This window comes from Nymphaea colorata, chromosome 14 (genome assembly GCF_008831285.2).
Source record: "Nymphaea colorata isolate Beijing-Zhang1983 chromosome 14, ASM883128v2, whole genome shotgun sequence".
In the NCBI taxonomy this organism is placed as follows: Eukaryota; Viridiplantae; Streptophyta; class Magnoliopsida; order Nymphaeales; family Nymphaeaceae; genus Nymphaea; species Nymphaea colorata.
In genome coordinates this window covers 5922063-6066241 of record NC_045151.1, presented here as the reverse complement: position 1 = coordinate 6066241, position 144179 = coordinate 5922063, and the positions used below count along the sequence as shown (strand labels likewise).

Here is a 144179-nt window from a genome sequence, read left to right as displayed (position 1 = left end):
ACTTTTGAGTTGGATTAAGTCCTCTCTATATGAAGCAATACATACCCAAATTATTGGTTTAAAAACCTTTGTAGAGGTTTGGGGTGCTCTTAAGCAGTACTATGTTGCTCAATCCAGGGCTCGAATAATGCAGTTAAAATCACAATTTCAAGATTTGAAAAGGGGTCTAGTTCTATGGATGTTTATATAAACAAAGCAAAAGCTATTGCTCATCAACTAGTCATTGCATCCAAGCCTGTTGATTAATAAGATCTTGTTCTTCAAATTGTTAGAGGATTGCCAAGTGAATATCTTGCTTTTAAAGTTAGTATGAAAACTCGAAAAGACTCTGTCTCTTTTAATGAACTTCATGGGCTTCTTCTCATACAGGAAGCCAACTTAAAAGAAGATGATTCTCAAACTTTTGAATATATTATGTCTGTTGCGAATATTGTTTCAAAACAAGTTTACAATAAGCAAACCAACTATAGAGGTCGTGGTAGAAACAACTATCAATTTAGAGGAGGAGTCCGAAAAAATGAGCAATACAAAGGTGATCGATCCTCTTGTTTACCAAATATGTGGAAAAATTGGTCATATTGCAAAGTTTTGTTGGTCATATACTAACTTAAAGAAAAATAGACAACATCGCCTCAAGCATACCATGCAATTTCTTCTAGTACTCTGAATCAAGGCATTGGAGATGACAATTGGTATCCTGACTCCGGTGTGACTCATCACATCACCAATGATATCAACAACTTATCCATTTATGTCAAATACAAAGGTGGAGATGCTGTAAAAATCGAAGATGGATCAGGTTTGAGAATTTTTCATATTGGTTCTTCAAAAACATCTCAAAAATTAGTTTTAAATTCTCCTTCATGTGCCCAAGTAACAAGAAACTTGTTATTCGTACAACACTTTTTTAAGGATAATGGAGTCTATTTTGAGTTTCATCCTAATATGTGTTGTGTTAAGCAGTAGGGAACAGGGAAAATTCTTCATCAAGGAACTAGCAGTGATGGACTATATAAGATAGACTTTGGTAGCAGGACAAAGAAAGCTCAGCTTGGAGAAAAACAGACTATTGGGTAGTGGCACAAAAGACTTGGTCACCCATCATTTTCTATTGTTAAGAAGGGTTTGAATAAGTGTGATTTGTCTTATTATGATGATTGCTTGAATTATTTGTGCGAACCTTGTCAAAAAGCCAAGAGCCATAAACTTCCATTTAATGTTATTTCAAATAAGGTGAAACGCCCGCTTGAACTCATTTATTCTGATGTATGAGATCCAGCTCCAGTGGAGAGTGTGAATGGTTTTAAGTACTATGTGATTTTTATGGATATCTTTTTAAGGTATACTTGAATTTATTTGATGAAAAAAAATCAGACATTAGTCATATTTTCAAACCTTTCAAGGCACTTTCTGAAAATCTCACTGGACACAAGATAAAATATTTTCACTCAGATTATGAAGGAGAATTTCAATGGCTTCAATCATATCTTGTCGATAATGGGATTAGACATAGAATATCATGTCCTCATACACCTGAACAAAATGAAGTAGTTGAAATGAGTCACAAACATATTGTTGAAACAGGTTTATCTCTAATGGTAGAAGGTAATATTCTCAAGAACTTTTGGTCCTATGCTTTTTGTACTGTTGTTTATTTGATTAACTGAATGCCAACCAAGATTCTTGATTTTGCTTCTCATTTAAAAAAATTGTTTAAAGAGAAACCTCATTATGGTTTCTTCAAAATCTTTGGATGTGAATGTTTTCCTTGTTTAAGAGCTTATTAGAAAAAAAAATTAGATTACCGATCTAAAAGATGTGTTTTCTTGGGCTATGCTCCTCAACATAAAGAGTATTATTGTTTGGGTGCACGAAGCGGTAAAATCTATATTTCGAGACATGTCTAATTTAATGAGAGAAAATTTCCTTTTATTGATACTCAATAAACCAGAACTCGAGATCTAGAAAGTCAAAACCAAGCTATCATTTTAACATCTCCTCATAAATATCAGTTCTTAAACCCTACAATACCATCATCTAGTACCTCTACAACATCAGGGGAACCCTTATCAAATAGTGCATCTCAGCTTGAAATTCTTGGAAATGAAGAGACAACCCTATTCAATGAAAATGAACCAAATCAACAACGAGTCCATCTATGACTACTAGATCTCAAGTAGGAACCTTCAACCCTAATCCTAAATACAATGAGTTTCATACATATTTTTTTTAGCAAACACTCTCTTCAAGAGCTCTTGTCATCACTCTTCTTGAAGACAAAGAACCCTCAAATTTCAAGGAAGTATATGAAGATGAAAATTGGAGGAAGGCTATGCAAGAAGAATATGATGCTCTTATTTGAAACAATACTTGAAAACTTGTTCCAAAGAAATAAGCCAAACACGTTGTAGGATGTAAATGGGTGTTCAAAATCAAGCGAAAAGCAGATGAATCGTTGGAAAGATACAAAGCTAGACTTGTCACCAATGGGTGTAGTAAAAAAGAAGGAATTGACTATACTGAAACCTTCAGCCTTGTTGTGAAGCTTATTACAATTTGGACAATATTAACTATTTCTATTAGTCACAAATGAAAAATACATTAGCTGGATATTCAAAATGTACTTCTATATGGATCTATTTTAGAAGAAGTTTATATGGTTCAACCACTCGAATTTCAAAATCATTCTTTCAAAAATCATGTATGCAAGCTTGAACATACTCTATATGGTGAACATACTCTATATGGTTTAAAACAGGCCCCTAGGGCATGGTTTGTCTGTCTTAGTCTTCCTCCAAAATTTTGGTTTTAAAGGGACTCAAAAACAGATTCATCTCTTTTTATTTTGAGAAAAAGAGAAATACTTGTATATGTTTTGGTATACGTAGATGACATGATCATAACAGGAACTTCACCAAAATACATTGATAAAATTATTCGTCAATTCAAAAGTGAGTTTGCCATTAAAGATTTGGGTGAGCTTCATTTTGTTTTGGGCATAGAAGCAACAAGAACTGACAATAAGCTAATATTATCTCAAAGGAAATATATATTTGAGCTTCTGAAGCGAACAAATATGTTTGGAGCTAAGGGAGTTCCAACTCTCATGGCATGCTCCCCTGCTTTATCTGCTCAAACTGGATCAAATTTTTATGATCCAACTCTTTATCACAGCATTGTTGGAGCTCTTCAATACTCTACTATGACTCGCTCAGACCTCTCTTATGTTGTCAACAAGGTTTGTCAATACATGCATCATCCTATTGTTGTCCATTGGGATGTCATAAAGAGAATCATAAGATATTTGAAACACACTATTGATTATGGTCTTGTTATTAGACCTAGTTTAGTTTTTAATATTAATGCTTATAGTGATGCAGATTGGGTGGGATGTCTTGATGATAGACGGTCTACAAGTGGATATGCAGTGTTTATTGGATCCAATTTAGCTTCATGGAGTGCTAAAATGCAGCCACTTGTTTCTCGCTCTAGCACTAAGGCTAAATATCAATCTATTGCTAATACTACAGCTGAAATCATGTGGTTCTTACGTATCATAGCCATAAGAAATACATAGAGATTGACCTTCATTTTGTTCGAGAAAAACTGGCTAAAAGAATTCAATACATCTCTTCCAAAGATCAAGTTGCTGATATTTTAATTAAGTCACTTAGTAAGCAGCACCATTATCAAATAATTAACAAGCTCAATCTCATTACTGGAGCATTGAGCTTGCGGGGGGATGTTAATAGAAATACTAAGAAGGCTCTCAAAGTGAATTACGGGAGATGAAACGTCATGTCTCTTGAGGGATAAAAAGTCATGTCTGTTAGGAGATGAAAAGTCATGTCTCTTAGTAAATGAAAAGTCATGTCTCTTGAGATATAAAAAGTCATGCCTCTTGGGAATTAGAGACCCCTTATGTATCTCCTCTATATAAAAGAACCTCTCTACCAAAAGAATGCAAGTCAGAAATGATAGAGCAGTGGACGTAGGCCTATTGGCTGAATCACTTTAAAAATTCATGTCCCTTTAATTATTTCTTCATTTTGATTTCTAACATCATATGTCTCTAACCATCAGTCTCCAATCACCAGCCACAGTTTGCCGAGCCACAGTTTGCCGGTCTCCAGTCACAGGTCTTTGAACACCAGACATGGTGAAGAAGAAAGAATGATGGAGTGAAGACAATGATGAAATAGGGAAGCATTGAACCCTTTTTATAAAAAAAGTTCACTTCACCCCCAGTTATTGTTATTTATTTTCAATTTTTTGCTGCATCCTTTATCAAAATTAGCTTGATGCCCCATATTTTTAGTAAAAATTCGAAACTGCTCATCATTTCCAAGAATCCGGCTTTTATCCTTTATTTGTCTAACAAACATGGAAACTTGTTTGCAAGGATGCCAGATCTATCAAACAAGCAATTATAATAGAAATATGCATTTTATTTCATTCCACTATTTCCAAAATTTTGTTTCCGAAACATCTTTTTCTTATTCCACAATTCCTGGCTGTCAAACATTACCTAAAAAATTCTAGCCACTTGATTTTCTAGAAATTTTTTTCCAAAGAAATCCAAAATGTCCAAATTATCAGGTTGTCTATAAAATTGATGATCAAAATCTGTTAATCCTAATACCATCATTGGGACCCATATTGACCAGACTGCTCCACTTTATCTTACATTCAATACTCACCATGCAATCTCAAATTATTTTCTTTTCTAATTTTCCAAAAGACAGAATGCAATTCTATAAATAAGGAGCCAAACTCCTCCTTCTCTTTGTTTTTGCTTTGGCGACATGGCAGATCTTGAAAAGGATAGCACACCAAGGTAAGCTGAGTCACTGTCTCTTTCTTTTACCTCTTCTCTCTCATTTAATTTGGCCTCTTCTTCGTGCTCTTTTCCTATTTATGAATTCATTTCTTCTGTCCTATTGTAGTTAAATATCCTTTAGGGCATGTTTGCTTGCTTGGAAATGTCCTATAGCTGCATCAAAAAATTCAAATTTTCAAAAAAAATTCCTCCCCATCAAACAATGAACGAAAAATATATATGTTTAGATCATTTCTAGAATTTTCATTCTGGAAATTCTTTTCCAACCTCGGGGGTGGAAATTTTTGGAGATGAATTTTTGGCTGTTAGGCTTCCCTGTGTCGCGCCTACCTCCCCTGAAACGAAACAGCCATGTTAATCTAAGTGAGGTTAACAAGTGAGGCGAGCAAGCTAAAGAATACCACATGGTGCAAAGGGAGGTTATCTTCTGTGGCCAAGGTAGAATGACTAAGGCCAAACCTAGCGACCAGTTATGGGCGACGCTAGCACCCAAGCCAGATAGGAGGCTAAAATGCGTGGGAGCTAGGTGTGGCTACAGACCAGCACAAGGAGGTAGAGTGGTCTGAACCCAGAGGCAACCAGGTGCAAACCCAACGAGAAAGCCAAATGGACAGCTTGCGGTAGACCATGACCAAGGTCAGCAGCCTAGGGCCAACCTAGGCAAGGTGGGTGCAAGTCCAATTCTCTTCAGCAACATCAAGGTGGACCAAGAAGAGCTCAGGTGCAACCTGAGCGAGTTCGGGCAGGAGCCCACTTTCCCTTTTCAGCATAATAAACACGAGCTTAGGCGCAACCTGGGTAGATGCGAGCCTATCGCTCGATTCTTTTATGTACCGGTTTTTATGTTCTTTGCTTTTGTATCGTATCAGACCGAGACAGTGGAGAACCAGTCACTATTGTTATTTAAATGGCGGGTCACACATGAAACCCTAGGCAATGATGAATTAAGCAAGGTTTGAATTTCGTTCTCCTCTCCCTCCCTCGTGGGATTCTTCCCCAGCCGGCAGCTGCTGGTTTTCTTCCTACAACACCGAAGGCTTCTCTTCTTCTTCTTCTTCTTCGTCTACATATCCTCCTTCTTCTCCTTAGTCGAAGGTGACTATTGGCTGAGTTTCTAAAGGAGCGGCTGCCGAAAAAACTGCTACCAGATACTTAGATCAATGCATCATCCCATTCTAATGCATCAGCGTGATGATCGGTGCAATCTCTTCGACAATGGAATGGATTAGAGGCTGTGATCTCCACTAGGAGTAGCAGAGAAAGGAGGCGACACCCGTGGCTCTGGCGGCAGATCCCTACCCTACATTACGACATCCATTCTCAGGCATAGATAAGTATCCGACCATCTCCTTGATACTTTTTGCCAGGGATTTCGTAGTTTATCCAGTCCGATCAATCTAACCACGTTGACGCCTCTTCGATTCCGTCGTGATCGGTCTAACAGAGGAGTAGTTTGGTTGATTTAAGTTTGGATTGAAGAATTGGGCTCGATTGATCAATATGGACAGACTTTCGGTGCATTCAGGCGTTTACAGTGTTTGCCTAACACCGTGCTCCAGTCAGCCGATCACTCTCTGATTTGTTTCTTAGTCATCACACACACAACAAGAGGATTGAAGAATCGGGCTCGATTGATCGGTATGGACAGACTTTCGGTGCATTCAGGCGTTTACAATGTCTGCCTAACACCGTGGTCCAGTCGGCCAATCACTTGCTCTGATTTGTTTCTCAATCATCACACACACAGCAAGATGAGAATGGGAAAGATGTTTCCCATCCCTTTATTTAGGGGGCGTTTGATGCCCTGAAAATATACTGTTCACCCGGAAATATATTTCAAATTTTAAAAAAAATTTCAGCATAACAAAAGCGGAAACTTTTTTTCGACCATTAAGGTCGATTACGGAAACATTTTTCCACCAAGCGGGGTGGAAAGATATTTCCTGTTTATTTTTTCCTGCCCGTTACAGCAGCGTCGTCGTCTTCCTCGCCTCACGCCCAGCACCATCGGCGTCTTCCTCTCCTCACGCCCAGCATCGTCTTCCTCCAGCGGCTTGGTTTGGGCATCTCCTCACCAGAGCGGCGTCTAGCAGCGGAAGGGGAAAGAGGAAGAACAAAGGGGAAAGAGGAAGAAGGGAAGAAAGGGGAATGAAGATATCGCCAATCTCTCTCTCTCGCTTACAACCGAGACATTTGGGTATCCTCCTGCTATCCGCCATCGCCATCTTCTACGCCATCCAGGTCTATTTCCCTCTCTCTCTTCCTCCCCTCTTGTTGTTCGCTGATGGATTTTCTGTAATAGGGTTTTATGGGTTTCCTTTCCCTCTATCTTCTAGTTTTCTTTCCTTTCTTTCCCTTCTTCGTCTTGTGTGGGGTTCTCCCATTTTGTATCGAAAACGAAGATTCTCGCTTCCCCACTCGTCTGTCAGCCTTCTCAGCCGCTTGCCGTCATCAGCATAGTTGCTGCAAAGGGTTACAAAATGAAAATGCAAAAGGCAACCCATTCCGACCTCATTGGTTCTGAGGGACTATGTTTAATTTGGCGTTTATTGATCTAAGAAAACATTTTTCGGTTCCGGGTGATGTTGTTCCTTTGTTTGAGACAAGCATGAGGAAATGTGTGTGTTCCCTTGATTTTGCAAGTTTTTTTTTGGATGGTTTAGCATATCTCGTTTCTTCCCTTGATTCTGCATATCTAACTTCTCTGTGCATGTTGCATTGCATCATTATCATTCGTCAATGTTCCTATTTAAGTTTGCTTCATTTCTTCTATGTAATAATACCCCTTCTAATCGTTACTCTGGAATTATTGATTTTTTTGTTTATATTCTGGAATGTATTGTACACTGTTCTTTCTATTCATCTCTTATCCTGACATGTGTTACAAGATCACACAAGCAGACATGCTTCTGCAGCTACTTCATCAACTTGGAAAGCCAATCTGTGTTATTGGTAGAGTGAAAAATCCTCTGACACTTGGGAGACAAAAGTGCAAGGTGTGTTTGAGGGGATTAATGACTTCTTTTGCATATGTAGAGAAGCAGCAACTATATAACATTGAGAGTCATGTTTTTTTTTTCTATTTACATTAACAAGACAGTAACATTGTGTTACAGTTATCAATCAGTCCCTTGCCAGTTTGGTTGAGTAATTCCCTTTTGTGTAAAAGAACATTATATTGCCCAATCTTTGATGTAAGTGTGTTTTCCCAAATTGGAATGACGGCCAAAGAAAGGGCTGCAGACAAGTTCACTATGGCTAATCATTTTAGCTAGCTAAAATAAAGAGGATATTGAAAAGCTTGGGCAGATTCATGTATCCATCTTGTAGATAAACTAACTTACATGCATTCTTATTACAAAATTAGAGTGTATTTATGGTTTTAAGCTTGCTTTCCACTTTTGCTATTATTTCACTTGTAAAAAAAATAGTAGCAGTCAAACAAGCAAAATAAACAATTTTATCTGCTCGTCTTGGTTAGAAGCAGTACACAAAAAATGTTTCTGCCATTTCAATTCTTTTTGCTTTGTGTCTCTTGCTGGTAAAGATGTGAACCTGCATTTTACTTGATCAATTGCCTACTTGATCAAAAGAAATTTGGAAATATATTTTTTTATCATCAAACACAAAAATATATTTCTAAAAATATATTTCTCAGTTATCACACACATCAAAATGTCATCAGAAAGATTTTTCTCATTCTTTTTTTTCAAGAAATATATTTTCATAAATATATTTCCAATTTCAAATTTTCAGGCCATCAAATCAAACGGCCCTTTAAGGAAACTTATTTCTCATTCCTTTATTTCAGAAAACTTATTTTGAGAAAATTCTTTTCAATCTCATGTTTCCAATCAATCAAACGGCCTATTTTATTGTAGACGTGAAACTAAGGTTCAAAAATCCAGGAAAATACCACGGCGCTTCAAACGTCGTATTTTTTTAGTGCCTGGTGTTTTTGAGTGTGAACAGTACTTATTGAAGTTCCACCTAAAAAGGTGGAACTGTAATCCGGGGCTTATTTTTTCGCCCGTTGCTTCTAAGCCGTCGAGGTATGCGCATCTCCCTTCTCACTGTCGCAGGCGCATCTTAGCGAGCTGATGTCTTCCCTGCCGGTGCTCGATCACCTGCAACTCCGCTGGAAAATGGTGGAGGCAGGTATGCGATTCGAGCTTCACACTTCCCCTCTCAATCTCTCTCCGTCTATGTGAAACGCCCTTTTTCTTTTTGTTGGTCGATCGTCGTCGGTTTTCATTTTTCTTGTTGATCAACCATTGCCCTTTCTTCCTTCGGTGTACCATCTCCTTCTCGCAGCTGCTCGGTTTAGAGGTGAGATTCGTGCCTTTTCTCTGGTTTTAGAAGTTGTGTTTTCATATAATAACCTAAATGCAGGGGAGTTTTTGAATTGATAAGTTTAGAGGCTTGGTGTAAAAAAGATAAATTAAGTCCCCATGTGTGTCCAAGACACTAAGTTTCTCCCTTATGCATCAGAGAGAAGGAGAAGTGAAGAAATCTAATTTCATCGATGGCGGCAAAGCAATTGGAGGAGATACAGAAGAAGTTGACAATGTTGAACTACCCAAGGGCCTCTGCTCCGGCACAATCCCTCCTTTTTGCTGGCACTGAGAGATATGCGTTGCTTGAATGGCTGTTCTTCAGGTCCTTAATCTTCCTTGCCTCGTTACTCCCTCAACCCCACCTTGCATCCATTCCGTCAAATTTGGTCTTAGCAGAAGGGTTCTTCCTTGTTCCTCATGGTATTCTTACTTCCTGATCGGTGTATAACTTGAACTGACCAGATGAACAACAGAAAGGTAAAGGAGGGAGATGAACAAAGAAAAGGTTGTTTTTAGACAAGTGTTTTATATTTATGGTTATCATCTATTTGTTAGTGGCTTTTCACGTGACCTATTATTGATTTATGGTGGGTTCAAATGTGTTCCCTGTATTGTCCTTTCTCCCTTTACATTTCATATGTTTAGCTTGACTTTTATGCATTGTTGCATGTATTTAAGGATTAATGATTTTGTACATGTGTATTAGCAAATATCAATAATTTCTTTTACAGGCTTTTGGGCGAGAAATCTCCATTCACACAACAGAACCTGCAAGGAGATGCTGATGATGAAGCAGCTAGGATCCAATGTAAAGCTCCCTTTAGTAACATTTTGTATCATTTATTTGGCGGTTGTATAATTAGTAAGTCAAGCATATTGTTGTGATAATTAAGTGTTGTGTATTAATTGTAATTTATAAAACGAGAGGTGCACCATACTACCTTGAGTTCGATTGTTGTATGACGTATTTTTGCTAGTCAGATTGCACCCTTGAGTTGCTTAGAGTTAGCCTTTGGGTGCAAGGGAGTGTTCTTTTCATAAGACCAGCTTTCTACTTCACCATGTTAGCACATATTGATAAGCTTGCATCGTTATTCTATGGCTTACTGGCTTAGATCATCAGATATTCATGGTCTGCAAGTTGTCTTTGCTTTTCACTCATTTGATCTTTTTGAACGATAGACTCTCCATTTTGCTTTCCCTTGGTTGTCTTCTCCAACACTAGCATAAATGAAGAGCATCCAAACTAGGATACCTGTGTCTTAATAATTGACTTCATGAAACCCCCTCTCTCTCCTTCTCTCTCTGTTTTCTCTATTTTCTGTTGTCCGCATTCTTCCTGTTTGGTAGAGTGATCAGATGTACTTGGTGACAGACCATGAAATCATGGTTTTGCATAATTTTCTTAACCTTTCACTTAGTTAATCTTTTTGAACAATGGATATCCATTTTATTCCCAAATTTGCCTCACAAAACCTTTGTTTCAATGAAGAGGGCACAAGAAGGTATTCGATGTAGTAGATCATGAGCTGATGAAAATTGTGCCGAAGAATAAGATCTTGAATGGTTCAACATTGGTGGAGCAAAGAAAAAAAAAACTATGGATGTGGAACCATGTTGTTGAGGAGCATTTTGGGAGGAGCAGATGAAAATGTTGATGAAGGATAGTTTCATTTGTCATTTGCCTTGAAAAAAATAATGTTTCTTTCTTGATGTGTAATGAATGACATTGCTTGAAATGTTTTTTATGGGAAGAATATTTTTCATGGTTTATTCTGATTGTTCCTAATTTTTAGATTTCTCTAAGTTCTTCATAAATGTTTGATATCAAACAAATCAATTTAAGATTTTTCATGTTATGTTATGTTATGTTACCGTTTGTATCTAACTATTAGTCTAACTGATATGGGTTATGGTATGCACTTTACAACTTTGCTTGTGACGCCTCTCTCTCATGCTTGCCCATATACAAAATATTAGGAAATCAAGTTGATATTATGTTTCTAATGCAGATTTGGCAGAGATAGCCAAGTTTCTAGGTATAACGCCAACTGATGACATAGAAGCAATCCAGGTAAGTTTAGCAAAAATTTCATGTTTCCCACAAATAGTGCACCTAAAATATTGAATATTCATGATTTTGTAAGTGACTAAGAAATGATTTTTGATGTTTGTAAGGTATCACTCATTCCAGATGTTTAGGTGAAAGGAAAAAGGAACGTAGAAAGTTTTAGTCTATGTAGTGAATAAGATTGGCTTTATCCGAACATTAGATATTTGAGTTGGAGAAAAACTAAAATTTATTAGTTGTACTGAGGACTTGCTCAACGTTTTTTCTACTCTTTCTCTAAAGTGTGTCATCAAATCAAATTTAATTTTCTTGAGAATTTATTTTATGGGCATTGGACAAAAATGATGGAAGTTATAACTTATAACTACCCTATGATGTATGCATGTATACATGCATGTATATGTATTATTTATAATACATTGATATGCATGCGAACTATATTCTAAAAGATAGTGCATTGAAGCTTTTATGTTGCATGCCATGAAAGAGATGTCACTTATTGGATTGTTCAGTGATTGAGTCTTATCTTACAGGGCAGAGGTAGCTATGAAGATCGTTCTGATATGCTCCGGCTTATTGTAGACCTTGTGGAGGCAAGCTGCTATGCTGACAACCCTGAATGGAGGTTAACATGATTCTGAACCTTAAAGTGAAAATTTAACTAGCTTAGCAATAGCCACTTCTCATGAAAAGCTCTTAATTCAATTATGAATAATATTAGTCATTTTAGCTTATCTAAGCTGCATTTTCTCTCCAGTGTTGATGAACAAGTTGGCAAAGATATTCAACTCTTAGATTCTATTGCTGAAAAACAAACACAGATATTTTCTGAAGAGTGCAAGCTGTTTCCAGCAGATGTTCAGATCCAATCGCTGTATCCTCTGTAAGTGTTTACCTTTTTACTCATAACATATTGATTAATAAGATTGCTCTTTCTCTGTCTCTATCTCTCACTTTTCAGTTCGTTCATTACATAAATGCCTTGAAACTTCAGTTTTTTGCTACTCGTTCATAACATTTCATTGCTGTACCATGGCTTATTATATTCTTTTAAAAGAAAATTCTGCATCCTTTGTTTTGTGCATATTTATCTACATGTATAAATTCATTCAAACCTACATTAAGTGTGCAGATGGGGATAATTTAGTTGATTAATGTAGGAATTTGATTGTAACAACTTGATTCACCATTAAAAATGGGAAAATAAAAGCAAGTCCATGTTCTAAATTTTCCCATAAAAAATTTGTACAAGCAGTGGTTTCTTTTTAATGAAAGTTAATTTTCAGGCCAGATGTTGCAGAATTGGAGCTGAAACTTGTCGAACATTCCAAACAGATGTCAAGCTTACAACAAATGGTCCACGATTTAGCTACAAAGGTACAACATAACTCTGCAATGAATTTTATTCAGCTAAATTTACTCTCTGCTAACTTTGCTGTCTCACAAAAATTCCCTAGTTGTGATATTTAATGTTCTTTTCTACGTTGTAAAATGTGAATATTCCATTAATTCATAAGTAATCATCATTTAACTTGTACCTCACTATTGCATCTTTTTTGTGAGTACCAGATTTTCTTTTGGACATTTCATAGTTCTGGTTTTTTTTTTTTCGGGTTGTCGGGGGGGGGAGGGGGTTGTCTGTACATATGTGATATGTATACGTGTGTCTGTGTGTGTCGACTTCCTGCAGTTGATTAAGTGCATTAACCTATTATCTTTGTTCCTTCTTATAAATGAAACACATTTCTCCTTGTTCAGCATGCTTACAACCCAGATGAAGATTACACAGAAGCAGAATCTCGGCTCCGGGTGCAGTTGGATTCTTTTCTTGAAACTGCCAGGTCCTTCAATTTGATTTATGGAAAGGTAGCAGGACCATTAGTTGCTCTTGCATTTTTGTATGTTCCTCATGGTGTCATGCACTGCCTTAATTTTATGTTTTAAACAGTGCAGTTGCATTTCTTTTAGGCTCGTCTTGCATTATGTAAAATATAAAACCATGGAAGATTCTTTTTTCCAAGTTTTAGGATTCTAATGATATTTTGGGAGAAAATATTATTCAAATGAATTTCTGTGTTTAGAGCAGATTAGACAGTGACTGCAGTCTGGCCATGACCACAGGAAATGTTCCATCTAGAAATCCTGTCAATTGGTGAACTAAGACTGCAATCTAGTCTTCACAGTCAAGGGTGGTTCCCAGCCAATGTCCATGGAGGCAAGATGGAAGCTGTGACAACCATGCTTTGGTTCATAACTTCACATTCATGGGGCCATGGTTGAACAGGCTAATGGACACACAGCTTTAGACTGGTGCCCAACCTTTTACTTAGGTTTTTAATTGCATGGGATATGAGCTAGAATTTTCTTGGAAGCATCTTTGGATCTGATTTTGTGGCAATCTTACCTTAGATGGGATCAGATGTGTATGTATGTGCATCTGGTAAGAGCTGTACTCATCAATCAATTGAGACATTGTTTTCTGTTTCTGAATATAGAGACCTAGACAAGCCTAACCTTGTGTTCTGGCGATGGGTCAGACATGTTGACCGATCAACAGATTATCAGATGATGCCTTGGTCCATCTACTAGGAGCTTGTGCATTTGTTCTGATTAGCTAGTTGGACCTACACTTTTAGGTCCATTCTGTAGTACTATTCCATCCTAGAAGAGATCAACAGTCATGATGGTGTCATTCGTTTTTCTTTTTCTGGGATCTGGATATGTAGGTATTGTTAATCATTGAAACCTAAAAATTTTTCTCCTTGTTCACTTCTAAATTTGTTTTTTTTTCGGTCTTATCATTAAGAAGTCTCATTCTTGTAGAAGCATGTTTCTTGATATAGTTCATTTCTATCAGGAAATTCGCCCATGGACCCACATGATGGAAGTCCCACAATTACATGGATTTGGCCCAACGGCTAATCACTTGTTAGAGGCCTATAAGGTTCTGCTAAAGGTAAGTCCTGATTTTGTCTGTTTGAACAACATAAGAGCAGAACTGAAAGTAGTGTACTAAACCTTTTGGTTGTGAGGAGTGAGATAAGACACATACCCAGATATGTAGTTTCAAATGGAGTCAAGCTAGAAAATTCAGTTAAAACTAACTGTGAATAGTCATTACTTACATTCATGTTTAGATCTATTTTCTGAAGCCTGCATCTGGTTACAATGGTTATCAATGTAAGATCGATATGAGTTGTTTACCATTGCAACACATCTTCATAGGCTCAATTTGGGGCCTTATTTATCCACGTGAATCTGCAGTGTTGACATTGCTTTTCTCCTAATGGCCCTGTTTGCATTATTAAATTATTGAACACATTTTATATGTAGGACATGCCTACATGCTTTGGCATCAACATGCCAGAGCTTCCTTGGTAAGGTGTACTATAAAATACCAATTATGCACCAGAAAAAGTAATAAGAGCGACTCAAATCATAAACTGTCTTATAAATGTCAAAAATGTTGTCGACATCTAAGTGAAGTAACTTATGTCCTGCCAAATGACAGTTTCTTGGGAACTTGAGGAATCTTCGTGATGCCCATGCTGCTATAGCAGTTGGATCGGAATCAACCGCTGATAAGTCATCCTCCTCTTCGGTCACAAGGATAATTGCAGAGTGTGAGTCTGCTTTAACATGCCTCAATCGTGACTTGGGAATTCTCTCTGCGTCTCTCAGTAGAGAACAAGGTGGAGCTAATAAAGAAAAGGAATAGCGCTGTTTTCATGAATCATTCCTCTTTCTCTTGTGTTGAAGGATGACAAGAATTCAGGCACAAAGGACATTTTGCTTCAACAGGATGAGGTCACTGATGAAGGCTCTAAATTTTTTATTACTGAAAATTCTGATGGTGATTTCTCATTTTTGCTGCATATTTGGTCCATGTTAGTCTTGTCTTTTTTTTGTGAGGCATAGGCTTCCACTGTGAGAACCTTTTTGTTTAATGAATGTAGTTAAAACATCCTTGAGTTTCTAATTTTGTCTCAATTGATGTTGACTTGCTTGGTATGCTTTGTTCATTTTGGAAACTGATCATATGATCCGCCAAATCATTGAGGGAATGTGCTAACTTATGTTTCCTGTTGAGCAATGGTTATTACAAAGGATGATGATGTGCTTAACTACTTCCATGGGGAACCATAGATGGACCTTTTAGTATCTCAGTGCAATCTCGTAGGATCACTTGATATGCTCTCTTGCCATAAGCCAAAGAAAATATTCCAACACTCTGCATGTGTGACCATCCTCAAGAACCATCAGGGTACTCCAGCCACTCTCCTGTTTCAGAACATGCAAGCTGGTCAATAGATCCATGCACCAGCAGCGATGCTGAAAAGCTTACTCGCTCATCTTTTCATATGCCTTCAGCTTCTGTATCACGTGATTCAAAGTTTGTGAGTGGAAGTTGTTTTGAAGAGCCTGAAGAAATGTCTGCATGTTTCATGTCTTGACAAAAGTAAGTTTTCGGGCAGCGGACCGGATAAGGAGGGGACGCTTGCTGGTGTTTTTGATACAGAAGATGAAATAGATCAAGGTCTATCATTTGCAAATTTCCATGAGGTCAACCTTCCTAGCATTTTTTTCAACTACTGACTATTTGTCTCAGCGGAGTCATGAGAAAACATGGAACATGAAAATGTGCCGCATGATTTTTGTGGATTCAGTAACCAAGTTAAGGACGCTGAGAGAAACCAAAATAAGGACGCTGGGAGTGTTGATGCCTGTGGAATGCATGTGGGCTTGAATTAGGATGAGAGTTGCTATGTGTAATATAATACATCAGGGAAAAATCTTGTCAAATTCTTACTCGTGATATACAAGCTAAAAGGTGGAAGAACTAAAAGTACTTTCAGCTTTGAGACAAGTGGGACCACTGGCCTAAATCCATTTGGGTGGGTAGTGTATGGGTGGGCTTGATCTAAGCCTAGATCATCCTGTTGAACCTATTCCCATCCTCAATATGGATGGGCTTGATCTAGCAAGGTCCAGACCCTTGGCTCCTAAACCATTAGTCAAGCCTATTTAATTCAAACCAACTCAAATAGACTCGAATGCTAGCCAGCCCCAGTCAAACCCCATACCGAGCCTACTTTCAGTCAAACCTCCATTCCAACTAGTGTCATCAAACCTAGCCTGAACCTGCCTGTGCCTGAAGCGACCCCGGTCCATATTTTAAATCCAAATTCATGATACATTTCCTATTCCAAATCATAATCATGATTCCAATATATTTGCTTTTCTAGATATGGATCTGTCTATCAAATATCAGTCCAAAACATACATCCAAATTGTCAATCTGGATTTATATATAGAATCCAGTTCACCATCTATTTTGGATCATAAATTTTGATCTAAGTCCACACTCGTCATCATTATCTTTCACTCATCCCAGATCCGACTCTCAGATCAATATAACTTTCACACCCAAAGTTACAAACCAATCCTTAATTTCCTATCCGGAACCTAGAATGCTTTTTGGATCAAGTCCTCATCTTCAAATCATAACAAGTCTAGTTCGTTGAATTCACTCATGCCTATTGACGCCCCCACTTTTCCAAGCCTAGATTTGAACCACGGGCATCATGTTTGATTTGAGTGACAAATCTAAATTTATCAGATCTTGCCACGTCAATTTAAATGTAATCAAACCCGTTAATTCCCCAATTCCTATCTTTTCATTAGGGAACCTAGGCTAGGCAGCAGATTCCTTTGCAATTTCCAAATGACTCTTAAGTTGGCGTCACTTTTAATTGATAATCATAATCCAAATCTCCATCAAGCCAATCCCAAACCTTTAAAATCCAAATTAACCAGATTTAGACCTATGGCTTATTCAATTCATCTCGGACGTCCAATCTTTGGATCTATCTTTAAAATTCACTAGCTGGTCGCCTTCTTGGGTGACACACATCCAGGAATTCCTAAAGTACCCTTGAAATGGTGCCACCTAGTTTTCTCACCACCCCTTTTCTGAAAGTCGATTTCATGCTATGATAGTCAGACGTTACTGCAGCTAATTTTTTTCATGTGAGCACTTTTACTAGAAGTAAAAAGGCTTTTACTAGAGTCAATTGTTTTGCTGCATTGAAAGGGTCTTTTTTCTTCACCAGATTCTCGACATCTTGTATGGTGATACGAATCATTTTTAAAAGATTCTAGCCACTCGTTTTCTCGAATGTTTTGACAAAAGAAATCCAAAATTTCCAAATTGTCAGGCTAAGTCCCTTAAGACGGCGCCACCCATCCCTGATAATTCCTAAAACCAGACTGACCAGATTGCTCCACTTCAACTTACATTCAATCCTCACCATCCAATTTCAAATTTATTTTCTTTTCAAATTCCTAATTATCTAGAGGGAGGAACGCAACTCCTTTAAATAAGGAGCCGAATTCCCTTCCTTCACGTACTTTTTTTTTTTTTTTTTTTCAACTTAGCTGACAGATCTTGAGGAGAGCACGCCATGGTAAGCCGAGTCACTTTCTGTGTCGTTTCCCTCCTCTCTCTCGATTATTTCTGGCGTCTTCTTCTTGCTCTTTTCCTATTTATCAATTCTTTTATTCTATCCTATTGTTATTAAATATCCTTTAAAGGAGGAACGTTTCTTTTCGTGGCAGTGCGACTCTGAGGCAAGCTTGTTCTCCTCGTCTCTCTTTCAGTCTACCTACTTCCTTTTCTATTGTTTTCCTCTTCTAACTCTCCACTCTTTCACGACCTCTTCTTTCTTATCATTTTATGCTCCTCTTTCACAGCGTTGACGAGGAAAACAGTTTGCTATCTCTTGGAACTCACGACTTTCGTGAGCTTTTTTCATTAGATTTTCATTCCTGAAGTTCCGCTTTCATCATCTATACTACCTCTACTTAATGAATTTGTAGGAGCAGAAGTTTGGAAGAAGCGAAGGAGCAGAAGGAGGGACAGCGCATTCCCCTCAGTTAGATCTCCTTCAACACTTCTCTCTTCAATTCAGTCTCTCTCTCATCTGCCTTTTCTCTTTTCCTCGTCAATTCCTCCCTTCTCATTCTTTGTTTCTCATCACCGCCTATACCCTTTGTTCCATCCTTTTGTCAGGTTGCAGCAGAAGTTTGGAAGAAACGTAAGTAGCAGCAGGTCTGCTTTTTGCTTAAACGAGGTAGGCGTCAACTTTTAGCCCTTTAGTTTCTTCTAAGGCCTATCTTCTTTTGCTTCTTTTCTTCTTCGTTATTTCCCTTATTTTCTTCTTTTTCCAGGTTGTTCTATCAGCATTTTTCTCTGTTCTTCCTCATGTTCCATGTGTTTCCTTTAAGAGTCTTCGTTTCTATCTAAATAAGCTCTCCAGGTAAGCCTTTCTGAAGTATGTAATATATGACGAATTTATTTTATGCCTTAATTGTATTTCGATTTGTTTTAATTGTTTCAGTGTACTGACCTCCATGACTACTTATATTGGTACTATATTCGGGTTCATTAGTTTCTTACTGTGTTTGGAAGGCCACATTCGTATGGACTAATCTCTTCCTTTCCATGGAAAAGATCACCATGAAAACGGTCGTGTTGATGCACATCTTTAATAGTTCATGCGTGCTTGATTAGAACTTCAATTGCATATTAGGACTGTTGTTTATTCCATCTTGAAGCTGCATGCTCGAGTCTATCTTGTAGGCATACCGTCTTCATCGAGGCAGTTCAGCCCTTAGGTTTATGTTTCAACTCGTGTAGAATTGTAAAAACCAGGTAAAACAGCCTATCTCGTAATCAGATTGTAACCTTTGGTAGTTTACGACTTCCTCACCAGAATAGATTTTTGATTTCCATAAAAGCCATCTCTTAGGTCCCTAGAGTCTCCAGGCCAATTTCCAAGGCCCCTAGGTCACATTTCACCCTCCTTTGGATGCCTGTTTTCTGTAGTAGGAAGTCTAGGTATAAACAGTTCTGGAATCTGGTAAACTTCAGAAGTTCATAGTTCTATATACAGGAATTGGATTTCCACATATAATATCTCATTGGAAAGCTCTAGGAGTTCCCTATTCACACCTAAAGTTTTATCAAAATCCGAAGCCTACAGCCTATAGGTGCCCGTCGAGCTAAGTCTTTACACTCTACATACTGTTTTCTGCAGTTCTCTGCAGAAATCTTCCATGAAACCCTAGATTCTAACTTAACTTTGTGAACTTGTAGTCCTCCATCCCGGATTTGTTTTCTGCAAATAAGGTGCCATTGGAAGCTTGAGAACTCTGCCTTTCTAGTGCCACAAATTTTGTAAACATCCGAGAACATTTGGTATCTCTTAACCAAAATAGTGTAATCTATTTTCTGCAAAACCTTAAATTTCAGGTTTCTATAATGTTACGGTTTCTATAATGTTACCCTATAGTGACTTCTTGGTTTGCCCTCTTTCACCTTAGGACTCTGATTCGAGTTTTGTCACTTCCAGTCAAACTTAGGCATGTTTGCACTGTTTTATTCGTTTTCCATATAAATATCTATTTAGTATTTTGTAAAGCTATTTCTTTCTATACTAATTATTAAGTATAACATGCATCATATGGTTTATAATAGAATCATGCATGTGTGCACTTTCACTAAACCTGCAACATACATTGTGCACCTCCCTACAAGAAATCAAGAAAGATGAATTCAATCTGTGCCATCTGCTTGGAGGGATGGCATGAAGCATCCCTTCTTGATCTCTTTGGGAAACACACATCATTTTCTCAAATACAGAAGGATGCATTAAGACTTATGATTTCAAACCAAGCTGAAAAATCCCATGTTTAGGCATGCTTTTCCTCTCAAATATTTCAAGTCTTCCAAACTTGCGATTTTAAATTATCTTTTCTTTGATATCTCTTTTCTTTAATTGCAATCTAAAACCTGCTTTGTCAGAACTATTTTTTTTTTCTCTAGTGCAGATCGTTTCCATTCCAAAAAAATTTCAAAATCTCAACCAAAAGTAGTTTTAATTAGAATTCTCCATTTTCTCTTTTTTGCAAGATCTTAAAATCCAAGTCCCTATGGCCAAACCCCTAGATTCTTCAAATTGGACCCACTTTTAGGTGAGATTTCAATAAGTTCAAACTTAGACACGTGTCCAATCAAGTCCAGATCTTAACTTCCTTCAGTTTTCATTTTAATCCCCAGTTCGTTTCAAAACACAGGTCAAAATTTTAATCCCCAGTTCGTTTCAAAACACAGGTCAAATCGTGTTTTAAAACCAGATTTCAAACTAAGTCTGCATGTCTTCACTTTTGAAAATTCATGCATCATGTAGGTCTAGGATTGTGTGCATGCATGGATCCTATGATTAAAGAGTTTCAAATAATACCTTGCTTATTTCTAAAATCCTAAGTGTCCAATTATGATCTTTCAATTCTGCACTTTCTAGATCCTACTCAATGCATCATATTTTTATAAAATAGGCCTATTTCCAAATCTATTTATATAGGCACATTAGTTTATGTCTGAGTATCTAGTAATATTCAAGCATAACTTTAACCCTTGGCTTGGTTACTCCTGGTAAAGGTACCAGGAACGACCAAATGTCATATCAACAGACTAGGTCCCATCTCCCATATTTTGTTCCACATTTCTAAAATGGAGGCTAGTCATTCTTTTCAAATTACCTGTCTTTTCACAACAAAAAATTTTCATATATAAACAGTAATCTTTGTTTTGAAGAGGTCTCTGACACACTATATATGACAGAGGAACACACTGGCTAATATATGCAGGAGTTAAGCAAGTATCACATCCTGCATGGCTAGACTATTTGTATAGAACAAGTGATTATGCATTTTCTTGACATTAAACATGCATAATTTTTTAGAAGAAGCATGTGGAAAATCATATGTTGTTTTTCTCTTGTTAGTGTTGTAGAGCAAAAGCATGCTAGAACTAAAATGTGGAACTCTAGATGCATAATGATGCTTTGATCTTCATTATTGCAAGGGAACAACCAAATTCATGGACTTAGTCATACGTACATGTAGCACTAGTGGCATGAGGTTCACCTGACCACAATGTTAAACTACTCATACCATGGGCTGCCTTATTTTTCTCTTTCCTTATTTCCAATTTTTTTTTTTCCTAACATGAGAGACATTAATAATTTGTCTTCTTTAAGTGAGAGCCTGCGTCGAGTCCTCCAGCCTCTGGTTTGCTTTATGTGATGTGAAATAATAAAAAGACAGACATGCACAAATGGAATTTTTATCCAGAGCTTAGTTGTGCATATACCATTAGGTTCACCTTCTTTTCCCTTCTGCATTAGATTTTTTTTTTCTTCAGGCTTCATTCAAATGACAACAAGTGCAAATACATGATATCTTTAAGTTTGGATTATTTGACTAAATGTGGAGGTTATGTATAACTTCTATTGTTATTACATGGATATGTATGTAACTATTCTGATGTTTGTTGAGAGTTTACTGGAGATGTTCTTTTTTCTTGGAGGAGGTTCTTTCAAATTTTAGTTATACTAGAAATATTCCATGTAATGGTAGGAGAAGAAAAGATATTTCTGTAGTGGTTTAGTATACAGAAACAGCTCCTTAATTTTGTTAAGAGAAAGTTTCTCTTGAAACAGAATTTCTCAATTGTTTTGGCGATTCTTATGGACTTTAGTTCATCTAGATCCTTCAGAGGTAAAACCTTCCTGAGTGAATAACGCCTTATTTGTCTAGATTTGTTCTTAATTTTTATCAAAATTGCATGAGCAATGTGGTATATTAGAATTTTTGCATTGTAACTTTACATCCTTTCGAGTTGTGACATATTACAGAATGTTACAGATTTACAGTCTTATTGACCATATCATATGTTCACTATTGATCTTGAATTTAACTTGGACACATTAATCTTTCACGTTGATTGAGGTATCATGAATGATGGTTTTGACATTTTGTAGTGAAATCTTATAGTCATTGTGTGCATATATTTATCTATATTCATGTATGTATGTATGATGCGTATGTGACTATAGGCTAATATATGTATTAATATGTATACTTGTATATAGGTTTTTTTGTAGTTTTGGTTTTTATTTTTTGTTCTAGCCATTGGCTAGTTCCAACAGCTAGTCCTTACTAGCCTCTTCTTTACTCTTTGTGTAAAAATACTCCACTATTCCATGTACAAAGTAAGCTGTTATAAACAACATTTTCTAGTGACTGAATAAAGGATTTTTTTTTTTTCCTTTTGGCCTTGGTGCCTGTTGCTTGCTGCGTAATCATTTGGTGACTGTTAAAGTCACATTCTCATGGTATCAGAGGCAGGTTGGGCTGATTCTTTGTAAGATTCCTAAAGCTGGATAGTTGCTGTGTTTATTTCTGATTCAAGCCATCAGACCTCTATCTGTTCATTGCTGACCTTCTCATCTGGCGGACCCTGCTGAGAGACTTTCTACTACTGAGCTAAGTATTCTTCAATGCCTCTCAGCTGCACCTCTGTGAGAAGGGACATACATTCTAAACAGCACTAAAATACTCAACTGTCTTGATAAATATAACCAGTTTTTACTGCTGCACACCAAGCATTCGATGGTTTTACTGCTGCACACCAATTATACATCTGATTTCAACATAATCTTGTCTCAATTTCTAAGTTGATCGGGAAACTGATTTCTTTAGTTCTTAAGAAAGTCTTCTGATCGTCATCTATCATATTCACCAACTATTCGATGAAACACCTGTGGCATAAACAACGAATTATTTAGTGCTTTGTAACAATCTTGAAGCTTGAAAAATTGGAGGTTGACTTTATGGAAGATTCCGATATTTCGATCGAAAGAGAAAGCTATATTGCTCCATATAAACTTGATGGATCTAATTATATGTTATGGGATAAATGTTTGGAGATGCAAGTTGAAGGAAAATATTTATGGGGCTTCGTAAGAGGTATGACTATTCTTCCTTCTCTCAAATTAACTAAAGTATAAAATAAGGTTGAGATAGAATTAGATAGAGTAGAAAGACAAATTTCTATGAATGAATATTACAAACAACTAGATGATTGGGAGGCCAACTCAAGGATTAAAAAATGGATTTACGGAAGCATTGAATTAAGGATTGCCTAAAATTTCATGTATTATGAGAGGGAAAGTGACGTATGAAAATATCTCAAAGGTATGTTTACTCACAAGGATAAGACCCAAGAATATCTATTGATTCAAAAAGCCAAAATATCAAACAAGGATAAAAGTGGAAGAGATTATTTTATGAAAACCTTTAGTGTTTGGAATGAGGTAGATCAACTCAGCCCTAAACTAGGAATGAATTTCAAATGTCATGAAATTAGAAAAGATGAAGTTGATGAATTTAGATTCTTTCAATTTCTTTAGGGGCTAAGATTCAAATTTGAACAAATATGATAGACTCCATTATCCTTAGCCTCTCTTCCACTTATTCAGGAACTTCTTACCAAATTGAGTGGAGAAGAGGCTAGAATGCATTTATCTAAAGAAATGGATAGTGCTCTCATCTCTAAACAAGAAAAAAAAAAGTTCTAGTCGCTTCAAGACCCAAAAACAATATTAGAATTTATAGACCCCTTCATTTGAAAAATTAAGAGAAATATCAGGTTACTTGCCATTTTTGTCATGAACCGGGTCACCTAAGACCTCATTGCCTAAAACTTAAGGGAAACAATAATGAAGGAAAACCACAAAATTATCGACGAACTTTTCACGGAGGAGGAGCAGCATATACTTAAGGTGGGCAAAGCAATTCTAGACGATTTGATCAAGTTATTGGAAAGGTTGGAAATGTTCAAAATGAAGGATGCGATCTTGCGTCCATTTCCTCGACATTGAATAAAATTATGACGGCTCTTCAACTTATGATAAATCAATCAAATTTTTGAGCTTTTAGATTCTAGTGCTTCATTTCATGTGACACCAAATATATCCTTTCTGACTAAGTTTGAACGAACAAAAAGGGAATCAAACATATTTACCGCCACTAGAAGTCTGGAACATCTTTGAATGTAGGTTCTTGAAATTTTGAAAAAGAATGTGGGAAAAAATAGAAATTATACATACCAAAAGTTAGTTATGTTTTCAAACATAATCTTAGTTTACTTTTTGTCTTTCAAATTTCAGATCTTGTTTTTGATGTAGTTTTCTCATGAAGTAAATGTTTGGTGCAAGATCACCAAATCGGGGCATTGATTGAGAAATGTATTAGAAAGGGAGATCTTTACTACATGAACAATTTATGTATTCCCAAAGTTTTTTTTTGTAATCTTGTAAAAAATGTTGACATCAATATTTGGCATCAAAGATTAGATCATTCGAAGATTAGAAAATTATCTATGATGACTCCTACAAAGACTTTTTGTATTGAGAGCTATAACGACTACTCTTAAGTCTCTTATTGCATTGACATCTATTAAAAAGTTGAACACCTATCAAATGGATGTTAAAAATGTCTTCTTAAATGAAGTTCTTATGGAAAAAGTTTATATGGATGCACCATCAGGTTTACCACTTCCACAATGAAAAGTTTTAAGACTTAACAAAGCTTTATATGTCCTTAAACAAGCTCACTTGGTTCGATCAGTTTAACTCTGTTGTCTCTAATTTGGTTCTCATTCATGTTTGATTGACACTGTCTTGTTTGTTAAAGATATTGCTGTTGGTATCATAATTCTCTTATTATATGTCATCCATTATCATTGCAAGTAATGACAAAGAAGGAATTAAAGAATGTAAGAGTTTGTTGCAAAAGACTTTTAAAATGAAAGATTTAAGTTTTTTAATGTACTTTCTTGAAATTGAGGTTGTGTATTCCACTAGAGACTTTTTTTTTTTACCAAAAAATAGGTTTGCTACAGAAATTATTGCTAAATCAGGCATAACAGATGATAAAATCATGAAACCCTTGAAGTACTAACAAGCAAAATGAAGATTGATGATGGAGTTCCTCTTGATAGCTTGCGATACCATTAATGTATCCCAGCCTCACCTGTCTTCATATCACTCATATGGTTTATACAGTAAGTCAATTTCAACATGCTCCATCAACCGTTCATATGAGAGCTGTTTTTTCGTGTCACAGATACATCAAAGGGACACTAAATAAGGGAGTATTTATGGCTTCTTTTTTTTCTCTCCATTTGATTGCTTATACTAATGCTGATTGGGAGGAGATCCAAATGATAGACATTCAACCACTAGATTTTGCACTTTTTTAGGAGAATCACATCTGATGGAAGTGCAAGAAGCAACAGAAAGTTTCTCTTTCTTCTACCGAAGCTGATTATGGTGCCATAGCCTTTAAAATCATGGAAATTGTTTGACTCCATTAAATGCTCCTTGATATGGGAAGAAGAATAGTGGATTGTGCTGCGACAACAAAAGTTCTATCTACATTGCTAGGAACTATACATTTCATGAACAAACCAAACATATAAAGGTGGACTGCCATTATGTTTGTGAAGAATTTTTAAGAAAACTATTAAGCTTCCATATGTTTCTTTTGCATTCTAGCCGACCGATTTCTTCACTAAACCCCTATGTTCACCTATATTTAATTTTCTTCTAGAAAAACTTTTGGTGATAGCACCGTAAAAAATGTCACAAGGGTGCGCCATTTTTGGACCCGCACCCGCGTCGACCCAGATTCGCACCCAACCAAGTCTAAGGTGAGTCAGGTGCGGTCAGCCGCACTCGACTAAAATGGTCAATTTTGGACACCTAGGTGCGGTCAAACAACACCATGTCTATTTTGGTCCATGTTTTGGGTTTTTTTTATTTTTATTCTTAACAAAATTGATTTAGGGCACGAGATCGTGCCTTTCGCCCCATCCCGCTGCTCTCTCTCCATCGACAATCGATCGTGTCCTCCACCGGCAGCATCCTCTCCGTTCGGTGGCATCCTCTCACACCTTTCCACTTTTTCTTCTGTTCTTCACTCACGATTCACGACCGAAGCTGCATCATCTTCGTCCGGCGTCTCTGCTGTTTTTGTATGATTTTCATGTTTCCTCTATTTCTTGTTAAGCATTTAAGTGTCTGTGATGCGATTTCTTGTGGCAGTTATGCTATGTCCTTGTACAATCAACATCTTAGTTTCTATTGCATATCTAGACTTTAGTTTAAGTCTGCCTCGTCTGTTTTTAACAGTAGAAGTAAGCTCTCTCTCTCACTCTGCTGCAGGCAGCATAGCCTCGTCAAGTTTTAATGATGTTTCTTATTACTTTTGTTTTATATTGATGAAGTGAATATTTATTCCCTTATTGTGGATAGCTGCAGTAGAGTCTCTGCTGTTTCTTTGAATTGCTCGATGTCATTATGACACTATGCTGGAAATTTAGTATTATAAGCTGAAATGGGGAATTCAAAGTGATACCTTTACTGTCTTGTTCATTTCTATTGTTGTTATTATTTTTGTTATTATAGGCCCACAGTGCCGCTCTTAGATTGTTATTATTTTGTTTGACCGTGAGTCAGGTTGTGTACTTGTGTTATTCAAGTGCATGTGCATTTGTCCATTTATGATTGAAAGGGAACTATGCAGACTATCTATTCTTAAAGTTGAACTAAATTTGTGCAACTGACCCATTAAATTTGTTATATTTGAAATTTTTCATTTTGAAGAAAGATGGCTCAAATTTTCATTTTGAAGAAAGATGGCAGACATAAGGAAGGGAAAAGAAGTTGTTTCAAATTCTCCTGCTTTAGGTTCTTCATCTAGTATAATAATAAATTAATAATAAGAATAATAATAAATACCTTCGCCGCACCGCCGCACCCAAATTTTTTGAGATGTGCGCTTCGGCACCCGCACCCGCACCCCGCACCTATGTGACATAGACCATAAATTTGAGGGGGGGGGTGTTAAGAAAGAAGGTATATGTGTGTGCATATATTATCTATATTCATGTATATATAATGTCTATGCGATTATAGGGTTTAATATATGTATTAATATGTATGCTTCTGTATAGGTTTTTTTGTAGTTTTTAGTTTGTATTTTTTTATTTTTTGTTCTAGCCGTTGGCTAGTTCCACCAGCTCTCAATAGCTAGTCCTTACTAGCCTCTTCTTTACTTTGTGTGTATACATACACTACTATTTCATGTACAAAGTAGGCTGTTATAAACAACATTTTCTATTGATTGAACAAAGGATTTTTTTTCTTCTATTTGGCCTTGGTGTCTATTCCTTGCTGTGTAATCATTTGGTGATCGTTAAAAGTTACATTATCATTTAGTTCATCTAGATCATTCCGAGGTAAAACCTTCCTGAGTGAATAACGCCTTATTTAACCAGATTTGTTCTCAATTTTTATCAAAATTGCATGAGCAATGTGGTATATTAGAATTTTTGCATTGTAACTTTACATCCTTTCGAGTTGTGACATATTACAGAATGTTACTGATTTACAGTCTTATTGACCATATCACGTGTTCACTATTGATCTTCTTGGAGACATTAATCTTTCACGTTGATTGAGGTATCATGAATGATGATTATGACATTTTGTAATGAAATCTTATATAGTCATTCTTGTAACATATCTTGCTTTTGGAAAAATTACAACATACATTCATGAATATGCTTATTTATTTTATATTACTACATAGCAAATAATTTTGATATTTCCATAGACTAACGCAGTAAGTTGTTTGAGGTGGTAACAGGTCATACTTGTTGATGGAGAGTCCTGCAGCGAGTTCGTATGTAAGAAACAGGAGATTTGACAATTACTTTCAGTCATGGACTGATTCTAATGTTCAGAATGCAAAAAGGTCATCAAATAGAGGAATGCAATATGGATTCAGCTGGAAAGATTACACTGATGACAATAGTTGGAGTGCTTCCTTAGCTTCTTACATTAGAATTATCACTTGTTTTATGACAATGATGTGTACAACTTTCATATGGGGCCTAATAATGTTCATTCTTCTACCCTGGCCATGCGAAAGGATCAAGCAAGGAAATGTGTATGGCCATATAACTGGGTGGCTATTGGTATGTTCCTTTTGTTGAGTGTACGTCTGCTAGTTCTGTTTATTCTCACTGCCTTTAATTTTCTTATCTTATACATCTTAAACAGATGAACAATTTATCACCATGTACATGCCCATAGCAGGTTCATGTGTGCCTAGTAAGTGTAGGTGTCCAATTGGTTCTCTATCTGCACATGCATTTGCCTGATGCAATGTATCTGGTCACAAGGATATTGAACATCATATGTGCATGCCTATGTGCATTTGTGGAAATGTGATTTGTCCCAATTGAGTGTGTGAGATTCTTAATGTAAAGTAACAAGCTTAGCTATCATCATAAGTGCAAATTCTTAAATAATTTTAATTTATGAAATGAATAATTGAGAAATCTGAATTGGAGAATGCTCATGATAAATTAGTAGAAATGCTAAATCAACAACCAACATCTTGGTGTGCAATTAATAAAATTTGAATATAATGTCTAAAAGAGAATAACAGTACAAAGAAGATGAGGTCAAGGAAACATGCAATTTTTATCTGCCGCTCTATTGCTTCAACATGGGTTGCATAGGTTGTGTTGAGTGTCTTGATGAAAAAATATTAGTAGGAAAGAGACCTGTATGCTTATAAGTTATAACAGCCTATCGAAAATTTAGTCCTGTATCTAAGAATGGAGAAGTCATAGGGGACTTATAAGAGGGCCAGCTAAGTGAATTGTTCTGCTTATTAGTCTCATTAAGGTTGAACTGAAGCTGCTAAGGGATTGGTTGAGATCTGCCATTTTCTTCTTCTTGTTGCTGGATATCTCGTTCGTATGCATCTTCTCTTTATTTCCCAAGTCTCTAGTGAGTTACAGATAGAGTTTGAAAAGATCAAATCTTTGATGATTCCATCATACAGATTGAGTTGCGAAAACTTCTGGATAGGTATCCTCCACCAACTAATAGCCGGAGCCTGTTTGGAAGTGGGCTGAGTTGTTACAATGCCAAGCTAGAAATTATAGTTTTTAAAAATGTGGTAAGAATGAAATATCTAAACCCTAGTCTGTTCCTTGGAAGGGATCCACCATCATGACTCCACCTCTGCTGTTTAATTTTGAAAAGGATTGAAAGGTTCAATGTTCTCACCATCACTAAATGTAACAACCCGACTCACTCCCGGGCTCGGGCTTCTGGTTCGACAGATCCCAACCCGCCCTCTAACATTTTCGGTTCCAACCCTGAAAAGGCTAGGAACCAGGACAATCATCTCATTAATGGCCTCCCTTTATAAGCTCTTGAAGATTCCTCACAATCTTCAATACGGGATTAAACTTCTGGGGTGTTACAATCCACCCCCCTTAAGGCACACGCGTCCGCGCGTGTGGGACCCCAGGTCTGAGTGTTGAACCTTGCTCTGATACCACTGTAACAACCCGACCCACTCTCGGGCTCGGGCTCCTGGTTCGACGGATCCCAACCCGCCCCCTAGCATTTTCGGTTCCAACCCTGAAAAGGTTAGGAACCAGGGCAATCATCTCATTAATGGCCTCCCTTTATAAGCTCTTGAAGATTCCTCACAATCTTCAATACGAGACTAAACTTCTGGGGTGTTACACTAAAATAGTTCAATTGTTTCTTAAAGGCATTTTATACGAAGAATTCTGATGCTTGTTATTTTCAAAATAACGGCGTACAAATATTTTAAGTGTGAAGAATATGGATTCTTGTGGAAATCATCCTTTGGTTTCTAGTGGGTTTTTCAATCTAAAGATAAAGAACATAAATTTGTAGTTGCTAGTTCAGGTGAAAAAGGAAAAAAAGATAATGAAAGTCAAATTGGTTGCTGTGGCTTATATTTACATAAAGGACTATGTAAAAAGGTCATCTGATGGTTGATTGGCTGATTGATTATGATTAAACATATAATAGCATGTATGCCTTTAATAGCTATACCTCTTGAACATCCTCACAAAAGAAAGGAGCTAATGCAAATTTTTACTGAGTTTTGTTGGAAATTATGTCTCTCATGGAGAGCTACTTCTTTTATGGAAACTGTTAGAATATGTTGTTATGGGAACCGGGTCCATATCTGGACCCGGTTCTATGGGGCATGGGTACCGAGGCGGGCTCGGTACCCTAGGCAGCTTCTCCTCTCTCCCTCTTTATATTGTCACTTGTGTTTAGTGTTGAATTAAGTGAAATATTATTTTCTCTCTCCTAGGGTTGCGGTGTGCCCCTAGGTCAGAGCCTCCCCGTGGTTTTTCACCTCTCTCTGAGGTTTTCCACGTAGATTGTGTGTTTGTTCTCCACTCTCTCTCTCTGTGGTTCGTGTTTCTACATGGTATCAGAGCCAGCGGAGTTGGAGAAGCGTTTTCTCCGAGGATCGTCAAGTTTTTTCGTCGCCCGACGCCGTTGAAGTTCCGGCGCCGCTGCTGCCCGTTTGACGTCGCCCTGCTCTGCCGCCGCTGTCCTTTGTTCCGCCGCCGCCGTCCTCTGTTCCGGCGCCGCTGCTGCACTTGTGACGTCGCCCTGCTCTGCCGCCGCCGTCCTTTTGTTCCGCCGCCGCCGTCCTCTGTTCCGCCGTCCTCTGTTGCGCCTCCGCGGTCCTCCGTTCGGCCCGTTCTTTGTTTCTGCCACCGTGGGTGGCCTCTGTGTTGCGCCGTCGCCTGCTTTCCGTTGCCGCTGCCTCCTTCCCGTCGCCGTTGCCTCATTCCCGCTGCTGTGCCTCTTGTTGCTGTGTCTTGTTTGTGATGGCAGAAGCGATGGGGACTCAAAAAGATGCCGTTCTTGACACGGGCAGCGCCTCCAAGACTGAGAACGTGCCGCTCCAGGTCACCTCCATCCGTCTGACCAAGGACAATTACCTATCTTGGTCTGCCGCTCTCGAGATTGGGATTACTAGCCGTGGGCGTCTCTCTTACATCACTGGCGACAAACCTGCGCCCATCAAATCTGATCCTCAATGGGCAACGTGGGCGTTGGAGGACAGCCAAGTGAAGGTGTGGATTATCAGCTCCGTGTCATCCGATATCCAGCCCCTCATTCTGCGGAAGCCGACCTCTTTTGATATGTGGACTGTGCTTGCAAAGATGTATGGTCGCAAGAAGAGACATCTGCGTACCTATCAGATTAAACGCAGTATTTACTCTCTGACACAGGGTGATTTGTCTGTTGCTGCCTTCTATGCTGCCCTGAAGACCAAATGGGAGGAGCTAGATTATCATGTGACTGATGAGTGGACGTGCGGTTCAGATCATTCCCTCTACTGGGAAAAGGAATGGATGGACCGTACGTTTCTGTTTTTGGGAGGCCTGCGGGATGAATTTGAGTCTATTCGTAGCCAGATTCTTAATGGTGATGAGATTCCGGGGATAGAGGAAGTATATGCTCGTGTTGAGTCTGAAGAACAACGTCGCCAGGTGATGCATCTTGACACCGGTCATGGCCCTTCTGCCTTTGTCAGCCGTGCCTCAGGGACTGGGCAGCGTCCTGCCCGACATTGCACTCATTGCCACAAGTTGGGGCATTCAGTGGATTTCTGTTGGGATCTTCATCCCGAGAAGAGACTGGTCAGAGGTCGTCCTCCCTCTGGCAAGCGTAGCCCTACTGTGTCTGATTCCAGTCAGAGCAATTCTTCTAGTGGTGCAAAGTCCAAGTTGTCTCCTGCTCAACTCAAGGAGCTACAGGCGTACATTAGCCGTCTATCTACTACCCCTGAGGAGTCCTCCACGTCTGAAGGGGCTCAGCTAGCCCAAGCCCTCGTTGCCTCGACTGATCAAGGTAACCCTTCTCTTGGTGATTGGATTGTTGATAGTGGAGCCACTCACCACATGACAGGGGACTCTAAACTCTTTCAAGAATATCAACTTTCCTCTGGCAAGCAACGCGTGTCTATGGCAGATGGGTCTTCTATCTCTGTGGCTGGGAAAGGGAGCTTGTCCCTGCTGAACAAATACCATCTCCACAATGCCCTGCATGTTCCAAATATTCCTGTGAACTTACTCTCTGTCAGCAGTATTACTAAAGAATTAAACTGTAATCTAATTTTCTCTGCTGATCATTGTTCCCTGCAGGACTTGGTGACGGGGAAGAAGATTGGGATTGGTTCGGTTACTGATGGGCTCTACAGGCTGCCGGTACAAGTTGCTTCAGCGTTGATTTCTGCCACGAGTGGTCACTTGTCTGGTGTGAATGATAGATCTACTGTTCTGCGATGGCACGAGCGTCTTGGACATCTCCCCTTCCAGTTAATAAAGAAGTTGTTTCCTCATTTGTTTGCTTCTGTCTCCATTGACTCCTTCGCTTGTGAAGTGTGTCAATTGGCTAAACATGTCAGGGCTTCATACCCTATTTCTTTGAATAAATCCACTCATCCGTTTGCCTTAGTTCATTCCGATGTTTGGGGTCCTTCTGGAGTACCCACGTGTGGTGGTTGTCACTATTTTTTGACGCTTATTGATGATTACTCTAGATGTACGTTCGTGTACTTGTTGCGAGAACGTAGTGAGGTTCCAGCAGTTGTGAAAAACTTTGTTGCCTTTGTTGAGACTCAATTCCATACTACTGTTCAAGCTTTCCGTACGGATAATGCAAGAGAATATGTCTCCCAATCCCTTGATGACTTCTTGAAAGGAAAGGGTATTGTTCATGAAACCTCTTGTAGTTATACCCCTCCTCAGAATGGTATAGCTGAACGTAAAAATCGTCATCTATTGAATGTTACCCGGGCCATTATGTTCCAACGTCATGTCCCGAAGCGGTATTGGGGTGATGCACTTCTCACTAGTGCACATCTCATTAACCGTATGCCTACTAGAGTGCTGGATGGTCGGTCTCCTTATTCTAGCCTGTGGCCTACTCAGAATCCGTGGCCTCTTACTCCTCGTGTCTTTGGGTGCAGTTGTTTTGTGCATAATCATAGCCCTACTCTCAAAAAACTTGATCCCCGGTCTATTAAAGGAGTTTTCTTGGGGTACTCTCCCACTCAGAAGGGGTATAAATGTGTGGATCCCACTACTTCCAAAGTATATGTTTCGAGGGATGTCACATTTCATGAACATGAGTCGTATTTTCCGGTGAATCCTCTTCAGGGGGAGTGTCTTGGGAACAAAGGGGAAGAGTATTCCTCTAATCAGCTGATTCAGTTTATGGAGTTTTTGGATTACAAGGTTAGTCCCAGTGTGATTGACACGGTCACGGTCAGTAATGAGAAGGGCAGTCATATGGAAGGGGTCACGGTGGATGCTCAGCCCACTGTTGCCCGGGATCACTTGTTTGGCAAGGTTTATGTCAGAAAGGAGAAAGCTACTGTGGAAGATGTTGGTGATGAGGATAGAACCAATCCCAATCTTGTGATCTCCCCGGATGACCCAAGTCCATCGAATGAAGAGCTCCCTATTGCTTTGCGCAAAGGCACCAGGTCATGTACTTCTCACCCTATTCAGAGATTTGTTTCTTATGCTAAGCTCAGTACAAATTACAAATGTTTTATCACAACCTTATCCAAAGTTGTTATTCCCAGGTCGGTGGATGATGCTAAGGATGATCCCAAGTGGTTACATGCTATGACGGAGGAGATGGGTGCGTTAGCTAAGAACAAAACATGGGAAGTTGTTGATATCCCTAAAGGGACACACTTAGTTGGCTCTAAGTGGGTTTACAACGTGAAGTACAAACCTGATGGCACTGTAGATCGATATAAAGCTCGTCTGGTTGCAAAGGGGTTCAGCCAGAAGTATGGGATCGACTATCTTGAGACCTTTGCCCCTGTTGCAAAGTTGAAGACTGTGAGGGTTATTCTTGCTCTTGCTGTGCACAAGAAGTGGCGCATGGACCAGCTTGATGTTAAAAATGCGTTCTTGAACGGCCATCTGGAGGAAGAAGTCTATATGAGCATGCCTCCCGGGTATGTTCAAGAGGGAAAATGTTGTCACCTCAAGAAAGCTTTGTATGGCTTGAAGCAGTCGCCTAGAGCTTGGTTTGAGAGACTAAGGATCGTTATGAAGTCCACTGGGTACAAGCAAGGAAATGGAGATCATACCCTATTCATAAAGCAGAGAGATGGTCTGGTGAGTCTTCTCCTTATCTACGTTGATGATATGATTGTCACGGGCAGTGATGAAGAAGAAAACAGAAAGATGAAAGAGAGATTAGCTAAAGAATTCGACCTCAAGGATCTGGGTAAGCTGAGATACTTTTTGGGGATAGAAATTGCTCGATCAGAGACAGGGCTGGTTATGAATCAAAGGAAGTACACTCTTGACTTACTAAAGGAGACAGGTAAACTTGGTTGTAGGCCCTATCTTACTCCTATGGAGTCGGGAACTAAGATGAGTATCAAGACGGGCACCACTCTGGATGAGGAAGGAAAAGGGCGATATCAGAGGCTAGTCGGTAAGCTTATCTATCTTACTCTAACTCGCCCTGATATCACGTATGCGGTAAATGTGCTAAGTCAATTTATGCATGCTCCCACGGATTGTCATTGGAAGAGTGCAGAACGAGTGTTGGGGTATCTAAAGAATGACCCAGGAAAAGGGCTGCTGTATACTCGACAAGACAAACTTACTATTGAGGGCTACTCAGATGCAGATTGGGCAGGGTGTACTGACACAAGGAGGTCTACTACAGGGTATTGTATCTTTCTTGGAGGTAACCTAGTTGTTTGGAGAAGTAAGAGGCAAGAAGTATGTTCGAGATCTAGTGCTGAAGCTGAGTACAGGGCTGTTGCAATGGGGGTTACAGAGATGCTGTGGCTGAAGATTCTTTTGACTGATATTGGTGTGGAACTGGGAGATAAAATGAAGATGTACTGTGACAACAAGTCTGCGATTAATCTTGCCAATAATCCAGTTCTACATGACAGGACCAAACATGTGGAGATTGACCGTCATTTTATCCGGGAACGCATTGACTCAAAGGAGCTGATTCTGCCATATATGAAGTCTGAAGATCAAGTTGCAGACGTCCTAACTAAAGGGCTTTGTACTTCTTCATTTGAAAAGAATGTTAGCAAGCTTGGCATGTTTGACATGTATGCCAAGCTTGAGGGGGAGTGTTAGAATATGTTGTTATGGGAACCGGGTCCATATCTGGACCCGGTTCTATGGGGCACGGGTACCGAGGCGGGCTCGGTACCCTAGGCAGCTTCTCCTCTCTCCCTCTTTATATTGTCACTTGTGTTTAGTGTTGAATTAAGTGAAATATTATTTTCTCTCTCCTAGGGTTGCGGTGTGCCCCTAGGTCAGAGCCTCCCCGTGGTTTTTCACCTCTCTCTGAGGTTTTCCACGTAGATTGTGTGTTTGTTCTCCACTCTCTCTCTCTGTGGTTCGTGTTTCTACAGAAACAAAGGTGGTTAAGGGTTACAAGAATGAATTCAATAAGTTTCTTTTAGTGAGATGCTTTCCAAGGAATAGATAACCTTCATCTAGCTATGTTCATTGACAGAAAAGGTGGATTAGACGCATGGATTATTTAGTCTTAAGACTGCCATTGCTTTAAAAAATGGCATTCATAGTATTGTACTTGATTCATAGATTGGTTCCAGCTCACATCAGAAGTATTTCTTATTTATCTACTTCTCCAGATGATTAATGCAGCACGGCAGATTGTTCACTGACTGATGGGTATTGATGTGGAGGGTAAATCTGTAGAATTGACTAAAGTTGCTGCTCAAGACCATCTAGTTGATCGCATGTCTTTACATCATACACTTCAATCATGCCATGGTCCTTATTGAAAATAATTGTATTAAAGGATTTAGTCCAACATGGCTTCTACATAAGCTCTTAAGCAGAGATTAATTAGGAGGTGGTGATAATGCAGAATGTCCAATAATTGGTAGCATTATCATCGCGATGTGCCTTCATTAATTCATGAACTTTATGGGCTGTGAAGTAGGACTGAGAAAACGTGTGTGCAACCGGTCACATCCCATGTCCTAATGTTGTACAACTCTTCTTTTGCAGCTAGTGCATCCCCTTTCATGTCTTTGTATCCATAGCCATGTGATGCAGCTGAAGATAGGAGGGATTATCTGATAGACAAGGGCTTCTGAATCATTGAAGGAGCAGTCTGTGTCTTGGAACAAACTGAATTGTGCTCAGTTCCATGGCAATTATGTGTTCTTGTGTAGCTTTATTTTTGTTCTTTTACATTGTTATGCCTTGGAAGTTTTTGTTAATCTTCTAAATCCCAAGCTCTGTCATTTTTTTTTTATATAAAAAAGGTAGCTTCTGTAAGATGTGTACAGGAGCAAGACTCAGGGACTACCTTGCTTGCACCAAAGGTATCTTGATGGCATTTGTGGACAAGATCTGCAAAAAGCCATTAGATTGGTTTTTGTCTGACATTATAATGCTCCACCATGAAAGTTTCATCTCATATTGAAGCTTGTGAACATTTTTCAAGGGTTTATAAGAGGGCTGGCTAATTCATTGCTTGTCCTGATTGTTTATTGAGTCTAGAACAGAAGCTGCTAGGGGGCGAGTTGGGATCCATCAAACTAAAAACCCAACCCTGATGTGGAAGCAAACGAGTTCTTACATACATGACTATTTTTTACATGCACCATGGATTTTCACAATCTTACTTTTTTGTTCCCTAGAGTTGCACTTTTTCCTATTAAGGTGGTCAACAATTTTTGGTACTTGCTCTGAAGAATGTCCATTTTCATGGACTATGTGAAATCAGCTTGACATGTTCTCTTTTGCAGTGGCATCCAACCTGATTTTGTTCCTCTAGTTTTCCATGATAAAGGATGCTCCAAATGTGAGACAATAGTAAGTTTTGGGTCATACATTTGTGACATGGTGAATGCATATTTGACATTGGTTCACTAGCGTACGCTGAGACATATGGGGCACTGCTTTTCTCTGCAATTTTCCTTCAAAATAATATGTACAAAAATAATCATCTTGCTAGTTGCTACTAAATTTAATAAGAAACGTAACATTATTGTCTCTATGATTGTTATTTTGTGGAAATTTCTTACCTTGATTCATTTGTTCATGGCATTAAGTCATGACTTTGTTTATTGAAAATATAGTTCCTTTGGTCCTCTTAGTGTTCTAATAGAGTTGATTGCATTGGCTTACATCTGTTCTGTTGGCATAACAAGCTGGTATATTTCATCCTTTTCAGCAATTTTTTGGGGTTCGTCTCATGTTCTGGCTGTGTTATTTGGCTTTGTCTCATTTAATTGTGATCTAAGAACCTGATCTATCTTGCAGATTTTTTTTTTGTGAAAATCTGATTCATGTAGTACAAGTCTCTCCGTTTCTTAATATCGTTTTCTATTTGGAGATGCTAGTCAGTAGTGATCTAGACTCATCTTTCATGCTACTCATACATTCACTTGTGCTGTCCTTAATTTGAAAATGTGGTAAAAATGTCTACTTTTGCAGCAGAGTTTGGTAAGCTAGTTTTGTGTTATAGACAATGAAAGTTTCATGTTTAGGTTTCAAGTTTAAACTACAAGCATCAGTGCTTGATATGTTTACATCTTACCCTGAGGCCAAACATGAATATGTACAACTACCACTGAGGATACTGCTACATGGGCTGGCCCAGCCTCCTAATTTGTGGAAGTTACTGCCACCAAAAGACTGGGTGGCTGTGTCTCTTGAACCTTTGTATGTTGTCACTTCGAGTTTATCTTTATGTTGCCTTTTTTCATCTTTATGTGCTTTAGTTTTGTGTAACAGATGCGGATTTTGGGGAATCCTATAACAATAGAAGGTGCTGAATACTCAAAGACAAAAGCTATTTATATAAGTAATCATGCGTCTCCTCTTGACATATTCCTTGTGATGTGGCTCACTCCAAAGGGCACTGTGGGGATTGCAAAGAAAGAGGTAAACCTGAACTATTTGTAATGGTCATTGTAAATCTTTGCACTTGGGTGAGCAATTTTATGAGCTGCTCCATTAAGTTACGCCTCTTTGCATGTTTTATTTTTAGTGAAATGGAAAACTGCCGTTTGTAATACTAAGAGACCATAGTTCAATTTTAAATTATATCTTAAAAAATTCTCACTTTGATCTATGCTTTTTGCCTATGATCTTGAATGTTGCCCTAGTACTATGTATTGTATATCTCCTGTTTGGTTAGTTCAAAATGCATGATTTTTTTTTCCCGGCAATACGATGTCGAAGTTTTTTCCCTTCCTACAGATCATATGGTATCCACTATTCGGACAGTTATATTTGTTGGCAAATCACCTCCGGATTGACCGCTCGAATCCAGCCTCTGCCATCGAGTCAATGAAAAAGGTCCTTACGCTTTCCTTGGCCTTCTGGTTTTTTTATATTATACTTTTTATGGTTTGGCTGAGAATCCGTAAATACTCAGGCTGCTCATGTTGTGGTAAAGAATAATCTGTCCTTGATAATCTTCCCGGAAGGTACTCGTTCAGAAACAGGGAGGCTGCTTCCATTTAAGAAGGTTTTCTCTTCATCCAGAAAATTTACTCTCTCAATCTCTTTCTTCCTATACATCCCTTTCCACTTCCCATGTGATGACGCCAAAGTTTTTATGGTTCTAACTTTGTGTAGTGCTTAACTCAGGGATTTGTTCATATGGCTCTGCAAACAAGGTTGCCAGTTGTCCCCATTATTCTGACAGGAACACATCTTGCATGGAAAAAGAACAGTCTACGGGTTAGACCTGCTCCTCTAAGTGTAAGATACCTTCCTCCGATAAAAACTGATGACTGGAGCGAAGACATGATTAGTGAGTACGTTGACATGATACATGCCTTATACGAGAAGCACCTTCCAGAATCTCAAAAGCCTCTTTTATAGGAAAGGATGATATGGCGGAAATTCTATTTGTATAGCAAAGGATGATATGACGGTAATTCTATTTGTACAGCGAAGGATGATCTGATGGAAATTCTATTATACGGAAAGGGTGTTCTATCAGGTGCCTGGCATTCGGCCCATGTACATGAAGTTCTTATTAATAATAATATGTCCATTTTTCTGGCATGTAATTTGGTTGATCCCAAAGTCCGAGATGATAGGCCTACATTTTCTAGTTCCTTAAATTGTAAGTGTATAGATGGTACACGGTGGAGAGGTTCAACTGAGACGATTTGGAGATCGAGAATAAAAATCAAACATCGTGAGCTTGTGGTTTCCCATTCCCAAGTTTATCCATATATTCTCTATGCTGGTTTTCCAGATCATGTTATTCTTCAGAGATGAAGTTGGGCGTCAACCATGCAGCATAAAAATCAAACATCGTGAGCTTGTGGTTTCCCATTCTCAAGTTTATCCATATATTCTCTCTGCTGGTTTCCCAGATCATGTTATTCTTCAGAGATGAAGTTGGGCGTCAACCATGCAACTGATTTGGAGGATCAGTGTTCCCTCCCGTCAGCAGTATGCTTCTTGTATGACCAATTAATTACCCTGCCAGAATTATAAATTTGAGACAATCATCCGTTTCTGTTCAAAGATATGCTGGTCTTGCATCTGATACAATAGGTAGACACAATTTCTGTTTAAGAGAAGCTAGCTGAGAACAACGCCCGCTATTATCGTCAACAAATGCCAGTTCACTTGGCTGTAGAGCAAGCAAATCACCGTAAGATCTGGAGCAGCTCCTAGATGCTCCTTAAGCTAAAAGTACTTTTAGTTGTTCCTCTATTATCTTTTAAATTATTGGCTATGATATATAGCACGATATATCTTGCTATGTGATGCGCTGTTTATCTGCAGCGCTGATTTCTCCAATCAACTGACCGATCAGATGACAAAAGTTAATAGGGATTATGTTTTCGATCGTGTCTTCTGGTCTTAAAAGCCAAGGCACCAAAGTTTGGGACGTTGTAAGCTGCTGAAACTGAAAGTTTTACAAATGCATGCATGTACATCATACTCACACTTTGTCTACCTTAATGTTTACTAAAATACCCGGAAGTTTTGATCGTGAAAGGAGCTCAAAAGTTTTGGTGAATAATAGTGTTTGCAAGGTCAGAGGATACAGACATGTACAGTTAGAAATGTTCTGGGTTTACTTTGTATTCATGTACAGTTAAATACTATTAGAGAATGAGATCATAGTCTCGCATCTCTAGGTTAAGTCTGAGAGCAGCTCATGATCCCCTTCTTAATTTTTTGATGTACATATTCCACGCCATTTTTTTGTTAATAAATTTTCAGGGAGGTAATCTCCCATCAGGCTTGCTTTGGAAGGTCAGAGGCCACATACCTTGTGCACCCCAGTCCGTGCTACTATTTCGAAATGTGGCAGTTTTTGTAAAGAATTGTGAAAAGGTGAAAAAGGAAAAATGAAAACCTATTTAGTATTCAATAGAAGGAATGTCCATGGTAACATGGTAAGGTTATCATGATATTGTCACAAGACAATTAAATTTTCCTCAATTTTCAATATTTTGTGGCACTTTATATGCTATTTTGCCAATATCTACGACAAAAACCAATATCCAAAATATGAAGAAGGTCTGTAACTGTCCTGAAGCCACCATAGAATTTTTTTCCCTTGATTTGATTAGGGAATATCACCTATAATCTGGCAATAATTTCCAAATATGGTCTCCGTACATGACTTTGATATGTCTTATATTTGTACGTGCATAGCTGCACATACACACAGCAATCAGTTGTTTTATGAATAATGTTGGATTCTAGATCTAGATCCCCCCATGATGGGCTGGATCCAAACCCGCATAACTACTCAAATAAGTTGCCTAACTGCATGAACCGACCACTAAGGTGGTGGTTACTGCAGCAGATATACATATGAGATTTTAGGAAGATGAATGTAATGAAGGCAGAAACAAAAAGAGAGGGAAGAAAGATCTTGACTGATTAGGGCTGTGGAACATTGAAGGTTTTTCAGAAATAGTGTGAGAACTTTGTCCCTGTTGAGGACGAGAGTCGAGCACCAATTTCTTCTTCACAATCTTCTACTGAAAAACTCAAGGTATGTAAACAGCTGCACATATTCATTAGTTTGCATACAGTTGAACATTTTTTTAACACTGGTATTAGATCAAATGCGACTGGTGTGGCACTCAGTTGCTTGGTGAGAGTCCGGCAGCACCCTTCTCTCTTTTTTTTTTTCAATTTAGAGGATTCTACAGTGAAGAGAACATAGTGTAAGGATCATTTGGTGGGCCAGCATATGTCAATGATGAATTTCAGACATTATGGCCGTCTTAATGTAAATATCCGCTTAAGTGATTGCATTTTGGGATATTACATCATTTTATATGGTATGGAGTATTTTATAATGTATAGATACCTGTACGCAATTACGAACTCTTTGATGGGTTGAATTTGTAATTACTCTTGATATAAAATGATAGTGGTCTTTGGGGTCGTGCAACGGTTGCTTGAAACATTGATTTCTAGGATTGTCTCTTCCCCATTTGAGAGAGATCGCACATGCGCCGCACAGACCCTGGAAAATCCTGTTGCGATCTACCGTTCATGCTGTTCAGATGGATTCAGGTACGCTTCTGCTACAGTTAAGGTTTTGATTCAATGATTTAGCATGAACAAGATTCTGTGTAGGGCATATTTGTTTTGTGTATGCATGAGGGAAATCTCTCATCAATTGGTATCAGAGCCCTATGTTCATTGTTGAATCGTTGAATTTTTAGGTTAATTGTTGTTGCATCCGCATAATTTTTGGATGAATTTGTGCGTTTGTTTTTTTGTCGGGCCGAGCCTTTCCCATTCTCTGCTGCATCTCCCTCTACCCCTCGTGTTATTTCTTGGATTGCTGAGGAAACAGTGGAAGCCACCGTCGGTGAGGCCGTGAGGCTTTGGGCGACGGTCGATTCCACCGTTTTGGTGGGGGACGGAGGCCATCGTGAGGCGACCTACCGGCACCCACCATGAGGCGAGCAGGCGGTGTGGGCGATGGAAGCCGTCGGGCATCCGTCGCAGCCACAAAAGGGGAACAGGAAGAAAAGGGGGCGGCCGGCCGTTAGGCGACGGCCAACCTCCGGCCATCCTGGCACAACCCGCCGGTGGCCACCCACGTTGTTGGGTGGCCTGCCGGTGGCTTCCTCACTGCCGTTGCAGCCGCCCAAAGGAACAAAAGGGGCAGATTTGGGGATGGGAAGGAGAAGGCCGAAATCCGGCCGGTTTAGGCGGGCGACGGTCGCCGATAGGCGACAGACGGCTTTCGGCCGTCCTGGCGCAGCCCGCCGGCGGCCACCCACGCTGTTGGGTGGCCTGCCGGAGGCATTCCACCATTCGCCCACCGTTCGGCAGGCGAGCGGTGGAGCTGCTGCCTGCGAACCGTCGAAGGGCAAGAGGGTCAGACCCGGGTTGGGTCATGTTGGACCGACCCGTATCCATATGGTTATTTTGAGAATACGGTTCTTTCGAATCCGGGTCGGGACGTCGGACCTGACCCGTATCCACAAGGATTAAATTTTGAAAATACGGATTTTCAGATCCGGATCGGGTCATGTCGGACCCGAACCATATCCATATGTTTTAAACTTTGTAAAACGGTTCTCTTTTAAAACTGATTCTGAAGAGAATCGAATCGTTTCATTCGGTTTAAGACGATTCGACTCGATTCAGAACTGGTTCGTACTTTTCAGAACCGATTTAGTTCAAGTTCAAAACGGTTCAGAGCGGTTCAGTTGATTTTCAGACCGGTTCAGTTGATTTTAAGAACGGTTCAACTGTTTTTCAGACCGGTTCAGCTGATTTTCAAACCGGTTTATGCTTTCCAGTACCGATTCAGTTGATTTTTAGACCGATTCAAGGCTTTTTTTTATTGGTTCATTCAGTTTCAGAACCGATCTTAACCATTTTTCAAACGCTTCAGTGGGTTTTGGAACCGATTCGGTTTATTTTTGACCGATTCGTCTAATTTTTTAAACCGGTTCAGCCCTATTTAGGGTCATGTGGGTATTTTAGTTGCGGTTTAAGAACGATATGGGCCATTTTAAGGCCGATTCAGTAGTTCTTGATCCACTTAAGCACAATTATGATACCGGTTTATAAAATTTGGACTCTTTTGGGCCTATTTCATTGAATCATTTGGTTTTGGATTCAATGTAAGACAATTTTATATGTGAATTTTAATATATGTATCATGTTTTACATGTTATTAAAATTATGGGTGTACTATAGATGAATATTTGGACTATGAATTTGATCTTTGGTTATGTCTATTGTTCAAAATGAGTAGGTTTATATTTTGTGTCGCCAAAGTGACCTCTGTTGTACGAATTTGCCTGTTTCGAACATTAGATGATAGTATACTTAATCCATGCGGGTAATGATCAACTCAAAGGAGGATTATTGCTTAGTCAGGTTTAAGTATACAGAACAATGAATATGTGATATTTTTTTAGGTATCCATGTGAATAGTAAGTCAATCCAAAGATGGGCTCGTTCTTTGATAGGGCTAATTATCTATATTCATTGTCGACCAAGAATACCACTTGCAGTTAATATTTCAATCCAAAGATTGGATATTAATGTTGCACCAGTACCTTGTGATAGGATTTAGGCCATTGTATTTAAATTCATTTGTATTTGTTATTTCATCTTTGTACATGTATTGTGAGCATGTTTTTTTTGGTGTTTTTTGTTTTTTGTACAGTGAGTTCTGTTTTCATGATATCTGATGATATCTGCAAATTTGAGTACTATTCCTGAGTTAAATAGTTCGAATTTTAAAAGTAAGAAAAGAAAGACTGTTAAGGAAGTTGCAGTTGACTATTCATCCATTAAAAAACAGAAGAAGCATGAGGAAGACCAATTAAGCAACTTCTTTTGTAAGGATGAAGGTCATATGAAGAAAGATTGTACATTTCTCGCTTTGGTTTGTTCTGAGGTTAATTTAACCTCAGTACCCAGAAATACTTGGTGGGTAGATTCAGGTGCTACTACTTACTTAAGTGTTTCTATGCAAGGCTGCATAAATTATCGAATGCCAAATGATGTTGAAAGGTTCATCTATGTGGGTGATGGCAAGAAGGCGAAGGTTGAAACCATAGCAGTTTTTTCGGTCATTATTACAGACTGGTTGTTATTTGAATTTGACATAAACTTATGTAGTACTGTCTTTTAGACGGAATTTGGTTTCTATTTTTTTACTGGACAAATTTGGTTATTATTGTTCATTTGGAGATAGTAAATTTAAGTTGTTTCTGCACTTAAATTTGATAGTTACTGGTTCTTTATCTAGTAGCGATAACATTTATTTGCTTGATACTGTTGCTTCATATCATGAAACCTTGCATGTTACGTCTAGTGATACTAAAAGAAAATTAGCCAATGAGAATTTTGCTATGTTGTGGCATAGGCGCTTAGGACATGTCTCTGAAAAGATAATAAAAAGGCTTATGTCGAATAGAATTCTTGAGTCCCATGATTTTGCAGACTTTAATGTTTGCATTGAATGTATAGAGGGAAAACAAACAAACATTAAGAAAACAGGTACAAATAGAGCTTTAGACGTCTTAGAACTGATTCATATGGATGTTTGTGGTTCATTCCCTATGGCTTGTTGGAATGGACAATAATATTTTATCATGTTCATAGACGATTATTCTCATTATGGTTACCTGTATTTGATTCATGAGAAGTCTCAATCCTTAGACGTTTTCAAATCATTTAAAGCCGAAGTTGAGAATCAATTAGGCAAAATGATTAAAGCCGTTAGATCTGACCATGGTGGTGAATACTATGATAGATTTGATGGATCAGGTAAACAACGTCCAGGGCCTTTCGCTAAGTACCTAGAGGAATGCGGTATAGTCCCTCAATACACCATGCCGGGTTCTCCTAGAATGAATGATGTAGCTGAGGGACAAAACATGACTCTTATGGATATCGTAAGGAGTATGATTAATCATTCTACCTTACCAGAGTCCCTCTGGGGAGAGGCATTAAATATTGCAGCTTATATTATAAATAAAGTATCATCAAAAGCAGTACCAAAAACCTCATATGAATTATGGACAGACAAAATGCTTAGTATGAGGCATTTTCATATTTGGGAATGTCCAACTGAAGCGAGGCCATATAGGCCAAATGAAAGGAAACTGGACTCTAAGACAGTTAGCTGTTACTTTGTTGGGTATTCTGAAAGGTCAAGGGGTTATAAGTTTTATAATCCATCCAGTAAGTCTTTCTTTGAAACGAGAAATGTCCATTTCTTTGAGGATATTGAGTTTGGGGGAGGTGATCAGGTTAGAAGCATTGCCTTTGAAGAGAGACGTGGGTCTACTCATACAGATGTTGAAAGCAATAGTCAGGTTTTTGTTCTTGCCATTGTTCCATCAACATATTCAGAAGAAGACAATCATGACGATCTTCCTATTCAAACCACTAAAGAACAAACTCAACAACCTCAAGAAAATCAAGTAGAGGTGCCACTGAGGAGATCCACTAGAGATAGGAAAAGTACAATTTCAAATGATTTTGTCTATCTCCAAGAGCATGATGTTGATACGGGCTTAATGGAAGATGATCTTATTAACTTCCAGCAAGCGATAAAGAGTTCTAAATCTCATAAGTGGATAGATGCCATGAATGAGGAAATAAAGTCCATGATGTACAATGACGTATGAGACATTGTTCCCTTGCCTGAGGGTGTGAAACCCATTGGTTGTAAATGGGTTTTTAAAACCAAGAGAGATTCATTAGAAAACATCGAATGGTATAAGGCACGTCTTGTCGTAAAGGGCTTTACTCAAAAGTAAGACATTGATTATATAGAGACTGGTTCCGTCTGAAAGTTCGGTCATCCCGCCTCTCATAAGGCCTTGACCTGCCCGCAAAGTGTTGGCGCTTTACCTGTGTCCGTCCACCTTGTGAAAGCTGGCCTGCTTTCTTCTGATGATCCTTCTGTGTCCTTACCTAATCTTCTTCTATGCAACGTGCCATTGTAACTGCCTCATCCAAGTCACGAGGTCTACTTGTCAACACTTTGCTTCGTAGTCCATCTCGCAGCCCACGCACAAACTTACCCGCTCTGGCCTCATCCGTAGCATAAAGGTGTGGGCAATACACCTCCAAGTGCCGATATCTCGTAATGTACTCTTCTAAGCTCGACTCATTCTGCTGCAAATCTAGAAATTCTTGCATTTTCTTGTCTCTGGCATACACTGGAAAGTATGTGCTGAAGAAGGAATCTCTAAACTGCTTCCATGAGATTGACCCTTGGCCAGCGAACCGAATCTCACTAGTTGATTGCCACCAATTCTTGGCATCACTCTTCAACAAATAGGAGCCATAGTTCACTCTATCTTCTTCTGGCACCTTCAGAAGCCCAAAAATACGTTCGACCTCTTCAATCCAGTCCTTCGCCTTGTCATGACTGCCCCCTCCTGAAAAGATAGGCGGCTGCATCGCCATAAACTGCTGATAAGACACTGTCCTTGCCTTCTCCCGAACTGGAGCATTGGTGTCCCCCGAAGGAGATGCGTCACTCCTCTGATTACCGACCATAGACTGCATTAACGTGGTCAGTGTCTGCAACGTGGTCAGCAAGATAGTCTGCTGATCCACTGGCGGAGTCTGTCTCGGTGGGGTTTGGGCACCCCCACCTAGCTGGGCATACTGGGGCTCTGACGCACTGTCACCCCGCGGAGTATGCGCATCAGAATGGGTTGGGCTGGGCTCTCTATGTGCCTCTGAAGATGGCCCAGCTCGCTTCTTACCCCTACGATGATATTCCATCTGTATAAACAAGATCTTTATCTCAAATCGCGACCAATACCAAACTCACAAGTTAAATCACAACGTGCATTAGCACGAAGTTCAAAACATAGATCACATTACATACTTATACTTGAAAAACCAAAACTACAATAACTAACTAATCAAACAAATGCGTACCTGGGCAACACGACTTCACAGATAGGCTTTAACTCACATCCATAATGGGGTTAACCTGGCTCTGATACCAAAACTGTCACACCCCGACCTTTTTAACTCTCAAACTATTTTTTTTTTCTAAACATAAAGCATCGAGGTGTGACTACCCAACAATTCAAAAAGACGATGAGCCAAACAATACAAAACAATGGAGCGAACTTTCATTGATATAACCATTTTGTTTCATACAAATTCACATCTATGTGCATGACCAAAATGCCCCAAAATCAATAACATTGATGTCTAACAAAAATAAGACATCAACAAAACCAAAACATGACGCGCCGGCACTACAAACGACAATCCCAAAACCACCCCAGTAGGACGTGAGTGAAGCCATCTGCTCAACCTGTTGCCCCGGGTCCGCCAAAACCTGAAAAAGAAAACAACTGAAGGCTCAGCCTTTGCAGTATGGCAACAAGCCAGGAAAATGCCAAACCCTCTCAAGTAAGACTCAAATAAAAGAACAAATATCAACCCATCTATCGTCATGTCGTGTCAGAGTACAACACGTAAAAGCCACTTGATGGTCACACTAACATAACATCAGTCACATGCGAAGCATGCTTAAACATAATACTTGCATTCATATCAATCACATATACGTCAGTCACATGCATTCTGTAAAACACATTGCATTTTCATTAACTTTAGTGCATTAACAGTTCCTGTGGGTGCAACACAGGCACGTGCACACCGCGGGTGGCCTACAGCCGAGAGACAACCCCCGTGGTGGCCCATAACAGTATGGATCCATTTCACCCGCTGCAGCGGTAGAGCACTCATCCCTGGATGTGTGAAGTCCAAGGTGAGATACTCAGCCTTCCCTAGGACACCCAGGTTGGGAAGGCAGGAGCCCAACGCTCCAAGCACAACACACAACAGAACCCTGGGGCCTTGCACCGCCTGTGCTCTGACAGGCGAGACCAGTGGCAATCAAGGGGGACGTCTCCCAAACACATAGCCACATCCCACTGGCCTCTCATCTCTTAGTTAGTCATTCTTATCATTATAGTTACACATTCACAAGATGACTGGCTAGCACACGAGGTTAGTACACTTCACGAATGCACCCACACCTCCGATTACCTTCACATGAGGTCTATACATACAGTAACAGTCATTGCTAGCCGTCATACCTTACGGGTACAACTACCCTCCAAAACATCCATTTGCATCATTGTCCATGGCAATGCATATGCAACGACATACACATTCATATCAATCATCACATCAATCACGTCAATCACCTCTTTGAAAAACATAGCCAATCCACAGAGAGTAGTCTCGATCTGTGGTTGGCTCGTAGCTGTCCTATGCAGTTATCATTCTATGATGCTTTCTAATGCACAATTGGGGTCGAGGAGACACTCGACTCGATACCCCACCTCATCTGTCCTAAACAGATATCAATTCTAGCATGCACATGCCAATGCGTAACATTTTTAAAACAAATGGCTAATAATCTTTCTAACCCATTCATATCATGTAAGCAACATACATATACTCAATTACAACACAGTCAATCAATTAACATCACAATCCTAGGATCCCTTGATCCTAGGAGCACCCAATCACACAATTGCCCCAGGCAGGAATTTGCCTGGAAAGTTGCCATACTTGTGGCGTGCTCACCAAATTCTTCAAAATGCCTCAAGCTTCGAACTCAAGGTCGAGGGATGAGCCCGGTGCACTTGTAAACATAAACAAGAATAAGGTTTCTACTAGATACCTACACCATTCAAACAGAAATGAACAGATACAAAAAATAAAATCCTTGAGGCACGTGTCGTCGCCTCAAGAGGGTGTCGACAGGTAGCGTCGACCAACAAGCACTCCAATAGGCCTCCTCCTTTACGTCTTGACGTTGCCTCGAAATATCAAAGCCTTCAACCATCAATCAATCCATCACTAATTCCTTCCTCAATGGCGTTCTTTAAGTAAGACATCAACCTCAAGTCACATCCCAATACGCATATATCCTTAATTAACTTCATGATACACCCGTTCATCGAAGTCTGCGCTACACTCCCTAAGACGGTTCTAAAACTTCCCCACAACCCCACAATCTCAACCATGTTTCCATAAAGCTTCGAAAATTAATCCATCATGCTTGAACGATCATAAAATACATGAATCATTACTTTCCAACGCAAATCCTAAGTTTTCCCCCAAAAACAGAATCACTAACATGCGTCCCAAAATAATCAATTCTAAGCTCTAGCATGCTCGAACAATAATTATACATGCTTTAGAAGATAATATTCATTACTTTGAGCTTGATTAGGTATTGCTCACCCCAAAACAAGCGTCCAAACTACTACAACCCTTCTAGCAACCACTTCACACGTCCGATCAAGTGCCAATGCTCGAGATTGCTTGCTGTCGCTGCTCACTACACGCCCTACTAGCAGGTGAGAGGGGAAAAACGTCCCTAAACCGCAATCCAACCCCAAAACACCATGGAAAGAGCCAACACACGTCCAAAAAGGTTCAACAGAAAATCTGTTGCTAACCCACGGTAGTAGTGGGAGAAAAAAAAAACCGAAACAAACCAGAGAAAAGGGACGCTGACAGAGAGGAGAGATAGAGAGAGGAGGGGTTTGGTCAAGGGGGAAAACGGCCGTGGGGTGAGAAGAGAGAGAAAGAGCAGGTGGGGGAGTGCGGGTGAGTGAGAAGAGGGTCGAGCGGTAGAGAACCAGCGGAAAGAGGGGAAAGAAAGTGGTGAGAGAGAAGAAGAGGGGACGTGCGGCAGAGAGAAAAACAAAAAAAAGGGCATGAGTGGCAGAGAAAGAAAAATCGCATGAGAGAGAGAGGGTTTACCAAGCCGCCGCCGCCGCCGCCGCTGCCACCTCCGTCGCCGTTCCAGCACCACCACCCGACCGCCACTCTCCTCCCTCTGCGCTGCCACGGGAGACCACCAGGAGACGACGACGAAGAAGGAAGGGTAAGGCGAGGGAGAAGGGCCTCGCGTCGGGCCCTTACGCGAGTGGGGGTCGGGTCCGGGTCTGGACCCTAACTCGACCCGACCCGCCAAGTTCAATGCATGTTGTTGACACAATCTTATATAGAGAGTTAATAATTGTCACACCTGTTTGCATCCCCAATTTTTTTTTTGGATGGAGTGCTCTAGAAAATTGAGTTTTGTTTTGAAAATGAGAGAGAAAGAGACTCGCCCGTCGATACGAGGATCGACCATTCCCTGCACCTTTACCGAGGGTAATCAATCCAAGGGATATGTTTATTATCGATGCATTTTATTTTGGCTTGAACAATTTTTTTATTCTATATGCGGTGTAATATTGAAAGTTTGATGTTTCAAACTTTTGAAAATGTTCTTAAAGCATTACTTGAAAATGTGAAATATTTTAAGGAAAACTAGAATTGGGAAATCTTTGTAAATATCACTTGGAAAGCTTAGGAAATTCAATTTGAAGTTATTTTAGTGTTCCCTTAAGACTTTAAGTAAGTTTGAGATTTTGCTCTAATTCGGTTACTACCTAGTTAGAGCTCAATTTTATCTTGCTTAAGTTCTTTCAGAAATATTGTTGTGATCATTTGTGGTGTTAAGTGAATATAGATGCATAAATGCATTAATCATATATGATTCATTTCTACCACAACATTCATCTAAAGACATTCTTACCATCGCATACGTCTAAGATTTTTGTAATAAATATTTTTGATGAAAGAGAAAAGTTTTTGAAAATAGAATGGGGTTGTAGACCCTCAAGCATGATTCCAATATGGTCATTACTTTGAGTTTTGGTCTTGGTGAAGTCGGCGAATAAAAAGATCATGAGAGAAAAATATTAAAAAGAATGAAAAAGATGAAATACTCTCATAAAAAAGGAGAGAGAGAGAGGAAAAAAAATAAAAAATGATATACATATACGTGTACATACCATCACATATGTATATATATGAAAGTTTGTAAAAAAAATGATATTTGATTTGAATAAAGAGAGAGATTTTTAGAGGAAAAGAAATAAGAAAATTTGTAAGGGAAGATATTTGTCTTGAATAAAAGATTCAAGAAAGAGAAAATAGAACACATATATATATATGCATTCATGTGTATATGAAAATTTGTAAAATAGAATGTAGAAACATAGATAGAGAAGAATAAAGAGAATCATCATGTGCACATATATGTATATAACATGTATATACATACATGTCTTCATGAAATTAAAAATCAAGAAATAACTTAAAATAACCGACTTCAAGTTTGATGTAGGCGGGAGGGAGACTTGAACTCATGTAAAAGTCTAAGCTAAGTCTCCAAAGCCATATTAGAAAGAGTTTTCTGAAAATATTTTGGAAAGTATGATTTCAAATATTTTTGGTATATGAATATAAACCATAGTTACTTAATTTGTTACAAGGGAATATGTTTCTTCCACTATTAGGTATGGAAGAAAAAAAAAATCATACGATAAGATGCTCATTTGGGTTCCTAATAGGATGATCAAAAAAGGAAACTAGCACAAAATAACATGCAAATTAACATAAACATATTCGTGAGAGTTTTTCCCGATTTGGACAAGTCTCAACCTCAAAGTTTTTTTTTGTTAAAAATGGGCAGCTGCTTCGGGCTTGTTTTTAGCCACCCACGTGTTCTAGTGAGTGGGTTAAGTTTCAAAAACATATTTTTGGTGTGAGGACGAAGCATAAAACAATGGAGAGGCCTGTGCACACGCGTGCGGTGCTTATATCACCAGACTTTGTCATTTTTAAACACGATTTTTTACTTTGAGTTTGAAATGATTGATTTGGATTTAATTTTGGGTTTTGAGTCTAAGAATTGGATTTTGAATTTGAATCTTGCGCCTAAATTTGAGTTTTGTGCTTGGGTAAAATAACGTAGTCTTTTAAAAAAATTTGGGGTGATTATAGATGCCCCTCTTTGTTACTAAGCCGGTGTTAAACGTGCTTAGTGACAAAGATAAGCACCACAATTTTTTCAGATAAAACATGTTCGAAGTATGTTTTAGGCTTAACCCCTTATCTGAATGAGTTGTTTGAGCTTATGTTGCAGGTTTAACCCGTTGCCTGCATGGCTTTGCCAATATTGAATTCAGGTTTAACCCTCCTCAAATGGGTTGTCTTGGCTTGCATTGCAGATTTAATCTCTTACCTCCGTGGGTTGCTCTTTTATTCATAATTTCAGGTTTTACCCATTTCCTGAATGGGTTGCTCTATAACAAGTGGCATTGCCAAGAAAAATCTTTCATCAGCTCGTTTAACTTTGTTGAAACAAAGAATGAAACCCTATTGCTCCTTCATTGGTTGTGGCAAGAAAACTCCCTATCACCTCGAGTGTCTTTTGGTGAAAATTTTGTTTCCATCGAAGGCTGGATTTTGAACTTGTTAAAATTCTCCAAACTAGTGTTTGGGTTGAGCTTGCTTTGAAAAGCCCTTGGCCAAATGACTGAATTGCGCTTGCTTCATAAGATTCTCTTCCTGGCGGTCAGGTTGAGCGAACGTTAGAATATTATGAACCTAGTGGCTGAATTGCGCTTGATCAAATCTGTAGCTTAGTAGATGAGTTGATTTGACTGGGATATGATCCCCTTTTTTATGGACAATGATGATTGTGAAAGAAAAATGTGTGTCACAAAAGCAACAGCGCCCTGCATTGGGAAAACGCGAGCGACAATGCCCAAAGTGCTGCCGCATGCTGCAGCACTTCACGCGATCGTGTGCGCTACGCACCGTCGCGCGACTGTGCGTCACAGGACGTGCAAACTCTCTTTTTTTTTTTAATTAAAAAAAACTTTTTAAATAAAATCAAGTAAAATCTAATAAAATGAAATAAAGAATGTTTTTTATATAAAACATTTTTTTAATTTAAAATATGTAAAAAGTTTTTGTTAAAAATGGGCAGCTGCTTCACGCTCGTTTTTAGCCACCGACGTGTTCTAGTGAGTGGGTTGAGCTTCAAAAACATATTTTTGGTGTAAGAACGAAGCATAAAACAATGGAGAGGTCTGTTTATGCGTGCGCTGCACTTTTAACACCAGACTTTGTTGTTTTTGAACTCGATTTTTTACTTTGAGTTTCAAATACTTGATTTGGATTTAATTTTGGGTTTTAGATCTGAGAATTGGATTTTGGATATGAATCTTGCGCCTAAATTTGGGTTTTGTGCTTGGGTAAAATAACGCAGTCTTTTGAAAAAATTTGGGGTGATTACAACACCCAAATACTTTTACCCCCTAATATTTTTTTTCTTACATTAGAACATAAAACATCGAGGTGTGACAACACAACGATTAAAAGAAGCTATGCACATCAAAATGACAATACGGCGAACATTTCAATAGTAACAAATTCGTTTCATACAAAATCACTTATACTTCTGAATGATACACATGATACAAATGCACCAAAACGACAACATTGATATCTAACAAAAAATAAAATATCAATGCGACCCAAAACATGACGTGTCGACACTACAATAGAATGTGAGCAGGACCATCTGATCAACCTGTTGTCTCAGGTCCACTGGCAATAGACCAGATGAATCCTTAACCCTCTCCGGTAAAGGCTCAAATTTGAGATATAACATACATGGAAACATAATACTATCATATCATGATAGGAGCATGCAGTCACATAACTTGTCATGGTAGGCCCTCACATATTCCATGACGTAGGGACTACTCAATGACTACAATTAACATATTTAATAATCACATTCACTTCATGCTTATTCATTTCATTCACATTTGTTGTATTTACAATCATTTCATTTACATTTGCTTTAGTGAATTGACAGTTCCTGTGTATGCAAACATAGGCGCGTGCACACCATGAGCAACCTATAGTCGGGAGACAACCCTCGTGGTGGCCCAAAATTATACGGATCCATTCACGTTGCAGCGGTAGAGCAATCATTTATGAATGTATGAATTCCAAGTAGAGTTACTCAACTTTTCCTATGACACCCAGGTTTTGAAAAGCCGAAGCCCAACGCTCCAAGCACATCATACAATGATATCTTGGGGCCTTGCACCGCCTGCTCCGAGCAGGCGAGACTAATGGCGAGGATGGGACATAGAATAATTCTTTCTTAATTTATCATTATGACAACACATTCACAAAAAGACCGACTAGCACACGAGGTTGGTTCACTTCACGAGTGTACCCATATCTCAAGACGCCTCCATACGAGGGTTACACATAGAGTCAATACTTTTAGCTAGTCGTCATAACTTTACGGGTATATCTACCCTTCAAATTCATCCAATTGCATACGAAAATATTGTAGCATTCACATCAATCAAACATAACAATCACATCATACAAAACTTAGCCGAACCATGAAGAGTAGTATTGATTCGTGATTGACTCGTAGCTGTCCTATACAAATATCATTCTACGATGCTCACTAATGCACAATTAGGGTCGAGAAGATACCCGACTTGATACCCTGCCTAATCTGTCCTAAATAGTTATAATTGCTAGCATGCACATGCCATTACAAAATAATTTAAAAATAATCAACCAATCTTATAATTATTCAATCGCAAGCATACATTCTTTCAAAACAACACAATCATAAGATCCAACGATCCTGAAAAACAAGCATTCTAAATTTGGCCCCAAGCAGGGATTAGATTGGAATGCCACCATACCTGTCACGTATTGTCAAAATTACCCAAAATCACCTCGAGCTTCGAATCTTGTCGCTCAAGGTCTACTCGACGTGCCTGGAATACCTGCAAAAAAATATTCAAAGCGATAAATTTTCCACTCATTTCGCTTTAAAATCTATACAAGTAAGAAATAAGATCAATGAGGCGTAGGTCATCATGTCAAGAGGTGCCGACAGGTAGTGTATTGACTCTTAAAGCCCTCCAATAGGTTTCGTCCCAACTCTTTGAGGTTGTGACTTAAAACTTAAAACTTCGATTCAACCTATCACTAGTACGTTTCTCACTTGTTTTCTTGGTTGAGGCATCTTCCCAGCAATTATGCTTCCCAACGTACATACTTTTTCCCAACAAACGACGTAATATGCAGGTCAACAATAGCAAGCATCACAAATTTGCTAAAACGGTTCTAAAACTTCTCAACAACATCAAAATTTCTACCATGCTTTCTAACCACTTCAAATATTAACTCATCATGCTAAAAAGATAATTATATACATTCTTAGGACAAAAATCCAATGAAATTAGGCTTGTTTAGCCGTACTCACTCCTCTTTTAGCGTCTTAGCTGCTGTAGTGTCCCCGACAGTCACTCAAGTGCTCTACTAATCTCCAAGCGGCTAAAGTTATATGTTGTTGTCGCCTCCCACACCTTACATTCGCTGGTATGAGGGGAAAGACATGTTTCCCAAGCTGCAATCCAACCCAACAACATCAAATAGAGTGAGAATGAATGAAAGAGAGATCAACAGATAAGTCTGCCGTTAGAAGAGGGCATCCGGTTGAGAGGAAGATGGTTCGGCCAAGGGAGACACATGCATGGGTTAGGGAGACAACAATGAAGAAAGAAAAAGAGAAATAAAGGGTGAGATTTCAGGTGAGGGAAAAAGACACGCGAGAGGGAGAGTGCAGAGATATGTGAGAGTGAGTGACTGTGAGAATGAGAGGAGGCTGGCGGGAGAGAGAGTGTTAGCAGAGAGATATGCAAAAGTGAGAGAAGACCCGAAATAGAGAGGGAGAAAATCAGGAAGGAGAGACACGGGCTCGGGAGAAATAGGAAAAACAAGAGAGAGGGAGAATGAAGACAAGAGAGAGCATGAGAGGGCATCACACAAAGGGTTAGAGACGAATAGACGAGGGGGTTAGAGCTGGTGGGAGAGAGTAGAGAGATCAAGGGGCTTACCTTAGCGTCGCCGCCATTCACCTCCACCGCCACTGCCATTCTTCCGCCTTCTGTTTTTTCTGCGTCGTGCCGGAACCAGCAAGGGAGATGAAGAGGGAGAGCCAGCATTGGGCCTCCTCTTCAGGCAGGTGGGGTTCGGGTCCGGGTCTGGACCCTGATCCAGCCCAACCTGCTAAGACACCACTCGTTACAATAATGGTTGGTGATATGGAATAAAATCTAATGCTGAAAAGGAAGAGGTAAAGAGTTATGCAACAACGAGAATTTAAGAGGACAACCTATATGACCCTTCATCACATTCTCCTATAACTAGCTAACTCGTAGAATGGCAATTGAGGCCCTTTCTGTCACTCTAGAAAGAGCTTAGCATTTTTTGTTAGCACCAAAACACTGTAGACATGCTTTGTTTTTTCCCTTACCAATATAACCGTACGGGTGCAATCCATCAAACATCCATGAATACTTGTATTATTTTGTTATATTCATAAAAATCGGAAACTGAAATATCAAACTGAAATAGCCCAAGTCAAATATGAATTGAGGGCTAAGCATTGTAGGTTATAACTTTCCTTAAAGTCTAGCTCAAAAAGGACAATCAAGTTACATAGGGAGATTTGCAAATTTAAGACACCTTAAGTCATAGATGTAAAAACATTCTCAGGTCCCATCTACGCATGGAAATACTTGTTCACTTCGGTAAATTTCAATTTGTAGGCCGAAACACATTACTCGAGATATGACTTGGAGAAAAAACTATAGCTGTTTGAGAAACATTAATATAATAGGAGAGAACAATCGACTGGGCCAAGCAAACGGATAAGGCAAAAAGACTTGACTCCCCTAAAGAGTTCAATAGGTTGGACCTTAACAGGATGAGAAGAACAAGCGCTCCACTTTAAAAAATAAATTGAACAAAAAATGACAGGTACACTCATCGGTTACCATGGTTGAAGATGGTTGACAAACCACAGGAACACAAGACAGGTATGATCATTGATCCCCACGACTGAAGGTTACTGACAAACACCAGGAACACAATCTAGTTGCTTGACCAAGTCCTATCCATTCATCTAGGCGATAGGATAGGATTAGGTAGCTATCAATCTTATCAAGAGCTTGACCCTGGGTAACTACGTGACAATAGAGTTTCCAGTGGTAGATGGGCGGGTAACCCATGCGAACTTCTCTATGGCAGAAAGACTGGCAACCCAGGGCCTGAGCAAAAGAAGTCTTATGGCATCGAAATGAGGAACAAATGGTCATTATTTTTGTTCTTTTTTGGTACTGTGATAGGCAAGGAAGTACAGCAAATTTATACCAGACCACTCCAATTTTTTTCCCAATTTGAAGGTTTTTATGTCGAACCACTAAGCCAAGTAAGAACTATTGTCAGGACGGAATCCCACTTCTTTCAAACGTAAATCACACCTGCACACTTTTTAGTAACAAAAAGGAAAATGATGAACTTGCATGAACGTGTAAGTGAAGTTAATATTTTCTCTCTCTGTGTTCCAGGCTATTATAAATTCAAGGGGAGAGAACGATTTGGTAGTATGATGTCCAACAATTTAACAGCATCCACTGCAGCCGAATGAGAATCCACATACAATGTCAGCGTTTGAAAATTGAGGGAGTCATTTCATGTAATAAATGACATCAAAGCAAACCTAATTAATTTTCTTCAAGGTATCTCCGAGCTGAACCTTAGACATACAATCTCATTGTATCTCTAGAGAGAGTGGTAAGGTCCATTCAGCAATGCAAGTTATAGCAGAATAAAAGTGACAGACACCAAAGTTCACCTATTATGAGTACTAACTGTGCCCACAAGTATCTCAAAGAGGTTTATAACTTTATGCTAAATCGAAGGGTTTATGTTAGATAAAAGATCAAAATACAACATGGCTACTCCACTTTATTATTCAACCACTATGACCCTGAACTTGAGAGTACCAAGGTAATCATGGCAGATCTCTGTTGTACTATAGATCCTGCTAGCTTCATCGCGTGCTTTCTTTCATTGGATGATGATGTTCCTAAGATGTTATGCTGTTTCATGTGCACATTATATTTTCAGCAATTTTATAATATAGCTCCTTCAACTTGATAAGACCTTGATTCCCATTCCTAATCAAGATCACTGGTGCTTCTTCTTGGAGGCAGCTGCATACTTACTATGTCTTCCCTAGGGAGTAGATATATTGACCTGTTCATCTCAGACTGGGCGTCAGATATCCCATCTTCAACTGGCAATAAGTAGGTTACCTTTTTATCTTTTCGGAAAACCAAGTAGAGAACCCCAGCCAAATAGACCAACATGCCTGAAAAGCCCATAACTCCAAGAAACACTGATGCCACAGTCCGAAGACCGTCATGAAGAAGCAACTTGGTGAAGCCAGTGATTAGATAATAGAAATTAATGACCATGATTGCCGAACTTATCACCCATGTTATCCCCATAATCTGCAGTTCAGAAACAGGATAACATTTTCAGAAACAGGAAAAATTTTATGTTTTCTCGAGTATGACAGAATGAATTAAAATGCTTCAGTCCACACATATGCATGAACTATTTTATGTGAACTAGCATTCAACTTTCAAAAACCAAAGGAAACAAATAAATACATCCTAAAGATTATTTCCATATGTTGCAGGACATACTGAAATATCCACCAGAGGGTAAACCTCCCATATAAATTGTAAATCTTGACTAAAAAGCCAAGAAAAATCAAGATAAAAACTGACACAATGGTCAAACAAGTGGAAAGATACAATCTGAAAAAATAAATATTGATGAAGCAGAGAGAACTTCAAATGTGACAACAGTCCCTTGTAGTACGAAGCATAGGACAGAAGAGAGGGGAGCTTAGCTCTTGGGCTGACTTGCCTTTGAACAGTCAAAACAAAAAATAAAAAATAAGAAACACAAAAAAGAGAAAGGTTAAAAAAGCATGTATAACGAAAATATACGCATATATATAATTATATATGAATCTTAGCAACCACCCCCACTTTTTTTTTCAAAGTTAGGGTCGTTTGTCCAAAAGCAAGGCAGGCTTTGGACCAACAAGAGTTTTTGTGTGAGTCAGTTAGCTGATATTCTAATGTGATGAACAGCAGCTCCCTGTTCTTCAAAAAAATTTTCCAACATAACGGCAGTCTATCTCCACATGTTTGGTTCTCTCAACAAGATTACAATTGTTGGAAATGTATAATGATGTTTTTGTTGTTACAAAATAGTTTGAATGGTGAGTCGAGAGACACAACCATAACTTTGAGAAGATTTTTTATCCAGACTAGCTCAGAAATAGTTTTAGCCATTGCACGATATTCAACTTCAGTGGACAATAGTTAGGGCTGTTCATGAGCCAAGTTCGAAGCTCAAGCCGAGTTCGACTTCATTACCTCAAATTTGGCTTGACTCGAGCTCTTAAAACTCAAAGTCAGCTCGAATCGGTTCGAGTAAGCTCGAGCCAAGGATTGCCTTATTGAGATTTGAACATTGAACCTCCCACCTGTCAATCATGTGCACAGGCATGTGAGCCATCTAACTTTTGTGATAATTTTATGAGACTTATTTTATACATTTTCTTTTTCAAGCTTAACCGAGCCTAGCCCGCTTAACTCAAGCTCGATTTGTTTATGTGGTCGAGTTCAATTCTTAACTCGAAGTTGACTCACTTATTAAACAAATCAAGCTTGAGTCCAGTTTATCGAGCGAGCTCAAGTCGAGCTAACTCAAACTCGACTCGTTGAACAGCCCTAACAATAGTGATAGTTTATGTTATTTTTTGCACCTCCAAGGTATTCATGAATTTCCCAAAAAGACCGAAACCAATTGTGGAAAAACAATTAGGATCACATCCCCAATTAGCATAAGCATAAGCAGTAAGATCTAAGGATGATGAAGAAGATAAAGAAGAGTCTCTTAACAATAGTATTATTGATGTATCTAACAATTTGTAGGACAGCTCTCATGTGCATGGTGGGGGTTCATGCTGAAATTGACTTCCTATGTGGAGAGCATGAGCTATATCAAGTATGGTGATGGTAAGATAGGATAATGCTCCCATGAGTTCTCTGGATGGAGTGATATTATTCAAGAGTTCCCCCATCATTGATCTTCAACTTCACACCAAGAGCTTCAGGAGTATCCACTACTTTAATCATCTGTAATTCTTGAATGCTGACCACTAGAAGCAAATTAGTTTGAGGTAGAAGGTAGCCTATTGAGGAGTAGGCTAAAACTTCATGCCAGGAAAATAAGTCAGGTTTGTCAGAAAATAAAAATTAGAAGGACAGGCAAATTAGAAATTAAAAGAATAGTTAAATTTTGACTTTGTTATTTTGCTGTTTTTTTGGAGGACTTTGTCATTATCTTTACCATCCCTACTCTCTAGTTGAAGGAGATCAGGACTAATCTAACGAGTCTTTCTTCTCCTATTCGGCTGCAACATGGTATCAGATCAACACGACTCTAAGAGTTCGTGCTCCACCTAACTTGGTTGTTTTCTTTTTCTCTCTTTTTCTCCCTTCTTTCTCTCATTGTCCGTCTTCCTCTTTTCCTTCTCTTGTGCATCTCTTTTGATTTCTGCTCGTCCATGGGTGATCAGAGATCTGATAACTGGTGTCACAGTATAACGTAGTGATCAACCTCTCTGAATCAACCACTTTGCTTCTTGTTGCATCATGGCTGGTGGTTGGAGATTGACAGATGCCAAGTTTGATTTTATTCCACTTGGTAGCTGTCGAGACATTGTCAGGTTCATCTGAGAATATCCTCGATCATGCTCAGGACATCATGTGGTGTTATTGTTGTTCAGTTGAGTTTATTCAGATACAAGTTATTGGTTTACATTGGAAGTGGTATTGGACAGCACGTGGTTGATATTGTTTGTGCAGCAAATTTTTGCGTCAAGTCATATTCTTCAGCAGCCTACTAATCTGTCCAGGCTCTTAGACTACATGGGCTTCCCATTAAATGTGTTGGATCATGTACGATGATTTTCAAATTATTTGTTTGCTGCTTATGTTGGATCGTGATGCTGTTATTGCTGTTTATCAGGTGGAACAGGGCTTCTATTCTTTGTTTTATGCTTGAATCAGTTCACGTTAATAATTTATTATAACTTATATTTACACATTTACTGTTTTTGCTGTTTTTCCAAGTTTATATTATGTTGTTCTTCTGTGTCTTGTTTTTACTTGTTTAGCATGAATTGTAGTTTCATGTTATTAACTTATATTGTCCGTTCATATTCCCTGTTTATATTTGTTGTTTTTTCTGTTTTTCCCTTTTTATATTTTGCTGGCTTTCCGTGTTAACGGGTGCTTCTATTTTTTGTTTGATGCTTAAATCAGTTCATGTTATTAACTTATAGCTACTCATTTACTGTTTTTGCTGTTTTTCCCTATTTATATTACGTTGTTCTTCCGTGTCTTGTTTTTACTTGTTTAGTATGACTTTTAGTTTCATGTTATTAACTTATATTTGCACTTCATATTCCCTGTCTATATTTGCTGTTTTTTGTTCATATGCAGAATTGCAGTTTTTGATATTTTGCTGTTTCTTTTTCTGTGTGCTTTTATAGCTGTTTTGGCTGTTTTCTTTTCCATATTCAGTGTTAAAAACCTGTTGTCTGGAGACTTTCTGCAATATTAGGAACTTTGGTGCGTATTTTTAAAGATTATCCTATTTTATTTGGATTGATATTATAATTTTTGTTACTGCCAGCCTGAATCTCTTTTAACCTTGAGATTAGGGTAAAGTTAATTGAAATTTTTTTGCTCTCTCTCTCTCTCTCTCTGGTGGTAACATGGTACCAAAGTGGAGGTTTCCCTAACATGTCTCACAATGAACGGTTAGCCTTCGTTAGCCGTGCCTCTATGGGAACTGCCTGTTCCTCCTGTAAATGTACTCACTGCAAAAAACTAGGTCACACTATGGAGTTTTGTTGGGACCTGCATCCAGAGAAGAAGAATAGTAGGGGGAGGTCTTCTGGTGGGAAGAAGCCTGTTTCGAATGCAATGAACCCTAGTGACGGTAAAGTTTCTATTTCTGCGGAACAGATTCGTGACCTGCGAGCATATTTGAGTCAGATTGATGTTGGTTAGGCAGACACGTCAGATGAGGTGAAGGTCAATCAAGCACTGGCCGTTTCGGGTGAAAAAGGTACTTCTTGCATGGGGGAGTGGATTGTTGATAGCGGTGCCACTCATCACATGACTGGCAACCCCAAATTCTTTCATGACTACAAGCTATCCTCGGGAAAGGAACGTGTATCCCTTGCTGATGGTTCCTTTACCTCTGTGGCAGGAAAAGGGAGTCTTTCTTTGTTAAACAATTTTTTAGTGCATGGAGCCTTACATGTTCCCCATCTTCCCTTAAACCTTTTATTTGTTAGCAAGATTACCAAGGAACTGAACTGTGAACTTACATTTTCTGAAAAACATTGTGTTTTGCAGGACTTGGTGACAGGGAAGAAGATTGGGATTGGTTTGGTGTCTGATGATTTGTATCGGCTTCATATACGCGTTGCCACAGCTCTTATGTCAGCAGTTAGCAGAACAGAGAAGAAGAAGGAAGAGTGTCGTCAGTTATTTTTGTATTGGCATGAACGCCTTGGTCATCTCCCTTTTGGGATTTTGAAACAATTGTTCCCTAAATTATGTTCCCGTTTGAACATTTTCATGTTATCTTGTGATGTGTGTCAATTTGCGAAGCATGTTAGAGCTTCATATCCAATTTCAAATAGTCGTGCTAATAAAGCTTTCTCCTTGATTCATTCTGATGTGTGGGGGCCCTCAGGCATTCATTCTCGTGGTGGTTTTCAGTATTTTATGACTTTCATAGATGACTATTCAAGGTGTACTTTTGTTTATCTGTTGAAAGACTGTAGCGAAGCGCTTCATATTATAGAAACCTTCATCCTCCTAGTGGAAAACCAGTATGGTGGGTCTGTCAAGACATTCTGGTCCGATAATGCTCGTGAGTATATGTGTCTCACTGTCGAGGAATTCCTTCGAAAGAGGGGGATTGTTCATGAGACATCATGTAGTTATACACCCCCTCAAAATGGAGTTGCTGAGAGAAAAAACCATCAGATTGTTCCAAAGGAATCTTCCAAAATATTATTAGGGAGATGCGGTTATTGCTAGTGCCTATTTGTTTAATCGCATGCCTAGTCGAGTGCTAAATGGTCGTACACCCTACTCCATGCTTTTATGGAGTAGCCAACTTTTTCACCTTCCTCCTCGTGTCTTTGGATGTGGGTGTTTCATTCATGACCACAGCCCGAATGTGAAAAAACTTGACCTCAAATCAATTAAGGGAATATTTATTGGGTATTCTCCTACTCAAAAGGGGTATAAATGTCTAGATCCCACCACTGGTCGAGTTCACATTACCAACGATGTCATTCTTGGAACATGTGTCTTATTTTGGTGAGAATTCTCTTCAGGGGGAGAAGTCAATATCTAAGAAAGAGTATTCTCCAAGTCAGGAAATTTAGTTTACAGATTTTTTGGATTACAGGCGCGAAGAAAATCCATCAGTTGATGTGCTTGGAAAAGAAGAAGATGGGAAGTCTATTGAGCTACATGAACATGAAAAGGAGGGAGAGTGTTCTATGGAGACAGAAAGAGAATGCAATCGTCTGTTTGGGCAGGTGTATTCTAAGACAAGATTTTGTACTGACAGGGTGATTGATGGGGAGAAGTCCACTCCGAATCCCAATCCTACTTCTTCCTTGGATGACCCAAGTCATGCTCAGAAGCAACCTGTTGAGAGAGAAAGTCAAACAGAAAATGAAAAGGAGGATCTTCCCATTGCCCTGAGAAAGGGTGTCAGGTCATGTACTCAACACCCTATTGGTAACTTTGCGTCTTACTCTAGATTGAGCACTGACTACAAAAGTTTTGTATCCTCCTTGTCTGTGGCTGTGATTCCCAGGAATGTTACAGAGGCTCAGAGTGACCCTAAGTGGACTCATGCAATGCAAGAAGAGATGGAAGCCTTAGACAGAAATCAAACATGAGAAATGGTAGAGATTCCTGAAGCAACTCCTTTGGTTGGGTCAAAGTGGGTCTACACCATTAAGTACAAACCAGATGGGAATGTTGAGAGGTACAAAGTACGTCTGGTGGCTAAGGGCTTCAGTCAGAAATATGGGATCGACTACTTAGAGACGTTTGCTCCTATCGTGAAGATGAAGACTGTTAGAGTTATTATTTCTTTAGCATGCTGAAGGGTTGCGAGATGTGCCAACTCGATGTTAAAAATGTCATTTTCAATGGAGATCTCGAAAAGGAAGTGTATATGTGTATGCCCCCAGGTTTTGAGAGACCTGAAAAATGTTGTAAACTGAAGAGGGCCTTGTATGGGCTCAAACAGTCTCCCCGAGCATGGTTTGAACGTCTCAGACTTGTTATGAAGAAGCATGGCTATAAACAAGAAAATGGAGATCATACCCTGTTTATAAAGAAGATGGAAGGTAAAGTTACTCTACTGTTGGTCTATGTTGATGATATGATTGTTACAAGTGATGATAAAAAAGAGATAGCAAGATTAAAGGGTTTACTATCTGCTGAATTTGATCTAAAGGACCTTGGCAAGCTAAAGTATTTCCTTGGTATCTTGTGCTTAATCAAAAGAAGTATACCTTGGATCTACTGAAGGAGATAGGAAAACTGGGATGCAGACCAGCTTCTACTCCTCTGGATGCTGGGCACAAACTCGGTAGTAAGGATGGAGAACCTTTGTGTGAAGAAGCTAAAAGGAGATATCAACGTCTAGTTGGTAGTTTGATATACCTCACTCTGACTAGACCGGATATCACCTTTGCTGTAAATGTGATGAGTCAGTTTATGCATGCACCTACGGATGCGCACTTGAAGGCTGTAGATAGAATCCTGTGTTACTTGAAGAAGAATCCCGACAAAGGACTTCTATATGTGAAACAAAGGTCTATTGAAATTGAAGGGTATTCTGATGCAGACTGGGCAGGCTGTGTTGACACCAGAAGATCTACTTCAGGGTACTGCGTCTACTTGGGGGGAAATCTAGTTGTTTAGAGAAGCAAGAGACAAGATGTTTGTTTCCGCTCAAGTGCAGAGGCTGAATATAGGGCTGTTGCTACAGGAGTATCAGAGTTGTTATGGCTAAAGATCTTGCTGACTGATATTGGGAGAGACTGAAGGGTCTATGAAGATGTATTGTGAGAACAGCGCGGCAACCGACACACACCAGACGACGACAAACAGCAAGGGAGGCCTCGGCCAACAGCAACGGAGCACAAAATGGCTGGCGACGGTGAGCGTTGAGCGATGGACGCTAGGTGCTGACAGATGCTGAGCGACGGGGACTTAGGGCGACAGTAGAGAAGGCGGAGCTGGGCTGCAACCAGAAACCAGCAGCAAGAGCAACCGGAATCGGCAGCAACAATGGAAGCGGCGGTGGCGGCAGCAGCGGCAGCGGCGGAATAAGAGCAGCGAGCGATGGAAAGGTCAGGGCCGGAACTTCACGGCCGGCAAAAATTTCCACCAACTAGTCACGGCTCTAATACCATGTAGAAACAGTAAAAGCGAGAAGAACACATATGTAACGTGGAAAACCCTCTACGAGAGGGAGAAAAACCACGGGTGAGGAGGCCTGGTGCCCACTAGCCGCAAGACTCTCTCTCTCTTAAAACTTCATTCACACCAAAAATTAGGGTTACTAGTCTTTAAGTAAGTCCCAACAAGGGCTACAAGCTGGATCGGGTCTGGACCCAGACCCGGTCCCAAGACCCATCTTTACATGCTTCAACAAGTAGTTATTTTGATTTGAGTTTGTTAAAAGTTGCAAAAACACGTTTTGCTTCAACAATTGTCATGTTGAAAAGAATTCAAAGGCTACAGGATGCACTGGTTCAAATGGTGGCTAGTAGAGAATGGAGCTTCTATCGTGCTGAAGATGAGGCTAAACCTCAAGTAATTAGAAACATTATTGTGGATGACAAATGGTGGGATAAGATTGCATATTTTTTTATTTTACACAACCAATTTGTGCATGTTGAGAGTAGTTGATACAGATGAACCTACGCTTCATAACGTCTATGAAATCCATGTAACGTTTATGTCGTGTAGGTCGTTTTGGATCAGGATCCAGATCTGGACCCGATCTCCATTGCGTGAAGAGGAGCGAAGAGGAGCCCGACACCGGCTCTCTCCCCCTTCGTCTCTCACTGATCCTTGCAACACAGAGAAGCAGACGGCGGTGAAGAGCGGTGATGGAGGTGGGGACGACGGTAGCGGCGGCGTGTAGGTAAGCCCATCGGTCTCTCTCTGTGTCTCTTCCTTCTTCTTCTTTCTTCTCCTCCTCCCTCTCTCGATGTTTTCTATCTGTCACTCCCTTTGCCCACGCTCTCTCTGCTGCACTCTCTCTCTACTGCCCATCTCTCTCAGTCGCAACATTCTCTCTCGCCCTCTCGTCTCCTTGTTCGCACCCTCTCTCGCCCTCATTGTCTCCCTCCTTCTCCTACGCTCTCCCTCTCTGCACGCTCTCTCTCTGCATTCTCTCTTGCCCTCTCGTCTCTCTCGCTCTCCCTGTCTGTCTGCCCATCTCTCTGTCAGCACCCTCCCTTTGCCCATGCTCTCCCCTCTGCCCAAACTCTCTCAATCAGTCTCCCCTCTCCGTCTGCACTCTCAATCAGTCTACAATTACTATGCAATTGCATGTGCATGCTATAAATGATAACTGATAAGGACAGATGAGGTGGGGTATCAAGTCGAGTATCTCTTCAACCCCAATTGTGCATTAGAAAACATCCTAGAATGATAATTGCCTAGGACAGCTACGAGCCAATCACGGATCGAGACTACTCTCTGTGATTTGGCTAAGTTTTGAAAGATGTGATTGATGTGTGTGACTAATGTGAATGTTGTGATATGTTACACATGCATTGTCGTGGGCATGAATGCAAATGAATGAAATTGAAGGGTAGCTGTACCCGTAATGTTATGATGGCTAGCTAAGAATGTTAACTATACGTGCAGCCCTCGTGTGGAGGCAATTGGAGGTATGGGTGCACTCGCAAAGTGAACCAACCTCATGAGTTAGCCGATCATTTTGTGAATGTGCTTTTACAATGATAAGAAAGAATAATAGATGAGAGGTCAGTGGGTTGTGGCTATGTGTTTGGGAGATGTCCCGCCTTCGCCACTGGTCTCGCCTGCTCAGAGCGCAGGCGGTGCAAGGCCCCAGGGTATCGTTGTGTGATGTGCTTGGAGTGTTGGGCTCCTGCCTTCCCAAACTATGTGTCCTAGAGAAGGCTGAGTAACTCTCCTTGGAATTCACACATCCATGGACGAGTGCTCTTTCGTTGTAATGTAAATGGATCCATATCGTTTCGGGCCACCACGGGGATTATCTCCTGACTGTGGGACGCCCATGGTGTGCAGTGTCTGTGTTTGCACCCACATAAACTGCCAATTCACTAAAGCTAATGTAAATGAAAAGAATGTGAATAATGTGTTTATGTATGAATTGCATGTGACTTTTGAATGTGTTATTGTGGCCATTGAGTGGCCTTTACATGTCGTGGTACATGTAAGGGGCCTTCTTGACAAGTCATGTTACTGTATACCCTATCACGACATGATAGTGATTTGCTTTTGTAATTGTTATACCCCATATTTGAGCCCTTACCTAAGGGTGTTAGGGATTTGTCTGAGGTGTTGCCATACTACAAAAACAAGATATTTGTTTGAGGTGTTGCCATGTATGGAGAGACTTTTTTCAAATTCATATGTCAAAAACAAGATATTTGTGAATATCCAAAGTTCTATTTATGAGAACTTAGTTCTGAAGATGCAGCAACAACAAGAGAAGATGATGGCATAAGTCTTTTTGATTGGTGGGCAGCCTATGGATCAGAAATGCTTGTGCTCCAGCTCCAGCAATGAGATTACTATCACAGCCTATTACATCATTGTGTTACAAACAAAATTACAGCACATATGCTCATACACACAACATTAAAAGGAATAAACTCACTAGCCAACGTATAGAGGACTTGATTTATGTGCACTCTAATTTGCGTCTTCTTTCACGGAAGGAAAAAAAATACAGGTATTCCTTTAGTATGTTGTTTTGTTTTACTCATTTTTGTGTGTTGTATTAGATTTGTCATATTTTTGTCATAATAAGATGCAGTTGTGAATCATCTCAATATTAAAATGTAAATCCAAAAGAATTTGATTTCGAATGAGAACCCAACTTATATACTGCTAACATAGGTTTAGTTGACCTTGCTATTCTTTCTGAGGAGTTTAATGATGATTTCATTGAAAGCATTGAAGAAAATCAAGATATTGGTAGAACTGGAATGTCACTTTGATGATGATTGATGAAGTACGAAGTATGAACTCAAAACTTAAAAGAGTATATTCCTTGTTGAATTGATAATTGATATCATGATTTGCAATTTTGAATTTGTAATTTGATAATTTTGTTGTTTATAGACAATTTTTGTCATATATAAAATACATATTTTTGTTTCAAAGCACACATGCTTGGTTTCTTACATTTTCCAAAGCTCTCATGTTCTTTTGTTTCTTACGAATGTTTTCATGCTTAATATCGTGATTATTTCGTTTTTTTTTTCATGTGTTGGCCTATTTCCTACTTATTTACCCCAATTTGAGGATGCTATTCTGAGTTTTTCATTGTTGTTATTTGTTTTTCATTAAGCTATTTTATCCTCTTTTGCTTCTTTATTTCATTCTGTTGTTATAGTGTTATTTGTTAATCTATTTCAATATTTTTATTTTGTATGAGTCATGCCCTTTCTGTTGAGGAACTTGGGAACTGGTTGATCCTCCTGAGAGTGACATTGTTGGTTATAAGTGGGTGTTCACAAGCAAATACCACTTTGATGGTTCAGTGCAAAGGTATAAGGCTCGATTGGTGGCTAAGGAATATACCCAGATGTATGGGGTAGACTTCTTTGAGACTTCTTCTCTTGTTGCTAGGCTGGGTACTATTAGGCTTCTTATTTCACTCGCAGTTCATTACAGATGGATCATGCCACAGCTAAATGTTAAAAATGCATTTTTGTATGAAAATCTTTGTAAGATAGTACATATGCCAGCATCACATATCGCGAGATTCTATTTAAGAGAAAATAAAATAAAACGTAAAAAACAAGAGTAAATCACAAGATATCGAAAATCTCACCAAACATGAAAATCTCACAAATTTATCATGATTTTTTCACGATTTTTTTGAGATTTTAATATCTTTTAATTTTTAAGTTTTAAGGTTTATTATTATTTTTTATTGTTTTCTAAATTTTTTAAATATTGTCGAGAATGTCATGAGACTTACCCGAGACAAACCTCGCTGAGATTTTCCCGAGAATGATATTTGTAACAATGATATATGCAGCAGCTACTAGGGTTCAAACATCAAGGGAAGTGGAAAAGTATGCAGATTGAAGAAAGCTATATATGGATTAAAATAAAGCACACATGCTTGCTTTCATAGTGTTAAAGAGGGTTTTTGTAATATTAAAAACTTAAAGAGTAGGTCTTTAAATATTTTCTTATACTTGTTGGACTGTTTTTGTAATTTCTGTACCACCAGCCCTAATCTCTTTAACTTGAGATTAGGGCTACGTTAAGGAGTATTCTTTTGGGCTCTCTCTCTCTCTCATCGTAACATGGTATCAGAGCCTTCTCTGGCATCGACAGCCAAGTGAGTTCTCCGGTGACCTCTTCCTCCCTCTTCTCATCGCCCATCTCTATTCCCTCTTATCACCCAATAAGGAGACGGTAAGAGAATAGAGGTTGGGTGGGCTGCGTGGAGAAGGGCCTAATCACGCCTATGTGGAAGGCGTGATCAGATCCCTAAGTGGATCTCGTGGATGTTACTGTTTTTTTTTACGTTGACTGTGAAGGGCTGAATCAGTTGGGAGCGTGGGGCTGCTGTTTGTGGAGTCAATCTGCTTGGTGTGGATGAAGTTTGACGTGAGGAGCAGGATGATCTACAGATTGTGGATGTGAAACCTCAGATCGTGTGGAGCAGCGTTTGGCATGAGGAGCAGAGTTGATCTGCTGATCGTGAAGGCTGTTTCAGCCTTGTTTTTGTCGTGGATGGTGCTCTGTTGATCGTAGGTGGGGCGACTGAAAGCAGAGCAGCAACAGTCTGCTGTAATATGCAGAAATCAGCAGCAATCTTCTGAAAGTTTGTACGTGGGCCAGCAACAGTCTCCTGAAATCAACAGTCTGCTGTAATATGCAGAAATCAGCAGCAGTCTCTCTGGTCGTGGATGCAGTTTCTGGCATGATCAGAGTATGTTGGTCGTGTGTGATGATTAGAGCTTCGTTGCAGAATTGATATGCCATATGTGAAGTCATCGGCTGTTTATGTGGAGCAGAATTGTGTTCTGCGAGGTGTGTGCTGTCGAATGTGAGACAAATAGAAGTGGAGCTGCTACAATCATCAGCTAAAAGTGGAATAAACTGGTATCTTACCGTGATTCAGATCTAGTGATTACAGACCCTTTTTTTGTTGCCCATCCTATCAAATTTTTTTTCTACGGTGGTGCGTGAAGATACTTTTCTCCATTGTTTCTGCTACTACATCTTATACCTACATATATTGTGCGTCAAATTCTGCTTGGGAGTTTACTATGGCTGGAAATCCCATCTCACATGGAAATCCCTCAAGGGCGACAAGATCTATGGTTGAGTCTTCTACTGGGCCTCCTATACCCATGTCATATTCCCTTAAGTAACGATGAATATGATCTTGTTCTTGCTCAGAGATCTGCCTCTACATTTGCCAATACTACTGTAATAGACTCAGCCCTCTCTGTTGGTGCTTCCACTGATAATACGATATGGATGATAGATTCTGGTGCCTCCAGGCACTGTTGTAATCAATCACAGAAGTTTTCATCATTAATCAGATTCTCTACACCACAACATGTCAGACTGGCTGATGGCAAGTTGTCTCCTATTTTGGGCAGTGGTGATATCTACCACTCACACTTAGGCACTATTACACATGTGCTATACAGTCCTCAGTTTCCTGTTAATTTGTTATCTGTTAAGCAATTGGCTATTGACTTACAGTGTAGAGTCATTTTTTATCCTGGTTCATGTTCTTTTCAGGACTTACCAACTGGGAAGATGATTGGTGGTGGTTATGAGCGTGAGGGTCTCGACTTCCTGTCTGTCCCAGTAGATGTTGTTGCATCTTCATTCCCTTCGAGGACTTCTCCTTTCCAGTGGCACCTCAGACGTGGTCATCCATCAGTGTCCAAACTTCGTCACATGTTTCCAGATATCTCTGCATCAGAGTCCTTCTTATGTGATGCTTGCTAGTTATGTAATGCTCGTTGGTTCGACGGGTCGGGTCGAGCTAGGGTCCAGACCCGGAACCGACCCCCACTCGCGTAAGGGCCCGACGCGAGGCCCTTCTCCCTCGCCTTTCCCTTCCTTCTTCGTTGTCTCCGGTGGTCTCCTGTGGCAGCGCAGAGGGAGGAGAGTGACGGTCGGGTGGTGGTGGCTGGAACGGCGACGGCGACGGCGACGGAGGTGGCAGCGGCGGCGGCGGCGGCTGCTGGGTAAACCCTCTCTCTCTCGTGCGATTTTTCTTGCTCTGCCACTCATGCCCTTTTGTCTGTTTTGCTCTCTGCCGCACGTCCCCTCTTCTTCTCTCTCGCCATTTTCTTTCCCCTCTTTCCGCTGGTTCTCTACCGCTCGACCCTCTTCTCACTCACCCGCACTCCCCCGCCTGCTCTTTCTCTCTCTTCTCACCCCACGGCTGTTTTCCCCCTTGACCGAACCCTTCCTCTCTCTGTCTCTCCTCTCTGTCAGCGTCCCTTTTCTTTGTTTATTTCAGTTTTTTTTTCCCCAACTACTACCGTGGGTCTTTCCTAGCAACAGAGTTTGTGTTAAACTTTTTGGGCGTTTGGGGTTGGTTTGCAGTTTAGGGGACGTTTTTCCCCTCTTACCTGCTAGTAGGGTGTGTAGTGAGCAGCGACAGCAAGCAATCTCGAGCATTGGCACTTGATCGGACGTGTGAAGTGGTTGCTAAAAGGGTTGTAGCAGTTTGGACGCTTGTTTGGGGTGAGCAATACCTAATCAAGCTCAAAATGATGAGTATTTATCTTTTAGAGCATGTATAATTATGGTTCGAGCATGCTAGAGCTTAGAATTGATGATTTTGGGACGCATGTTAGTAATTTTGTTTTTGGGGGAAACTTAGGATTTGCGTTGGAAAGTGATGATTCATGTACTTATTGATTGTTTTAGCATGATGGATTAAGTTTCGAAGCTTTAAGGAAACATGGTAGAGATTGTGAGGTTGTGGGGAAGTTTTGGAACCGTCTTAGGGAGTGTAGCGCAGACTTCGGTGAACGGGTGTATCATGAAGTTAATTAGGGATATATGCGTTTTGGGATGTGACTTGAGGTTGATGTCTTACTTAAAGAACGTTATTGAGGAAGGATTTAGTGACGGTTTGATTGATGGTTGAAGGCCTTGATAATTCAAGGCAACGTCAAGACGTAAAGGAGGAGGCCTTGTGGAGAGCCCGTTGGTCGACACTACCTGTCGATGCCCTCTTGAGGCGCTGTCACGTGCCTCAAGGATTTTATTTTTGTATCTGTTCATTTCTGTTTGATTGGTGTAGGAATCTAGTAGAAACCTTATTCTTGTTTATGTTTGCAGGTGCACCGGGCTCATCCCGTCGACCTTGAGTTCGAAGCTTGAGGCATTTTGAAGAATTTGGTGAGCGCGCCACATGTATGGCAACTTTCCAGGCAAATTCCTGCCTGGGGCAATTGTGTGATTGGGTGCTCCTAGGATCAAGGGATCCTAGGATTGTGATGTTAATTGATTGACGGTTTTGTGATTGAGTATGTGTATGTTGCTTACATGATATGAATGGGTTAGAAAGATTATTAGTCGATTTAAAAATGTTACGCATTGGCATGTGCATGCTAGAATTGATATCTGTTTAGGACAGATGAGGTGGGGTATCGAGTCGAGTGTCTCCTCGACCCCAATTGTGCATTAGAAAGCATCATAGAATGATAACTGCATAGGACAGCTACGAGCCAACCGCAGATCGAGACTACTCTCTGTGGATTGGCTATGTTTTTCAAAGAGGTGATTGACATGACTGATGTGATGATTGATATAAATGTGTATGTTGTTGCATATGCATTGCCATGGGCAATGATGCAAATGGATGTTTGGAGGGTAGTTGTACCCGTATGGTATGACGGCTAGCAATGACTGTTACTGTATGTATAGACCTCATGTGGAGGTAATCGGAGGTGTGGGTGCACTCGGGAAGTGTACTAACCTCGTGTGTTAGCCAGTCTTCTTGTGAATGTGTAACTGTAATGATAAGAATGAATAACTAAGAGATGAGAGGCCAGTGGGATGTGGCTATGTGTTTGGGAGACGTCCCCCTTGATTGCCACTGGTCTCGCCTGTCAGAGCGCAGGCGGTGCAAGGCCCCAGGGTTCTGTTGTGTGTTGTGCTTGGAGCGTTGGGCTCCTGCCTTCCCAACCTGGGTGTCCTAGGGAAGGCTGAGTATCTCACCTTGGACGTCACACATCCAGGGATGAGTGCTCTACCGCTGCAGCGGGTGAAATGGATCCATACTGTTATGGGCCACCACGGGGGTTGTCTCTCGGCTGTAGGCCGCCCGCGGTGTGCACGTGCCTGTGTTGCACCCACAGGAACTGTGAATGCATTAAAGTTAATGAAAATGCAAAGTGTTTGACAGAATGCATGTGACTGACGTATATGTGATTGATATGAATGCAAGTGTTATGTTTAAGCATGCTTCGCATGTGACTGATGTTGTGTTAGTGTGGCCATCAAGTGGCTTTTACGTGTCGCACTCAGACGCGACATGACGATAGATGGGTTGATATTTGTCCCTTTATTTGAGCCTTACTTGAGCGGGTTTGGCATTTTTCTGGCTTGTTGCCATACTGCGAAGGCTAAGCCTTCAGTTGTTTCCTTTTTTCAGGTTTTGGTGTACCCGGGGCAGCAGGCTGAGCAGATGGCTACACTCACGTCCTACTGGGGAGGTTTTGGGTTTTGTTTTGTTCTTGTAGTGCCGGCGCGTCGGGTTTTTGGTTTTACTGATGCCTTGTTTTGATGAGGCATCGATGTTGTGATTTTGGGGCATTTTTGTCAAATGTACAATTGAATTGAAATGCTATATAATGGAAAGCTTGCCCCATTGTTTTGAATTGCTTGGCTCATTCCTTTTTGAACTATTGTGTAGTCACACCTCGATGTTGGATGTTAGAAAAAAAAAAAAAATGTTTGAGTGTCAAAAAGGTCGGGGTGTGACAGTTTTGGTATCAGAGCCATGGCAAACCCCATTATGGATGTGAGTTAAAGCCTATCTGTGAAGTCGTGTTGCCCAGGTACGCATTTGTTTGATTAGTTGGTTATTGTAGTTTTGATTTTTCAAGTATAGGTATGTAATGTGATCTGTGTTTTGAACTTCGTGCTAATGCACGTTGTGATTTGACTTGTGAGTTTGGTATTGGTCGTGATTTGAGAATTAAGGATCTTGTTTGTACAGATGGAATATCATCGTAGGGGTAAGAAGCGAGCTGGGCCGTCTTCAGAGGCACATAGAGAGCCCAGCCCAACCCATTCTGATGCACATACTCCGCGGGGTGACGGTGCGTCAGAGCCCCAGTATGCCCAGCTAGGTGGGGGTGCCCAAACCCCACCGAGACAGACTCCGCCAGTGGATCAGCAGACTATATTGCTGACCACGTTGCAGACGCTGACCACGTTAATGCAGTCTATGGTCGGTAATCAGAGAAGTAACGCATCTCCTTCGGGGGACACCAGTGCTCCAGTTCGGGAGAAGGCAACGACAGTGTCTTATCAGCAGTTTATGGCGATGCAGCCGCCTATCTTCTCAGGAGGGGACAGTCATGACAAGGCAAAGGACTGGATTGAAGAGGTTGAACGTATTTTTGGGCTTCTGAAGGTGCCAGAAGAAGATAGAGTGTTATTTGATCCAGGAGCGACACATTCTTTTATATCTAGTCGATTTGCTACCTCACTCGAAGTGTCGGCTAGAAGAATGCCGTATGTTTTAAAAGTTGTTAGTCCGATGCATGCTCAAGAGTCGTGTCGTGAGTATCTTCCTGATGTGGACGTGGAAATCCTTCAATTTCACCTACCTGCACAGTTGGTGATCCTCGGTCTCAATGAGTTTGATGTGATTTTGGGTATGGATTGGTTGTATGCGCATTATGCCATTATAGATTGCAGGAAGAAGCAGATACAGATGTTGACTAATGAGATGCAGCCTGTGGACTTTCGTGCACGTAGGGCCAGTCGAACTGATAAGATATTGGTGTCTGCATTGAAGGCTAAGCGATGGATAGAAGGTGGAAGCGTTGCCTTCTTGGTCAATGTGTTGATCAATGAGGCTGAACGGATGATATTGCAGGATGTTGCCGTGGTGAGTGAGTATCCTGATGTGTTTCCTGAGGAATTGTCGAGTTTGCCTCCAACTCGAGAAGTGGAGTTCAAGATAGAGTTGTTACCAGGGACAACTCCTATTTCTAAGGCACCCTACCGTATGGCACCAGCAGAGTTAGAAGAGTTGAAGAAGCAACTGCAGGAGCTCTTAGATAAGGGCTTCATCCGACCTAGCGTGTCTCCTTGGGGAGCACCTGTACTGTTTGTGAAAAAGAAAGATGGGACTATGCGCTTGTGTATAGATTATCGTATGTTGAATCAAGTCACCATCAAGAATAAGTATCCGCTTCCAAGAATTGAAGACTTGTTTGATCAGCTTAGGAATGCAAAGGTTTTCTCTAAGATCGATCTGAGGACAGGCTACCATCAACTATTGATACGGGAGGAAGATGTTTCTAAGACTGCCTTTCGAACTAGGTATGGACATTATGAATTCAGGGTCATGCCTTTTGGGTTGACTAATGCTCCCGCAGCGTTCATGGACCTCATGAATCGGGTTTTCCAAGAGTTCTTGGATTGTTTTGTTATTGTGTTTGTTGATGATATTTTGGTGTACTCAGAGAGTGAGGCAGAGCACAGAGACCACTTGAGAAGTGTGTTAGGTCTTTTGCGCAAGCACAAGCTTTACGCCAAATACTCAAAATGTGAATTTTGGCTAGAGAAGGTAAACTTTCTGGGTCATGTGATCTCGAAGGATGGAGTATCCGTCGATCCGGCTAAGGTGTCAGCTGTTCAGGACTGGAGAACACCTTGCAGTGTAACTGAGGTTAGAAGCTTTTTGGGATTGGCAGGATACTATCGCAGGTTCATACAAGACTTTTCGAAAATAGCTACGCCCATGACTAAGCTATTGAGAAAAGGGATGAAGTTTGTGTGGAATGAAGATTGTGAGAAGAGTTTTCAAACTCTAAAGGACAAGCTTACTTCTGCCCCTATTCTGACGCTTCCATCAGGTCATTCCGGTTTTGTGGTGTACACTGATGCTTCGGGGATCGGTTATGGTTGTGTGTTGATGCAGCATGGCCGTGTAGTGGCTTATGCATCAAGACAGTTGAAGACCCATGAGCAGCACTATCCCACTCATGATTGGAATTGGGAGCAGTCGTGTTCGCATTGAAAATGTGGAGACACTATCTTTATGGTGCAACATTCGAGGTGTTTACAGATCACAAGTCCCTGAAGTATATATCCTCACAAAGGGATCTCAACTTGAGGCAAAGAAGATGGATGGAATATTTAAAGGATTATGATTTCACCATATCGTATCATCCAGGCAAGGCGAACGTGGTGGCAGATGCGTTGAGCAGGCATGCCAAGGCGACAATGTGCAGTATGTTGACTCGTTCTTAGACATTATTGCAAGATGTGATAGCTTGGCAGCCTTGCATTAGTGATGAGCACAAGGAAACGATGACGGCCTTGATTCGGCGTCCTTTGATGGAAGAACTTGTAATGAAACAAAAGGAAGATCCAGAGTTTGCTAAGAACATGGAAGCAAGCCAGAAGAATGATTCTCTTTGGCATCAAGATGAAGATGGTTCATTGCGTTTTCGGCAGAGATTATGGGTTCCTAGAGATGAAGGGGTGAAGCGTCTGTTGCTTGATGAAGCTCACAAATCTAAGTTTTCTATTCACCCGGGCAGTACAAAGATGTTTCAAGATTTGAGAAGAAATTTTTGGTGGCCTGGAATGAAGCGTGAAATTGCAGAATATGTGGCAAAGTGCTTGATTTGCCAACAGGTAAAAGCAGAACATCAGCGGCCAGGAGGCTTGTTGCAAAAAATCGATATTCCAGTGTGGAAATGGGAAGACATTACGATGGATTTTGTGGTTGGGTTACCTCGTACCAAAAGACAACAGAATGCCATATGGGTGATTGTTGATCGACTTACGAAGTCCGCCCACTTTCTGCCAATCAGAATCAGTCAATCATTAGAAAGTCTCGCAGAGTTGTATATTGGCGAGATAGTGAGATTGCATGGAGTGCCAAAGTCTATCATTTCGGATCGAGATCCGCGTTTTACCTCTAGGTTTTGGGGGCAATTACAGAGGGCTTTGGGTACCAAGCTTAAGATGAGCACAGCATTTCATCCCCAAACTGATGGGCAATCAGAGAGGACTATTCAGACCTTAGAAGACATGTTGCGTGCATGTGTCTTAGAGTGGAAAGGAGAATGGGACAAACATGTGAAACTGGCAGAATTTGCTTACAATAACAGTTACCACTCTAGTATTGGGATGGCACCTTTTGAGACTTTGTATGGAAGACCGTGCAGATCGCCAACTTGTTGGGCCGAATTGGGTGATGGTAAGATCGAAAGCCCTTTAGTTTTGCAACACTACACCGACCAAGTGGAATTGATAAGAAAGAAGTTGTTGACTGCTCAGAGTAGACAGAAAAGTTATGCTGACATTCGTCGTAGAGAATTGGCTTTTGAGGTGGGTGATCATGTGTTTTTAAAGATTTCTCCTACTAAGGGTGTTTTTCGCTTTGGTGCGAAGGGAAAATTGAGCCCGAGGTTTGTAGGACCTTTTGAGATATTAGAGAAGATTGGAGAGGTGGCATACAGATTGGCGTTACCACCAGATTTGAGTCATGTTCATGACATTTTCCATGTTTCCATGCTTCGAAAATACGTACCCGACCCGACACATGTGATTGATTTTCAAGGTATTCTAGTACAAGATGATTTGACAATGGAAGAACAGCCCATTAGAATTGTGGATCATCGAGAGCAAGTGCTTCGCACCAAGAGGATTCCTTTAGTGAAAGTGGAATGGCAGTACCATGGGTTGAAAGAGAGTACATGGGAGCATGAGGAGGACATGCGGAAGAGATATCCGCACTTGTTCTTGCATTGAGGTATGAGCTAAATTTCGAGAACGAAATTTTCTTTTTAGGAGGGTAGGATGTAATGCTCGTTGGTTCGACGGGTCGGGTCGAGCTAGGGTCCAGACCCGGAACCGACCCCCACTCGCGTAAGGGCCCGACGCGAGGCCCTTCTCCCTCGCCTTTCCCTTCCTTCTTCGTTGTCTCCGGTGGTCTCCTGTGGCAGCGCAGAGGGAGGAGAGTGACGGTCGGGTGGTGGTGGCTGGAACGGCGACGGCGACGGCGACGGAGGTGGCAGCGGCGGCGGCGGCGGCTGCTGGGTAAACCCTCTCTCTCTCGTGCGATTTTTCTTGCTCTGCCACTCATGCCCTTTTGTCTGTTTTGCTCTCTGCCGCACGTCCCCTCTTCTTCTCTCTCGCCATTTTCTTTCCCCTCTTTCCGCTGGTTCTCTACCGCTCGACCCTCTTCTCACTCACCCGCACTCCCCCGCCTGCTCTTTCTCTCTCTTCTCACCCCACGGCTGTTTTCCCCCTTGACCGAACCCTTCCTCTCTCTGTCTCTCCTCTCTGTCAGCGTCCCTTTTCTTTGTTTATTTCAGTTTTTTTTTCCTCAACTACTACCGTGGGTCTTTCCTAGCAACAGAGTTTGTGTTAAACTTTTTGGGCGTTTGGGGTTGGTTTGCAGTTTAGGGGACGTTTTTCCCCTCTTACCTGCTAGTAGGGTGTGTAGTGAGCAGCGACAGCAAGCAATCTCGAGCATTGGCACTTGATCGGACGTGTGAAGTGGTTGCTAAAAGGGTTGTAGCAGTTTGGACGCTTGTTTGGGGTGAGCAATACCTAATCAAGCTCAAAATGATGAGTATTTATCTTTTAGAGCATGTATAATTATGGTTCGAGCATGCTAGAGCTTAGAATTGATGATTTTGGGACGCATGTTAGTAATTTTGTTTTTGGGGGAAACTTAGGATTTGCGTTGGAAAGTGATGATTCATGTACTTATTGATTGTTTTAGCATGATGGATTAAGTTTCGAAGCTTTAAGGAAACATGGTAGAGATTGTGAGGTTGTGGGGAAGTTTTGGAACCGTCTTAGGGAGTGTAGCGCAGACTTCGGTGAACGGGTGTATCATGAAGTTAATTAGGGATATATGCGTTTTGGGATGTGACTTGAGGTTGATGTCTTACTTAAAGAACGTTATTGAGGAAGGATTTAGTGACGGTTTGATTGATGGTTGAAGGCCTTGATAATTCAAGGCAACGTCAAGACGTAAAGGAGGAGGCCTTGTGGAGAGCCCGTTGGTCGACACTACCTGTCGATGCCCTCTTGAGGCGCTGTCACGTGCCTCAAGGATTTTATTTTTGTATCTGTTCATTTCTGTTTGATTGGTGTAGGAATCTAGTAGAAACCTTATTCTTGTTTATGTTTGCAGGTGCACCGGGCTCATCCCGTCGACCTTGAGTTCGAAGCTTGAGGCATTTTGAAGAATTTGGTGAGCGCGCCACATGTATGGCAACTTTCCAGGCAAATTCCTGCCTGGGGCAATTGTGTGATTGGGTGCTCCTAGGATCAAGGGATCCTAGGATTGTGATGTTAATTGATTGACGGTTTTGTGATTGAGTATGTGTATGTTGCTTACATGATATGAATGGGTTAGAAAGATTATTAGTCGATTTAAAAATGTTACGCATTGGCATGTGCATGCTAGAATTGATATCTGTTTAGGACAGATGAGGTGGGGTATCGAGTCGAGTGTCTCCTCGACCCCAATTGTGCATTAGAAAGCATCATAGAATGATAACTGCATAGGACAGCTACGAGCCAACCGCAGATCGAGACTACTCTCTGTGGATTGGCTATGTTTTTCAAAGAGGTGATTGACATGACTGATGTGATGATTGATATAAATGTGTATGTTGTTGCATATGCATTGCCATGGGCAATGATGCAAATGGATGTTTGGAGGGTAGTTGTACCCGTATGGTATGACGGCTAGCAATGACTGTTACTGTATGTATAGACCTCATGTGGAGGTAATCGGAGGTGTGGGTGCACTCGGGAAGTGTACTAACCTCGTGTGTTAGCCAGTCTTCTTGTGAATGTGTAACTGTAATGATAAGAATGAATAACTAAGAGATGAGAGGCCAGTGGGATGTGGCTATGTGTTTGGGAGACGTCCCCCTTGATTGCCACTGGTCTCGCCTGTCAGAGCGCAGGCGGTGCAAGGCCCCAGGGTTCTGTTGTGTGTTGTGCTTGGAGCGTTGGGCTCCTGCCTTCCCAACCTGGGTGTCCTAGGGAAGGCTGAGTATCTCACCTTGGACGTCACACATCCAGGGATGAGTGCTCTACCGCTGCAGCGGGTGAAATGGATCCATACTGTTATGGGCCACCACGGGGGTTGTCTCTCGGCTGTAGGCCGCCCGCGGTGTGCACGTGCCTGTGTTGCACCCACAGGAACTGTGAATGCATTAAAGTTAATGAAAATGCAAAGTGTTTGACAGAATGCATGTGACTGACGTATATGTGATTGATATGAATGCAAGTGTTATGTTTAAGCATGCTTCGCATGTGACTGATGTTGTGTTAGTGTGGCCATCAAGTGGCTTTTACGTGTCGCACTCAGACGCGACATGACGATAGATGGGTTGATATTTGTCCCTTTATTTGAGCCTTACTTGAGCGGGTTTGGCATTTTTCTGGCTTGTTGCCATACTGCGAAGGCTAAGCCTTCAGTTGTTTCCTTTTTTCAGGTTTTGGTGTACCCGGGGCAGCAGGCTGAGCAGATGGCTACACTCACGTCCTACTGGGGAGGTTTTGGGTTTTGTTTTGTTCTTGTAGTGCCGGCGCGTCGGGTTTTTGGTTTTACTGATGCCTTGTTTTGATGAGGCATCGATGTTGTGATTTTGGGGCATTTTTGTCAAATGTACAATTGAATTGAAATGCTATATAATGGAAAGCTTGCCCCATTGTTTTGAATTGCTTGGCTCATTCCTTTTTGAACTATTGTGTAGTCACACCTCGATGTTGGATGTTAGAAAAAAAAAAAAATGTTTGAGTGTCAAAAAGGTCGGGGTGTGACAAGTTAGGTAAGCATACACGGAGTAGCTTTCCTTCGAGTCAGAATCCTTCTAGTCAAAGTCCGTTTGATCTCTTTCATGTGGATGTGTGGGGTCCTAGTCGTGTTCCTTTTCGCTCGCATTTTCGGTGTTATCTTGTTTTAGTTGATGATTTTATCGGAGTCAGTTGGGTATTCTTGTTACGAGAAAGATCTGAAGTCATATGTATTATTCAAAAATTTGTCAAGGAAATAAAAACAAAGTTTGGCTTCCTTGTCAAAAACATTCGCACTGATAATGCTCTTGAATTCAAGTCTTCCGTCCTACTTCAATTTTATGCTAATCATGGAATCCGACCTCAATTTACTTGTCCTCATACGTCCCAACAAAATGGTGTCGCCGAACGCAAACATCAGCAACTCCTAAATGTGGCCCGCACCCTCATGCTGCATTCTCACGTACCTGCCTATTTTTTGGGTGATGCTATTCTTACTGTATGCTATCTCATTAACAGATTACCCTCATCAGCCATCCAAGAACGTATCCCCATTCAAATTTTATATCCAGATCGATCGTTATTTCATATACCTCCCAAAGTATTTGGATGCACATGCTTTGCACATATCCTAGGACCAGACAAAAACAAACTTGCTGCCCAAGCCATCAAATGTGTATTTATTGGCTATTCTACCAATCAGAAAAGATATAAGTGCTTTGATCCCCAGACCAAGAAAGAGATTATCAGTGCGGATGTTACATTCTTTGAGTCTCGTCCTTATTTTTCTCCTTCGAGTCCGTCTACGTTTGAGATGTCTGTATCTGTTCCTCTTCCTATTCCACCGTGTCACTTGAGTCGATCCCTCCCTCTCCACCTGTGTCACGTGAACATTTCCATGATCCTCCCTTAGTTCACACTCGCCGTGTTGGTCCTTCTCCAGACCGCCCACCAGAGTCTTCTCAAGAAGTAAGTTCCACTGATAAGCCTAACTCAGGTATAAATGATGACTACTCCACAGATGATCTCCCTATTGCTATGCGCAAAGGCAAGCGACAGTGCACACTACATCCGATTTCTAATTCTGTCTCTACTGACTATCTGAGTACAAGTTTGGTGCAGTTTGATCAAGCTATGTCTAGTCACAATATCCCATCTTCTCACCATGAAGCCCTGTTAGATTCAGGGTGGAGGCAAGCGATGCAAGACGAAATAGATGCTCTTATCTCTCGGGAGACTTGGGACTTGGTAGATCCATCGATGCACTGTGATGTGGTTGGCTCCAAATGGGTGTTCACCATCAAGTATCATGCTGACAGCTCAGTTGAAAGGTTCAAAGCACGTCTTGTCGCTAAAGGATATACACAAACTTATAGAGTTGACTTCTTTGAGACCTTTTCGCCAGTGGCTCGGTTGGACACTATTCAACTTATTATATCTCTTGTTGTCCAGCGGGAGTGGCCTCTATTTCAGCTAGATGTGAAAAATGTCTTTCTATATGGACATCTTTCTAAAACAGCCTATATGCAGCAACCACCGGGTTTTGAGCGACGGGGGGAGTGTGCTAAGGTATGCAAACTAAAGAAGGCCATTTATGGACTTAAACAGAGTCCCCGTGCATGGTTCCATAAGCTTCCATAAGCTGACTGAGGTTTTATCGAAGTGTGGATTTCGAAGATCCCAGCTTGATCACTCGTTGTTTATCAAGCGAGGCACACTGCTTGGACAACTCCGTTATTTTCTTGGTATTGAGGTGGCCCGTAGTAGTAAAGGAGTTGTATTATCTCAAAGAAAATATGTGCTTGATCTTCTGCAGGAAACAGGTTTATTGGGGGGCTAAACCTGCCACACTGCCCATGAATCCTTGCATTCATATATATGATGATGAATCAAAGCTTTTTGACTCTAGATCTTACAGATCTCTTATAGGGAAACTGCTGTATTTGACAGTCACTCACCGCGACATTAGCTTTGCTGTAAATAAACTAAGTTAATTCATGGAAAAACCTCGAAAGGTTCATTGAGATGCTGCTCTAATGATTGTCAGATACTTGAAATCAGCCCCGGGAAAGGGGTTATGGTTTAAAAAGGGAGAAGGTGTTGACATCGAAGCGTATAGTGATACTGATTATGCAGGATCTGTAGATGACAGGAAGTCTACCACTGGTTTTTGTGTCTTTGTGGGAGGCAATCTTATTTCTTGGAGGAGCAAGAAGCAGAATGTGGTGGCTCGATCTAGTGCTGGGTAAGAATATAGGGCTATGGCTCAAACTGTGACTGAAATGTCATGGGTCAGATCAGTGCTTCTAGAGTTGGGTGTTTCAGTGAATCTCCCAATGAAGATGTATTGTGACAACAAGGCAGCGACCTATATTGTAAACAATCCTGTCTTTCATGAGAGGACGAAACACATTGAAGTGGATTGTCATTATGTTCGAGACTTAGTTCAAGAAGGAAGTATTAGCACTGTTCATGTTTCCTCAGAAGATCAAGCAGCTGATATCTTCACCAAGGCTCTTCCCATAGGCGATTTCCTGAGAGGATGTAACAAGTTGAGCATGATTGACATATATGCTCCAGCTTGAGGGAGACTGTTAAAGAGGGTTTTTGCAATATTAAAAAGTTAAAGAGTAGGTCTTTAAATATTTTCTTATACTTGTTGGACTGTTTTTGTAATTTTTGTATCACCAGCCCTAATCTCTTTAACTTGAGATTAGGGTTACGTTAAGGAGTATTCTTTTGGGCTCTTTCACTCTCATTGTAACACATAGATTATGATATTTCTTGGGGATAGAAGTCTCCAGAAGCAAGGAAGACTATGGTTCAAATGAAGAGAAAATACGTTTTCGATTTGTTGTAGGGGACTAGAACGTTAGATGCTAAACCTGCCATCATTCATCTCTAGAATGTTAGATGCTAAACCTGCCATCATTTTGATGAATCTAAGTTATATATTTATGATGGGAAGTCTGATTCTATAGATTGCAAGTCATATAGATCCTTAGTTGGAAAACTCCTGCATGTGACTGTGACCATACCAGATATCTCTTGCTATTGACAAATTGAGCCAGTTTATGGAGAAGCCTAAGAAAGTGCATTGGGATGCAACAATGATGGTTGTCAACTATCTTAAGTCCTCCCCTAGCAAAGGATTACTATTTAAGAAGGGAACATCTTTAGGTATATAGACTTATACTGATGCAGACTATGCTGGGTCTATTGATGATAGGAAGTCTAGCACTGGTTTCTTTGTGTCTTTGTTGTACGTAACTTGGTATTGTGAAGGAGAAAAAAACAAGCCGTAGTTGCCAGATTGAGTGCTGAATTAGAGTATTAGAACTATGGCTCAGATAGCAACAAAGATGATGTGGATAAAGTCCATGCTCATTAGTTTGGGTGTTTCAGTAGATCTTCACATGAAAATGAGATGTGACAATAAGGTTGCCACCTATATTGCAAACAATCTAGTATTCCCTGAAAGAACCGACCAAACGGAGGTCGATTGCCAATACATTCGAGACATGATGCAAGCAAGTGTTATATTTACAGTCCACGTGTCTTTAGAAGATCAAGTGGTCGATGTCTTTACTAAACTACTTTCCATTGTTGATTTTACTAGATGTTGCAACAAGTTGAACATGATTGACATTTATGCTCCAGCTTGAGGAGGAATGTTAAAGAGTTTATATCGCCTAGCTTATTTTAGTAAATATTTTAGTAGTTGTGTCAAGTGAATATCTTGTGACGCTGTCTATATTATTTTTATTTCTTTAGTGAACTATTTACGTAATTTCGTTACTGTCTCCCTATCGCATATTAACGTCTTAACACAGTTTTAGTTCTCTCTCTTCTCTCAACACATACCTTCAATGATATCAAATACTATGACTTAGAAGACCATTTCCCATTGCATAGAAAAGTTAATATTATGATCATTAACATCACTAATGAGCAATGACACACTCAAGCCAATAGAGAGCAAAAAGAGAAACCAATGTGACTTGCAATCATAAAAAGGTAGCACAAATAGAAATTCTAACTGCAATCAAGTTTTTAATATTCATGAAAAGAAACACTACTTCCATACTTCCACACTTACTTTATCTGTGATACATTTTTTTACCCCACTTAGAACCACTACATTTTATCAGATGATTCACATATTTCAAAACAACAAGCACCATAAAGGGGAAAGGGAATTTATTTGAAGACAACAGTGCCAACAATAGATAACGAATCAACTATGGGCCGTAAAGAAAAAAAACTTAATTACCGTACCAATAATCAAGATTTAAGTCACATGGGTACTTGAATAAGGTCCATGTACCCGTGTCACCATACTCGTACCCAAAGTGGGTTGTTGGACACACTTAGATACTTTTTACATGGAAACTGATTTAAACTACTTAATTTTGCTTGATTTAATTTTTTCCAACTCAGTTTTCATACTGTTTTAGAGTTATTGTTCATTAACATGTAATGCTCTTATTTATATCACTTGTTTATTTAAATGTTGCTTTCATTTTGATTGTTTTTGTATATATATACTGTCACATCCTCGTACCCATTCTAAAGTTTCCATGTCCTCACTTGTACCCATGTGACTTAGATCAAGATACAACTATTTGTCCAAGAAAGAGAGAAGGAACATAACTATTTTGACATTGAGAAGTACTTCAATCATCAATATGACAAAATAGACATGAAGATGACCAAGGAAGTTTATATAGAAGACCTTACCCATTTGGAGTTCACATACGGCCCCATCTTTGTCTTGCTGCTTGTAAACTTAAGAAGTGGAACGAGAGCAAATGGCAGCTCAAAGGATAGAATCATCTGTATGGCAAATGTTCAAAAATGAACGTTACTAAAAATGTTACTGAAAGCCTATGGCACAAATGATTTTGCTTAGCATGTCTGGATTTGGGGTAGAATAAATAGAGAGCAGAAATAAAAAGGTAGATCTAGGCTAATTGATAGACCATGGTTGTGGAAAGATAGGATACTTCACAGACATGGTCACATTAATGTCAAACACACTCAATACTACCAGTAATTTTATCTAGAACGTCACCAATGCATTAAGTTTCAATTTCAATTAGTTCTAAAAATTGGAGGTTTACCTATTTGATGTAGAATTGTTGCCCAAGAGTCTATGTTTGAGATGGCATTCATGTGTTATTGGTCATTTGGCCTAGACTAGGAGCTATCTATGTCAATATATTCCAATACTATTGACTTTTTTGAGAAGTACAACGAAGTACGATGTAAATCTTCAGGGGACCCGCTTGTCCATCCACAGTTGAGTAAAAACATGTAAATTCTACCTGTTTCCAGCCCAATAGAAAAGAAATGGAATGTAAATTGCAGTGACTTGCAGCTAGATTCACAACATAACTAATCAGCAAACAACAACTAGTCAGATGAGATGATCATAAAAAAATTATTTCCAACAAGCCAATAAGAGTCCATGCACTTGATTTACACTTGAAACATAGGAAAAAAGAGCGGAAGAATATCCTATACATGAAACTGCACTCTTTCAGTTTAAGGAAAAAAAAAAAAAAAACTGAAGGAGAAAACTCAATAACTGTTAGGTATGCACTATTCATGAGAAGTTGAACTAGTAAATTATTTTTTATGGCTGCATCTAAAATGACAAGACAACCTGATTTGCATGGCAACTTTTGTTGTCACTAATAGCTAAAGACTATTAAAGGTCATTGCGAAATATGGCCTGTTAAATCTATAAGAATTGATGCTCAATCAACCCACAAGCTTTCCAACATAAAGATGTTAAACTATAAATCTTTCACCAGCACGTTGAAGAGGAGTCTCTTAGGATTCCACATCCTTGTAAAATGTGTTAAGATATTTAATGTCCTTGTAACATGTGAAGAGTCTGCTAGGATTCTATGTTGTAGTTAATATCCTTGTAACATGTGAAGTCTCCTAGGATTCTATGATGCAATTAATGTCCTTGTAGCTTGTGAAATCTCCTAGGATTCTATGATGCAATTAATGTCCTTGTAGCTTGTGAAATCTCCTAGGATTCTACGATTGGAGACTCTTAGAATTCTAGAAATGGGATTATAAATAGAGTCCGTGCCAACCATTTTGGCTACGGCTTCTTCTCCTCAGCTTCTTCTTGTTTTCATTCTCTCTCTTTCTCTCTCTCTCTCTATCTTCCTGCGTGAGTGCTGTTTTCTGGTTTCAGATATTGGTGCTAGATTTCTATCATGATATCAGAGCCAGGTTACGTTATCTCTACCTAACGAAATGCCCAAACAAGTCTGACCTGGTTAGAACTCTTTTTTCATCTTGTCTCTATCCTGAATTTACTTTTCTCTTGCGTAATTCTTGTTCCTTTTTCTTCTTGTTTACCTAAGGACACATCTTGTTATATCTTGTCTTCTTTCCCTCTTATCTTCTACCTGTATACCCTTCCTTTCTGCTGTCATGGAAAACCTTTCGCATTCTGGCATGTCCTCAAGTTTTCTTCCTCACCTTATTACCGAAAAACTCAACCATGAGAATTATCTGATCTGGAAAAGGCAAATCATGCCTTTCATAAGAAGTCAAGGCCTTTTTGGACATCTCAATGGTTCAACAAAGGCTCCACCAATATCCGTTTTGCAGGAAATAAAAAACGAGGCAGGAGAAGTTATTGTTGTTCATGAAGACAGCAACCCTGAACATGCTATGTGGATGAGACGTGACCAAAATCTGGTTGCGTATATTTTGTCTACTCTATCTCAACAAGTGTTACTTTCAGTTTCTGATGACTGTACTGCAGAAGAATTATGGAAAACCCTTGCTGATACCTTTTCCCAAATATCAGAAGCTCGAATTATGTACTTAAAGAAAGAATTTCAGAATTTGAGCAAAGGTTCAACGTCTATCATGAATTATTTGGGGCGTATTAAGGCCATCGCAGACCAACTTGCTGCCTCAGGGAATAACATTTCTGATAAGGAAAAGGTGCAGCAAACCTTGAATGGACTTGGGCATGATTATCATGCTTTTATTACAGCTCTTGAGGTCCTTCCTGTTCTACCTTCCTTCAACGAACTACAAGGTAAACTTCTCCAATACGAAATGAATATGAAAAGAGTCATTGAAAGGACTGATCAAGGGAACTCCCAAAATGTGTTGGCTATGAATGTAAAGTTTGGTAAGAGCCATGGGAACTCCAATCATGGTTGTCGTGGCATTCTACCAACACCACATAACCAAGGTATGTCTCCTTTGGATACTTCAAGAAAAATACCAATTTGTTTTCAGTGCAACAAGAAAGGGCACATGAAGGCACAGTGCTGGTTTAATCCTCAGAATAAAAACAAAGGGGTAAGACATGATTACAAACAAGGAGGACAAAGTTCTAAATCCACCGCCGAAGATATGCAGTAGCTATTGATGACCGCATTCTCAAAGATGACTATAAAGCAAAATGAGCAGGGAGAATGGTTCTTGGATTTAGGTGCAGCTACCCATGTGACAGGAAATGCAGGTAAATTGACTAACTTATCCCCTCATTATGGTAGAAGTTGCATTATAACAGGTGATGAAAAATCTCATCCCATTACACATATTGGAAATGCATATATTCCATTGTCATCTTCGTCTCTATCACTGTCTAATGTTGTTCTTGCTCCCAATATCAAAAAGAACATCATATCCATTTCTAAACTCATTGATGATACAAGCTCTTCTGTTGAATTCACACCTTCTTCTGTCTATGTCAAGGACCTCCAAACGAAGAAAATGTTCGCTAGAGGGGAGCGTCAAGGGAATATGTACGTCCTCAAGGAATGTCTACCCAAGGATTCATCCACTTTTGATATAGGATTGAAGACTTTTTCTCTTTCTCATAATGCGTCATCAGTGCCAAGTTCTTGCTATTTTCAATCAAAAGTAAGGGGCCCTAACCAATTTTTGGAGTGTCGGCTAGGACACTGTGGTCGTCATTTCATTGAAAAACTTGTCACAGATAGTCTCATTCCAAGATCAAGCTTACCCCTTACTTCAAGTGTCAAAAAATGTTCAAGTTGTGGACTTTGTAAGAGTCATGTTTTACCTTTCCATAATATAAATCAAAGGGCTTCCAAACCTTTTGAAACTATTTTTTCTGATGTATAGGGGCCCGCACCTATTAATTCCATGTCTGGATCAAGATATTATGTCTTATTCATTGACTCTTACTCACGTTTCACCTGGATTTACTTCATGAAACACAAATCAGAAGTACCCCACATATTTCAAAACTTCTATGCCATGATTCAAACCAAACTTTCATCCAATGTGATGGAGGGGGAGAATATTCCTCACTTGATTTTATTGAATTTTTACGTGAAAAATGGACAACTAGACAAATCTCTTGCCCTTACACATCACACAAAATGGTGTAGTTGAGTGGAAACATCGATATATAGTTGAAAGCACCATGAGCATGATGCATGATACTAATGTGCCCATTTCCTTGTGGACTGAAGCCTTCCATACTGCTGTATACATAATAAATTGTTTGCCTAAGACACTCTTGATGTCTAAATCGCCATATTTTACGCTCTTAGGCAAACAACCAGATTAGAAGAACTTAAAGGTTTTTGGTTGTGTATGCTATGTTCACGTTAATGCTGCCTTGAGAAACAAGTTTCAAGACAAAGCTACTCAATGTAGATTCGTTGGATATGCTGATGAATATAAAGGTTTTCGATGCTATGATCCAACAACTAAACGTATCAAAACTTCAAGAAATATAATTTTTTATGAACATAGTTTTGATGATACAAATGAAATGTCTATGACCATTGAATCTTATGATTCTTGAACAAGTACACAGTTATTCAATGCAGATCCTGCTATAGAAAATGATGTGCCTCAAGGTAAAGATCAAGAGAGAGCAATACAACCGTCAGATATGGCTCAAAATGAAAATCAAGAAGATCCAACACCGTCATCAAGTCATCACGAAAGCAATAATGAAGAACAGAGCAACGATTCACATCGGTATTCAGGTCTTATCTACAGTCGACGACTAAGGGACAGAGATGGTCACAGTGAAGAAGACAACATGCCCCACCTTAGAAGATCCCAATGCATTCGTCATCCCATTCACAGGTGGGTTAGCTATGATTCTTTATCACTTGATTTTCAGTTATTCATGGCAAAAGTTGGCAAGCAGGAAGAACCTACTTCATTTGATCAAGCATCAAAATCACATCATTGGAGAAAGACTATGAAAGAAGAAATGGATGCCTTGCATGAATGTGGAACATGGAAGATCGTTTCAAGGCCACATGGAAAGAACGTAGTGGGATCTAAATGGGTATACAAAATTAAATACAAACCTGACGGCAGCATAGAAAGACACAAAGCAAGGTTAGTAGCAAAAGGGTTTACACAACAATATGGAGAAGATTATGAAGAGACATTCAGCCCTGTGATCAAAATGGGAACAATCCATGTGATTATATCATTGGCAGTTGAATATGGATGGAGACTACATCAAATGAACGTGAAGAATGCTTTTCTTCATGGTGATTTAAAGGAGGAAGTATATATGGAACAACCTCCAAGATACACGAAAGGAGACTCTCATGCATGGGTTTGCAAACTAAGAAAATCTATTTATGGACTTAAACAGGTCTCACGTTCGTGGTTTGACAGTTTCTCTTGCAAGATTCAAGAATGTGGTTTTCGGAGATGTCCTCTAGATCACTCTCTTTTCATTTATCAAAAGGAAAACATATTTACTTTACTTCTTATATATGTCGATGATATTGTTATCACAGGCAATTCAGAAAAACACATAGAAGAAGCTAAAGTTTTGATGATGCAAAACTTCAAAATGAAAGAGCTTGGTGATTTACGATTCTTTCTTGGAGTGGAGATTGATAGGCACAATAATCGCCTCACATTGACACAACAGAAATACACGTTGGATCTGCTGAAAAAGTCAGGTATGTCTGATTGTAAGCCTGTTGGAACTCCTAGTGTTCTAAATCAAAGACTAAGTGCTCAAGATGGGGAGTTATATGAAGATCCTACACAATATCGAAGTGTTGTTGGGGCACTTCAATATCTTACATTCACTAGACCAGATATTATATATGTTGTGAATCAAGTATCTCAATTTATGCATGCACCTAGAGATACTCACACGGATGCTGTCAAAAGAATATTAAGATATCTAAAAGGGACAACAGGAGATGGCTTAGTTTATGGTAAGAGTGAAAATATAACTGCTGAACATCAACTTATGACATTCACAAATGCAGATTGGGCGGGAGATTCCGATCAAAGAAAGTCCATTTCTGGTTTTTGTATTTTCATTGGACGTAATCTTGTTTCTTGGAGTTGTCGAAAGCAAAAGGCAGTAGCAAGATCCAGCACTGAAGCTGAATACAGATGCATGGCTGCAGGTACTGCTGAAGTTACATGGGTTAGACATTTGCTAGAAGACATTGGAGAAAAGATTAAAACGTCAATGTTAATGTGCGATAATCAAAGCGCTATTAACATTGCCTTTAATCCCATACAACATGGTCAAACAAAGCACATTGAGATTGATCAACACTTTGTTGTAGTTAATATCCTTGTAACATGTGAAGTCTCCTAGGATTCTATGATGCAATTAATGTCCTTGTAGCTTGTGAAATCTCCTAGGATTCTACGATTGGACTCTTAGAATTCTAGAAATTGGATTATAAATAGAGACCATGCCAACCATTTTGGCTACGGCTTCTTCTCCTCAGCTTCTTCTTGTTTTCATTCTCTCTCTTTCTCTCTCTCTCTCTCTCTATCTTCCTGCGTGAGTGCTGTTTTCTGGTTTCAGATATTGGTGCTAGATTTCTATCAAAAGATAGGAGAGATATACATACACTCAAGCTGATTACTCTAGCTTTATGCAAAACTTTTACTAATGTATAAGGAGGATTACTTAACTTTTTCAATAAGGTATATCATTTTATTTTCAGCCAACAAGTTATTTCCTTGGAATTATCAGGGGAATGTAGAAGTAATTACCAGTTACTACCTTAGCTAGAGAAACAACAAAGACAGGTGAATGTAAGAACTGAATACCGATGCAATGATGATCAATTTTCCAGCCCCTGTTGAGCCACCAATTATGGCAACAATAAGACTTGGGATGATTGCCAAGGATCTGGTTAAGAAGTTCCGTATCCATGGTCTTAGGCGTAGATCCAGAAAACCCTGCAACAGTATTCTGTCAAAATGTATTCAATCAACTAGACCAACAATAAGTGATGTACTCGAGGATTTAAGCCAAAAGATCAAATACATTGCGGCAAGGTTTGTTTCTTTAACATTTATTACATGCAGATCACAGCAGATGATACCACCAACTCTAATTGGCGAAAATGAAGATATACAACTGTGTTATTAAGATCAGTCTTCCACCATTTGAATACGAAAGGCTGTGTAATCAATACAATGCACCAGCTCAAATGAACTACGTGGACCTGCACGAATGGTGCCTGAAAACTAGGAAGAAGTAGTAATAGCGGCTATATAATGATCTTGTTAGTGGTAACCAAAAGCCCGTCATGCAAAGAAAGTTAATTTTGGAATCAGTAACCCATAGAATATGTGACTGACTTGAGATCATATGAAAGGCTGACTTGCCAAACATGCCAAAGAGCATCTGTACAGTCCAGACAATAGAAGCAGATCCAAGTTCATATATAAACTTTGAACAGAAGAGATACGAAGCAGTTTTTAAGAACTCATTGAGTCAACTTGTAGATTTGGCTCCAATCGGTCCCCTACCAGTTCAACCCAGTAGGAAAACTCATTTTCATCTAAGACCCGGCATGACTTGGTAGAAACTCATTTGACTCACCCATTACAAATCGGTTAAGACTCGGGCAAGTTATGTCTACCTTTTTCCAATGAAAACTCGGGGAGTCATTTTACAGTTTGCATTTTCTAGGCCTTGTTTGGCCAAACTTTTATTTTATGCAGAGAACAAATTTTTGCAACCTCATTTTTCTAAGTTTTTCTTTAATGTTTCTAGTTGTTAGTTTGTGTTTTTGTGAGATTTTAGAAGCCCACTTTCTCTGCTATGACACATAGGTACGTGTACTGGTGCGGATACGGATCATTTTCAATAAACTTGGGTGCGGGGGTACGGCCGTACACACACGCGTATATATTGCGATTAAAAATTATATTTCCACCGCCACCTGGTGCTTTCCCTAATTTTTTCACATAGCGCAAAGAGGCTGAGATGGATTATCTATTTCTAATGCAGCGGTATTAACACTACTATTGCTACTGGCAAGATTTCTACTTCCACTTGTAGGCATTGTTTCTTTTCCCTTATCAGCCATTACAACTTATATGAAAAGCACCTAACAAGAGCTGCAAAGACGCACACAAAAAAGAACACGATGACCATCAGTCACTAAACTTCCCAAACTGTCAAGATTTTTACAGAATCAGTCACTAAACTTCCCCAAAGTCCCAAACAGTCACGATTTTTACAGAATAACTTTGGCAAAACTTCCACAAAATCGAACACGCTGTAAATAACGCACAAAAAGAAACAAAATTTCTATTGAACATGCTGTAAATAACACGCACAGAAGAACCGCCTCAACCGATGAGAAAACAAGCAATACCAGAATGTCAGATGCATGAGAACAAATCTTATACAGGAAAAAGCAGCAACTTGTGCGGCGTTTATAGCATCTCCAAGACAGACGAGGAAATGACGAAAAACTGAACAACGAGATCTAAGAAATGAAGAGACACAGAGCACATGATCAACGATGAGGAGGAGACAGAGTAATAACCATCGAGAGGGAAGGAATGAAGAGGAGGTAAGGAGGACGACAGGATGTACTAGCCGGTAGCTCGCCGGTGGAAAACGACGTCTGCCAGCACCAGACAAATGGAAAGAAGAGCGCATTGACAGAAAATAGAAGAAATTGGCAAAATGGAAGCAAATACCATCCACAGTCGCCGTTGTTCGTCCACCCAAGTCGCTGGTCGCCGCCGTTCGTCCACCCAAGTCGCCGGTCGCCCCAGATGCAGAAGTCGTTCGTGAAATGGGTAGAAGGAAGAAGATGTCGAGGGGTTTAGGGTTTTCTTTCGACCAATTTAATGTTAGATTATTTTTCAAAGTTAAAAACTTAAAATCGTTAAAATAAAAAATAAACATCTTTGGACTCTGTCAAAGTTGACCGAGTCCAAAAATGGATCGATTTGAACCCGGGAACGTTGACCGTACCAGGTACCGCGTTGACCATATTAGTAGCCCATCCATAGCCGTACTGGTACCGTGCGGGTACTCCTCCTAAGGAGCAGTACCCGTGTGACATAGTTTCTCTGTCAAACTATGGAAATTTATGAACTTATTAGAGTTTTGGGTTTTGAGGTTTTAGGTTTGATTTAGATGGGCATTAGTTAATTGTCTTTGCCTTTTTCTCTTTTTGCTCTTGCTAATTGGCCCAATTAGCAATCCTTATATTAGGGCTGTTCAAGTAGTCGAGCTAACTCGAGCTCGACTCGAACTCGATTCGTTTATTAAACGATTACAGTTCAAGTGAACTCAACAACCTAAATGAGTCGAGCTCAAGTTAAGTGGGTCGGCTTGGTTAAACTCTGTTAAGCTCAAGAAATAAAATATATAAAATAAGTATCATAAAATTATCAAAAAAGTAGATTGCTCAAATGGGTATACGAGTGACTGGTATGTGGGAGGTTCCATGTTCAAGTCTATATGCTGCCTCTTCCTTGAAAAAATAAAATTTTTAATGAAATGTTTGGCTAGGCTCAAGCCCAATCGAGCCGAGTTCGAGTTCCTTTCAAGACACACGAGCTGAGTTCGAGCTGGCTCAACTCGCTCACCGGATTTCTACCTTTATGTTTGATCTTGTGATTAGTTATTTACAAAGTTTAGCTAGGCTAGAAAACCATGTAAGGTGCATGCTATATCTAGATCAACAGCCAATATAAGCACAAAGGTCGGGCCCACTTGATTCTATGTTCTATATAGTTCTTAAGTCATTATGGATCACTAAGAAAACTCAATTTATTGTCAATGGGTTCATGCCCCACCTAACCTTCTGCCAGACCCAGTAGAATATATTACCCTCAAATGTGTGCATTGAGAAAGCACACTTTGTTGTGGAAACAAGTTTCTTCAGGATCAATTTGACAATACCAAATTCTTCTCAAGCAAGTTATATATTTTGCCACGTTTTTTTATTATGCTCATGGATGGGGAAACCATTTGAATTGTCTTAGAGGACTTTGGTGCACCCTTCTTTTATGTCAATCAAACCTTCATAACGATTAAGTATGAGAAAACAACAAAACACCCTCATTTCCACCCCGCCACTTCACATCAAGGTGGCTACCCATTCCCATGAAATTTCCAAGTGCTTACAATCACTCGAGGGACCTCTTTAAGACAATAGGGCCTCATATGAGTGCGTTTGTGATCTCAGTTTGCCCAAGCGTTAGATCATATTATGGGTCTAAGTTCCTTCCATCTAAATTTCTTTTTGATCCACCACATTAAGATAGAGCTAAAATTATTTCGTGGGAGGAATTCCATTCCAAACCAAGATAATATATGCTTCCAAATCATATAGGGGAACAAGGCTGTGGTGTTTTGCAAAACTGGGGCCAAACCTACCTCTTCAGCTATGGGGATTTGGTAGCATGCTTTTAGTTTGGACACATGAAAAACAGGGTGGATCTGGCTGCCTGCTGGCAGCTGTAGTTCATAAGCCAAAGCCCCCACTTTCCGTGTAATAAGGTAAGGCCCCACAAATCGAGATGCCAGCTTGACATTGCCTTGTGTTGTCTTGGTTCCCAATCCATGTGGTAGCCTCTGAAGGTACACCCACTCTCCCACCTTGAACTGCTGGTCTTGATGGTGCCTGTTGTATTGAAGGACCATTCGAGAGTGGGCAGCAGCCAAGTGCTGCTTAAGGTCCTTCAAGATGGCATCCCTGCACCTTAATTGCACGTCAACTTCCTCCTCTTTAGATGTACCTGGCTGATACCTTCTTAGATCGGGAGGGGTTATGTTGTAAACAGCTTCAAATGGGGTGGTCCCTGTGGCTGTGGAAGAATGCCGCCCTGTGTCAGGGATATTCTGCTCATGACAGGTAATCAGCCCTCGCCCTGAGAAGCAATGCAGGTATGTCTCTAAACTTCTATTAACAATTTCTGTTTGGCCATCGGACTGCCGGTGGTAGGCTGTACTCATCTGCAGCTTGTTGCCGTGCAGTTGGAAATATTCTTCCCAAAAACTACTTAAAAATAGAGAATCTCTGTCACTTACTATTGAACAAGGGACTCCATGTAGCTTCCTTACCTGCTCTTGAAATGCTTTCGCCACCAATTTTGCAGAAAATGGGTGGGCTAATGCAATAAAGTGGGCATACTTAGCCAAGCGATCCACCACTACAAAACCACTGATTTTGCAGTTGCCGATAGTTTCATCAAACTTTTAATAAAACATGGCAGCAACAGCAACCAAATAAAAATGGCAGGCGGCAGCCAAAATAGCCAGCAAGAGATAAAAATCAAACAAAACATGAAAAAATGGAAAGATCTACGGATTTATAGTTCGATCTTCAAACAAAAACATCTCCAAATCAAAAGAATGAAAACCCACAAATCAACAAAATGAAACTCTAAGTTGTAATAACAAAAAGAAAACAAAAAATACTTGGCCGCCACCAGTCATTGCTGTTGTAGACAAGAGGTGAAGAAAACGCAGGTAGGCCGAGCTCTGCAGCCAGAGCTCAACTTGTGTATTTCGTAAGTTAAAACTGTTGACGTGTATTAGTGGATGGGTTTTCTGTCCAGGTCTGGGTCTGGACCCGGATCAGTTTGTGTTACTGTTGGGCTCTACTTAAGTCATTGTAATCCCTAATTTCTTTGTGAATGAAAAAATATAGAGAGAGAACGTTTGGCTGCTAGTGGGCACCAGATTTTCTCCTCCGTGGATTTTTCCCTCGTGTTGAGGGTTTTCCACGTTAAATTTGTCATTTCCCTTCCTTTCTCCTCTTTCTACATGGCATCAGCCGACTATGTTCTGTTTTTTTTTTCCGTGTTGGGTTCGGACAAAGGATCATGCCATCACCAAAGTTGCCCAAGTTAGTGCAACGTATATGGTCCAGACGATTGAAGTTCTGCTATGAGTCTCGATGGAGCTTCACTGACAACTGTCGTGGATTTCCGGCTACAGTCCATCGACGGTTGCTCGACACAAGGTGGTTGTCGTCGTTAGGTCACTCGAGCTCCGCCGTCACCTGTCTCAGCCGTGAAGTTGAGGTACGTCGATCGTGGTCCCCTGTCGTGCATCGCTCGAGAGTCGCCTGTTGTTTCTACGTTTCTGCAAGACGCCGACTCGTTGTCTGCCGCTGTTCCCTGCTTCCGCCTACTGCATGACGTTAGGTCACAGTCCACCGCCTGAACTGCCAGCGCCTGAGAGCCCATCCTGCTGCATCGCCCTCACTTGAGCTTGCTGCTTCTGCATCACCCGACCTCTCTTTGCAGTCACACGACCCATCTGCTGTGTCGCCTCCCCATCCTCGTTTCAGCAAGTGCTTTCTCTCTGGTATTATCCTCTGTCACAGTTGTCGTTTGTTCGTTGCTGCGCGGCTATGTGTCACAGGCATATTCTCCTTGATCCTTCAGTTACTGCATTGGCATGGCGGAATTAGCCTCCTCTACTGGTAATACTGACCAAGCAGATGTTGGGGTCTCTAGAACTAAAAATATACCTGTTAAGGTCACCACTATTCGTCTTACTAAGGATAATTATTTTCAATGGTCTGCTGCTATCACTATGGGGATCACTGGTTTGGGGCGAATTGCCTATGTCAATGGGAAGAAGGTTGAACCGCTTGAGACTAGCCCAGCATGGGATACATGGTTTCTTGAAGATAATCAAGTAAAAACTTGGATTGTTAACTCTGTTTATTCGGATATTCAACCTCTTATTCTCCGTAAGAGGATTGCTAGAGACATGTGGGGCATTTTAGAAAAAAAGTATGGGCGAAAGAAGGATGTTCGTATGTATCAATTAATGAAGGATGTCTATGCCCTACGACAAGGGAAACTTTCCATGGCTGATTTTTATGCGATGTTGAAATCAAAATGAGAAGAACTCGACTACTACTCCGATTATGCTTGGAGTTGTCCACAAGACCTGCTGCGTTATTGAACCAAAGAATGGAATAGGGTGTTTGTATTCTTAGTAGGGCTCAAAGATGATTTCGAAGGCTTAAGGAGTCAGATTCTTAAATTAGAGGGACTGTGTGGCATTGAAGATGTCTATTCTCGTGTTGAAGCTGAAGAGCAAAGATGCCATGTTCTTACAGGGAGAAAAGAGGCCCATATCTCATACACTGAGAGGTCTACCCTTGTTAGCCGTGCCCCTATGGGAGCCACTCGGTCTTCCAGGAAATGTACTCACTGCAAGAAAACTGGTCATACCGTAGAGTTTTGCAAGGATTTGCATCATGAAAAGAAGAATGGTCGTGGGAAGTTTTCTAGTGGGAAGAAGCCTGGTTCTAATACGACTGAACCTAATGGAGGAAAGACATCCATCTCTGCTGAACAGATTTGTGAGCTCCATGCCTACTTGAGCCAGATTGAAACTTGCCAAGTTGAAACATCAGATGGTGTGAAAATTAATCGTGCCCTTGCCATTTCTGGAGAAAAAAGTAATCCTTGTATGGGAGAATGGATAGTTGACAGTTGAGCCACCCACCACATGACTGGCAATCCTAAGTTTTTCCATGAGTATAAGCTCTCATCAGGAAAAGAACGTGTTTCTCTTGCCGATGGTTCTTCTAACTCCGTGGTCGGGAAAGGGAGTCTCTCACTTTTAAACAAATTTTTAGTACATGATGTTTTACATGTTTCGCATCTTCCCTTGAATCTCTTGTCAGTCAGCAAAATTACAAAAGAGTTGAATTGTGAACTTATTTTCTCTGCCAATCGTTGTGTTTTGCAGGACTTGGTGACGGAGAAGAGGATTGGGATTGGTTTGGTGTTTGAAGGCCTATATCGATTACCCATGCCTGTTGCCACAGCTCTCATGACAGCAGTCAGAAAAACGAAGAAGAGAGAGGACTTCCTTCAATTGTTTTTCTATTGGCATGAACGTCTTGGGCATCTTCCTTTTGGAATTTTGAAACAATTATTCCCGATTTATGTTCCAATTTAGATATGAATATGATATCTTGTGATGCATGTCAGTTTGCTAGACATGTTAGGGCTTCATACCCTATTTCCACCACTCGTACTAATGAAGTGTTCTCCTTGATCCATTCTAATATGTGGGGGCCTTCGGGAATTCATTTTCGTCATGGATTTCATTCAGTACTTTATAACCTTTATAGATGAGTGTTCTCGTAATACTTTTGTATACTTGCTGAAAGACTGTAGTGAAGTGCCTAATATCATAGAGACGTTCATTCTTCTTGTGGAGACTCAATATGGAGGATCTGTTAAGACCTTTCGGTCTGACAATGCTCGTGAGTATGTATGTCAATCTGTTGATGATTTCTTTCGAAAAGGGGAGATTGTTCATGAGACGTGTTGTAGTTATACTTCCCCCCAAAATGGGGTGGCTGAGAGAAAAAATTGTCAGTTACTTAATGTCACCAGGGCCCTCTTGTTTGAAAGGAATCTTCCAAAACAATATTGGGGTGATGTTGTTCTCACTAGTGCATATTTGATTAATCGTATGCCTAGTCGTATGCTAAATGGGCAGACCGCCCATTCTATGCTACCAAGGAGTCGTCAACCCTTTCCTCTCCCACCTCGTGTCTTTGGATGTGTTTACTTTATTCATAATCACAATCCTAATGTTAAAAAACTTGATCCAAGGTCGATTAAAAGTGTATTTGTTGGCTATTCTCCCACTCAAAAGGGTATAAGTGCCTTGATCCCTCTACTGGGCGTGTCTATGTTACCAAGGATGTCACTTTCTTGAAACATGTCTCCTATTTTGGAGAGAATTCTCTTCAGGGAGAGAAGTTTATGTCAAGAGAAGAGTCTTCTCCTAGTCAAGAAATTCAATTCACAGATTTTCTGAAATATAAAAGGGAAGAGAGTCAAGTTACAGTCACAGATGTTCTTGAGCATGAGAAGGATGAAGGTTGTTCAACTGGGACAGAGGACGAAAGTAACCACTTGTTTAGGCAAGTTTACTCTAGGCGAAGAGTGCCTACAGATGAAGTGACTGGTGGAAAGAATTCTACTCCCAATCCCAATGCTACACCTTCCCTGTATGACCTAAGCCGTGCTCGAAAGGAATCAGTTAAGAAAGAGTTTCAGATAGAGGTTGCTAATGAAGAGCTACTGATGCAAATCGACTTGTAAACGGACTTTGCAAGCCAACGTGCAGTAGACTATCAGTCCATCAAGTGTGTTTTCATTGGCTATCCTTCCTATCAAAAAGACTACAAATGTTTTGATCTCTTAACTCATAAGGAATTTATCAGTGCGGATGTTACCTTCTTTGAGTCTCAACCTTATTACATCTCCTCTTGTCCTCCACAACAGATGCCACCTTCCGTTCCTCTTCCCATTCCTCCCATCCCATTGGAGTCGGTTCCTTCTCACCTTGAGTCTGTGTCTCCCCCCAATAGTCGCTTTACAAATCCTCCACAGACTTATACCCGTCGACATAAGGCTCCCACTGTCTCTCCACCAATGTCTCCTTAGGAGGTAAGCTCTCCTGAAAACCTAGATTATGGCACCCATCTGCAACAGTTCGTGTCAGCCTTGTCAGTGCACTCTGTTCCCTCTAGTCACCAACAGGCAGTACTTGACCCGAAGTGGCGGCAAGCTATGCAAGATGAGATGGATACTCTACTACAACGAGGGACATGGGACTTGGTTGATCCTCCATCTGGTTGTGATGTCGTTGGCTCTAAATGGGTTTTCACCATCAAGTATTTATCCAATGGCTCAGTGAAACGCTACAAAGCTCGTCTTGTAGCCAAAGGGTATACACAAACATATGGTGTTGATTTCTTTGAGACTTTCTCGCCTGTAGCTAGGATGGGGACCATACGTCTTCTTGTGTCAGTCGCAGTGCATTATGATTGGCCCTTATATCAGTTGGATGTCAAAAATGCTTTCTTATATGGGGATCTTGATGAGACTGTTTACATGCAGCAACCCCCTGGCTTTGAACGTCAGGGTGAGTGTGGTAAGGTGTGCAGGTTGAAGAAAGCTATCTATGGATTGAAACAAAGTCCTCGTGCTTGGTTTCGCAAATTCTCTGAAGTGGTGTTAGAATGTGGCTTTACGAGGTCTCAGCTGGACCATTCGTTGTTCATCAAGAAAGGATCTAGAGGTACAGTTGTGCTCGTGGTGTATGTTGATGATATTGTTTTGACAGGTGAATGTGAGCAGGAGGTAGCTCTAACAAAGCAGTTCTTGCAAAAACGCTTTGTTACCAAAGATCTTGGTCAGCTACAGTATTTTCTTGGCATCGAAGTTACTCGTAGCAAGGAAGGAGTTGTGTTGTCACAAAGGAAGTATGTTCTTGATCTTTTATAAGACACAGGGATGCTAGGAGCTAAACCAGCAACTCTTCCTATGAATCCATGGGTACATCTATATGAGGATGACTCGAAAGATGTAGCTTCACAAGCCCACAGGTCGTTGATTGGTAAGCTTATTTATGTGGCAGTGACTCGACCATATATTAGCTTTGTCGTGGGAAAATTAAGCCAATTCATGGAAAAACCAAAACAATCACATTGGGATGCAGCTATGTTGATTGTCAAATATTTGAAGTCCTCCCCTAGCAAAGGCCTTTTCTTCAAAAAAGGTACATCTCTTGATGTTGACGCTTACAGTGATGCAGATTATGCAGGCTCAATTGATGACAGGAAGTCTACCACAGGGTTTTGTGTGTTTGTGGGAGAAAATCTCATTTCCTGAAGGAGTAAGAAACAAAGTGTTGTTTCTAGGTCTAGTGCGGAGTCAGAATATCGTGCGATGGCTCAAACTGCTGCCGAAATGACTTGGTCTAGATCCCTACTTAAGAGTCTTGGTATTCCAACTTCTTTGCCTATGAAAATGTTTTGTGATAACAGAGCTGACACATACATTGCCAATAATCCTGTATTTCATGAGAGGACAAAGCACATTGAAGTTGATTGTTATTATATTCATGATATGGTTCAACGGGAAATCATCTCCACTATACATGTAGCCTAGAGGATCAAACAACTGATATCTTTACTAAAGCATTGCCTATTGCAGAGTTCTCTAGATGTTGTAACAAGCTGAGCATGATTAACATCTACGCTCCAGCTTGAGGGGGAGTGTTGAATAACATTTATAATAGGTGGTCTTTTGAATATTTAAAAGGTGTATTAACAACTTTTATTAATAGTTCTTCCAGTCTTGGATTGTTTTTGTAATTTCTTCTTTTTACCCAAATTCTCATTTAACGTGAGAAGTGGGCAGCTTAATGAATTAGATCGTGCAGTTTTCTCTCTCTCTCTCTCTCAACCTCTCCTCGTCTCTCTTGATCTCTCACAACAGTTAGTTTATGTTGATGATATGATTGTTACAGGCGATGACAAAGAGGAAATAACAAAATTAAAGGAGTTATTGGCTGTCAAGTTTGATCTCAAGGACCTTGACAAGCTAAGATATTTTCTTGGTATTGAAATTGCTAGGTCTTTGCACGAGCCTTGTATTGAATCAACGAAAGTACACTTTAGATTTACTAAAGGAGACTGGAAACCTGGGGTGTAGACTTGCCTCTACTCCTCCGGATGCTGGACACAAGCTCAGTATTAGAGATGGAGAACCTCTCTATGAAGAGGCTAAGGGAAGGTATCAACGTCTGGTTGGAAAGTTGATCTATCTTACTCTCAGTAAACCTGATATTACCTTTGTTGTGAATGTGATGAGTCAGTTCATGCATGCTCCAATGGATGTTCACTTGAAGGCTGTTGACAGGATCTTGTGTTACTTGAAGAGGAATCCCGACAAGGGCCTCCTATATGTTAGGCAAGGCCCTTTCGAAATTGAAGGGTATTCTAACTGGGCAGGTTGTGTTGATACTAGGAGGTCCACCTCAGGCTACTGTGTTTACCTGGGAGGGAATCTTATAGTATGGAGGAGTAAGAGACAAGATGTTTGCCCTCGCTCTAGTGCAGAGGATGAATACAGAGCAGTTGCTATGGGAGTTTCTGAGCTATTGTGGTTGAAAGTATTATTGACTGATAGGTATAAAGATTGAAAGGCCGATGAAGATGTATTGTGATAACAAGCCAGCAATCATCTTGGCCAACAACCCTGTGTTACATGACAGAACCAAACATGTTGAGATTGAACCTCACTTCATCCGAGAGAGGATTGATGCTAAAGAACTGGTCCTACCATACATGGAGTTCGAAGATCAGACAGCAGATTTTCCGACTAAAGCCTTGCAGTTGACCTTCTTTGAGAAAAATGTATCCAACTTGGGCATGTTTGATATGTATGCCCAACTTGAGGGGGGAGTGTTGACATGTATTAGTGGATGGGTTTTCTGTCCGGATCTGGGTCTGGACCCGGTCCAGTTTGTGTTCCTGTTGGACTCTACTTAAGTCATTGTAATCCCTAATTTCTGTGTGAATGAAAAAATATAGAGAGAGAACATCTGGCTGCTTGTGGGCACCAGATTTCCTCCTCCGTGGTTTTTTCCCTCGTGTTGAGGGTTTTCCACGTTAAATTTGTCTTCTCCCTTCCTTTCTCCTCTTTCTACAAAAACGAAAAATTTTCATGGTTACCTGATCCAACCCGTACAGAGTATCAACGTCTGGTTGGAAAGTTGATCTATCTTACTCTCAGTAAACCTGATATTACCTTTGTTGTGAATGTGATGAGTCAGTTCATGCATGCTCCAATGGATGTTCACTTGAAGGCTGTTGACAGGATCTTGTGTTACTTGAAGAGGAATCCCGACAAGGGCCTACTATATGTTAGGCAAGGCCCTTTCGAAATTGAAGGGTATTCTAACTGGGCAGGTTGTGTTGATACTAGGAGGTCCACCTCAGGCTACTGTGTTTACCTGGGAGGGAATCTTATAGTATGGAGGAGTAAGAGACAAGATGTTTGCCCTTGCTCTAGTGCAGAGGCTGAATACAGAGCAGTTGCTATGGGAGTTTCTGAGCTATTGTGGTTGAAAGTATTATTGACTGATAGGTATAAAGATTGAAGGGCCGATGAAGATGTATTGTGATAACAAGCCAACAATCAACTTGGCCAACAACCCTGTGTTACATGACAGAACCAAACATGTTGAGATTGAACCTCACTTCATCCGAGAGAGGATTGATGCTAAAGAACTGGTCCTACCATACATGGAGTTCGAAGATCAGACAGCAGATTTTCCGACTAAAGCCTTGCAGTTGACCTTCTTTGAGAAAAATGTATCCAACTTGAGCATGTTTGATATGTATGCCCAACTTGAGGGGGGAGTGTTGACATGTATTAGTGGATGGGTTTTCTGTCCGGATCTGGGTCTGGACCCGGTCCAGTTTGTGTTCCTGTTGGACTCTACTTAAGTCATTGTAATCCCTAATTTCTGTGTGAATGAAAAAATATAGAGAGAGAACATCTGGCTGCTTGTGGGCACCAGATTTCCTCCTCCGTGGTTTTTTCCCTCGTGTTGAGGGTTTTCCACGTTAAATTTGTCTTCTCCCTTCCTTTCTCCTCTTTCTACAAAAACGAAAAATTTTCATGGTTACCTGATCCAACCCGTACAGAGTAGCTTCCACATACCCGCTTCCACGTACCGAAGCAAACATAGACATATTTATTATTTATATTCATAAAATATAAATTAACAAACAAGAAATACTAAAATAGAGCACAAAACACAGAATATGAGTCTATCATGTTTAAGCCATGTCTTGGACCTGTGTCTAGCCATGTCAACATGGAGTAGCACTGTTCCAGGCATGTCCATGGGACAGCTCTAATGTATATATAATGCAAATTTTAGTAACCTATTTACTGAATGATACCATATACTCATATCTTTTGTGTAAAATAGTGAACTTTTGATAGAATACCTGTACATAGTTTACATAGTATCCTTGTCTAATACATAACAGACATTATCTACATAAAAACTCTGTTATCCCAGATTATGACTCAGCTGACTCTGCCAAAAGGCGCAAAGCTCAGGTGTCACTTGTAATCTTTGCAAATGGCCTACCATGACAATCTGATGAATGTCAGTCTTAATTTTTAAACAGAATATAAGATTAATGTCTGTTTAGCTTGGTGAGGACAACTTACGGCGAACATTTCCTTTAAGAAAAAGGTCTTAAAGGTCTCATCTAAGAGTTTGTCAGTACATATGAACACCATGTAACATTCAATACACAGCTTGTCCCAAAATTACAGCATATAGAGAAGCTGGCTGAAAAGAAACTGATTGAAAAAGTCTGTGAACATGTCAAGCCAAGCAATGAGCCCATTGAAAAATAGAATAGTGGAATTTTACCTGCATGACATACTGTCCAGCATATGTTCCTGTGATTGTTGAACTCTGACCAGATGCCAACAAGGCAACTGCAAAGAGTTTTGAACTCCAATTTCCCAGAACATTCTGAAAAAAAAATTGTACCAAACATGTTAAAGGAGAATGAAAGATGAAAGAAGATTCACACTAAAGGAAAAAAATTGGATTTTGGACTACTGTAGGAGACTTGATAAAGCAGAGTAACTTGACAATGACTCATAATAGAGAAACATAAACAAAAAGGAGCTCATATTCAATGGAACTAGATCAAGTATTTGTTCATATTCCTCCCATTTCCTAAGGTAGTGTTGATAGGATCCGGGGCTCATTTAAGATCCAAGGATCTCAGATCCTCGAATCTTAAAAACCAAGGTTTTTAAAAACCTTGTTTGATGTATCAAAGCGTTCTCTCTCACCAACCACAACGAGCTCAAAACCATGGCATGAGAACCCATGGATGACCACAGGACGATGATGACTCTCTCTCTCTCTCTCTCTCTCTCTCTCTCTCTCTCTCTCTTGCTTGCTATAGCCAGAACCCTTGACAACGAGGTTTTCAGACTTGATCGAGTCTGAAATCCTCGATGAGGTCATGGTCGAGTCTAGTCCTGCCATAGCTTTGTTATTTTTCTTCTTCTTCTTCTAATCATCCTTTGTCTCTCTCTCTCTCTCTCTCTCTCTCTCTCCCTCTATATGTGTGTGTGGGTGGTTGAGGCGGTTGTGCTTCTCACGAGAATTTCCCAAGCTGATCACAGACCTGCGCGAGAGAACGGGGGGCTGTTGGATCTCAAAATCGTAGATTTCTCCCCCATCAAGGATTTTAAATCCTTGGTTTTGAGATCCAACATTTGCTAAAACCATGGATCTCGCCTTGAAATCCAGCCTAGGATTGAGATCTCAGGCTATCAAACACGGCCTAAGTCACTGACTACCTTGATTTCACTATAATTCTATTAAATAATAGGATCAGTTAAAAGCATAATATGCTCAATAAGCCAGTAGTTTGTTCACTGCAGCATCCTTGCTCTCAAAACCTGATTTGTCTATAAAAGATCACAATAATGCACTTCAGATACATGCCTTTAACAAGAATGAAGCTTTGTTTAGGTCTAGGTCTTCGCAATTCCTCTGATCCTCGGCGCTTAAATATGGTGAATTGCAAACAGCACCACTTACAGAAATAACTGATATATTTATAAGGAAAGCCACAGTCAAGGCAAACCCACTTTCTATGTTGTAGAATGTGCACGCCTCCTGCAAGAAAACAGGCTTAGTCTAAGAGAGAAGCTGAATGATAAGGGAATAAGAAATAAAAATACTAAAGCTACTTGACATTTTGACAGTCTACTAGGTCCCATTTATACACCAACAAAGGCTATTGTGCATCAAACCAATATAATGGCAAGCTAAAGCAACCTAGACTAGCACAATCTAAATAAACTTTTCTTAAAAATAAGAAACATGTAACTTGTTTTGCATGTGTATTAGAATTGTGATAATATTGCAAAGAAGAAAAAACGAGAAAATGTTGCCTTGATTCCATGGATGGAACGAGGAATTTTCCTTGAAAGCACCAAAGCTGAATGGAGAAACAAATTGTGCCTAAAATTCAAGAACAAGTTAGTTCATAGAATTGCATGCTATATAATTTCTATAAGATTCTTGATGGCAAATGAGAATCTTACGGCATAACCATGGCACCAAGAAGAGAGACTGCCAAACCAGTTGCACCATTCCCTTTGAGTTGGGGAACAAATAGCCCTTCGAGAACTTCATGAGCATTAGGCTTTGAATATCCAAGTTCCATGAAGAAGCAAGCTGCGATTGTCAATACTAGGATAGCAATAAGAAACTCAAGTTTCCTTACCTGTAAAAGTTCAAAATGATTGATGTAGGAAAAGTTTAAGTTCATCAAGCTTTTCACTTTCCTTTTTTCCATGCCTAGGAGTAAACTAAAAATTTCAACTTTTATTCCAATGCGACAGAATTACGTACCCCATATTGTTGTAGTGCAAGAAGGACCAAAGTACTTAATCCAGTAAAGAGGACTCCACACCAGATCGGAACATTGAAAAGCATGTTCAAGGCAAAAGCAGTTCCAATGACTGAACTCCGCAGGAGAATTTAGACAATTTTACATTTTGAAAGTTTCAAAAAGAAAAAGTTAGCCATATAATAAAGAAAGCAATTCTTAACTATAACTGAACAAATGAAAACAAGCATGATCACAGAATATATGAGATTTCTATTATTATGGTGTTGTTCTATTGCTCTTAACTGTTAATATGACATATTGTAGAAATATAGAAAGATTCACCAGACTGTTTGGTCTTCTTAATCCTTTCCTTTCTAAAGTATGTGGTAAATATTGCTTGACAGATTTTGCATCGACATAACTCTTTCTCCTTCTCCACTTTGCAGGCTTTAGCTTTCACAGTTTAATTTCTAGCCTTTCTATGGAAATAAAATGCCAACCATATACGCCATCTTCATACAAATATTAGAGTTGGGACACAGTGCATGATATGCTTTGTGCAATGAGATAGCTCCCAAAAATTAGAAAGTGGGAACATGGCCACACTCATATGACATACATGATTCTTAATCCAAAGCAACAAATAAGTACAGTATCTCAAGCAAAACTAAGAGCAATTTTAAATCATTGTACTGCTAACAGCATCAATTTGTAAAACTAAGTTGAAAGTGAAATATGATGTCCTCATTGGAAAAATAGTAGAGATAAAAAAAGGCATTGAATACAAAGGAAATTAATCAATATTATAGAAAGAAAATAGATAAATTTAACAACGCATTGCTTGTCACGTCTTTGTTAGAATTTAGGACTTAGATTTCATGTAAGTACACATATATATAATTTACCATCATATGTCATATACTCTTGGAAGTTTGATATATGAATTGTCTGTATATAAATATACGTATGTGTGCATAGAGTTTTTATGTCTTTATTTTATTTTCTTCCTTTCTGTACTTTTCTTCTTCTCCTTATGTTTTTTTTCTTTGTGTTAACTAGCTGTTCGCTGACCCCAACGACTAATTTTTCTAGACGTTGGAGCATAGCTCCACTACCTTTCTTCCTTATGCTACTCTATAAATAAGGGACTTCTGTCCCATGTTTTTTTAGGGCTTTATGCCTGGTTGTAAGAGGAGTTTTTCAAGTAATACAGTGTCTTTTACTACTGCCATGGGTGTTCCTTATGTGGATGTTTGAGAGTCTTGTTTTGCCATCCCAAGTGACTGATTTCTAGAGGTTTTGCAGCTGTATTTGCTTTGGTTTACAGTCTTGGAGATGTCTTTAAAAATACTGGTGCTTCATTGAGACACATGTGCTAAGTGTCTGTAGCATAGCACCACCAGAACAAAAACATAAGAACATCAAATAGTAATTTATACCTCAAAGAGTACTGAGGAAAGAATTAAGCATGATGGTGAATAAGGTGTTCTAAGGGATTAGCTCAGCAGGAACAAAGTATGCAGTTTCTAGGCAATCAAATGCCTGGCAGCTAGCTTAAAGGTGGAAGGGATCTTAATACCTCTTTTAGTGTAATGGAAGTGCCACAACGAGAAGGAATTTGACTGGGCAACGGTGAAACCTTGTGACAATATGAACACCAATCGTATTATAGAGAAAATAGCATCACACTGTCAGACACTAATTCTCAATAAAGTTGCAATGCAACTCTTAGAAATTAAGGCAAAGGCAGCATTCGAGTGCTCTATTAAATTCTTGTAAAAATTTCAACTCTCTTAATATAGATGTGAGAACAAAATGCTGTTTGCAGACCACACACATGTGAAGGCACAACCACACACCAAAATTGTTGAGTGCTGTTTAATTTTTGCATCTTCATAAACTCAAACTTTCAAAACATGTAACATAAGAAGAAGAAGAAGAAGAATTTCATATTAAAATCATATCTTCTTAAAGAGGTAAAAGGACCTTCTGGAATATCACATGCTACAATTGCAATTTCAGCAATCACCCATAGTACAAAATTTGGTTTCTTTGGATACTCCGCTCTACAATGCTCGGCTAGATGCTTTCCTACAACATGGAGATATAAGCCTTTTATAATGTATTCAGGACACCACACAATAAGATTATCATCTAAGGTTTACAAGAATTAAGTTGTGTGTACCTGTTACAACACCAAGCTTTGCTGCCAAAGATTGGATAACAAAAGCTGCACAGGATGCCAAGAGAATGATCCAAAGCAACTGAAGCATTTGGTCACAAAAAACATGCTTCCCAAGTTACACATGGAAAAACCAGAAAATACCAACTAAAATGATCTCCATTCACTCATTTCACCATACTTTGAACTTTGAACATCACATTTATAAAGGCTAAATAGCACACCTCATACTTGTATTGTGCTCCTGACTGCAAATCAGTTTCAACTGCAAGTTCAACAGAAGGGGAAGAGGAATATGAATCATTTTTCAAGCATAAAAATATTGTCTGCTTCAATTAACATGTCCTTACAATTTCCAGGATCAATATAAGCAATGGAAACAAGAAATCCAGGACCGGTGTAAGCAAAGAGGTTCTTCCAGCTTGCTTTCTGCAGGATATGATGATGTACATCATTATTTTCAATCTTAAAGCAAAATTTAACTCTTTGTTCTTCAAATTCACTCTGATAAAGTAACTATCAGGTGCATTCTTGTGCACAGTGATGAAAATCCTTTGAAGGACTCACAGAGAAAAGCTATCTCCTACAAAGTGAAAGTAAGATTATCCAGGAAGAGGGGAATAAATCAGAAAATAATGAGATACATCAAAAAGAAAGCAGGAAATAACAGAAAAACTGGAAATAAAAAAAATTAAATAAAAGCCAATAAATTTAAAGGAGATAAAGGACTCATAAATCATCCAGATATGGACTGACTTCAAACACCAAATTCCTTATGTATTTAAAGATAAGAATTCCATAAATAATAAACTTCTGCTTCAATAAACATTCTCAAATGATAACTACATAAACTACTTATCTACCTATTTGACAAAACTAAAAGTATTGAAATAAATTAAATTCTTAATTCAATGTAAAGTTCTTTAGATCTCACATTCAGTTACAAACTAAAGATCCACAAAAAGATCCCAATGAAATACAATTGGATCCATGTGGATGCAGCGAATTGTAAAAATAATTCCATCTACATCGTGCATCAAGTAGCAGATTCCAAATGTACAAGGCATAATGAATTTGTGCCTTTGAATGCAGACAGACATAAACAAGATCCTATTCATGCATACCTCATACGTTTGTCTTCACAGATTATGTAAACATCATCCCTATTTGCATAACAAAATTAACATGGATCATTTGGTACATATGCCCTAATGTACCAATATCTATGTGACACGGGTACGTGGAATTGCCCCACGTACCTGCTCTGGTATGCGAGTACGCGGAAGTGGGTACGGCCGAGCTTTGGGTATGGGTTGGATCGGGTCAGGGTTAGACCCAATCCAAACCATAAAATTTGTTTGTTTTTATTCACGAACAGAAGTCAAGCTCTACAGCAGAGCTCGACTCACCTGCATTTTTTACAATAGAGTTCTACCGCAACGATGACTGACGGCGACAACGACGTCGGTCGATCCACGGCAACGTCCAGTGGTGTCAGGTGGTAGCCAGGTAAGTTTTTCTTGAGTTGGGGTTTTTTTTTATTTGGGGATGTTCTTTTTTTAAGATTGAACAGTAAAACCATCGATCTTTCTATTTTTTCATATTTTGTTTGATTTTACATGTTTAATGTTTATCTGTTGCTGGCTATTTTGGCTGCCTATCTGTCACCGCGCCTGCCATTTATTTGTTGTTGTGCTAACTATATGTCGGGTGTTGAAGATCATCTTCAATCTTCATCAACCAAATTGTCGCTACCGAGTGTTGATCAGCCAAGCTTAGGCGAAGCCTAAATGCTTGACATATTCTTATTATTGTGTATTGTCTTATTCCTTCAATTTTCTATTCATTATATGCTTTTTGTTTTGCATCTTTTTCAAAAAGTTTTTCATCAACTATCAATCTTTCATTTGTATAATTTTCTGTCAAATCTTCATGATGTGTTATTTCTTCAAGTTTTTCTAGTATTTTATCTGTCATTCTTCTTCGGATGTATTTTAATGTAGTATGGCGAACAAAGGAAAATGAGTCTCTCAACCTACTACAAGTTCAAGTTGTGGATCAGCTACATCAACTGCACATGAAGACCAACCATTATGGTCATACATAGAAAAAAAAAAGGAAAGCTCCTCAAGGTGGTGAAAATGTTGTTTTTGTTTGTTCTTTTGTGGGAAAGAGTTCAATGGATCATATACAAGAGTGAAAGCGCATTTGTTAAAAATCAAGGCATAGGGAATTCAAGTATGTAAAGATATCACAAATGAGAGTTTAGAATCTTTAGATCAATTGAAGAAAGAACAGGAACTCTTTGAGGAAAAAAAAAAGCATGGCATCATCCAGTTTTATTGACATTGCTTCAATTTTACATGATGATGTTAAGGATGATCCAAAAGAAAAGAAAAGTTGATGATGCTGCCCAAAAATCAAATAAGGAGTCATTTAGTTTACAAAGACGGCAAGAATTAGATCTAAAAGTGGCGACATTTTTCTATACTAATTGCATACCATTTAATATAGCTAGAAGTTCATATTGGAGAGGTTTAGCTACATATATTGCAAATTGTAACTTGTGTAGGTATGTTCCCCCTAGTTCTAAAAGACTTCACACTGCACTACTAGAACAACAAAAGACTCGAGTGAACAAATTATTAGAGTATCAAAAGTTAACTTGGAAGCAACATGGAGTTTCTATTGTTTCTGAGGGCTGGACAGATTTGCAAAGGTGCCCTCTTATTAATTTTATTGCAACTTCAACAAATGGACCAATTTTCTTGAAAGTGATAGATGCATCTATGAATACAAAAGTGTTGAGTATTTGAAAGGATTGTTCATGGAAATAATTGAAGAAATGGGAACATAAGGTTGTTCAAATAATTACAGACAATGCACCTGTATGTAGAATAGCTGGGATTGCCATAGAACATGATTACCTTCATATCTTTTGGACTCTGTGTGCAATCCATAGTTTACTTTAAATTTAGCACTAAAGAGTATATGCAATCCACCAAGTAAAGAGCAAGATCCTCATGCTTATGAATTATGTTCATGGATTGAAGCCTTGGAAAAGGATGTGAGGAACATCAGAAATTTCATAGTAAATCATCAACATGCATTTTCCATTTATAACAAGCATTCTGATCTAAAATTGTTAAGAGTTGCAGAGACACATTTTGCATCTTTAATCATTATGGTCCAAATGATGAAAAGGGTTAAAAGTGCATTGATCAATATGGTGACTGATGATAATTGGAATTTCTATCATGCTGATGATGATGACAAAGCTCAAACAATCAAAAGATTGATTATTGATGACAAGTAGTGGGATAGAATCTTTTATTTTCTTTCATTCACAAGCCTATTTGGGAGATGTTGAGAGTTCCTGATTGTGATATTTCAACATTGCATTGTGTTTATGAGATGTGGGACACTGTGATTGAAAAAACCCAAGAGGTTATTTTTAAGCATGAGAAAAAAAATATTGCACTTGAAGATTCAACATTTTTTTATCATGTGCATAAAATATTGATTGCATGATGGGATAAAAGCAGCACTCCTCTTCAATGCATGGCACATTCATTGAATCTTAAATATTATGGGCAAAAGTGGCTTGCACAAGGTGTTGGAAGAACCCCACCACATAAGGATCCAGAATTATCAAAAAACAGATTGGCATGTCTTAATAGGATTTTTATTGATCTACATCATAATCACTAAGCTCACAATGAATTTGCAAAGTTTTCTACAGAAATTGGAGAAGATCTTTGTGCAACTATAGATAAAGATGATTATCCACCTACATCTTGGTGGATTAAACATGAACATGCTTATCATACTCTTCAATACCTTGCTTTTAGATTGCTAGTTCAACCTGCTACATGTTCATGCTGTGAGAGAAATTGGAGTACATATTCACAAATCCACAATATACAACGGAATAATCTCACAAGCAAACGTTCAGAAGGTCTGGTTTATGTGCATTTCTAACCTTCGGCTTCTTTCACGAAACAAAGAAGAATATAGGTAAATAAGTATATGATTTATTGATTTAAATGTTTCTCTTCTTATTCGATAATAATTACAATTTTTTTTGTCTTATAGGGAAGGAAAAACTAAAAATTGGAATGTGAATGTTGAGAACTTTAACTAAGAAGAAGACAACGAACTTGAAGCTATTAATTCAAGATTCGAAGAACCTTCTATTTCATGAACAACTTCTAATGTGGAAGAAGAGGAGGACGAGTTGTGCATTGACTAGAATGACGATAATAATAGTGTTCTTATGATAAACAATGTTTTGTTTGTGTTTTGTTTGAGACTTTCTTATGAGATTATAAGTGTGAACTATTAATGTTTTTTTTCATTTTATCATTTTTGAGAATATAAAATTTGTCGTATCCATGTACCCACAATTTTCAAAATAGATGTGTCTGAACCCGCACTGCCATACCCGAACCTGTACCGTACCCACACCCATGTGACATAGACGAATATTAAAGAGGCTCCTTGACAGTTTGCTTTTTCACAAAAGCAGTGAGAAACATGATCGATTCTCACCTAGTTGGCGACCTGGGCATTGAAAAGTTGTCTTAAAGACGAGAGCTAGGGGGAGACCCATGCCAACATGCAGAACAGAATCGGCCATCTACTAGCGCAACAAAGGTAGCCGGGCAACCTAAGCAACCATGTAAGCAAGCAACGTATCATATACTAATATTTGCTTCTTTCAGTTCATTACCATTTAGCGTTAGTCAAGACCTAATCTCAAGCAAGTGATCCAGTTACAGACTAGGTTGGACTTGGATCCAAGTTTGAACCTACAGATTGCCAACAAAACTTCCCACGTGCTAGAACTTGTGAGCACGAAGAGGATACCTCAGGTATGATTATATGGTCAGGACCAGAATTTTCAATGGGAGGCTCATCCGTTGCATTCGGCATGGTTGAATGACCATCGCTTGTTATAAATTGGGAATGTGAACGCATGGTTTCTCCATGTTCCATCTGCTGCTAAAGAAATGCCACACAAAAAGAAAGACGGTTAGCGGCAGATGCTTCCAGAAATAAAGGGGAAAAGAGAAATCTCTACAACAATAACTAGCATTGAATTATACTATCCTAAGAAAGCGGATTAACTTCCCAAAAATGGTCAGAGAAAAAAAAAAGGAGGAAGGATCTTCATATTCACACTGAACTTCGATGAATTACGAATAACTCGGAGAAAGTCACGACAAGAACCACGTTGGCAAGAGAATCGAATTGAAAATGAAAGAAACTCGTCGAGAAACCAGAAAAAAGAAAAAGAAAAATCTAGCAACAATGCCGGAGAACTCGTAATCATTAGAACAAAAACCACGATGAACAAAATCAAGGGAAGGAAAAAGAAAGAATCCAAAACCTGCGAACAGATAACCAAACAAGTAAACATAACAAACATTTGAAAGGCAAAAAGAATCGAACTCTCACAAGATATTAGCACTAGAATTACGAAAAATTGAGACAAAGAGAAAGAAATCAACGGGAACTCCTACCTTCCTTCGTCGGGCGATCTCGTCGTCCTTCGAGAAGGAAGAAGAAAAAGAGAGAGAGTATCTCGTCTGAGAGGCTCAAACCAAATCTCCGAGTCTCCCGCTTTTTAACGACTGCATGCAAAGAGAGAGAGAGAGAGAGAGAGAGAGAGAGAAAGAGAGGACGGGTAGCTAAGGGACTTAAAAAAAATAAACTAGAATACCACTTACTTCGGATATATCACCACGGACTGACGGAGCCACTCTTCTTGAGTTTTGACTTGGTTGGTTGGTATGGGAGGCGAACGGTTCGGACGTATGACGATACTCGATCAGCTTTAATGAGCTTAAAATACTCATAATTCGGACCTGATATTATATTATTTTATTTCACTTTATTTCATATAGGAATTGAAGATGGCTATTCTTTTATTTTGTGTTGTTAATGATGTTTCAAAATATACATTTGTAACGGCCAATTGCTTGGCCAACGAGCAGTCCTACTCTTAATGGTGTATTTTGGCCCTTCGCTGGCCTTGTTAAACGTTGGCTTCCAAGAACACAATGTTGAGGACATTGCCCTGTCATGTTTCTCTTTCTGTGATTCACCTGTGGGCATTTATTTTTTATGAATTGGGACTCTCCCAACCGGACGCGCTGTTTTTAAAGTCCTAATGAGAACAAGAAGAATAAAGATGACCCTCCAGATGGGGTGAGGGCTGCGTTTGTTCAGGCGAATCGGATGCTCAGTTGTTTATATGGGATAGCGCCCGCTTCCATTTTTTCCTCTCGTACTCACAAGCAAACTCTCTCTAAAAGAAATTTATGAAAATATACGAAACAAATTTAGCCCTTTAAATTAAAATTAATTTTTCAAATAGAAATCATTTTACCTATAAACTAAAATTAATTGTTTGTTTTTTTCAAAAGTTAAATTTTAAAGCTATAAAATAATAAGTTAATCATATATTTTACCATTTTCGTTTAGAGAGAGACTGTTTGTGAGTTTAGGGAAAAAGATAGGGAGCATATTTCATATTTGTCATGGTTCGAAAATGAGAGTTGCTATATCAGCCCGGGTGACCTTTCGTGATATTTTTTGTTATTGTTTCCGTGTTCAAACCCCTACATTTACGGCTTCCGCTTTTTTTTCGTTTTGTCGGTTGGGACGTTCGAAGAGAAGGCTGAGATGACATTTTCGTAATATCAGGAATAACCATGGTTGCTATCCGACGGTTCCGTCGACGGGAGCCCCGAAAGAAAAGAATGAAACGGGTCGCGTGAAATCGGGGTAGGGTGGCAGACAGGCAGCACAAATACGATCCCGTAATTTTCCTCTTTCTTTTAACTTTCTCCAGAATTACCGAGGAGTTTTATTTGGGTTTATCAAACGTTGCTTTTTCTTGAAAAAGTATTGAATACATTAGATCTCAAAATATGGAAGAGAAAGCTTTGATGACATAAAAGAACATTAAAAATGAAGACTGCATACTTGTGGAAGTTCAAAATCGTGCGATATTTGAAAAAAATTGTGGTAAACTACTGACACCTCTCCAAAACTTGGTACATGATCCTTTTCTTGAAGAGGGTGAATCCCCACCACGGAATCCTTCTACACCTTAAATCTCCTGTAAATTAAAATAATTGGACGGTGCAGACTTGTTCGATGTCTTCAACTAAACGCCTATTTGGCATCTCCCTTGCCACCTTCTCAGCACCTTTCATGATGATTATTATATCTATATATGTACAAAACCGTAATAAAGAGGTGCAACACATCATAAATTAGCATCTAATGTAGGCATTAATTAGTCAATTATCACCAAACATGAGATAATTTTTGTTCTTCTTTGCAGCTGTAATTATTAGAGAACAAATGCTTTAGAAATGGCCATGCAAAAAGTTTGTAGAGTATCTTGCTTGGTCGACGGTTGCTAGTTTATAGCGAGTGGCTTTCTTGCTTTGCAAATGCGTGGCCACAAGAACGGCATAAAGGGACGGCATAGCATATAATTCGAGACACCATGGGAGGCCATTGGCTCCTTGTATGCCACACCCAAATGAAACCCTCTTAAATTTGGCATCTATGCCAAAAGCGATGCCAAATTTAATTGGATATGCAATTTGGCATCGCTTTTGGTAGAGATGGCAAGGGAATGAATCTAATTAGTGGAGCTTCATAAAGAAAATAGATATAATTGCTAATCAAATTTGTATTAGGAATACAAAATATTTGAATTTGAATTGCGCTTCAAAGTGACCATATAGTGTCAGAATGATCTGAATACGACTGTATATACGTCAGTTTGGCTATGATTCGTAGATTCAGCCCGGAGCAATTGGATCTTCAAAGGTTCACTTTCGAAAAATAAATCACATTTGAGCTTGAACCCGATCGACTTTATGGGGCTGTACAGTAATCAAACTATGGACTAAATTAGCCTTCTTGATTCGTGGAAAGCGGGTCATCTCTTTTTGGTTTTGGCAACACGTAAAAACTGCGAAGAAAAAGGTGTACATGGCTTAGAAAAATGAAAAAAAGAAATGTAATGAGATGCACCACATTAAGATCAGAAAAATGTTCATGCAAATTACACTCATAAAATTGTTCCTAAAAATACATGGCTCACCATAGTTAGTTTGTTCCTCCTCATTGGATTGTCGATAAAATGTCAATGGAAAACAGCGGTGACCAAGGATTGCTTATTCTCATTGTGTTGTTGTTCATTCACTTTAGTAGGTTTCCCACCTTCTTTCCACCTTAAGCTCATAATGATGTTCTTAATTTAATCAGACCGAAAGAGAAGCCAGACGGTAGTAGTTAACAAGAACTCTAGTTCTACAATCAATCACTATAACAAAAAATATTATTGGTTAGGGCTCATTCCGTGGCTAAAAAATTAGTTTTTCATTGCCAAAAATATTTTTACCTTGCTGATTTTTATTGGCGGCCCTAACCATAACCCTTGTGTACAAAAATCATAGGGCAAAGCAATTAGAGTCGTTGCCAAAAAGTTTTGAGCAATGATTTCATTATTTATTGGCTACGATTACACTGCCAAAAATGTTTTTGGCCATAGCCCAAATACTTGTTAGTTACGCTAAAAGCCGTACCCAATAATGTGGCCATCAACATATCCAAATCTCATGGACCTTGTTACAGAGCACACACACATATATATATATATATATATAACTAATCAATTTCTAAAAATGAGATAAAGCTTTCACAAGATGAAATTTTATGATGAAAAAAATTTACAAAACGTCCCGTTGTATGGAACGTATACAAAACCAAAAAAATATATAAGTATCTCCAGCTCGTCTAAAGAGTGACAAATTCAGCAAGGGTATACTAGAAATTTATGATGAAAAAAATTTACAAAATGTCCAGTTGTATAGAACGTATAGAAAACCAAAAAAATATACACAATATATCCACTTCGTCGAGTTATGTCACAGTGGTACGCCACAATTGGTGGAGTACCCGTACCGATATGCTGGTACAGCAATACCGGTATGGAGGTACCGCCCGGTACGTTTGGATCTGGTTCCGGGTCAGAACCAGATCCAAACTATATCATAACCTAAAAAGTAAAAAGAAGGTGGCTTGATCTTTTTTTTTTTTGACTTATGAGATTATCTATGGATTCATGGAAGGAACATTGTCTTAACGTGAAGATATCATTTGGTTTTTTAAAAATTTTCAATTAAAAATATATAATAATATATAATATTCATCGTACCGCCGTACCAAGATTTACAAAAACGCTGTACCAGTACTCGTACCCCCGTACCCATACCAGCACCCGTACCCATACCCCTACCATTGTGACATAAGAACGGAGCCATTAAGTGGGCCTTTGTAATGAGACTTCGCTGAGCTCATGCATAGGTTCTCTAACAAAAGAAAAGTTGTTTGACTTAGACAAATCCAAGGAGTGAGGATTGCTGAAAATATTTTCTTCCAAGCACGACAATTTCAACAACACACACTATTTTCTGTCTATTAGTAACCAAAAGGTAAAAAAGAAAACTGTGTTGACTGTGTTACTTACCCCCAACCGAGATGCAAAAAAATTGGATTAACAACATTGAGCTTTGTTGAGAATGAGAGAAAAAAGAGAACCGAGAAAAGAACACAGATTTTTATGTGGTTTGATTCATAGACCTACATCTACGATGAATGTCGGAGCAGCTACTCCTTTGGTTTTCTCCTTTTTCTTGTTTTTTTTCTTTATTTAAGATACATGAAGAAAGTTAAAATTAATGTAGAAGATCGTTGGTGCACTTTACATAAAAAAGTCAAAATGATTGTGAAAAGAATATCACCAACATATATTGCAGCAATTCTTCCAACGTTCACACGATTTCAATAAGGCAAGAATGAGATTGAACCATTGAGCATGCTGCACTTAGGGCTGCACAACGAGTCGAGCCAACTCGGGCTCGACTCGAACTCGCTCGAGTAAACTCGGCTCAAGCTCGACTCGTTTTTTATACGAGTCAAGCTCGAGCTTAAATATAAACTCGAGTATGTTAACGAGCCGAGTTCGAGATAGTCAAACTCGACTCGATTAAACTCAACTTGGCTCGACTTTAATTTTTCTTTTAAGTTTTCCCTCTTTCTTTTGTTTCGTATTTTTTAATTTTCCCTCCTTTTTCACGCTTCCTCTTTTCCTCATTATTAAACTTCATCTCATTATTACTCTTTTCAACCACTCTTTCCATGTCCCCCTCGTTTTTCTTTTCCCTCTCATTTTTTTTCCCTTCCCTTTTTTTTCTTTTTTGTCTCCCACACCTTTTCTCCCACCACCTTTAATCACTGATCATGTCAGGTGCCAATGCCATTATCGATGACACCACCGTAGGCAGTTTTTTTGCCTTGTGAAAGAGTTGTGAGCACTGTTTATGGCAGGTGCTGGCAGGTGTTATTACCGAGGACACCACCACAAGGAACTGCGCGCGTGAGAAAGAAATAAATGAGTTTACTCGAGCCGCTCGAGTCGAGCTCGAGCTTGGAGACAGTTTCTCGAGTCAAGTTCGAGTTAAAGTCATGAAGCTCGTGTTGAGCTTGAGTCGAGCTCCTGCTGACTAAACATGAGTCGAGCCGAGCTCGAGCTGGCCAAACTCAAGCTTGACTCGGCTCCTGTGCAGCCCTAGCTGTACTGGATGTAACAACCACTTTCAACACTCCCCTTCAAGTGGGGCGTAGAGATTGAAATCGCCCCACTTGCTTTTAATATCATCAAATTGCTTTGTAGGAAATCCTTTAGTAAACCCATGGGCCAACTGCTCTTTGCTCCTAGTATATGGTGTTTCAATGTCTCCTTTTGGACCTTTTCACGTACATAATGACAATCAATTTTCTATGTGTTTGGTACCTTTATGAAAAACGAAATTTATAGATATATGAATTGCAACTTCTTGATTGTCACAATGCATAGGAATGGGAGAGTTGATAACAAATCCAAGCTCTTGGATGAGTGATTTACCCAAATAAGCTCGCTTGCGGTAGTCGCCATTGCCATGTATTTTGCCTTGGCACTAGATCTAGAAACAGTATGTTGTTTTTTGTTTTTTCAAGAAACAAGATTTTCACCAATATAAACGCAATAACCTGTCATAGATCTTCTATCTGAAGCATCAACCCAATCTGCATATGAGTAACCTCATATATTCACATATCCATTCACTTTGTACCACAAACCTTGCATGAAGTCCTTTTTAAGTATCTGGTAATTCTTTCAATTGCTTTAACATGAACTGATTTAGGAGAATGCATATGTTGACTTACCAAGCTGACGACATAATTGATGTCAGGTCATGTGGTAGTAAGATAGGTTAACTTCCCCACAAGCCTTTCATAGCTTATCACATTTCCAATAGGATCATCTTTGGTGTTGTCAAGTTTAGGGTACATTGCTATGAGCGTGTTTGCTGGTTTAATACCTTTTTTTCTTGTTTCTTTAAATAAATCAAGTATGTACTTGCATTGACACAAAAAGATGCCTTTTTTTGACATAGTGATTTCGATCCCCAAAAAGTATTTTAGTTCCCTCAGGTCCTTGATCTCAAAAGTCTTGTGAAGGTACCATTTGGTGTGAACTATCTCCTGTTTATCATTTCCTGTAATTATTATGTCATCCACATAAATCAATACAACAACAATTTTATCATCAATTGTTTTGATGAAAACTGAATTATCTAAATAGCATCTGGTGAATTTTTTGCTCTCCAATTCATCACTGAAATTGTGGTACAATGCTTTGGGAGATTGCTTCAATTCATAAATCGACTGCTTGAGTCTGCAAACAAGATTTGGGGTATATTCAATAGAATGGCCTGGTGGCAGGTTCATATATACTTCTTCTTGAAGGTCACCTTGTAGGAACACATTTTTTACATCTAATTGAAACAACGACCACTTAAAATTGCAAGCAGTGGATAGGAGAATTCTGATGGTGGTCACTTTTGCTATAGGGGCAAAAGTCTCTTTATAGGCTAACCCTTAGGTTTGAGTATACCCCTTAGCAACAAGGTGCACCTTATGGCATTCAATGGAGCTATCATTCTTGCACCTGGTTTTGAAGATCCACTTGCACCCAACTACACATTTTTCCATTGGAAGAGTAACTAGTTCCCATGTACAGTTTTTGTGTAGAGCATCTAGCTCTTCATGCATCGCTTCAACTCATATCTTTTGGTCTTTGGTTTCATGGTAAGTAGTGGAATCTCTTTACTTTTCAATATAACTAAGGAAGGACACATGGTGTTTGGGGTGGTGGCGATAACTTAGAAAGTTTTCTAAAAGATAGGTAACTGTAATGTAAGTGACAAAGTCTTCCAAATGTCTAGGCAGCTGAATGTTTCGAGAAGATCTCCTTAGAATGAGTTCAGATGGGTGAGATTCTATGGTCTCCAAGTAAGGTTCAATAGGATATATAGTTCCAGTGCTTTAATAAGCTTGAGATTCAAAAGAGGCTTCAGTATTGTTTGGATCAGATTCAAGATTTTCAATGGTCTCTCTTTCATTAGGGTCACTACGGTGATGGGTTATGGTGACATCAAAATCATTGTACTGTAGGATGTTAGGCGTGACCATGTTGTTGTGCTTGAAACTATACTTCTCTTGTCTTGTACAGAGAGAGAAATATGGACTTTTTCATCAAATACTATACCAAGAGAGATATGGACTTGCTTGGCAGCGATGTCATAGCATCTGTATCCCTTTTTTTGTAGATAAGTAGCCCGAGAAAATGCATTTTTTTTGCTCTGCGGCTGAGTTTGTCTCAGCTTAACTCTTAACATAGACAATGCATCCAAAAATTTTCATGTGGTCAACTTTAGATATTTTTTTCATGAGGTCATTTTCTTGTCGGTGTGTGGCTGATAGTATAGCAAGCTGTCAAAACTGCATCACTCCAGAAACACTTAGGAACATTCATTTCAAACAATAAAAACCTAGTCATTTCTAGAAGGTGACGATTTTTCCGTTCCACAACCCCATTTTGTTGGGGTGTATCAATACAAGTGAATTGATGGTCCATCCTCCTTACCTCTTTAAATTGTTCAAAAATTTGATTTTTATATTCAATATCTTTGTCAGATCAAAAACATTTTATATGGGTGTCAAATTGCGTTTCAACCATTTTGTAAAATTCTAGAAATTTTGCAAAAACTTCATCCTTGGTTTTTAGAAAATAAATCCAAGTAGTTTCTGAAAAATCATCAACAAATGTGAGATAATAACAAAAATTTGAGTATGAGTTCTCCAGAGCCAGTCCCCATACATCATTATGCACTAGATCAAATGAAGACATAAAATTATTTAAAGATTCATAGAATGGAAGTCTAGATGCTTTAGCATACTTGCAAGTTGCACAAACATGTGAGTCAGAATTCAAATTTGGTAATAAAATATTTAAGGCGCGACATGATCGGTAGTTGTTATCACCCCAATTTTTTTTAAAAAGCAATTATTTTATTATTTGGATTTAAAACAAATTTGCAACTATTTGATCCAAAGTAAATTTCTAAACCTAAGTTTAGATCCAAATCTAGCATTTCAAACTCGAAATCCAATTATAAAATCCGAGTTAGATCCAAAACTCAATTTTAGATCCGAATCGATCATTTGAAGCACAAAATCCAAAATCGAGTTCAAAACAACAAAGTCTGGTGTTGTGAACGTCACGTGCGCGACCACAGACGTCACCCTTGTTTTATGCTTCACACCAACATAAGTTTTTGAAACTTAAAATGAAGCCGATCACTCCTTTATAACAAAAAAAAATCAATTTTCTACATATTAAAAAAAAGAAGATTTTATGATCATTTTATCTTTTTTTTTTATTTCATTTCATATTATTTCAAAAGTAAAAAAAAAATCGACAGCGCGTCACGCGATCGCGTGATGATTGCGGTAACGGGATCGCCCCTGCGCGCTACCGCATGCAGTTTACCGAGGTGCCAGGGCGCTGTTGTGCCTGGCGCGCAACAGCGCCTGGGCAGGGGCCTGTGACGATGCAGGCCCCCTCCCCCCTCCTTTTCTTTGCAAAAAAGACCCTTGGGGTCAGTTTTCGAAAATTTTGGGTGGGCATAGCCCCGCCCATACCTATTTTTCAAAAAAAAAAACCTATTTTTCGAAAATTTAGGTGCTTGTAGGGCTAGTGGCCAATCTCACTTAGTCAAAACCTATTTTTCAAAAAAAAAAAGAAAATAATTCAAAATTTTATGAAATTCGGATGAAAATGTTGAGAAATTCAAAAAAATCCAAATTTTGAGCTTTGGCTTCAAAACTCTCTATAAATACCCCCAGAATCCCCCCTCTTGGACAAGAGTTGGCCCTTGGGAGAAACTCTAGTGTATTCACATTTGAAGACTTAGAGTTTTTCTTGAGTTCTCTCTCTCTCCCTCTTCCTCTTTCCATTTCTCTCCAACTTGGAGCAAGCTACAACTCTTCAAGGGATCAACAAAGATCTCTTGGAAGACTCATTTTCATAATCTTGGAGCTTCATTCAAGGTGAGTTCAAGATTATTTCAAGCATGGTTGTTCATTTTCCCTAAGCTATTCTCACTAGAGGTATGTAATCAACGTCTCATCTCTTTCTTTCTTCATTTTTCTCTCTTCTTCCTCTCCTCATGGCCAAAGAGGATAGCCCTCAATCTCTATTTTAGAGACAAGAGGCTATGCTCAAGTGCACTAGGAACATGAAAATATGAGATGATCTTTCATTTTATGATTAAATCATGATCCCCTCTTATTTCTTTCATATTTTCTTTTCTCTCTTCTTCCTCTCTCAATGGCAAAAGGAGATAGCTCTCATTCTCTATTTTAGAGTCAACAAACTATGCTCGAGTGCACCGGGAGCATGAGAAGATGATATGATCTTTCATTTCATGATTCAATCATGTTCTTTCTTTTCTTGATTATAATGTTGTTGTTGCCCTTTCTCTTCATGAATATATTCTTGTAGTTATTGTTATTTCCTTTCTTGAATAGTCTTGTTTTTGTTCTCTTATTTCCTCCTATTTTTCTCTCCTTTCCTCTCCCCATAGCCAAAGTAGATAGCCCTCAATCTCTATTTTAGAGACAAGAGACTTTGCTCAAGTGCACCTGGAGCATGAGAAGATGAGATGATCTTTCATTTCCATGCTTGAGTCATGTTATTTCATTTCTTGAAAATAGTCTTGCCTTGCTTCCCCTATTTCTCTCTTCCTCTCCCCATGGCCAAAGGAGATAACCCTCAATCTCTACTTTAGAGACAAGAGACTATGCTCAAGTGCATCAGGAGCATGAGAAGATGAGATGATATTTCATTTCCATGCTTGAGTCATGTTGTTTCATTTCTTAAAAATAGTCTTGCCTTGCTTCCCCTCTTTCTCTCTTCCTCATTTCCCCATGGCCAAAGGAGATAGCCCCCAATCTCTACTTTAGAGACAAGAAACTATGCTCAAGTGCACCGGGAGTATGAGAAGATGAGATGATATTTCATTTCCATGCTTGAGTCATGTTGTTTCATTTCTTGAAAATAGTCTTACCTTGCTTCCTCTTTTTCTCTCTTCCTCATTTCCCCATGGCTAAAGGAGATACCTCTCAATCTCTATTTTAAAGTCAAGAGGCTATGCTCAAATGCACTGGGAGCATGAGAACATGAGATGATATTTCTTTTCATAGTTGAATCATGCTCTCCCTCTTAGTTGAATCTCTCTATCTCTTTTTCCTTTCTTGAATATTGTCTACATATTATTCATGCATAGTTGCTTGGTTTTTTTATTTATATGTAAATGTATGGCGAGAATGAGAGTATAGTTTGAGAATTTCTACCTTTATATTAATTTTTGAGGTTGAGACTTGTTCAACCCGAGAAAAACCCTTACGAAATATGTACATTTTAATATGCATTTGCATATCATTTTGCTCGATAGTTTTCTTTTTAATCATTCGATTGGGAACCCTAATGAGCACCTTATCGTATGATTTGAGCTTCTTCCATACCCAACGGTGGAAGAAACATATTCACTTGCAACCAATGGAATAATAACATTCTATGTTTATATGAATCATATTTTTCAAAACATTTTCAAAAGAAACCAATCTAATGTGGCTTTGGACACTTAGCTTTGGTTCTTGCATGAGCCCAAGTTCCCATCTGGCCTATATAAAAAATTGAAGTCGGCTATTTTCAAGTCATTTCTTGATTTTAATACTCATGAAGACATATATGTATATACATGTTATATACGTATACGTGCACATGAATGTCTTTCTCTTTTTATGATTTAACATACTTCTACAAACTCTCATATACGTATATATGAATATATATATGTATATTCAATTTTAAAATATCTCTCTCTCTCTCTCTTTCTAAAATGATCTTCTCTTCTCTACTTGATTTAAACCTCATTTTCATAAGCTTTCATATACGTATCTATACGTATATATATATATATATACATACATATGTATATATAAATATGTATATGAATATGTATCTTTCTTTCTTTAGAATATTTGATTTTCTGATTTTCAAGACCTCACTCCCTCTCTCTTTCTCCATATTTTTTTATGATCAAGTATCTCATCTTTTGCATTCTTTTGGACATTTTTCTTCTCCACGATCATTTTCATTTACCGACTTCACTAAGACCACAACTCAAGTAATGACAATATTAGGTTCATGCTTGATGGTCTACAATGTCAATCCAATTTCATAAACTTTTCTTTCTTTGTAAAAAAAAATGTTTATGTTAATTATAAAACAAAAATCTTAGATGTATGTTATGGTAAGAATGCTCTAACATGAATGTTATGGTAAGAATGAATGATTTTTCTTTCCAATCATATAGAATCAATGCATTCATGCATTCTCACCCACTTAATTTCACTTATGATCACAAGCACTTCTCTAAAAGAACTTAAGTAAGATGTGATGAAGCTCTAACTATGTGGTAACCGAATTAGAGCAAAACCTCAAACCATCTTAAAGTCATAAGAGAATGCTAAAGTGATTTCAAAATGATTTCCAAATGAGATTTATAAAGATTTCCCAATTCTAGTTTTTACCAAAATGTCTCACATTCTCAAGTGATTCTTCAAGAATATTTTCAAAAGTTTGAAACATTAAACTTTCAATATTTTTCTACACTGCATATATAATAAAAAATATGTTTAAGTTAAAACAAAATGCATCAATGATAAACATAGCCCTTGGGTTGATTACCCCCGGTAAAGGCACCGGGAACGGTCGATCCTCGTACCGACGGGCGAGTCCTTTTCTTTCCTATTTTAAAACAAAACCTCATTTTTCTAGAGCACTCTAAAACCAAATACCAAAAAATTTTGGGGATGCAAACAGTAGCCAAGTTTCTGATGCAAAAGTTCTCCATCTCGGTTGATTTGGGCAGTCAAGGCACATTCATTAGTTTTCAGCTCATATAGCCCATTTTCTAGAGTTCCTCACCAATCTTCCTCTTTGATATAGGGTCCTGCAATACAACATTAGTGGGGAGAAAATAGCTTGGAAATTTAAATCTTTAACAATGTTTGAAATGGACAACAAGTTAGTTGAGAGATCAAGCATATAAAGTACTTTAAATTTAACACCATTTATAGGAAAATCTAACTGTCCTTTTCCTTGAACATGCATATTGGAGTCATTCAAAATAACGACAGATTTTTTTTCCAGGCATAGAAGAATAATTGCCAAGATTATGGCACTTCATAGACATATGATCACTAGGTCATAATCCACTACCGATAATTAGGCGTGAGGGAAATAAGAGCATTACCAGTAACACTTGTTCATGCTGCAGTACCATTTTGCTGCTCTTTACCATGTTGATCCTTGACATTTTTTAAGCAATTCATTTATTTTTTCTAGTAGCTGAGGAAGATCCAAAGTATCCAAAGCTTTGGCAGCAACTTTGGCTACGACAGTGGTATTTTATATTTCTCTTTTTTTGTGGCCTCATGGTGGCTGGTTTTCCATGAGGAACCAACACCTTTCCTTGGTATGACCGTTCTTCCACTTGTTTTCATTGCTTTTATCAACTCCATAGAAGGCAACCTGTTCTACATTACTAGAGTTCCCTGTTCTACATTACTAGAGTTCTCCTTTAGAAGATCAAAATTTTGAAGCATTACTCTTTTCTTAGATTCATCTCTCATAAGAATGGTGCAAACAGTGGCAAGAGAAGGAAGTTCTAGGGACATTAAGATATCACTTTGGATGAATTCATAATCCGAGCCAAGAGTTGCAAGAAGTATAGAAAATTTCTGTTGTTCACACATTTTTTTCTCTCGATCTAAGAGTAACAAACATATCTTCATCCCACATACCTTGGATGTTGCCTGGAAGATCGCCGAAATTTTGGTTTTGCTTCTTAAGATCCCAAAAGCCTTGGAAGAGTTGATACATACGAGCAATGTCATTTTTTTACTATAGAGTTCCTTCGCCTTTCTCTAATTTGGTGAACAGTTTATGCGAAATAAAATATGCAAGCGACCTTAGACTTCATAGAGTTAATCAACCAAGACATTATGAGATAATTGGTGGATCGCCACTCTCTGTGTGTCAGATCTGTTTCAGTAGGTTTCAGAAGATCTTCAGTGACAAAATCTAGCTTGTTTCTGCCACTCAAATAGTGCATCACATATTTGGATCATGCCAAATAGTTGTTGTCGTTTAGAAGTATAGAAGCAATTTTGTTTGTAGGGCTAGGTTGCTTTTGCATGATGATTTTTTCCACTACTCTACTGGTGGTTCCAAAGTTGGAGTCTTCTGTCATGATGAAATGAGCAAGATCCGACAACCAAAAAATAAGAGAAATGTGCCAGAAATGAACATCAATGCTCTGGTACCATGTTGAGAATGAGAGAAAAAAAAGAGAACCAAGAAAAGAACACAGATGTTTACATGGTTTGGTTCTTAGACCTGTATCCACATTGAATGGCAGAGCAGCTACTCCTTTGGTTTTCTCTTTTTTCATGTTTTTTCCTTGCTTTACAAGTATATTTAAGATACCTGAAGAAAGTTAAAATCAATGCAGAAGATCGTTGGTGGACTTTACATAAAAAACTCAAAATGATTGTAGAAAGAATATGACCAACGTATATTGCAGCAATTCTTCCAATGTTCACAGGATTTCAACAAGGCAAGAATGATATTGAACTGTTGAGCATGATACACTGGATGTAACAACCACTTTCAATAGGTTTAAGTCGGATTTTCTCTTTCCCCTGCCCTAGACAAGAAACACATTAGAGAAAAGGAAAACCCAAAGAGATAACTTCATTTTTATATACAAGGGCAAAAAATTCAATGAGTAACACGAACTTTATGGCTTGCGTATTTCATAATTTTTCTTCACCTACATGTCTAGGTCATCATAATGCGGAATACTTTCTGTGCGCATTACCTCAAGGAGGATCAACGTCTGGATCAACCTATTGGAGACAAGTATTGGACCTCTCCTCACTTGTACTGAGAAATTAGCCCAATGTATTGGTGAATAATCAAGGAGAACGAAGACCCTTAACCCTTAGAACCATTTGGAGGAGTCATTGCTACATAGTCAGAACTTTTTGTTCAAGTATATAGGTATATCTGGTCTAAGGAACAATTGATGAACGTAAATCCTAGGTATCCAGTTCTAGGTGACCAAGCCATTTTCAAACATTTGCATGATAGAGCCATGTCACTGTGGGGTGTTGTTTGTAGAACTATGTGTATGTCTTGTTTAAGTTACACGTTTATTACTTTTACATTAATCACATTTCATCAATACTATGCACCAAATTTTTATAAAAAAACTCGATGAATTTAACAAAAGAATCTTTGTTTTCCTGTGTTCAGATCAGTCAAAATTTTTCTTTTCAATGTCTGTCATCTAGTACAATCTGTTCAGCTTGTCAAGGTGAACATTGACATTCAGTTTGAACTTTCAATTGGGTCGACTTTGCTAGGCACAGTCTCATCATCTAGTCTAGCCATCATCTACTTATATATTCATTTACATGTCTGTCTTGACCCTCACCATGTCATTTTGTTAGTCATTAGATCATGACATTTTTCTTCGACCACAAGCACTTGTATTCATATGAGACCCACAAAAAGCCACATTTATATGGGACTCACAATCACTTGTATTCATATGGGACCCACAAGAACAAGTATTCGTATAGACCCACAAGCAAACATATTCATACTTGACCCATAAGCAGACTTGCACTCACATTTTTAATGTGTGATTTTGCATGTCAATGCATATTTTCACACCTCAGTGAACATTTTGAAACAAGCATTTCAAGTTATATTAAACATTCATTACAAGTTATCATATTACATATTGCAAGCACTTAATGGTTATAGTTTCTCTGCAAGGATAAGAAAATTTCAGTCAATAGTTTGATGATTGTTGAAAGATGAAAATTTCGACAGGACAAGCTATGAAAAGAGCTCAAAAAAATAGAGAGAATCAAAGTCTAGGAAATGTCACCTGCTTCGACCCATTTAATAAAACAAGTGGTTACCAAAAATAAACCAAAGAACAAAAGACTGAGTTAAATGAAAACGATCATTGAAAGATGGGCTCAGGGTAAATGTAGTCATTCCACTAGATAAATACTCGAGAGTACTAGTTAGGTGTAAAGTTGATTTACATCTATTATGCAAAGTTATATGGTCTATGAACACTTGTCTAGTCATGTCTTCTAAAGCTTTATGAGCTCAAGCAAGTAAGTTCGAAGGGTGTTCCACATCTAGTACCCTATAGCCAACTGGTCTGGGAACTACCGACCCAAAACTCGTTACAAGAGTTTCAACGAAAAGCTCAACAAACAAGACATTGTATGACAAAGCTACATGGCCATCAAAACGATGGAACCTCATAGTAGCCTGTGTGGTGGCAAGGTATTTTTCCTATAGGTAAAGGTGGGACAGAAAAAAAAAATTAAGAAAACAAGAATAGGAATGAAAGAGCCAAAACTGGCCAAAGTCAAGGAAAAATCAAAACAACCAAAAATGTCTGGCCAAAAAATCAAGGTCACACCAATCAAGAATTCTTTGATGATAAAAAAGTAAGCTTCTTGTGATTACAAAGGGAGTCGGAATAGTGGCAAATCTTGCACTAATATGACATAGAGAGTAACCCTTCTCGGTTATCATTTTGAAATAAATGGGAAATGGTTTTAGTTGAGTTTCATTGGTTGAAAAGTTTTTGGTTTTTAGTAAACAAAGTCATACAAGTCCTCACAATGTACAACAGATACAAACAAATTTTATCAAATGTTGCACTTTACAAGCATAATGTTTTGATGTGAGATTTACGTGCTCCAACGTGCAACATCTCAATGCATGAATTTCGCGATCATTTTCAAACATTTCACAAGCAGTCATATTTATATGAGATTTTAGTACAAGCATACATGTACTCTAATGCATAAATTTCACAACCATTTTAGGCATTTCACAAGCACTGCACTAGTGTTACCACCGAGACATTTTTTATTTTTTATGAACACTAGAGACCATGACCTTGTGCTTCATGATTTGAAGGTCTTGAAAATGCTTTCAAAGCTATGAGCTTCTTTCTCATGAAATGAGGCATCTCTATTTTTGAACCATGTTTTGATTAGCGTTTTTGGAAAACAGATATTTCATAATGTCAAACCAGTCCATGCGTTGAGCATCTTTTATGTTAAAACAAGCTACAAACAAACACCTTTAAAGATGCTGCATCAATGCATACATCAAGACATCTTTTGATTAAGGATTTCCACAAGCACCATTTTTGTTCAATCATCATGAACAAGTAGCATTCACAATCATTTCAAAACAAACATCTTTCCAATAATGTAAAATATGTATATCTCACAATGTCGCACCAGTGTTCACACGAGGACACTTTTATTGTGAACAAGGCTTTGAACATGTATTTTGGAACAAATGCATGCCATGATGTCGCACCAGCTTCCAAACTGAATTGAATAATGTTTTAGACAAGCACCTAGAATTTCCATGAAATCACACTAGTTTTCAAGCTGAGGCATTTTCTATATATTTCAAATTGGATTTTCCTTTTCAAAAGTTCGAATTTTAGGATTCATCATTCCCAGGATGGATGTTCTTTCTTTGTCACTAAGCATAGTTTCCTGCTTAGTAGCCAAGAGGTGCATACGAGAACACCTAAAATTTTTATTTTGGTTAGATTACTATTTTACCCCTCACTAGGTTAATTGCATGAGATTGGAGATGAACCAAAATCAAGTGATGACGGGAGGAAAGTGCAGTGGTGATTGGTGTCGCTCAGCTAGACGGGCAGACGTTGAAAACTGGGGGCCAAGAATGAAGGGCCATAAGAAGAAAAATCAAGAGGAAGAGATGCAGCGATCGGCTCCTCAAGTGGTCGCTGATGGAGGCAGACGACCAGGAACAACACAAAAGAGAGAGAGAGAGAAGGAGGGACAGGGGAAGGTTGGTGGATAATCGGCGTCGCCGTCACCTGTTGCTGTTGAAAAGGGAGAGGAGGAGATGGAGAGAGACCCAGCAATGGAAGAGATTGGAAGAAGAGAGAGAGGACAGGCCATGTGGTGAATGAAGAGGAAGAGCGCGGGAGCGTTAGAAGAAGTGAAGGAAAAATGGGGAAAAGCAAAAGGGGGAGAGGGAAAATATATAGAAGAGAGAGAGAGAGAGAGAAAAAAAAAAGAAAAAATCAGAAAATCAAAGCAGTAAAATAGGAAAAATTCAAAAACATTGCAATTTAACTTTCAAAATTGCTTGAAATTTCTTTCCTAGATTGTACTTGGTTTGATTTTAAATCTTTGACATTGACCTGAAAATCCTTTAAAATCAATTTAAATCACCTGCAACTTGATTTGAATTTATTCTATAATCTTCAAAAATTGATTTAAAATGCATTAAAATTGATTTTGAAATTAACTAAGGATCTCTTGAAAAAAGATTTTTATAGTTTATCACTTGGAACTAATTATCTGTTCTGTGGAGATTCTCTATGCACAATTTCGTGAATATTGGATGTCGTTGCCTATCTTTTAAGGCCAATCAAATCAGTTGCAGAGCATTAAGCTGCAGTTTTTCTGGGATGGCTAAATTTATGTTTTCCAACTAGATAGAGATTTTCTACCCGATTTTGGACTTTTAATCAATTACTTTTATTTTTCTTCATAGTAAAAACCCAAATTAACGTGGTTAACAATATGGATAGTCATTTTAGGGTTTTAGATTGTGTTTATTTAATTAATTGTATTCATGTATTATTAAATGTGCTTTCAAAATTACTGAATTTGGAACTTAGTAAATGAATTTACGGTTTTGAATGAGTTTGCCGCAACAAACCTTTCTCATTAAGCTTGATTGATCAAGTGGAAGCCCATTTTGATATGAATGCCATATTATTTTGAAATATCATATGATTCATGCATATATATTTATTTTCCTTGGTTTTATTTTTATTACTATGCTTAACTATGTGTATTCATGTGGTTTACTTTCAAAATGCATTCATTCATTTAAAAAATATACTTAGATTTAGGCTTCATATTAATCAAGTTAAGATCATCATTTTCAAATGCACATTTTCAAATCACCCTATTTAAAACTTGTTTTTCATAAAATCTAGATTGATTCATAATTGTGATATAACCTTTAGTATTAAACCTACCTAAAACCTTAATCTTTTATCAATATCTTTGCCAAAACTTGATATTGAGTCCACAATTATGTACGTAAGTTTGAACTCTAATTAGGTTGGATCTATATCCTAGTGAGGTTAAGTTGTAGTTCAGTCTGGTTAAACCTAAGTCCAAGTTGAGTTAAACCTAAACTCTAGTTAGGCTCAACCTAAACCCTAGCTAGTTTAACCCGGGCCCTAATAAGGTTAGATGTGTGGATCTTGGAGAAATTGGATCCATATTTGAATGAATTGGATGTTGTACTTGAGATCAAGTACCAGATGGGATTTGAATGTGACTAGACCAAAGGAATTGGATTATTGAACTCAGATCTTATGAGAGTTGGATGATTGATCTGGATTTCATGTCAATATTTTGGACTTGGATCTCATGTGACTCAAATTAATAATACAAACCTCTATCCAAAACCCTAAACCATGAGATCGGATCATTAAATTTCATTTTGGATTTGGATCATGAAGTTTGAATAAAAAATCATTTGCGAACTCGATCAACTCTCAGTTAGGGTTTGAACCTAAGACCAGTTAGAATGATCCTAAGCCCAAACCTTGTTTCTCGATCAACAATTGAAAATTTGCTTTGTCTTTAATCAATAAATTTGGATTTGAACTTTGAATTAATATTTCCCTAAGTCCACATCCCATATGTAGCGATAAGATCTCAATTATATATTGTATCTAGTTTTGTATGCATTAATGTTAGATCAAGGAATCACCTTTTCCATAGATCTATGATGACACAAATCATGAAATATTTTCGTGATTCAAGAATTTCCAGCTCTTCTATTTTTTATGATTCACTTACTTTTCTAAAACTTCTCTATTTCAAATTTAGGACTCCCCTTTTGCGTTCAGGTTTGACGACAATCGTATTTTGAGACCTTAAACACTTAATATAGTCCTTAATCTGATTACTTTTGTGAAATGCCATAGGAATGGTCGTACCTTATACCAACTAGTCGAGTCCTATCTCTCATGGATTCCTACAATGAGACTACGGATGTAAGTCAATATTTTGTTATCTTCTGTTCATCTCATATGAACAGCCATGACATGCAAGAGTGCGAAAAGTTGCATGGTCAACAGAATTTACAGTTAATGTAATGGATTGACCATGCAAATGTGACATCACTAATCATGTGAATCAATCAACTAAATATATTAAAATCTAAAATAAAACAAGAAAATGACAAATTAATGATTAAATACATGAATATAACGAAACATAATAAGCAAGTTATGAATGAAATCAAGGAACTACATGACTATGCATGTGCATATGATCTAGTGGAGACAAATGGGATGTGGAAGAATAAGAGTATGTTTACGTGAAGTTCATGAAGGAGAGAGAGAGAAAGAGGCGTGAAAATCAAAGAGGGAGAGAAAGAGAAACTTGCCTTTTTCTTCTGTTCTTCTTCCTTCTTTCCTCCTTTCTAAACCTCATCCAAACCTCTTGGAACATCTTAGAAAAACCTTGGAAACCATGCACAAAGGGGAAGCAACTTATTTAACAAAAAGCAAAAAATATTCCAAGTAAAATAAAAGAGAGAGAGAGAAGAGAGCATGTCTTGGAAACCATGCATGAAGGAGATGCACATAGGGTTGGACAACCACCTACCACCTTTTATAAGAGTTTTGGCTAGATGTGTAAATCAGGCCCAAACAAGACTAATGCTTCAATAATGGCACACTTGGAGCTTCCCCCAACACAACAAAGTAATACTCAAGAGTCCTCACCCAAGAGGAAAAAAGAACATATATTGATTCCAATAAACACTACCTGAAGTGGCTAAAAAGCCATAAGCAAAATAGTGGAGAATGTACACTATTTATAAAGGAGAGAACAAAAGGGAGAAGAGAGCTAGCCGTTTGGACTAGTCCCTTTTTGAGAATAATGAAAAAAAAGGGATAAAATAGGGAAAGTAAAAATACATAAAAAAGGAAAAATTACATAAGTATCCTAATATCCAAACATATATATATATATATATATATACATTTGGAATACATACATTCTAACACCCCCCTCAAACTTACAGTGTGATGACCGAAAGTTTGCCAAGGAGAAATTGAAACCTGGCAGCAGCAAGAGCTTTGGTGAAGAAATCTCCAAGTTGATACTCAGATGGAACATAGAAGAGAACAATGTTTTTCTAAATAAATTTTTCACGAACATAATGACAATTCATCTCTATATGTTTTGTTCTTTCGTGAAATGTATAATTGTTGGCAATATAGATTGCACTTTTGTTGTCACAATAAAACTTGATAGGATTCGTGATGTGAATTCTCATGTCATTCAACAAACTTTTGAGCCACACAATTTCTATTGTTGTAGATATCATGACACGATACTCAGCTTCTGTTGATGAGAGAGATACCTTATTTTGTTTCTTGCATCGCCAGAAAATTAAGGAATCACCTAAAAACAAAGAAAAACAAGTGGTAGAGTGCCTATTATTAGAATCTCCACCCCAATCAGCTTTTGTATAAGCAACTAGTTCTAATGCACAAGAGGAAGACAAGAAGAGTCTTTGTTGATAGTGTTTTAACATAACACACGATTCACATGGCTGCTCCCATGTGCACAGAAGTGGGTCTTTGTTATAATTGACTTATAACATAAACAACATGAACAATATCCGGACTAGTGATAGAGAGATAAGAGAGAGCACCAACAATTTGTCGAAAAAGAGTGGGGTTCTCAAAAACCTCTCTATCAACAATCTTCATTTTTACTTCCAGAGCTTCTGGAGTATCGACAAGCTTGTTGTCTGAAATCCCTGTTCTGTTAATTAATTCACTAGCAAACTTCATCTGAGAAAGCAGATAGCCTTGTTTGTTATAAGCAACTTCAATACCAAGAAAATACGTTAGTCTTTTGTTTGCATCCCAAAATTTTTAGTTTGGTTGTTGAGTGCTCCAGAAAAATGAGTTTTTGTTTTGAAATAGGAAAGAAAGGGACTCGCCCGTCAGTACGAGGGCCGACCGTTCCCGGCACCTTTACTGGGGGTAATCAACCCAAAGGCTATGTTTATTATTGATGCACTTTGTTTTAACTTGAACATCTCTTTGATTCTATATGCAGTGTAGAAAAATATTGAAAGTTTGATGTTTCAAACTTTTGAAAAAGTTCTTGAAGAGTTGCTTGAGAATGTGAAATGTTTTGGGAAAACTAGAAGGAAATCCTTGTGAATATCATTGGAAAACTTGAAAAGTCATTTTGAAATCATTTTAATGTTCTCTTAAGACTTTAAGTAGGCTTGAGAATTTGCTGTAATTCGGTTACCACCTAGTTAGAGCTCCATCTCATCTTGCTTAAATTCTTTTAGAGATGTGTTTGTGCTCATTTGTGATATTGAGTGGAAGTAAATGCATGGATGCATCAATCCTAAGATAAATGAAAGAAAAATGACTCATTCCTACCATAACATTCATCTAAGGCATTCCTACCATAACATACATCTAAGATTTTTGTTATTATAGTTATCATATATATGAAGGAAAAGTTTTTGAAAATGGATTGGGGTTGTAGACCATCAAGCATGAATCCAATATTGGATCATTACTTGGTTTGTAGTCTTGATAAAGTCGGCAAATGAAAAATTAAAATCTTACATTGTAAGATATTGAAAGAATGGAAAAGATGAAGGAATACATCCCAAGAGGGATATAGAGAAAGAAAAATATCTTAAAAATCATAAAATCACATGTTTTGAAAAAGAAAGATATGTGTTTGTATACATATATGAAAGCTTATGAAAATGAGGTTTATATCAAGTAGAGAAGAGAAGATCATTTTAGAAAGAGAAAGAAAAATTTTAAAATGGAATACACGTACATATATATATTTATATATACGTATACGAGAGTTTATAAAAGTATGTTAAATCATGGAAAGAGAAACAACAAAGAAAGATATTCATGTGCATGCATACGTATATAACATGTATATACACATACGTTTTCATGAATATGAAAATCAATGAATGATTTGAAAATAGCCGACTTCAAATTTTGATATAGGCCGGAAGGGAGCTTGGACTTATGCAAGAGCCTAAGCTAAGTCTCCAAGGCCGCATTAGAGAGATTTCTTTTGAAAATATTTTGAAAAATATGATTTATATAAAAACATAGAATGTTATGATTTTGTTTTCCACAAGGGATATATTTCTTCCACCGTTGGGTATGAAAGAAAAAAAATCATACAATAAGATGCTCATTAGGGTTCCTAATGGGATGATTAAAAAAAAACTAACGAGAAATGTCATGCAAATGCATATTAACATGTACATATTCGTGAGAGTTTCCCCGGGTTGGACAAGTCTCAACATCAAAAATCAATATGAAGACATAGAATCCCCAAACCACACTCTCATTCCCACCATACATTCACATATAGATGGAAAACCAAACAACTATGCATGGGTGATACATGGACAATATTCAAGGAAGGAAAGAGAGAGAGAGAGAGAGAGAGAGGATGATAGGAAGAGAAAGATTCAACTAGGAAGGAGAGCATAATATAACTATGAAATAAAGGATCATCTTATATTTCCATGCTCCCAGTGCACTTGAGCATAGCCACTTGTCTCTAAGAAGAGATTGAATGCTATCTCCTTTGGCCATGGAGAAATGAAGAAGAGAGGAAAATGAATAAAGAAAGAGATGAGATATTAATTACATACCTCTAGTGAGAATAACTTTTAGAAAAATGAACACCTAGGATTGAAGATCCCCTTGAGTGAAGCTCCAAGATGATGCCTCCAAGAGGGTTGTGGCTTGCTCCAAGTTGGAGAGGAGTGGAAAGAGGAAGAGGGAGAGAGAGAGAGCTCAAGAGAAACTCTAAGTCTTCAAGTAAGAATACACCAGAGTTTCTCTCAAGGGCCAATCTTGCCCAAGAGGGGGGAAGTGAGGGGTATTTATAGAGGATTTTGGAGCCAAAACCTTAAATTTGAATTTTTTGACCTAAAAAGACTAAAATCACCCTCTAAAAGGAAACTTTTTGTCAAAAGGAAGGGCAAATGGGTCATGTCCACTCAAAAAGACTAAAATTACAGGAGATTTTTTGTCATAAAAAAGGCAAATTGATCTTGTCCACCCAAAAAGACTAAAATCACCCTCTAAAAGGAGACTTTTTGTCAAAAAAAGGACAAATTGGTCTTGTCTACCCAAAAATACTAAAATCACCCTCTAAAAAGAGACTTTTTGTCAAAAGAAAGGGCAAATTGGTCTTGTCCACCCAAAAAAGACTAAAATGATCCTCTAAAAGGATATTTTTTTTGTCAAAAATAAGGGCAAATTGGTCTTGTCCACACAAAAAAGACTAAAATCACCTTCTAAAAGGAGACTTTTTGTTAAAAGAAAAGGCAAATTGGTCTTGTCCACCCAAAAAGACTAAAATTACCTTCTAAAAGGAGATTTTTTGTCAAAAAGAAGGGTAAATTGGTTTTGTCCACCCAAAAAGACTGAAATTGCCCTTTAAAAGGAGGTTCTTTGTCAAAAAGGAGGTGCAAATGAGTTTTGTTTACCAAAAAGACCAAAATTACCCTATAAAAGGAGGTTCTTTATAAAAAAGGTAGGGCAAATGGGTCTCAAATGCTTGATTTGGATTTGAACTTGGGTTTTTGGATCTAATTTGGATTTGGATTGTGGCTTTGGACCAATTTAGATCCAAAAATTGGGTTTTATGTTTTTAATAAAAGAGGGCATTATTTTTGGAAAAAATTGGGGTGATTACAGATGCCCCTCTTTGTTACTGAGCTGGTGCTAACCGTGCTTAGTGAAAAAGATAAGCACCACAAATTCTTCAAACAAAACATTTTTGGAGAGATGTTTCAGGCTTAACCCCTTGCCTGAATGGGTTGTTTGAGCTTATATTGCAGGTTTAACCCATTGCCTGCATGGGTTTGCCAATATTGAATTCAGGTTTAACCTCCCTGAAATGGGTTGCCTTGGCTCACATTGCAAGTTTAACCCCTTACCTGTGTGCATTGCGTTAGCTTGCAGGTCCAACTGCTTACCTGTGTGGGCTGCGTTGACTTGTAGTGCAGGTTTAACACCTTTACTTGCGTGGGTTGCTTTGGCTTGCAGTGCAGGTTTAACCCCTTATCTGTGTGGGTTGCACTTTTGTCCATAATTTTAGGTTTTACCCATTTCCTGAATAGGTTGCTCAATAACAAGTGGCAATGCCAGGAAAGAACCCTCATCTCCTCGAATACCTCTGTTGCTACAAGGAATGAAATCCTATTGCTCTGTCATTGGTTGTAACAAGAAAACTTCATATCACCTCGAGTGCCTTTTGGTGAAATTTTTGTTTTCACTCAAAGCTGGACTTTGAACTTGTTAAAATTCCCCAAACTAGCGTTTGGGATGAGCTTGCTTCGAGAAAACCCTTAGCCAAACGGCCAAGTTGCACTTGCTCCATAAAATCTCCTTGTCTAATGACATGGTTGAGCTAGCTTTAGAAAGCTCCAAGCCTAGCGGCTGGATTGCGCTTGGTTCAAATCTTTAGCTTAACAGCTGAATTGATTTGATTGGGATATTATCTCTTTTTCTATGGACAATGATAATTGTTCATGAAAAATATTTGTCACAAAAGAAATTAAGAAATGTCTTTGAAATATTAAAAAAATGCCCCAGTATTAGCAATTTGCCATGATTGATAAAGGAAAGAATGTTGCGTAGAAGATAAATGGTTGATGTCTTGGATTGAGACTAAGGGGAATAAAATAATGAAAATTACTTCAATCAAATAAGATATGAGGAAAATTATATAAAGGAGATATATGTTCCACTAACAGGAAAATAAGGGTGCAAGGTAATGACATATATGAACTTTGGTATGCAAGAATTTTTGTTTTGTCTCTGAGAAGAAGAAATTGAGACAAAGCCTGTATGAGGGAAATTTGTTATAAGAATATGAACAGTGGATGATAATTCTCATAGCGAGATATCAAGTTGATAATGTAGGAAAACAGAGAATCTTAGTTTTCAAATGATTAAATCTCGAGTAGAGTATAAATATATGATGTTTGATTCATGAAGATATAGATTGAACCGGGGTGAATGAATAAATCCAAAATTAGATGTCCAACGATTAAAAATAGAATATAATCGGAGCATTAGAAAAAATTTTGGAATAAATGATGACCCAATAAAATCATGAAAGTAGTAAAATGGTAGAAAGACACACAATATGTATTGAAGCCGAAAAATTATTGGGCTAAATATAAATGAGAAAAAAAGAGGAATGTATGGCCCGAGTCAAGCTCGTGTTGATCACAGACTCAGATTGAGGTGGAGAAATTAATGAAAGTTGCCTCAATAGAATGAAAGGACAAAATTATATAAAGAAAAGTGATATGTGAAGATGAAGGGTAATATCACGTGTCTGAGCTCGGATATAAAAGAATTTTGACACGAAATTGAGACAAAGCTTGAAAGAAAGGACTTTGTTGTAGAAATATGGTTGGTAAATAGTGATTTTCTAAGCAAGATAGAAAGTTGATAATATAGGAAAATAGAGAGAATTATGAACAATTTATGACATGTGAAGAATATTAACTTTGAAAGGATTGGACCTCCAGTAGAGTTGATTCATATAGATTCAATAAATGGAAATCACATGTCTGGTGATTGAAAATTGAGTATAGTCGAGTAAAGTAAATATTGGTATTCAATTTGGAATAAATGATAGCCCAATGAAATAATGAAAGTAATAAAATAGGGAGAAGTATATATTGTAGGTGTTGATGCTAGAAAATTGTCAAGCAAAATCACTTTCAAGAATGACTCTGGACAAATAAATGATGGATTGATAAGGAACAATTGATGTCCCAAATTATGGAAGTAGTATAATATAAAGAAATACACCCTATGAGTATTAAGGATAAGGAAAAGAATGTACGACCTAAGCCAAGCAAAGTTGGTAATTGTGTTAGAAAACATGAGGTAAGACAAATAAATGAGAGATTGACAAAGTATAATGAAATGTAGAAAAAAAAAATGAACTTGTTAAGGAATAATTGATGACCCAATGAAATTATGGAAGTAGTAAAATATGTGGAAAGACACGAAACTTGAAAAAAATGTTTGGCATAAAATTAGGGAAAAAGGAATGCATGACATAAGTCAAGCAAAGATTGGTAATTGAGTCAATACTTGGCTCTCATGTTCAAGAATATGAAGCTGGACCAATGAATAAATGAGGAATTGAAAATGTGGATCTTGAAGTTTCTGAAAAACGGATTTCTTGAATGACAATATTTGAAAAATCAATGTCATTTAGATAGTAGGGTTAAAGTATGAGTTTATGATGTGGTCATGCTAGAGATGATTGAAGAAGACATTGATTGAAATGAGAAAGATGTTATGTAAAATTGATCAAAGATTGTAGAAGATGCACATGCAATCATCATACAATGATAAACATCGAGCATTTTTGAAAATCACCTTTATCATGCATATATTTGAAAAAGGAGCAAAGGATCCTAATTGAGTTTAGTTTGATCAATTATGATTATCTCATGTAAGATATGCCAATATACTTTAGCCAAGAGGCTTAGTACAAGCATAAAATTCTCCATTAGGCAACTAAGGGTAAGGTTTATCCACCTCTTCTTGATCACTCGTCAATATACCATAAATTACCATTCATGGTACTAACGAGGGGGCTTTCCCGCCCAAGGTGTGGTCTAGTTGTAAGGCTTAGTCTTGTGCTACCGCCTAAGACCAAGCCCAGCAACATGATGACTGGGACAAATAGGTAATATAAATTTTTGAAATATGAGCAAGCATGCAAAATCGGATGTCTCTAATGCAATGTTGCCTAAAATAGTGATTAAAATATGTGGAAAAGCAAACAAACATTGTTTAAAATCAAGGCTTAAATTGAGGAGGGTTGTATTTGATCCAAGATCTAGGTGAACATGATTGACCCTCCTCAATTAGTCTTATATGCAAGAGAGGAAACATAATCATCAAGCAATGTAATGAAATACAGATGGGGTCAAGGCCAAAGTTGGGGACATGCTTTATCATCGGCATATGTGAGATGTTTAAGTTAGTGAAAATGCATCATTTCTAATCATAGCTAAACGATGACGGGTCCCATCACGGTCGCCATCTATTTGCATACCAAAATTTTTAGTTCGGTTTTGGAGTGTTCCAGAAAAATGAGTTTTTGTTTTGAAATAGGAAAGAAAGGGACTCACCCGTCGGTACGAGGGCCGACCGTTCCCAGTACCTTTACCAGGGGTAATCAACCCAAGGGCTATGTTTATTATTGATGCACTTCGTTTTAACTTGAACATATTTTTGATTCTATATGCGGTGTAGAAAAATATTGAAAGTTTGATGTTTCAAACTTTTGAAAAGGTTCTTGAAGAGTTGCTTGAGAATGTGAAATGTTTTGGGAAAACTAGAAGGAAATCCTTGTGAATATCATTGGAAAAATTAAAAAGTCATTTTGAAATCATTTTAGTGTTCTCTTAAGACTTTAAGTAGGCTTGAGATTTTGCTCTAATTCGATTACCACCTAGTTAGAGCTCCATCTCATCTTGTTTAAATTCTTTTAGAGATGTGTTTGTACTCATTTGTGATATTGAGTGGAAGTGAATGCATGGATGCATCAATCCTAAGATGAATGGAAGAAAAATGACTCATTCCTACCACAACATTCATCTAAGGTATTCCTACCATAACATACATATAAGATTTTTGGTTTTATAATTATCATATATATGAAGGAAAAGTTTTTGAAAATGGATTGGGGTTGTAGACCATCAAGCATGAACCCAATATTGGATCATTACTTGGTTTGTGGTCTTGATGAAGTCGGCAAATGAAAAATTAAAATCTTACATGGTAAGATATAGAAAGAATGGAAAAGATGAAGGACTACATCCCAAGAGGGATATAGAGAAAGAAAAATATCTTAAAAATCATAAAATCACATGTTTTGAAAAAGAAAGATATGTGTTTGTATACATATATGAAAGCTTATGAAAATGATGTTTATATCAAGTAGAGAAGAGAAGATCATTTTAGAAAGAGAAAGAGAAATTCTAAAATGGAATACACGTACATATATATATTTATATTTACGTATACGAGAGTTTATAAAAGTATGTTAAATCAAGGAAAGAGAAACAACAAAGAAAGATATTCATGTGCATGCATACGTATATAACATGTATATACACATACGCTTTCATGAATATGAAAATCAATGAATGATTTGAAAATAGCCGACTTCAAATTTTGATATAGGTCGGAAGGGAGCTTGGACTTATGCAAGAGCCTAAGCTAAGTCTCCAAGGCCGCATTAGAGAGATTTCTTTTGAAAATATTTTAGAAAATATGATTTATATAAAAACATAGAATGTTATGATTTTGTTTTCCACAAGGGATATATTTCTTCCACCGTTGGGTATGAAAGAAAAAAAATCATACAATAA

The 144179-nt window shown here is 38.9% G+C and overlaps 3 protein-coding genes across 9 annotated transcripts; 2 read left to right on the top strand and 1 right to left on the bottom strand.

Moving 5' to 3' along the window:
• The first annotated feature begins 8830 nt into the window (after positions 1–8830).
• LOC116267774 (AUGMIN subunit 7) lies at positions 8831–15227 on the top strand. 3 transcript variants are annotated; one of them, XM_031649665.2, is made up of 11 exons: positions 8831–8998; positions 9155–9169; positions 9332–9499; positions 9909–9985; positions 11190–11251; positions 11782–11873; positions 12006–12131; positions 12535–12625; positions 13007–13114; positions 14106–14204; positions 14760–15227. In XM_031649665.2, the coding sequence occupies exons 3-11, from the start codon at positions 9366–9368 to the stop codon at positions 14964–14966; spliced, it is 996 nt and encodes a 331-aa protein (XP_031505525.1). In that variant the 5' UTR covers positions 8831–8998; positions 9155–9169; positions 9332–9365; the 3' UTR covers positions 14967–15227. The 3 variants fall into 3 exon arrangements, with proteins under 3 accessions (XP_031505525.1, XP_031505527.1, XP_031505524.1); XM_031649667.2 differs by lacking the exon at positions 9155–9169 and having other exon boundaries at positions 8832–8998; XM_031649664.2 differs by having other exon boundaries at positions 8832–9169.
• Positions 15228–17681: 2454 nt separating this feature from the next.
• On the top strand, positions 17682–39151 carry LOC116267425 (1-acyl-sn-glycerol-3-phosphate acyltransferase-like). Its single transcript, XM_031649132.2, has 9 exons — positions 17682–17715; positions 18128–18183; positions 18321–18381; positions 18479–18567; positions 27869–28199; positions 37863–38012; positions 38331–38429; positions 38509–38601; positions 38724–39151. Exons 1-9 carry the CDS (start codon positions 17713–17715, stop codon positions 38958–38960), a joined length of 1119 nt encoding a protein of 372 aa, XP_031504992.1. The 5' UTR covers positions 17682–17712; the 3' UTR covers positions 38961–39151.
• Positions 39152–54463: 15312 nt separating this feature from the next.
• Positions 54464–115716, bottom strand: LOC116267423 (metal transporter Nramp3-like). 5 transcript variants are annotated; one of them, XM_031649126.2, is made up of 17 exons: positions 115525–115714; positions 114869–115003; positions 110350–110428; positions 110224–110264; positions 110003–110081; positions 109804–109908; positions 107838–107947; positions 107528–107709; positions 107375–107444; positions 106923–107096; positions 105825–105929; positions 92378–92509; positions 86033–86128; positions 58157–58354; positions 55892–56060; positions 55258–55401; positions 54476–54775 (listed from the first exon to the last, which is right to left on the bottom strand). In XM_031649126.2, the coding sequence occupies exons 2-15, from the start codon at positions 114995–114997 to the stop codon at positions 55893–55895; spliced, it is 1668 nt and encodes a 555-aa protein (XP_031504986.1). In that variant the 5' UTR covers positions 114998–115003; positions 115525–115714; the 3' UTR covers positions 54476–54775; positions 55258–55401; position 55892. The 5 variants fall into 5 exon arrangements, with proteins under 5 accessions (XP_031504989.1, XP_031504986.1, XP_031504987.1 ...); XM_031649127.2 differs by having other exon boundaries at positions 114869–114997; XM_031649125.2 differs by having other exon boundaries at positions 54478–54775; positions 114869–115000; positions 115525–115713.
• Positions 115717–144179: the final 28463 nt, after the last annotated feature.

Bases quoted from the DNA above. Each gene is read 5' to 3' on its own strand.
- LOC116267425 (XM_031649132.2), top strand. The intron at 38,013-38,330 runs GTAAACCTGAAC...CCCTTCCTACAG, and splicing joins TGGGGATTGCAAAGAAAGAG to ATCATATGGTATCCACTATT. The intron at 38,430-38,508 runs GTCCTTACGCTT...GTAAATACTCAG, and splicing joins CCATCGAGTCAATGAAAAAG to GCTGCTCATGTTGTGGTAAA.
- LOC116267774 (XM_031649665.2), top strand. From the start codon at position 9,366: ATGGCGGCAAAGCAATTGGAGGAGATACAGAAGAAGTTGACAATGTTG. The intron at 11,874-12,005 runs GTTAACATGATT...TTTTCTCTCCAG, and splicing joins GCTGACAACCCTGAATGGAG to TGTTGATGAACAAGTTGGCA. The intron at 12,132-12,534 runs GTAAGTGTTTAC...GTTAATTTTCAG, and splicing joins ATCCAATCGCTGTATCCTCT to GCCAGATGTTGCAGAATTGG.
- LOC116267423 (XM_031649126.2), bottom strand. From the start codon at position 114,997: ATGGAACATGGAGAAACCATGCGTTCACATTCCCAATTTATAACAAGC. The intron at 109,909-110,002 runs GTACACACAACT...TCCATGTTGTAG, and splicing joins AAAGCTTGGTGTTGTAACAG to GAAAGCATCTAGCCGAGCAT. The intron at 105,930-106,922 runs GCATGTATCTGA...TTTTTTTTTCAG, and splicing joins AAGCTTCATTCTTGTTAAAG to AATGTTCTGGGAAATTGGAG.